The sequence below is a fragment of the Borostomias antarcticus genome (genome assembly GCF_949987555.1).
Source record: "Borostomias antarcticus genome assembly, chromosome: 8".
NCBI classification, from domain to species: Eukaryota; Metazoa; Chordata; class Actinopteri; order Stomiiformes; family Stomiidae; genus Borostomias; species Borostomias antarcticus.
This window is the reverse complement of record NC_140241.1, coordinates 15,254,907-15,399,085: the sequence shown is the minus strand read 5'-3', so window position 1 is coordinate 15,399,085 and position 144,179 is coordinate 15,254,907. Positions and strand designations below refer to the sequence as shown.

At 45.4% G+C, this 144,179-nt stretch overlaps 4 protein-coding genes across 5 annotated transcripts; 1 reads left to right on the top strand and 3 right to left on the bottom strand.

The window, feature by feature from the left end:
• Positions 1-35,244: 35,244 nt before the first annotated feature.
• Positions 35,245-39,849, bottom strand: glcci1b (glucocorticoid induced 1b; the record flags this gene model as incomplete). The annotated part of the gene is given in 6 exon segments (XM_084442486.1): positions 35,245-36,998; positions 37,507-37,581; positions 37,583-37,625; positions 38,328-38,520; positions 38,816-38,947; positions 39,823-39,849. Coding segments are annotated over 6 exon segments (723 nt in total). The 3' UTR covers positions 35,245-36,745.
• Positions 38,415-105,355, bottom strand: LOC311311994 (uncharacterized protein). The gene is made up of 5 exons (XM_084441825.1): positions 105,221-105,355; positions 104,669-105,054; positions 40,762-40,860; positions 38,816-38,947; positions 38,415-38,520 (listed from the first exon to the last, which is right to left on the bottom strand). Exons 2-3 carry the CDS (start codon positions 104,988-104,990, stop codon positions 40,826-40,828), a joined length of 357 nt encoding a protein of 118 aa, XP_084297951.1. The 5' UTR covers positions 104,991-105,054; positions 105,221-105,355; the 3' UTR covers positions 38,415-38,520; positions 38,816-38,947; positions 40,762-40,825.
• A 1,825-nt stretch (positions 105,356-107,180) lies between these two features.
• mios (missing oocyte, meiosis regulator, homolog) lies at positions 107,181-122,903 on the bottom strand. Of its 2 annotated transcripts, none has more exons than XM_084442688.1 (12): positions 122,861-122,903; positions 121,519-122,397; positions 120,827-121,295; positions 120,440-120,538; positions 111,493-111,747; positions 110,744-110,913; positions 110,062-110,127; positions 109,700-109,858; positions 109,289-109,441; positions 108,677-108,911; positions 108,208-108,337; positions 107,181-108,052 (listed from the first exon to the last, which is right to left on the bottom strand). In XM_084442688.1, exons 2-12 carry the CDS (start codon positions 122,335-122,337, stop codon positions 107,962-107,964), a joined length of 2,646 nt encoding a protein of 881 aa, XP_084298814.1. In that variant the 5' UTR covers positions 122,338-122,397; positions 122,861-122,903; the 3' UTR covers positions 107,181-107,961. The 2 variants fall into 2 exon arrangements, with proteins under 2 accessions (XP_084298814.1, XP_084298815.1); XM_084442689.1 differs by having other exon boundaries at positions 108,707-108,911.
• A 4,030-nt stretch (positions 122,904-126,933) lies between these two features.
• On the top strand, positions 126,934-143,514 carry LOC311312523 (uncharacterized protein; the record flags this gene model as incomplete). The annotated part of the gene is made up of 29 exons (XM_084442485.1): positions 126,934-127,054; positions 127,397-127,962; positions 130,140-130,184; positions 130,274-130,318; positions 131,889-131,942; positions 133,073-133,160; positions 133,297-133,393; positions 134,155-134,227; positions 134,334-134,402; positions 134,799-134,867; positions 135,215-135,283; positions 135,430-135,498; positions 135,598-135,669; positions 137,443-137,511; positions 137,654-137,725; positions 137,827-137,895; positions 137,995-138,063; positions 138,154-138,222; positions 138,326-138,394; positions 138,576-138,644; positions 138,731-138,799; positions 139,150-139,218; positions 139,309-139,389; positions 140,210-140,245; positions 140,365-140,401; positions 141,457-142,011; positions 142,434-142,621; positions 142,844-143,111; positions 143,342-143,514. 29 exons carry the CDS (start codon positions 126,934-126,936, stop codon positions 143,512-143,514), a joined length of 3,399 nt encoding a protein of 1,132 aa, XP_084298611.1.
• Positions 143,515-144,179: the final 665 nt, after the last annotated feature.

Sequence of the window (144,179 nt, the reverse complement as noted above, 5' to 3'; positions counted from 1 at the left end):
CTGAACACATCAATGTGTCAGTATTGCGTCCTACTTATAGCGCCACCTATTGGTGAAACAGGAAGTCCTCATAACTCCTCCATACATTATCCAATTTGTCCGATATATCTCACGCTTCATGACGGTTCTGTCCTGAACACATCTATGTGTCACTATTGCGTCATACTTATAGCGCCACCTATTGGTGAAACAGGAAGTCCTCATAACTCCTCCATACATTATCCAATTTGTCCGATATATCTCACGCTTCATGACGGTTCTGTCCTGAACACATCTATGTTTCAGTATGGCGTCATACTTATAGCGCCACCTATTGGTGAAACAGGAAGTCCTCATAACTCCTGCATACATCATCCGATTTGCACCAAATTGCTGACGCTTCATGAAGGTGACATTCTGAACACATCTATGCGTCGGTATTGAGTCACACTTACAGCGCCACCTACTGGTGAAACAGGAAGTCCTCATAACTCCTACATACGTTAACCGATTTACTCAACATTTCTCACGCTTCATCAAGGTACCGTCCTGAACACATCTATGCTTCGGTATTGAGTCACGCCTAGAGCGCCACCTACTGGTGACAGGAAGTGTCTCTCAGTACTGCACACCAAAATAGCACACCCTTTAACGGCGCCACACCCCGACACGCGTGGGGTGCGAGGGCCCGCTCACTGCTGCTCGCAGCCCTAGTTAGGGCCCGAGCACTGGCGGTGCGAGGCCCTATTGAATTTCGAAGGATTATTAGGGCCCGAGCACTGGCGGTGCGAGGCCCTATTGAAACTCGAAGGATTATTATTAGGGCCCGAGCACTGGCTGTGCGAGGCCCTATTGAAACTCGAAGGATTATTATTATTATTATTATTATTCTCCTTCTTCTTTACTCCAAACAAATGCCTTTTAGGGGGCCTGAACATCGATGAAAACGGATGAAACTTTGCAGATACGTCAGGCCCGGTGAAAAATTTGATAAATTATGGGTGACGGAAATGGGCGTGGCAAAACGGCTCAAGAGCGCCCCCTGGAAAGTTTAAAATGGCGAGCCCCACCTTTCAGTTTGATGTAGGCGAACGAAATTCGGAGGGCATATGTATTTCATCGAGACGCACTTAAATGTCTCTTGGAGCTATACCCAACATGCAACAGGAAGGCCGCCATTTTGCTTTTAATGTGCCATTTTGTCCTTGTTTTGACCATTTCCATGCCTCGTACTTCGACGAACTCCTCCTACAGATTTCATCCGATCAACTTCATATCGGGTCAGCTTCATCTTAAGACCTTTGTGATCAAAAGTTATCAAAAAAATTGAGTTTTCACAACACACCCTTGCCGTGGCGCCCCGCTAAAGTTTGACATTTCGCCATAAAACACGAAGTCCTCATAACTCCTCCATACATTATCCAATTTGTCCGATATATCTCACGCTTCATGATGGTCCTGTCCTGAACACATCTATGTGTCAGTATTGCGTCATACTTATAGCGCCACCTATTGGTGAAAGAGGAAGTCCTCATAACTCCTCCCTACATTATCCAATTTGTCCGATATATCTCACGCTTCATGACGGTTCTGTCCTGAACACATCTATGTGTCAGTATTGCATCATACTTATAGCGCCACCTATTGGTGAAAAAGGAAGTCCTCATAACTCCTTCATACATTATCCAATTTGTCCGATATATCTCACGCTTCATGACGGTTCTGTCCTGAACACATCTATGTTTCAGTATTGCGTCATACTTATAGCGCCACCTATTGGTGAAACAGGAAGTCCTCATTACTCCTCCATACATTATCCAATTTGTCCGATATAGCTCACGCTTCATGACGGTTCTGACCTGAACACATCTATGTGTCAGTATTGCGTCATACGTATAGCGCCACCTATTGGTGAAACAGGAAGTCCTCATAACTCCTGCATACATCATCCGATTTGCACCAAATTGCTGACGCTTCATGAAGGTCACCTTCTGAACACATCTATGCGTCGGTATTGAGTCACACTTACAGCGCCACCTACTGGTGAAACAGGAAGTCCTCATAACTCCTACATACTTTGTCCGATTTACACAACATTTCTCACGCTTCATCAAGGTACTGTCCTGAACACATCTATGCGTCGGTATTGAGTCACGCTTAGAGCGCCACCTACTGGTGACAGGAAGTTTCTGTCAGTACTGGACACCGAAATAGCACACCCTTTAACGGCGCCACACCCCAACCCGCATGGGGTGCGAGGGCCCGCTCACTGCTGCTCGCAGCACTAGTTATTGGGGGCCAAGCAGCGAAGCGCTAAGCGCTGGCACCCATTGTTCTTGTACCTTTTCTTATTATTATTATTATTATTCTTCTGCCATTGGAGTCTATGGCAGCCCATAGAACCGTATGGTAAAAAGTTGGGAAAATTGGCACACTCATTCATGACAGTCCCCAAAGTCTTCTCACCAAGACCCATGTCCACAGCTTGAACGCTCTAGCGCCACCAACCTGTCAAAGTTGGAGGTGCATTTGTGCATGCAACTTTTGACCTGTAAGCCTGATTTTCAAAAACGAGGCAGCGTTGGATTCCTTCGCTCAAGCCAAGTTCAACGCACCCTATGACATCATTTTCCACCATATTTGATTTCCCGCCATATTGGATTTAGTGTAAAACACTCAAAATGTATCTCCTCCTAGGTTTTTTCACCAATCTGCACCACACGCAGTATACACAATCTATAGACCGATGTCCACAAAAGTCTTACAGATATTTTTGATTGTCCATTGCGTTCCCTCGTGACAGCCAATCAAAATTGGCCGAAAAGCTGCAAAACAGGAACTGGGGTCATATCTCAGTAATGTTTTAATCTATCAAAACCACATTTGGCACACTCATCCGGGACACACCCATGACATCTGTCACCAAGCCTTATGTTGACATCTCGTGCACTCTAGCGCCACCAGCGTGTCAAAGTTGGAGTTGCGTTTATGCCAGTAACTTTTGAACTGTATGTCCAATCTTCAAAATGATGGTAGCAATGGATTCCCTGGCTCATGCCGAGTTCAAAACACCCCATGGTTTCATTATTACTTCATTTGTTTGATTGCAGAATGAAAGAAACACTTTTTGTCCTCTGCACAATTTCACCAGTTTCAGAGGTTTTTGGAAAAAGTCACACATTTTCTAAACTGCCATCCCTCTTCTAATTCTCACAGCTCATACACATTTTATATATCAAAACGTTCACACGACTCTTGGGATTCATAAAATCAAAAAAGCTAAGCTCTTCGATGTATATTTTTCACTCTGGGACAGTTCGAATAATGACTCCCCCCCCTCCATTGAAATCAATGGAGCCACGCTCTAGAAAATCTCTCTTCGCTCTAGAATCTCTTACTGTTTCTAACTCTTCACCTCTCCTACACTTCTGAAGACCGAAGGACATTTTATACATGGAAATGTTCGCGTGATTGTCTGGATTCTGAAGAAGTAAATAGTTGAGCTATGCTATGTATACTTTTCGCTGTGTGCCAATTTAAACAACGACACCCCCCCCTCTCACTCTACCGAGAGGAAGCAACCCTGCCAGGTGATATTAATTAAGTGCTCAGGACTCAGACTCACGGGGTTAGGGAAGGCTCACATGCCTTGTGGACTAGGGTGGTTCACTTTCGCAACATCCTGCGTAGCACAGTGGTTAGCGTGTCGGCCTAGCAAGCAGCAGGTAAAGAGATCGAATCCTGTTCAACCATGTCTGGCTTTTGACATGTTTTGCTTGTTGTCTTTGATGCGCTGGTCGTGCGTCCCGCTTGGCCCCCACATCGCTGCTTGCAGCTATATTTTATTATTATTCTTCTGCCATTGGAGTCTATGGCAGCCCATAGAACCGTATGGTAAAAAGTTGGGAAAATTGGCACACTCATTCATGACAGTCCCCAAAGTCTTCTCACCAAGACCCATGTCCACAGCTTGAACGCTCTAGCGCCACCAACCTGTCAAAGTTGGAGGTGCATTTGTGCATGCAACTTTTGACCTGTAAGCCTGATTTTCAAAAACGAGGCAGCGTTGGATTCCTTCGCTCAAGCCAAGTTCAACGTACCCTATGACATCATTTTCCACCATATTGGATTTCCCGCCATATTGGATTTAGTGTAAAACACTCAAAATGTATCTCCTCCTAGGTTTTTTCACCAATCTGCACCAAACGCAGTATGCACAATCTATAGACCGATGTCCACAAAAGTCTTACAGGGATTTTTGATTGTCCATTGCGTTCCCTCGTGACAGCCAATCAAAATTGGCCGAAAAGCTGCAAAACAGGAACTGGGGTCATTTCTCAGTAATGTTTTAATCTATCAAAACCACATTTGGCACACTCATCCGGGACACACCCATGACATCTGTCCCCAAGCCTTACGTTGACATCTCGTGCACTCTAGCGCCACCAGCGTGTCAAAGTTGGAGTTGCGTTTATGCCAGTAACTTTTGAACTGTATGTCCAATCTTCAAAATGATGGTAGCAATGGATTCCCTGGCTCATGCCGAGTTCAAAACACCCCATGGTTTCATTATTACTTCATTTGTTTGATTGCAGAATGAAAGAAACACTTTTTGTCCTCTGCACAATTTCACCAGTTTCAGAGGTTTTTGGAAAAAGTCACACATTTTCTAAACTGCCATCCCTCTTCTAATTCTCACAGCTCATACACATTTTATATATCAAAACGTTCACACGACTCTTGGGATTCATAAAATCAAAAAAGCTAAGCTCTTCGATGTATATTTTTCCCTCTGGGACAGTTCGAATAATGACTCCCCCCCCTCCATTGAAATCAATGGAGCCACGCTCTAGAAAATCTCTCTTCGCTCTAGAATCTCTTACTGTTTCTAACTCTTCACCTCTCCTACACTTCTGAAGACCGAAGGACATTTTATACATGGAAATGTTCGCGTGATTGTCTGGATTCTGAAGAAGTAAATAGTTGAGCTATGCTATGTATACTTTTCGCTGTGTGCCAATTTAAACAACGACACCCCCCCCTCTCACTCTACCGAGAGGAAGCAACCCTGCCAGGTGATATTAATTAAGTGCTCAGGACTCAGACTCACGGGGTTAGGGAAGGCTCACATGCCTTGTGGACTAGGGTGGTTCACTTTCGCAACATCCTGCGTAGCACAGTGGTTAGCGTGTCGGCCTAGCAAGCAGCAGGTAAAGAGATCGAATCCTGTTCAACCATGTCTGGCTTTTGACATGTTTTGCTTGTTGTCTTTGATGCGCTGGTCGTGCGTCCCGCTTGGCCCCCACATCGCTGCTTGCAGCTATATTTATTATTATTATTCTTCTTCCGAAACAAATGCCTTTTTGGCGGCCTAAACATCGATGAAAACGGATGAAACTTTGCAGATACGTCAGTCCCGGTGAAAAATTTGATAATTCATGGGTGCCGGAAATAGGCGTGGCAAAACGGCTCAAGAGCGCCCCCTGGAAAATTTAAAATGGCGAGCCCCACCTTTCAGTTTGATGTAGGCGAACGAAATTCGGAGGGCATATGTATTTCATCGAGCCACACTTAAATGTCTCTTGGAGCTATACCCAACATGCAACAGGAAGTCCGCCATTTTGCTCTTAATGTCCCATTTTGTCCTTGTTTTGACCATTTCCATGCCTCGTACTTCGACGAACTCCTCCTACAGATTTCATCCGATCAACTTCATATCGGGTCAGCTTCATCTTAAGACCTTTGTGATCAAAAGTTATCAAAAAAATTGAGTTTTCACCAAACACCCTTTCCGTGGCGCCCCGCCAAAATTTGACATTTCGCCATAAAACACGATGTCCTCATAACTCTTACATACATTATCCAATTTGTCCGATATATCTCACGCTTCATGACAGTTCTGTCCTGAACACATCTATGTGTCAGTATTGCGTCATACTTATTGCGCCACCTATTGGTGAAACAGGAAGTCCTCATAACTCCTCCATACATTATCGGATTTGTCCGATATATCTCACGCTTCATGACAGTTCTGTCCTGAACACATCTATGTGTCAGTATTGCGTCATACTTATTGCGCCACCTATTGGTGAAACAGGAAGTCCTCATAACTCCTACATACATTATCCAATTCGTCCGATATATCTCACGCTTCATGACGGTTCTGTCCTGAACACATCTATGTGTCAGTATTGCGTCATACTTATAGCGCCACCTATTGGTGAAACAGGAAGTCCTCATAACTCCTCCATACATTATCCGATTTGTCCGATATGTCTCACGCTTCATGACAGTTCTGTCCTGAACACATCTATGTGTCAGTATTGCGTCATACTTATAGCGCCACCTATTGGTGAAACAGTACGTCCTCATAACTCCTCCATACATTATCCGATTTGTCCGATATGTCTCACGCTTCATGACAGTTCTGTCCTGAACACATCTATGTGTCAGTATTGCGTCATACTTATAGCGCCACCTATTGGTGAAACAGGAAGTCCTCATAACTCCTACATACATTATCCGATTTGTCCGATATGTCTCACGCTTCATTACAGTTCTGTCCTGAACACATCTATGTGTCAGTATTGCATCATACTTATAGCGCCACCTATTGGTAAAACAGGAAGTCCTCATAACTCCTCCATACATTATCCGATTTGCACCAAATTGCTGACGCTTCATGAAGGTGGCCTTCTGAACCCATCTATGTGTCGGTATTGAGTCACACTTACAGCGCCACCTACTGGTGAAACAGGAAGTCCTCATAACTCCTACATACGTTATCCAATTTACTCAACATTTCTCACGCTTCATCAAGGTACCGTCCTGAACACATCTATGCTTCGGTATTGAGTCACGCCTAGAGCGCCACCTACTGGTGACAGGAAGTTTCTCTCAGTACTGCACACCGAAATAGCCCAGCCTTTAACGGCGCCACACCCCGACACGCATGGGGTGCGAGGGCCCGCTCACTGCTGCTCGCAGCCCTAGTTATTATTATTCTCCTTCTCCTTCTTCCAAAACAAATGCATTTTTGGCGGCCTAAACATCGATGAAAACGGATGAAACTTTGCAGATACGTCAGTCCCGGTGAAAAATTTGATAATTCATGGGTGACGGAAATGGGCGTGGCAAAACGGCTCAAGAGCGCCCCCTGGAAAATTTAAAATGGCGAGCCCCACCTTTCAGTTTGATGTAGGGGAACGAAATTCGGAGGGCACATGTATTTCATCGAGACACACTAAAATGTCTCTTGGAGCTATACCCAACATGCAACAGGAAGTCCGCCATTTTGCTCTTAATGTGCCATTTTGTCCTTGTTTTGACCATTTCCATGCCTCGTACTTCGACGAACTCCTCCTACAGATTTCATCCGATCAACTTCATATCGGGTCAGCTTCATCTTAAGACCTTTGTGATCAAAAGTTATCAAAAAAATTGAGTTTTCACCAAACACCCTTGCCGTGGCGCCCCGCCAAAGTTTGACATTTCGCCATAAAACACGAAGTCCTTATAACTCCTCCATACATTATCTAATTTGTCTGATATATCTCACGCTTCATGACGGTTCTGTCCTGAACACATCTATGTGTCAGTATTGCATCATACTTATAGCGCCACCTATCGGTGAAACAGGAAGTCCTCATAACTCCTCCATACATTATCCAATTCGTCCGATATATCTCACGCTTCATGAAGGTTCTGTCCTGAACACATCTATGTGTCAGTATTGCGTCATACTTATAGCGCCACCTATTGGTAAAACAGGAAGTCCTCATAACTCCTCCATACATTATCCGATTTGTCCGATATATCTCACGCTTCATGACGGTTCTGTCCTGAACACATCTATGTGTCAGTATTGCGTCATACTTATAGCGCCACCTATTGGTGAAACAGGAAGTCCTCATAACTCCTCCATACATTATCCGATTTGTCCGATATATCTCACGCTTCATGACGGTTCTGTCCTGAACACATCTATGTGTCAGTATTGCGTCATACTTATAGCGCCACCTATTGGTGAAACAGGAAGTCCTCATAACTCCTACATACATTATCCAATTCGTCCGATATATCTCACGCTTCATGAAGGTTCTGTCCTGAACACATCTATGTGTCAGTATTGCGTCATACTTATAGCGCCACCTATTGGTGAAACATGAAGTCCTCATAACTCCTCCATACATTATCCAATTTGTCCGATATATCTCACGCTTCATGACGGTTCTGTCCTGAACACATCTATGTGTCAGTATTGCGTCATACTTATAGCGCCACCTATTGGTGAAACAGGAAGTCCTCATAACTCCTCCATACATTATCCAATTTGTCCCATATATCTCACGCTTCATGACGGTTCTGTCCTGAACACATCTTTGTGTCAGTATTGCATCATACTTATAGCGCCACCTATTGGTGAAACAGGAAGTCCTCATAACTCCTCCATACATTATCCAATTTGTCCCATATATCTCACGCTTCATGACGGTTCTGTCCTGAACACATCTTTGTGTCAGTATTGCATCATACTTATAGCGTCACCTATTGGTGAAACAGGAAGTCCTCATAACTCCTCCATACATTATCCAATTTGTCCCATATATCTCACGCTTCATGACGGTTCTGTCCTGAACACATCTATGTGTCAGTATTGCGTCATACTTATAGCGCCACCTATTGGTGAAACAGGAAGTCCTCATAACTCCTGCATACATCATCCGATTTGCACCAAATTGCTGACGCTTCATGAAGGTCACCCTCTGAACACATCTATGCGTCGGTATTGAGTCACACTTACAGCGCCACCTACTGGTGAAACAGGAAGTACTCATAACTCCTACATACGTTATCCGATTTACTTCAAATTGCTCAGGGTTGATGAAGGTCACGTCCTGAACACATCAGTGAGTCAGTATTGAGTCATACTTATAGCGCCGCCTACAGGTCAAGCAGGAAGTCATCATAACTCCTACATACATTGTCCGATTTACACAACATTTCTCACACTTCATCAAGGTACCGTCCTGAACACATTTATGCATCAGTATTGAGTCACGGTTAGAGCGCCACCTACTGGTGAATGGAAGGTTCTCTCAGTACAGGACACCAAAATAGCACAGCCTTTAACGGCGCCACACCCCGACATGCGTGGGGTGCGAGGGCCCGCTCAATGCTGCTCGCAGCCCTAGTTATTATTATTCTCCTTCTTTACTCCAAACAAATGCCTTTTAGGCGGCCTGAACATCGATGAAAACGGATGAAACTTTGCAGATACGTCAGTCCCGGTGAAAAATTTGATAATTCATGGGTGACGGAAATGGGTGTGGCAAAACGGCTCAAGAGCGCCCCCTGGAAAGTTTAAAATGGCGAGCCCCACCTTTCAGTTTGATGTAGGCGAACGAAATTCGGTGGGCATATGTATTTCATCGAGCCACACGTAAATGTCTCTTGGAGCTATACCCAACATGCAACAGGAAGTCCGCCATTTTGCTCTTAATGTGCCATTTTGTCCTTGTTTTGACCATTTCCATGCCTCGTACTTCGACGAACTCCTCCTACAGATTTAATCCGATCAACTTCATATCGGGTCAGCTTCATCTTAAGACCTTTGTGATCAAAAGTTATCAAAAAAATTGAGTTTTCACCAAACACCCTTGCCGTGGCGCCCCGCCAAAGTTTGACATTTCGCCATAAAACACGAAGTCCTCATAACTCCTCCATACATTATCCAATTTGTCCGATATTTCTCACGCTTCATGACGGTTCTGTCCTGAACACATCTATGTGTCAGTATTGCGTCATACGTATAGCGCCACCTATTGGTGAAACAGGAAGTCCTCATAACTCCTGCATACATCATCCGATTTGCACCAAATTGCTGACGCTTCATGAAGGTGGCCTTCTGAACCCATCTATGTGTCGGTATTGAGTCACACTCACAGCGCCACCTACTGGTGAAACAGGAAGTCCTCATAACTCCTACATACGTTATCCGATTTACTCAACATTTCTCACGCTTCATCAAGGTACCGTCCTGAACACATCTATGCTTCGGTATTGAGTCACGCCTAGAGCGCCACCTACTGGTGACAGGAAGTTTCTCTCAGTACTGCACACCGCCAAAGTTTGATATTTCGCCATAAAACACGAAGTCCTCATAACTCCTCCATACATTATCCAATTTGTCCGATATATCTCACGCTTCATGACGGTTCTGTCCTGAACACATCTATGTGTCAGTATTGTTTCATACTTATAGCGCCACCTATTGGTGAAACAGTACGTCCTCATAACTCCTCCATACATTATCCGATTTGTCCGATATATCTCACGCTTCATGACGGTTCTGTCCTGAACACATCTATGTGTCAGTATTGCATCATACTTATAGCGCCACCTATTGGTGAAAAAGGAAGTCCTCACAACTCCTCCATACATTATCCAATTCGTCCGATATATCTCACGCTTCATGAAGGTTCTGTCCTGAACACATCTATGTGTCAGTATTGCGTCATACTTATAGCGCCACCTATTGGTGAAACAGGAAGTCCTCATAACTCCTCCATACATTATCCGATTTGTCCGATTTATCTCACGCTTCATGATGGTTCTGTCCTGAACACATCTATGTGTCAGTATTGCGTCATTCTTATAGCGCCACCTATTGTTGAAACAGGAAGTCCTCATAACTCCTGCATACATCATACGATTTGCACCAAATTGCTGACGCTTCATGAAGGTCACCTTCTGAACACATCTATGCGTCGGTATTGAGTTACACTTACAGCGCCACCTACTGGTGAAACAGGAAGTACTCATAACTCCTACATACATTATCCGATTTACTCCAAATTGCTCATGCTTGATGAAGGTCGCATCTTGAACACATCTGTAGGTCAGTATTGCGTCATACCTACAGCGCCACCTACTGCTTACAGGAAGTCCTCATAACTCCTACATACTTTGTCCGATTTACACAACATTTCTCACGCTTCATCAAGGTACTGTCCTGAACACATCTATGCGTCGGTATTGAGTCACACTTAGAGCGCCACCTACTGGTGACAGGAAGTTTCTGTCAGTACTGGACACCGAAATAGCACACCCTTTAATGGCGCCACACCCCGACCCGCGTGGGGTGCGAGGGCCCGCTCACTGCTGCTCGCAGCACTAGTTCTACCTTCTCCTTCTACCTTCTTCTCCCCAAACAAATGGCTTTTTGGCGGCCTAAACATCGATGAAAACGGATGAAACTTTGCAGATACGTCAGTCCCGGTGAAAAATTTGATAATTGATGGGTGACGGAAATAGGCGTGGCAAAACGGCTCAAGAGCGCCCCCTGGAAAATTTAAAATGGCGAACCCCACCTTTCAGTTTGATGTAGGCGAACGAAATTCGGTGGGCTTATGTAGTTCATCGAGACACACTAAAATGTTTCTTGGAGCTATACCCAACATGCAACAGGAAGTCCGCCATTTTGCTTTTAATGTGCCATTTTGTGCTTGTTTTGACCATTTCCATGCCTCGTACTTCAACGAACTCCTCCTAGAGATTTCATCCGATCAACTTCATACTCGGTCAGCTTCATCTTAAGACCTTTGTGATCAAAAGTTATCAAAAAAATTGAGTTTTCACCACACACCCTTGCCATGGCGCCCCGCCAAAGTTTGACATTTCGCCATAAAACACGAAGTCCTCATAACTCCTCCATACATTAACCAATGTGTCCGATATATCTCACGCTTCATGAGGGTTCTGTCCTGAACACATCTATGTGTCAGTATTGCGTCATACTTATAGCGCCACCTATTGGTGAAACAGGAAGTCCTCATAACTCCTCCAAACATTATCCAATTCGTCCGATATATCTCACGCTTCATGAAGGTTCTGTCCTGAACACATCTATGTGTCAGTATTCTGTCATACTTATAGTGCCACCTATTGGTAAAACAGGAAGTCCTCATAACTCCTCCATACATTATCCAATTTGTCCGATATATCTCACACTTCATGACGGTTCTGTCCTGAAACACATCTATGTGTCAGTATTGCATCATACTTATAGTGCCACCTATTGGTGAAACAGGAAGTCCCCATAACTCCTCCATACATTATCGGATTTGTCTGATATATCTCACGCTTCATGATGGTTCTGTCCTGAACACATCTATGTGTCAGTATTGCGTCATACTTATAGCGCCACCTATTGGTGAAACAGGAAGTCCTCATAACTCCTACATACATTATCCAATTTGTCCGATATATCTCACGCTTCATGACGGTTCGATCCTGAACAGATCTATGTGTCAGTATTGTGTCATACTTATAGCGCCACCTATTGGTGAAACAGGGAGTCCTCATAACTCCTGCATACATCATCCGATTTGCACCAAATTGCTGACGCTTCATGAAGGTCACCTTCTGAACACATCTATGCGTCGGTATTGAGTCACACTTACAGCGCCACCTACTGGTGAAACAGGATGTACTCATAACTCCTACATACATTATTCGATTTACTCCAAATTGCTCATGCTTGATGAAGGTCGCATCCTGAACACATCTGTGCGTCAACATTAAGTCATACTTATAGCGCCACCTACTGCTTACAGAAAGTCCTCATAACTCTTACATACATTATCCGATTTACTCCAAATTGCTCACGCTTGATGAAGATTGCATCCTGAACACATCTGTAGGTCAGAATTGAGTCATACTCATAGTGCCGCCTACAGGTCAAGCAGGAAGTCATCATAAGTCCTACATATATTGTCCGATTTACACAACATTTCTCACGCTTCATCAAGGTACCGTCCTGACCACATCTGTGTCGGTATTGAGTCACGCTTAGAGCGCCACCTACTGGTGACAGGAAGTTTCTCTCAGTACTGGACACCGAAATAGCACACCCTTTAACGGCGCGCACCCCGACACTCGTGGGGTGCGAGGGCCCGCTCACTGCTGCTCGCAGCACTAGTTTCCTGTTTGATTTCTACGTAGTTGTACTGTTTTTGTTTCACAGCACAACAGAAGTTTTTATTTTTACATTGGTTGATCTGTTTTTATATCTTTAGTATCCTCTGAGTAAAAATTATACAAAAATGTATCTGATGCAGCTGGGGTTAGCAGGTGTGTTCTAGAGAACATCTGTGGTAGGATGGGTGTGTGGGTGGAGGGGGGTACTTGAGCTTTTAGAAGCTTTCATGTTGTATTAACTTAACTGATACATCAATAAATATAAGCAACAAAAAATCGACAAAAAATGTCAAGGTGTTGTATAATAATAAAAAGTGAAAATGTATAGAACTGTTCCTTTGCATATTTGATGTTTGGAATAAATGTTTATGCTTTGTAGATATATGGTCTACTTAAAAACGTATACGTTTAGTCTGAAACCGGGTTTAAGAAGATTGAAATTTTTGAAAGTTAAGATTGAAAGTTTTTATCGCATTTATGTATAGATGTTGATTAAATGTTTAGGCTAAAACCTGGTGAAATCCCATTCGAATTGGCAAGTTTTTATACCAGCTACATCTTGACATTGATTCAACGTCTTTGAAAAAACGTTTATTCTTGGACAGTTATTCACAGTCCAGACATAGCCGGTATAAAAACTTGCATTTCAATGTCTTTTAACCGGTTAATAAACGTCTGGATGCTCACTGGGTCAGGTCTTCAATTTATTTATATTAGACTAGCCTATCCAACTGGACCACTCCAATTAATTTTGAATTTATTTTTTTTCTTTAGGTTTTAGAGAATACAATGTCCACACATGCATGCGCCATCTGACTAGCTCGCCACTCGCCAGCGAACCTGGACTAGACTATTGTAACCCCCCCCGCTACAAATTATTTTATATTCAAATAAACTGTATGGACCGGTTTCCTAGCCCTGGATCGTGGGGGGGGGGGGTAGCCTACATTAGCGGTTGCTTTGCCATGACCGGCCATTCCACAGGTGTTGGATTGAATTCGCTAGTTTGATTGATAGATGGATTTAAAGGAATAGTAAAGGGAAAATGCATGTTTAGCCCTGTTTTAAGGTTACTTATGATCATATACAATGGTTCAGATCAAAACGTTGACAAAGCTAGCATTTTTGAGAAAGTTGATAATTGCTCTACCACCGTTTTGGTCATACTGTACAATGGATGTGGATGGGCATCTTGAAAAATCATTCAAAAACATGTTAAACTCTCGATTTCAAAGACAAGAAACTCACCTAGGTGTTAGTTGGCAATCTGACATATAATTCGCCATAAAGTAAGATTCTAGTTCATCTGGAAAGGCTTTTTAAAATATTTAGCATATAACTATTTAGTCGCAGCACATACGTGTGTAAACTTCCGCAAACTAGGTAGCCTACCCAGCTGACACACGACAGACCTTCAACTTTGAAATATAGTTGGATTACTGTCAGTCGTCGTTTCAACCTTGACACAATATTGAATGCTCAATGGTTGATAAAACTTATACATCAATGTTGAAATTCTGTTGAAGATCTGTACGTTGATGTACAACAACGTCAACATGATGTCTTCAACCTGCCTTATAGCCCTTAAATGCACAATATGTGTAAAAAGTGGCCCAACAAAGTTTTTGCTTTATATATCTTTGCAATAAATTAATTTTATTGGTCACAAATATTATTTTGCACTTGCACAAAGAATGAGATTCGAATTTCCTTTCGCGGACATCCGAGAATGTCCTATTATGGACACCGTAGTTTCTTTGGAAATTTTGTTGCGGTGCATCGTGTGTAATGTTTGTCTGAACGTAGCAAGTTCTACTTATATACAAGCTGAGCAATGTGCCAGTCTTGTTGTCCAACTTTTGCCGCTACTTGTAGATTGTAAGGTTAATATATTGTTTAGCTAAGTTGGTTTTACTGTCGCGTTTTAACATAGGCTACATCCTGGGTCGTATTGTGCTGCAGAGGTTGTATGTTTAGAAAGCTAAAAGCTGTTACCAGCCGGCAGATTGACTGTGAATGCCTTTTTCTGTAGCATTGCTGTATAGAAGTATGTCACAAAATGTGTTTGTGTGTGTGCATGCCAGTGCCACAAACACTTAGTTTTCACATTATTGTTGGATTGATGTTGTTGCTATTTGCACAGTTGTCAGTGTTGCAACCCCATTCACTGCTGTTGTAGGCCTACAGATGTGGGAACATAAGAATGTAACTTGACCCGCGGTATTCTAACAGGCGCTTTACGGCATTCCGCACCACCGCTCGCCTGCCCGTAGGGGCGCAGTAATACCACTCATTGACCCATGGCTGTAGCTCATCTCGCACATTACATGAGCCTACCGTTCTCAAACTCCTTGTTCTCTGTCTGGTTGTAATTTAATTATTACAAACAAAGCCTATCTATTTATAGTTTCTATCTCTGTAAATGTCGCCGGGTCTATATCTGTTAACTGTCGGGACAAGTAGAAGTTTAATACATTTGGCTTAGAACTGAGTGTTCTCATATGGAACATGGCATCAGGACGAGTAAGATGGCTAACGGAGATGACCAGAGATGTGTTTGAAATGGTTCACTCACTCCCTATTCCCTATTACCATGGATGTATTGAGTGCGACTCATAGTGAACTACATGGGGAATGATTTAAGTTTTGGGACACTACATGGAATGTAACTGCGTGAGATATTCATGACTCAAACAAGCAGACGCGCCGATCACTGATGGCAGCAGGTTGAAATATCAGGTAGTATTCAGGTTCCATGTTTAGTTGAATGATAAATCCCATATAAATGGTTGGAATTCTAATGATGTGCAAGTGTGATTTTGTCAACTTTAGTGCTGTCTGCTAATAGCAGGCTGTGAAGCTGCACGATAAGACCGTGATAGCAAGTTAGCTCACGACAGCAGCTTCCATAATATTAACGGTAGCTGTCGGTGGCTAAAAAACAGATAGCTAACTTTACAACGATGATTCCTGTAGCTATTTTGATTTTGATGCTATTAGTTCAACTTCTGTTTCTCGGGCAGGAACGGAGACAAACTCGCATTAGCAGCAAAGCAGCTAGAGGAATGATCTTAACATTAGCTAACTGCTTTAGCTACTACTAGCTACCGTCTTCTTCACTTCTCCTTCGGTAAAACATGACACCGTTGTGTTGTGGTATTGTGGAGGGCTTAGGCAGAAGCAGGAAGAGAAACCACTTTTGCCCCATATAAGTAAAATAATGGTCTCATAAGCATTTTTCGATTGTAAAATTGTGTTCACTTGTTTTAGTTTGCAAACATATGCAATTGTCTTAGCATATCTACTGGCTACATGATAACATAGCTGCAGGGGTGCACGAGTGACATTTCGGCAGAATGAACAGGTGAAATGAAAGCTCTCGAAGAGGTCTTTCTAATGCTATTGGTCAGCTTTGTATGTAGTTTTAATGTGAAAGATACATCTTGAATGCAGTCAAGACAAATGATTTTGCCTCTTAACTTTTGTCAAACCCCCTGGTTCCAGTCAATTGGATTATAGGCTATAGGCTACTTTCGTTTACAATGACGTTACCTTATGAACACAAATAGCTTAACCTATAGGCCTACATAAAAACAATAGCCTAAAACCATGTTTATTTACAATGTATTTTCTTTCATTGATAGCATGCCAATAGTTAGGGTGAGGAAAACGACGCGCGGTCTCTTTAGCCCTGAGACCATCAGGCAGGCAGCTCAGGAGGTCGTTGAAAACTATATATATTATTATGATATTATGTCTAATAATACATTCGTTGAAAGTACACAGGCGGATCTACTATACGGAATTGGACCGAGGAGTGTTCTCATATGGATCTAGGCTGCACACACCCGCCTGCGACAAGAGCTGAATTGTAGTCAGCTTTCCCCGCTGCGCGCAGGACGCGTGCGTCCCCCGCTGATCCGAGCGAGAACGCAGGCGGAATGTCGCTCCCTGTCTGAAACGGCCTTGACTCCTGGAATCCCAAGGTCTTTCATATTGAAATGATCTTGATGGTCTGGGAAGTTGCGAGACGTGTTAAGGGAGTGCATCAGTCGTGAGCCTTGACAGTAGGCTACCAGCCTGCGCTGCGCTCAGCACAAAGTTGGATGAATGGATGGACTTATTGGAATCCTGGAAAATGTTGATTGCGCTCTAAAATCATGAAAGCATAAATGTAAAAATGCAGCAACAGAAGTAGTCTAGATGAGATGGTGGTTTAAATGAATGGCAACACGTAGCCTAGAGGAAAACATAAATTGAGACTGGTGATAATGCTGATAATCTACAGTAGGGCCTACCTCTGGCGTAGTTCATGGTTACAACCATTCATCTCTTACACATGGGCCTATACAATACTTGCACAATCTACTTTGGACGTTAAATCCATCTATCAATCAAACTAGCGAATTCAATGGCCGGTCATGGCAAAGCACCCGCTAACGCAGGCTACCCCCCTCCCCACGATCCAGGGCTAGGAAACCGGTTCATCCAGTTTATTTGAATATAAAAGAATTTGGGGGGGGGTTTACAATAGTCTAGTCCAGGTTCGCTGGCGAGTGACGAGCTAGTCAGATGGCGCATGCATGTGTGGACATTGTAGGCCTATTCTGTAAAACCTAAAGAATAAAAGTAGGCTACGTTCAACATTCATTGGAGTGGTCCAGTTGGATAGGCTAGTCTAATCTAAATAAATTGAGGACCTGTATTTTCAGTGTTTGCTGGTAGCGAATGCCACAGACAGACAGGGAGGAAATCTATTCGTTTCATTGTTTCATTGTTTGTGCTCTGTATGCACAAGATAGTTAATGTTCGGATATAATTGGCAGTAGGGCGGGAAAAAACCCTATCAAAGGCCAAGATTAGAAGGGATTTGAAGATGTAATTGGTCATTTTAAATGGGCCTACTTTATCTTTTGATGCCTATTTGAACGGACTGCATCGATCAATGCAATGACTCTCCATGTTTTTCAGTTTTACCCTTTTCATCAATAAAACATCATTTTTACAACCATGTCTCATTGATTGGGAAGGCATTTAGAGCTGCCGGTCTATGAGCCTACATTCGGACTCAGAGGATGACATAACTGTTTATTGAGAAACAATTGCAGGCTGGGCTATATAAAGAAATACCACAATGCATGTAGTCTAGATATATTACATTATGGTTAGGCTATAGCCTACACTCTATGGTAGACTGCCCTCTCGCTCGCTAAGCAGGCTACATTGTGGCTGGTTTGTTCATCGCAGAAGCCTATAGCCTAGGCTACACATTAAAAAAATGTTTTTTTTTATATAGGCCTAGAAGGAATCAGAATATGTGGAAATTTAATTTTAACCTATTTTAATACAATTCAAATTCTGTTTAGAGGGAATTATTTTCAACGGACATTATGACCTGAGCATAATTAATAATTATCTAAGTTAATATAGGCCTATGAGAACGCAACGCTTTTTACGATAGGCTAGGCCTATGCGTCTTGTGATTGTACTGTAGCCTAGGCTACAACTTAAGGCTTATTAGGCCCTATTGAATTCCTTTTATAGCCTTCTAGGCTGCTCATTATTATCGAATTATCTAGTTGATATATGAATAAAACAATAAGCCGTTTTAATGGCTATGGGCTACTAGTTGTAGCTATACACGAGTTGATGCGCTCTGCTCTTACGCACGGTTGAGGCGGCAGCTCAAATACACTTCACACATATCCTCTGCTATAGCCTCTCACAGACAGCTAGGTGCACTTCATGCATTGGTAGACAGTTCTGTTCTTGCTGCAGCTTGTCTTCACCATGCAGGTATTTTGGTGGGGGTATTCTTCTGTGGACACCGAGGGGCGCAGCCGGTGGCTGTTTCGACGCCAGAGCGCGCAGCTCTTCAGCCAACTGGAGGATGTCGCATCTGGGGAGGCTCTGCGTCTCTCCACCAGTCCCCAGCGAGTCCAAGCTCCCCCAATGAATAATACTTATTTATAATAGCCTACGTAGCGCGAAACTGTGCATATAATAGGCTGTAGCCAGCGCGAAACTGCGCATTCCCTATAGCCGTTCATGGAACGGCTGGCGGCCGGTATAAATAAATAAAAACATACACGATATTTTCTTATTTGAATGATCTTGAATATATATATATTCAAGATCATTCAAATAACAAAATATTGTGTATATTGTGCATGTGAACGCACTCACTGTCAAATCTGCCGCTATCTATGCACAAGATAGTTAATGTCCGGATATGATTGGCAATGAGTGATCTTTACTCATGGCGACTATGTCAATTTTGTATGGATCCACAAGTCGATCAAGCTTTTTTTCTTCTTTGTATCGTGCTGAAGCCATATAGCCTACTGCGCTCAGACTTGGCTACATTAGCTGGTGCCCCGTCTTCAAATTTACTTCCGGGGTTTACGAGTAGCCTACCAGTTGAATGCGTTCCAGAAACAAAACGCAAAACCCCCACGTTCACCATATCTTTACTTACAATTGCTTATAATGTTATTTTGCGCATTTGACCTAACAGCCACCACGTCTTGACCCGACGTCAGTTACCGAGATAGATAGGCTACTGTAGGCCTAGATATAGGTGTTCGTAATAATTAAATTACATCCAGATGGAGAAAACATGCGTTTGAGAACAAGGTAATAATAACAATTAAACGTTATTTGTATAGCACCTTTCATACAGATAAATTCAGCTCAAAGTGCTTTACAACAGAGCATTTAAATTAAAGAATGTGAAACTTAATGATGCTTCATTCGTAGAATATAGGAGAAAAACAGAGCCCAGCCTGCTAAATCTACTCAAAGACGCCACCTGGCGGTGGTGCATCACTAAAACGAAATAACACCCGTCTGAAATCCCACGAGATTTCCAACGGGATTTCCCTGCCAAATACCTCGAAGGTGAAATGCTGCAGCATGTGACATTTCTAACTTCCCACATCTGTACATGTGCATCTTGATTGTAATGTAAAATAAAATTGTAAAAAGTTCACGCCTTTGTTCTCTGTGGCTACATGATTGAAAAGTAATAAGTTGAAACAAAGTTGCAGTTTCAACAGTGATGCAAAGTTGACTCAAATACCTTAATTTACCCATGTTGAAAAGTAAGCCGTTGAAACAAAGTTTGGATTACAAAATTGATTCACTTTTCAAATTCAACACATATTCAGCAGTGATTGTAAAACCTTAATTCACCCATGTTTAAAAGTAAGATGTTGGAACAACGTCGCGATATCAACGTTAATTCACCTTTCAAAATCAAAACCTAATCCAACGTTGATTCACATAGTCACATGACGATGAATCACCCGTGAATCAACGTTGAAATGCCAGCTGGGTAGCAACATAAACAATAACAATAGCTTCCGTAAGTAGTTCCGCTTCCTGAATCCCCTCTGCGGATTGATCTACACGTCTACAACGGTCGCTGTCAATGGATTTCATAAAATGATCAATAAAACCCTACTGGATTCATACTTTGCGGCGAATTTGATGTCAGAACATCCTAACGGACACCAATTACACCCTCTGTGAGCTTCTTGTCTTTGAAATTGAGAGTTTAACATGTTTTTGAATGATTTTTCAAGATGCCCATCCACATCCATTGTATGACCAAAACGGTGGTAGAGCAATTATCAACTAGGGCTGCAACGATTAGTCGATTAATCGATGACTAATTGACAATACAAATAGTCGCCAACAAATGTTATTGTCGTTATTGTCGTCTGGATAGCCTGAGGGATTTTTTTCGTCCCCCCCCCGCCCCACCCGAGTCGCACATGCGCATTAGCGTTCAGAGTTTACTCAGCAGGACAAAATGGTAAAACAAGCATTTTTGAATGGAATTTTGTTCTTTCTTGTCTTGCTAAATTTAAAGCTGATGGCTAAATACCATAAGAGCCATTTTATATTCATGACATTAACCCAGTTGTTGTAAAAAAAAAAAAAAAAGAAGAAAAAAAAAGAAGTAAATTAAACGACTAGTCAACTAATCGTTTCAATAATTGGTGACTACTCGACTATTGAAAGTCGTTTGTTGCAACCCTATTATCAACTTTCTCGAAAATGCTAGCTTTGTCAACGTTTTGATCTGAACCATTGTATATGATCATAAGTTACCTTAAAACAGGGCTAAAAATGCATTTTCCCTTTACTACTCCTTTAACGTCCAAAGTATTGTGCAAGTATTGTATAGGCGGCCCTATGTGTAAGAGATGAATGGTTGTAACCATGAACTCAGCCAGAGGTAGGCCCTACTGTAGATTATCAGCATTATCACCAACCTCAATTGATGCTCGCGTGTTGCCATTCATTTAAACCAACATCTCATCTAGACTACTTCTGTTGCTACATTTTTACCTTTATGCTTTCATGATTTTAGAGCGCAATCAACATTTTCCAGGATTCCAACATTTTGTAGGTGGGAAGCATAGGAATTACAACTTAAATATTTACATAGAGCCATATACATTTCAACCAGATTAACTAATCTACTTAACGGTATTTATTTCTTCAGTCTTTAATCTTTTTATTAAACATTATATATATATTTATTATGTTCATCGGGCCAGTCTGTTTCCCTGTCCCTCAGACTGGCCCTGCGGAAGCCCTTGTGTCGCCTCTACCAGGAAGTGGAGACGTTCCGTTACCGGGCCATCTCTGACACCTGGCTGACGGTCAACCGGATGGAGCAGTCAAGGACGGAGTACCGCGGGGCTCTGCTGTGGATGAAAGATGTGTCCCAAGAACTGGATCCTGACACACACAAACAGATGGACAAGTTCCGTAAGGTCTGTTCTCAGACACATTTCACAACCAAGATTATATTGTGAATATGCAGTAGCAGTTTTAGCTACTAGAGGGCGCAATATATCCAAAAATAAGTATGAAAGCTGTTGAGACCGCGTATGAGAACTGCAGTGGAGATGGTTTGGACAGCTGGCGTGTTTGTTTTGGTTACACTTGGTGGTTACTAGGCAGGTGTAAACTTGAGCAGTGTGACATCTGCATATTTTAACAATTGACTATGGCACATTACTGGATGCTGTGACTTTATCTTTGGTTGAGCAACGTGTATCTTATCTCCTCTCCATGGCAGGTTCAAGCGCAGGTGCGTGTCACTAAAGCCAGCTTTGACCAACTGAACAATGACGTCTGCCAGAAAGTAGACTTGCTGGGAGCCAGCCGCTGCAATCTGCTGTCCCATGTTTTAACCACATACCAGGTACAGCATGTTTTAACCACATACCAGGTAGAGCATGTTCTAACCACATACCAGGTGAGCATGTTTTAACCACATACCAAGTGAGCATGTTTTAACCACATACCAGGTACAGCAGACATCTCTAAGTTTTCAGTGCTGCATGTTCATTAACATGCCAGTCCTGGGAAGGGTTACCCACATGTTTATTTTTGGCAGCCTTCTTACTGCAACAATGGCTCCTATTGACTGAATTGGTGATTAGCCTGTTAGTGTGGCCATTGTTTCATTAAAGAAAAATGTGGAAAATTAGATGACTTGTACTCACAGAAGCTTGTTTTGTTTAAATTATATTCCAGACCACATTGTTTCACTTCTGGGAGAAGACTTCTCACACGATGGCAGCCATTCACGAGAGCTTTAAGGGATGTCAGCCCTATGAGTTCTCCACACTCAAGGTAAGGAGGGGCTCTGTCAGGCCAAAATGTGTCCGGGGGCCAAAATGTGTCCGGGTGACGTAATTGCTTATCGTTGCTGTGGAAACGTGACGCGATCGCGTTCCTGACTTCTTTCGCGCGCTTGTGTTTACATTCCTGACATTCCTCAGGCATTTACCTCAGGATTGCACGCGATTCTTGACATTGACAGTTTTCCGGACATTTTGCGCACATTTCACAACAGAATTCGAGACAAGATCACTACTTCTACAGCAGATAACTTCTATATCATTTTCCTTTTATATTGTTTTAGATTTTAGATCGTGTTCGTTTTATTTAGAAGTTTATAGTTAGCTAGATAGCTAGACTACTGTAACAAACTAGGCAAATTAGCTAGCTAGCAAACATTATTAGATAGCTAGTTGCCTTAGATAAGGTTAGCCCACAGTATATTGCTTGCTTGCTAGTTAAATAATTGTTAGTTGTTAGTCTGTTAGATGTATTGATTAGTTATTGCAGGGCTTGTAGCTTCTGGTTTAGACAACTGTTGCTTAAATTGCTAAGCTAGCTAGTGGTTAAATAATTGATAATTTACTATTTAATTACTTTACTGTATTTAATTAATTTAATACGAGCTATCTATCTAATATGGCATCACTCAATGAGATTTTCTTTAATTTGTCCAGAGCAGAGAAGTATGAGGAGGGTGTCTCTGAGGGAAAGAAGCGTTGCATCCGGAGAGGGGCAGAGAGATTCATGCTTCAGGGTAAGATCAGTCAAGGCAGGTGGTGTATGAAGGACTAGCTGGGTAGGTCATCTTTGCAGAGCAGTCAAGAAGGCAGGGTAGTGCATATGAGTTAGGTGAACTAGATAGGTGTGCAGACAGAGCAGGTGAGGTGAAATATGGCAAATGAAGCCATGCACACCACACACATGCAGGCAGCCAGGGAGAGAGAGGAATAGGGAGAAAGCTAGGTGGAAGTGGAGGGCATAACAGTACTACTTTTTAAACTTGTTTTAAGAAGTCTTGTTCTCCATTAATAATCCTTTTGATATTCTAGACGGTTGCATGTATTTGAAGCCCAAGGATGGACAGCCACCAAGGAGGGTCATCCTGACGGATGAGGAGAAGGAGGCTGTGCTGACCGAGGTCCACCTTGGCCACTTCGCAGTGAAGCGCATGATTCAGAAGATCAATCAGCGCTTCTTCTGGCATGGCATTGTGAACGATGTGGAAAACTGGGCAAGCTAAACATTTTTTTATTCACGAACTACAGAGAAATCTTACTTCATACACAATTTATGACTACCCATTTAATTTTGTTTCAACTTACACTTTACTGTTCATTCCAAAGTATCGGACCTGCGTACCTTGCCAGAAGTTCGAGAAGGTGAAGACTCAGGCACCTGAGCTGAAGACCATCAAGCCTGTTTCACCCTGGTACATGATTGGTGAGTTATACAGTTGGATGTCCCAATTTATTCTGGGGGTTTCAACTTTTCCTACCATGTTCTTTCTCTAAGTTCTTTTAGTGCAATGTTTTACTTCATCTTGTCCAATATTAGAGTATGCCAAGACATGTATTTGACTGTATGCTACTAGGTGTTGACCTCATCGGACCGTTCAAGGCCTCGTCCAAGAATGGCAACCGCTACTGCCTCACGGCGACTGATTACTTCACCAAGTGGGTGGAGGCGGTTCCCATCCAGGTTTGTGCTCTGTGTGTTTAGTATTGATTTCTGATATAAACAATGATCATGCTTTTAAAAATGTACTTGGATCTATTTGTTCAGTTCATCAACCACACACATCTCAAATAATAGTACCATGGCATATACTGTGTATACATTGCTAGGACAAGACTGCAGCGCAAACATCCCAGGCCCTGATGGACATTGTCCACACCCATGGTGCACCAGAGGTCATCCTGACGGACCAGGGGAAAGAGTTCTGTAACAAGGTCAAGTACTTACTAAAACATGTGAAGTGATGTCAGTTATGAACGTATACTTGCACGAACAAAACAACTTTCTGTCTGAAAGTTGGATCACACTGCACATACGTACATGTAAACATTGCACATGCATATACAGTAGGACCCCACTTATCCGAACCCTGGGATAACTCCGCCTCTCATCGCTAACCAGCAACTAAGCCAATTGAGCTAAAGGTGGTTAGCTAGCTCGATCGTAAAATTACTCAAACTGAATAAATATGACACCAATATTCGCACTAGTCATCACTTACACCACCTCCCAGGGTGGTGTAAATATTTAGTTGTTACTAGGAACTAGTCGTGAGTGGTGCAACCCATTTAAATTTAGTAGTGACTAAATCTGGAGTTAGTCAACACTTAGGCTATGACTAGGCCTAGTCACCACTTACTAACGACTGGTGCAACCGGCTCCAGGAGACCAAAACAAATTCCTAGTAGGTGTACAACCTACATGGCAACAATAACTGATTCTTTTCTCTTTTAGGTAAACGACATCTTGTTCGAGAAGTGCGGGATGAAGCACCGGGTGACGTCCGCCTACCATCCCCAGACCAACGGACTTGATGAACGGACCAATCAGACACTGAAGAGGGCGATTGGGAAGCATCTGGATGGGCACCAGGAACGGTGGGAGGACAACCTGAAGGTAATCCTGTTTGCACATAACACCAGTGTCCAGGCTTCCACTAGGTATTCCCCCTACCGCCTGATGTACGGCCGGGAGCCACGGTTGTTGTCTGAGGTATGTGAACTCTTGATATTAATTTTCTTACATATACAGTACATTTTTTCACTAATAGATTCAAAATATAAAAACCACTAACTCTAGAAAATATTTGTCTATTGCGTTTTTCTGTTATTTGCTGTGTTACTTCAGATCACTGGTGATATTCCTTTTGTGGAGGCTGAGGGGGTTGACAAGGACACCGTTGCAGACTACCTCCAGGCTAGGGCTGAAAAAGATGAGGAGGTCTTTGCAGAGGTAAAATATCACATAACTGCTAACACCATAACAATGCATCAGCAATATACAGAACTATACAGCACAATAGAAAATATCAATATCTGCTGCATTGCTTTTTCTTTAACGATGAAGGTGCGACTCAACGTGGAGCAGGCCCAGAAGAAACAGCGGGAAACCTACCGGAAGAGGATCAAGAAGGGGACTAAGAGTTTCGTGATCCTGCCGGGCACGGAGGTCCTGAAGAAGGACGAGAGGAAACGTGGGAGACCTGGTCGCACGATGGATCCGGACTGGCCAACTCTGTACCGGTAAATGTTGGACTATTAAGAGTAATTATTGGTGAGAGTTATGATGTCCAATTTTGCCATTACAGACTATACATGTCTTTCTTAGGGTGTCTGAGGTTGGGACCAACAACATGGTGCAGTTGGAGACCTTGGATGGCCACCAGCTGAAGACTCGGACACCTTATGTTTCAGTGAAGCCTCTGCGGAAAAGTATGTCTTCTTGTTGTTGATAAGTTTTTCACTGAATAGGGCATTGTGTAAAATATGGTTTCATTGAATAATTTTGTCAATCTTTGACTCAAGGATCATGAGCGCCCGCTGAGGAAGCTGTGTCCCATCCGCCTGAGCTGGTGTGTTCAGATGACCCTGAACCACTGTGCTCTACGCCGGAGGGGGACACGCTTCAGGTACTCAACATTTTTGCTTGGGAAATATGCATTATTCCTGGTTTTATAAGCTATTGAACAATGAACCTGCCTTGTAACTAACTTTAAGTCTATCTGATAGGTGACATGTGTTGGACTCCAGGAGGCTGTGTCTCATCCGCCTGAGCCAGTTTGTTCAGATGACCCTGAACCACTGTGCTCTATGCTGGAGGGGGACACACTTCAGGTATACTTCATGAACTGTCCTTTTGTGTATTTGTCTTTCATGTAAGGAGTTTACATGTGTTTGTACAGATGATTAAATCCATCATATTAATCAGTTGCATTTTCTCCCAGGTTGTCCAGGACAGTGAGGACAGCGATGTTGTCATCACAGGTGTCCAGCGGGGGCGGGCTTGTCCCGCTTCACTGAGCAGGGTGGAGGGTTTCAGAAATATGATCCTTAACCCACAGTGTTGGCTTGATGACCGTGCTATTGACCATTCTCAGGCTCTCTTGCAGGCACAGCATCCCCATGTTGGAGGCCTCTCCGCCACCACGTCCATGGCCCTCCTGTCCTCCATGCAGGCACCAACCCAGGGGTTTGTACAGATTGTCAATGTTTGTGCCAACCACTGGGTTACGGTAAGTAACATTGGTTGCCAGGTAGGTACTGTTAATGTTTATGACTCCTCTGGTCACAACAAGACCGAGGAGTTCATTTCCCAAATAACAGGCCTTCTCTCTTCCGAAGGGAACCAGGTCCGGGTGCAGTGGCCGGATGTCCAGCGGCAGAGCGGTGGCTCAGATTGTGGGCTGTTTGCTATTGCAAACAGTCTTACTCTCTGCAGAGGTGAGGAACCATCTATGGTGCAGTACCATCAGGCGGCCATGCGACATCACCTCTTTTCCTGCTTTCAGGCTGGACGTCTGACACCATTCCCGAGCTCCCCCCGGTGTCCGTCGGTCAGGCCAGCGTATGCTATGGAGGTCAGCGTCCATTGCATCTGCAGGCGGACCATCCGGAAGAGAGAGCCTCGACTACCTTGTCGGAGGTGTGGTGACTACCTTGTCGGAGGTGTGGTAAGGTATTTCATTTATCATGCCTGCCAGATAAAATAGATATGAGTAAGTTTATTTGTAGTTGCTGTAAAGTTATTTTCTAGTGTTTTGCAGATGACAGAGAGGACAGAAGGGTAAGTAGGCATTCGCCTTATTCACTTCCCTGCCATATTGGTCAGTCTGACAGTAATTGATGGTACGGATGCGGAAGTGCTGATGTTAAAAATGGAAATACATGGAAGTGAATGAGCTTTTTTTTTTAGCTGCATTTATTTCCATGTATTTCCAAACGCATCCGTACCACCAATTACGTCAGACTGACCAATATGGCAGCTGAAGTGAATAAGGCGAATTGATTCCAGAGAGGACAGAAGGGTAAGTAGGCATTGAGTCACAGCACTGTTATGAGATACACAGCACCAATTCATTCCTTCATTCAATCATTATTTCTGTCAACCAATCATTCTGTACTGTACATTTCTCAAGTTTAACCTTTTCAGTGAGTTCTTTAGCTGTGAAATTTAATTCTAGTAAGGTAAGGAGTAACACCACAGTGTGAATCTGATTCACATCTTATCCCCATCCCACCCCCACCCCATCTCCTCCTCAGCTATCCAGGTTTAATGCGGAGGTCTCTGGCTGATAACCTGAGGGAATCACCTGCCCCCTCCACGTCCACCTGGAGGCATCATTTCATGTTGTGGCTTTTTGGTTTTGCACATTACAACACCCTCACACACACTAGTCACACACCCACTCACCCTCCCTACACTACTGATTACGGATGGACAAACCTCATCCTTCCTTTCTGTTTTTTATTATGTTGGGCTTTAGTTTAATAAATTATAATTTGTTACTCCTTTACCCTGGCATTCGTCTCCCCTCATTGTCGTGCCCTTCAGTCAGGCATGGCACAGTATTTTGAAATGAGTTATACCTGTTGGATTTGGAACTGTTTTTTTCCCACAGCTGTCTCCCTGCTGAACTCTGCCCCCCGACGCCCCACCTGACTCTGCCCCCCTGATACACTTCACTACACTCGCCTCTATGCACCACTGTGCTGTTAACCTCACTATTAACTGCACCTTCAGCTGCGTGTATCATTGCAGTACTGTATGTGTAAATCATTCCCGCTTGCACTACCATTGTACATAACTACATAGTTATCCATACTGTACTTCTATAGTCATAGCCTGTTCATAGCCTGTACCTGTAATAATGGTTATACCATAGCCTGTACATACCTGTAGCACAGACAATCATATCATTTAATCCCCTGTACTATCTTGTACATAACTGCAGTCATTCATACTGTATTTCCATAGTCATAACCTGTTTATAGCATGTACATTACCTGTAGTAATAGTCATACCTCGCCTACAGGAGCAGCTGTAGCTCAGTTGGTAGAGCGGGTCTTTCAATGATCGAAGGGTCAGTGGTTCGAATCCCAGCTCCGATTGTCCACATGTCAAAGTGTCCTTGAGCAAGACACCTAACCCCAAATTGCTCCCAATGAGCAGGTTAGCACCTTGCATGGCAGCTACCGCCATTGGTGTGTGAATGTGTGTGTGAATGGGTGAATGAGAGGCCATTGTAAAGCGCTTTGAGTGCCGCTAAGGTGGAAAAGCGCTATATAAGTGCAGTCCATTTACCATTTACCATTGTTCATAGCCTGTGCATACCTGTAGCAATAGACATTCATGTAGACACATATATACACATATATTTTATACCTTGCACTCTGTACATACTGTGCCATATGTTTAATCACTGCTTAAGCGCTTCTGGTTAGACTCGATCTGCATTTCGTTGCTTTGCACTTGTGACATGTGCAATGACAATAAAGTTGAATATAATCTAAATGTGTGGGTACAAGGAGTTCATTTCAGATAATGAGCCATTCATGTACATTCTAAACCAAATTATATAGGTTTTCGGGATTAAGGTGAACTGTAACTGGTGTATGTCTAGTTTACTGGGGTCCAGTTTTTAGCCTTCTCAGTTCACAAATAATATTTTGTGACCCTTGTTTGTTGCTAGATTTAAGATTATAGCTACCTTTAGCTAGTATCCACTATCACTGCAGCACTAGCTCCAGACGGAGCTGGTTTATACAATTCAGTTGACTAAAGTGAGTAAAATGGCTGTATTCCTCTGCTAGCTATCTTGTTATTGATCTCAAATATTGGACGTTTCTAATGTATTGGTAATAAAATATGAAAATAAATCCTCGGACTAGCACTAGCTAACGTCTTATTTAGCTAGCTAGTTTGAATATAACTGAATTTAAATACTACACTTATAAAGATAAAATTAGCTTGTTTGTTCAATCATGTTTTAACTAAGATATCTCTGAGAAAAATATTTTTTACAAGGACAGATTTATTTATAGTCAACAGCGACTGCAGGAGCTCCATTAGCAACTCGGGAATGCGAGGAATGCGATCGCGTCATGCGTTTCCACAGCAACGATAAGCAATTACGTCACCCGGACACATTTCGGCCCCCGGACACATTTTGGCCTGACAGCTCCACCAGAATAATCAAATCAAATCAAACTTTATTTGTATAGCGCATTTCATACACAGAGGCAACACAATGCGCTTTACAGAGAGCTTTAAAGCGGAGTAGAATAATGAGTTTTAATGAATAAATCTAGCATATACGTCCAGTATGATTGCACTGTCCCGTCTGGCCCTTGCACGTCTGTCTCCATCAGTGTTATGCACCAGTTGACCAAAGCAAATTCCCACGATGTGTAAAAAATTACAGTACCATGGCAAATAAAACATTGTGATTTTGTTAGGTTATGCATACTGCTGCATGACCATGAGATAAGTCTCTCGCTCTGCTCACTGCGCCAGCTGGGCAGCTACCACGGCTGAATCGTATTGAGATGTATAGAGAGGAACCACTCAGTGTTTTACCATAAGACCCATTCAGTAAGCAGTGTTTATTCCCATTCAGTAAGCAGTGTTTATTGACAGAGTCTTCAAGCTCCGTTGAACAAACTGTCCAAGAGAGTGAAGAAGCGAGTGAAGACCGCTGATGGGGAGGGGCGCCGCTGCGCAGAACGCCAGTGAGTGCAAATAACTACAACCTTCTCAAAAAATGTATCAGCATACTTTTTTAGGGAATGTTTGATTTGTTGTCACACCTCTTGGGTACGGAAAATGTACTTTTCACAGCTGAATTTTCCTCATCTATCCACAGACATATCTCAATAGACTGTGAAAAACCAACTGAGGAATCCAATGAAGGTCAGACATCCTTCCCACAGCCACAGTAGCAGCCGTTTCTTTTATATAACACTAATTCTTATGATGACTTTCCTTCTCAAGTGCAGCTGAAACCAAAGCCGTTTCAGGACAATTCTCTGAAGACATGGACTTTAACCCTCCTGTCATATTCGTTTTTCTGTAACAGCCAAAATATTCCCGGGTCAATGTGACCCAGTGCATATTTAATTATCCAAAAATTGTCAGAAACCTCAAAATTCAGATAAACATTGTTTGTACCTCTTATTACTATCAATTCAATCAATATTTAGTGAAAAAAAAAAAAAAAAAAAAATTGTGTTATTCACCTCACAGATCATGGTTCAGATTAGGATAATTCACTCGTTTTTCACAAAAACCTAGATATAACATTAGTTTTGCATAACATACATTTTCTTATGTTATTTTTGTATACAATTTTCATATTGTTCATTTAAAATCATGCCAAATGAGTCATAAGGATTTTTATTCAAAGTTATTTTTTATTGAGTGTGTGTGCATGCGTGAATGTGTGTGTGTGTCTAACCTAGTGGAGCAGATTAGATTAATCAAAGTGTCACTGGTGTGGTCTGTAACTCTCACAGGACAGCAGTCACATGTGATGTCTGAATATGAGAGAGAAAGAGAGAGAGGGAGAGAGAGAGAGAGAGAGGGAGAGAGTGTGTGTGTTTGAGTGTGTGTGTGTGTGTGTTATGATACTTTCCCAGTCATTATGGGAAATAGGTTGTGTAGCACTGTGTGTGTGTGTGTGTGTGTGTGTACAGTAGGTGGGGGTGGATAGGACCCTGTAATATGATTTCCATGTCTGTACATACATTTATATTGAAGGTGTTGTGGATGGATGGAGGGAGGGAGGGAGGGAGGGAGGGAGGGAGGGAGGGATGGAGGGATGAATGGATGGATGGATGGATGGATAGATGGTGTCTGCTTGAAAGGGTATTCAAATAGACTATTGTGTGTGTGTGTGTGTATGTGTGTGTGTGTATATATGTGTGTGTGTGTATATATGTGTGTGTGTGTATATGTGTGTGCGTGCGTGTGTGTGCGCGTGTGTGTGTGCGTGCGCATGTGTGTGTGTGTGCACATCCAGGCTTTTTTCCAGTCCGGCTTTTCGGCTCTGCCAGTCATCGCCGAGCATTGGTCAAGGCAGAATGCACACACACACACACACACACACACACACACACACACACACACACACACACACACACACACACACACACACACACACACACACACACACACACACACACACACACACACACACACCCTGTGATCAATAGTTCCAATTAAGCCCAAATGACAGGAGAGGAGAGACAGCGAGCTCTTCTGTGTGTGTGTGTGTGTGTGTGTGTGTGTGTGTGTGTGTATGGGAGGGAGTATGAAATGATAATATGCATCACAATTAAACTTCTGACCCCTTTTAGCCTCCACTTTCACTGCCGGGTCAGATTGACCCGAATACAATCTCTGTGATATAAACATGCAGGTGGGGGTCGCAAATACATGACATGAACCATTTTCATTTTACATCTTTATAGTACTAATTAAGGTAAGCAGAAGAAGTTTCATACAAAAAAAATCCTTTTAAGTATTTTTCCTAGATTTTCAAACTTTAAAACGGGTCAATTTGACCCTGAATGTAACAGGAGGGTTAATAGACAAACCACAGGTGATGGACTACACATGACCCGTTCCTCCTTAAATCCATCAAAATCTCATTAAGAATATCATATAAAAGTAGGGCCATGAATATCTTTCATAAAACCCTAAGAAACGTGTCTAATTTGTATCTGTAGCATTTGATCAGCATGTGAATATTCTCTGTGATCTGGTGGCTCCAGGATGGGAGGATCTCTCGTCAGCCCCTCAGGACCAGGAGGGACGGGAGGAGGACGGCATGGCACTGCTGAACCAAGTCCTGGGCAACGCGGGGCTGGATGAGGGGGACCAGGTCCTGGGCAGCGCGGGGCTGGACGAGGGGGACTTCTGGAGGGAGTGGAGGGAGGTGTTTGGAGAGGGGGATGTGGAGGGGCCGAGCGGAGCGCCAGATAGAGGTGGACCAGCAGAACCTCACTCCTCCATCTTCCTCCCATCACACCTCCTGGACCAGAACATCAACAACCTCCAGTCCCCCATCTCAGGTCAGGGCTCAAATGATCATGGTCGCCAGAACGAGAACCCCCGCCAGGCCCAGACAAAAATAGTGGCCTGTTAGATCACTAACATTTTTAGCATAGGTCAATGGAGTTTAACAAAGTGAAATTAGCATCACGGCTGAGATGAAATAAAAATATTTTTCGGTTCATTATGAGACTGGCGGTAAATAATGGGAGGCGCTGTAACTACATAAGTAGTGCAGTATAACCAGTTTTAGTGTGTTGTGAATTGAGTTCTAAATTGCATTGGCATTCGAACTAGCCAAGATAGCCGCAGAAGAGCTAATCCAGAGCAGATTGGTGCATAAAATTCAGCAGAATGCAGCAAATGAAGAGTGTTTGACGCTCAAAATGTCATGGGGGAGAACCCCCACTTCTCACCCCGCCAGGCCTGGAAAAACATCTAGGAGAAACACTGGCCTCGATTATAAAGAATAGGGAACCTGAATCAATGTGTCATTAGCACAGTTCTGATCTACTCTGGTTATCTGAACTGGCCCAGGAATTACATACACAGGAATTACATACACAATTAATTACACATCAGCATTGACATGTTTTTTTCCTAACTTGTTCTTTGACAAATATAACTTTCTACCATGCATAATTATCTCCACTCTCTGAGAAAATTGGCCTTGAAATGATTTGTAACAGCTTTATAAGTAATAGAAATAAGATATGATAATGCTGTCATTTGATATGGGCACCTTAAAATTAATTGCAGGTCTGTTTCCATTCAGCCCTATTCTGTCTGGGCAGCGCCTGCCAGGACCTCATCTGTTTGAGTGTGTGCTTCTATATGCAGCAGGAGTGTGAATAGAGCACTGCTACAGACATATCAACATGGAGCCTGGTTTAATGGATGTCCTGCGTGGATCTTAGAACTGTTAAACAACCGGTCTTTATTATAATATTCTTACAGTATATTATACAGTACATCTTGGCGCCTCTGAATCTACATCTCCATTTCAGATTGGGCCATGAGCATTCCACAACCCGTCTCCCAGGCAACAGAGCAATCATCTGGAGCCGATCAGAGCTCCTCCTCCAGGGCGGTAGTGAGAGGTAGTAAAACATATGAAACTATTTGAAAGAAAAGGGTTTATCTCATAAAAAATACACTTTTGTGAGTAATTCTGGAGTTGTGTGGTAACGAACATTTCTGTGAAAATCTCTGGTGAAGTGAAGTTGTCCCTCACCAAGTTTGTCATGCTACAGAGTCGTCAGAGGCTTCTAAAGAGCGTTCAGCCTGGTTCAACCTGTTTGCTGACCTGGACCCCCTATCGAACCCTGACGCTGTGGGCCGGTATGACAAAGACCACGAGCTTCCCAACGCATAGGCTGCTACAGGTCCATCCTCTAGAATCCATCTGCACAACACATCTTATCTGCCCTCAATTACTGTTCTTGGTTCAGCTCTAATTAAGCAACAATTCCCCCCCCCCAGCTCTGAATTTAATGTGCAACAGAATATCATGTATGTAGTCATGTATACTGATCACAGATGAATATGTCATGTATACTGATCACAGATGAATATGTCATGTACTGTATATTGATCACAGATTAATGTCATGTATAGTGATTACAGATTCACAAGGCATCATCTCTGCCAAAAGAAACAAGTTATATTCTTGTGTTCATGTTTGAAAGAAAGTTAATGTTGTTGAAGATGTACACTATGTTTTTCAACACCAAAGGATGATCACTTTTTAGCAGAAGATTATGCTGAATGAAAACAAGTCATTCATCTCTTGTGTTTAGTTTGCATGGGCCCTTATTACCTCAGCTTGCACAGTAGCTGACATCTGACCTCCAGAACCTGAGTGGGTCAAACATGCTCAGTTGAGCCAACAGATGCATGTTGCATGCTTCATTTTGTGTGACTGTCTATACAACATTGGATTATTGGCTACAGTAAACTTGATGCAACTTCCATGTACAAAAACTGTATACCTTAGAGAATTAAATTTGTGCAAATGTGAGTGTTTAATTGTATCTCTTGTTCTAGAATGCATCTAATGAAAACATTTATTGTACCTCTTTCGCAATCAATAAATGTGATCATATATTATATTAAATGAATAACAATGCTGCGAGTATACAGTATGCCTTAATCCAGTGATCCAGTGTTTTAACAAGCTTTTAAGAATTTACCAAAGTAGTGTTACTGTATTTATATTTATTTATTTAGTATTTCGGCTGAAGTAAAAACCACTTGACATTTGTTTATATTTAGATGACTGATTTTTATTAACATACTACAAAATATATTGGATGCCGTATACTGTACAATAAACCAGTAACTATGGTAATACTGATGTAAACAATCTTGTAGAACTAAAGAGCTTAAACAAAGAACACAATTGTGATTTTGGATCACTTTATTGAAAAAGAACACACGGTCTACATAAAACACACACAGTGAAATATTAGTGCCGAACATTGCTAAACTTTGCTGCACAATGGGAATGTGAAAAATGTTAGTATGATTGAAAAATTGATCATGAAGCTGTGAGCTTAAACGGTTTTATCCACCAAGATTTCAGCGAAATGTGTGGCATATTGTACTTATTTGTGTTTTTTGCAATGCGTCTGCGTCCCACACATTTTATGGATGAACATGGCTCGGTGACTATCGCTCTGTTGGGAATCACATAATTGTCAAAAGACTATTTTTGATAAATTTCATTATGCATGTAACATACTTTGAACACAGTTGCCTGGATCCTTCTATTCAATGCTAGACAATGTCTATTAGTGTAGCTTTATTTTATAACAAATCCATTGAGAACTACATTTCTGTTTTCCATTTTTGAAATTAAATAGTGATTATTATCCCTCTAACTAAGTGCTTTGACTCCATAGCTTCATACTGACAAAAAATACAAAATCACTTTCATACCAAAACTCCTCACACTATATACTAATGGGCCCTTACTGTCCTGATTCAGGCCCTGCTTTGGCATCTACTGACATGTCTCTATAACCACAGCACTGCTGACACCAGCTCACCCGCCTCAGGGTGGATTTAATGTGAAGCTCATGTAGCTGACTAGTTTCAGTTTGCAGAGATACTGTATATATTTTGACCTCTGCAATAAGAACCTCTGGAATGTGTGTTGGGACCTTAATTTCCCTAAACTGGACGTGCTCACTACTGTGTATAATGTCATGCTAAGTTGGCATTCTACATCACGTTATCTCCTGTGAAGTCAATGTCAAGATTCAGGCCTAGATTCAATGTGGGGAAACAGTGCCTGTCAAACAGGAAAGCACTATGGAATGTGTCTTCTGACTGATGTCAAGGACAACAGAGAAAGGCAACAGAGTTCATGCATGTCTACATTCCAAATGACCTGAGTTCATCCTTCAGGGGAACCTAAGGCAAGGCTGTGCTCTGTAGCGCGCTGGCTGTTTGGCCCAGGGAAACCTGAGGCAAGGCTGTGCTCTGTAGCGCGTTGGCTGTTTCGCCCCTGTCTTTCTGGACTAACCAGAGAACCTGGATTGGACCTGGAATAAGAGATACGATCTGGGTTGTTCCTGGTGGAGAACCTGATATAAGAGATACGATCTGGGTTGTTCTTGGTGGAGAACCTGGAATAAGAGATACGATCTGGGTTGTTCCTGGTGGAGAACCTGGTGTGTGCTATTGGATTTCTTCCATTACATTGGTGCAACTCAAATATTTGATAAAAATTGAATTATTATGGACTCATGTCTAAGTGATGTGAACATTGGGAGGAATGTGGAATGTTGCACTGCAACCCCATGTTTTGCTATATAAACAGACATGATTATTCATACTATAAATATTAGCTTGCAACACTGAACTATAAGCAATAAGCTATAAGCTGGTTAGATAAACAAACTAACGCCTTTATCTCTATAATTAATTGCTTAACGTTTTGGGATTTTCTTTTTTGATAGAACTGCTCGATACAGAATGCAATAGATTTAACCATCAGATCTATACTTTGCAAATAAAGCAGACGAGTCTCTCTTTTATTGGTGTACACCAAGTGGAGAAGGCTAGGTTAGTGATGGAGAGAATAAAGGTTCCTAGCTGGCACAGGGTTAGAGTTAAGAGTGGTGGTTGTAGTAGGAAAAACTCCTAGCCCTGGGTCTGGACTGTCTGTGCTGTTGGAGGGGGGGGGGGGCGTGGAGGAGGGGGGGGGGGGGGGGCAGAGGAGTTTGACAGGACAGAAGGTGGAGCCCATGGGGATGAAGTTCACCTTGTTTCTATCAGGACAGGAGAAGAGGGGGAAGCCTTCTGACCTGCGCGACCTGCTGAGACGACAGAAAGAAACCATCCGTTACAGGGCCCTGACTAGAGGAACACCATCCGTTACAGGGCCCTGACTAGAGGAACACCATCCGTTACAGGGCCCTGACTAGAGGAACACCATCCGTTACAGGGCCCTGACTCCCACTAGAGGAACACCCTCCGTTACAGGGCCCTGACTCCCACTAGAGGAACACCATTCGTTACAGGGCCCTGACTCCCACTAGAGGAACACCATCCGTTACAGGGCCCTGACTCCCACTAGAGGAACACAGGACAGAATACCATCCGTTACAGGGCCCTGACTCCCACTAGAGGAACACAGGACAGAACACCATCCGTTACAGGGCCCTGACTAGAGGAACACAGGACAGAACAGCCACACTAACTAGTCACACTAGCAAACATGACCAGCCACTTGTATCAAACATCCTCTGAGAGGTTGAGCAGTCGACCACAGTGGAATCCACCTCTTAGCAGCTGTGAAGGGAAGACAGAGGTGGGAAGACTCACAGCATCTCGTGAAACGCACGGATCCTCTCGCAGCCCTCCGGAGGCTCTCGCTGGAACATGTAGCTGTTGTTGGGTTGGGGAGGTGGCAAACTGCGCAAGTGGTGAACTGCACCCATAGTCTGAAATCAAAGCAATGAGGTTAGTAAGATAATAACACATATGGTAAATGGACTGCACTTATATAGCGCTTTTCCACCTTAGCGGCACTCAAAGGGCTTTACAACGGCCTCTCATTCAACCATTCACACACACATTCACACACCAATGGCAGCAGCTGCCATGCAAGGCGCTAACCTGCTCATTGGGAGCAATTTGGGGTTAGGTGTCTTGCTCAAGGACACTTCGACATGTGGACAGTCGGAGCTGGGATTCGAACTGCTGACCCTTCGATCATTGAACGACCCACTCTACCAACTGAGCTACAGCCGCCCCAAGATAATAACACATATTTGCAAGAAGGACACACCTGGGTGCGTTGTGTGGGGGTGTGTGAGAGAGAGCAGGAGAGAGAGAAACGTCTATAAAAGTCAATGAGGTAAGGTGACTAATATCTCCCATAAAATGACCATTTAGATGGAATCCATGTGTTGGTCATGCCTCTATGTGAATGGGCTGGATGTGGAGGTGGTGAGTGGGTATCTGTGAATGGGCTGGATGTGGAGGTGGTGAGTGTCTATGTGAATGGGCTGGATGTGGAGGTGGTGAGTGGGTGTCTGTGAATGGGCTGGATGTGGAGGTGGTGAGTGGGTGTCTGTGAATGGGCTGGAGGTGGTGAGTGGGTGTCTGTGAATGGGCTGGATGTGGAGGTGGTGAGGGGGAACCTTTGTGGAGCTCCTCTGCAGAGCCGGGGCTGCCGCTGGGGGAGTGGAGGGAGTCCGGGGCGGGGGGCTGGGGACAGGGGCTGGAGACTCCGCTGGAGGGGGCCTGGGGGTCTGTGTTACGCATGTTCTCACTGCTGTTGTCATAGTGATGGGACGGGAAGGGGGCGCGGCGGCCGTCCAAAGCTTCCATGGCCTGAGAGGTCAGAGCAGAGGACAGGATGAGGGGGGAACGCAGAGTCTACAGTATATCATTCAGATTCATACAAGACTATATTACACTCAGATTCACACAAGTCTATATTAGCACTTCAAGTACATCTCATGCGGTACGTGTACTCCTATGTATGGACATTTGAAGGGTTGAAGCAGGAAAGCTAATGCAAATGCAGATTTGTGATGCTTGATACTGAATCAGAGGGTTGATAGTGTTGATACTGTATCAGAGGGTTGATATTGTTGATAGTGAGTGTGTGTGTGTGTGTGTGTACCTGTATTCCCTGCTCCCAGTCCTGTGTGATGAACACGTTTTCCAGCTCATGGTTGATGCCCTCCACACTGCTGGGCCCTGTGGATGTGAGGGCCTTGGGCAGAGAGAGGTTCCCCAGGGGAGCCGGCTTGGGCTGGAGAGGATGACGTGTCCACAGGGTTACAAACTGAGCCCCCAGGCCAAAACCCCAAAGGACCTAGCTGCCTTTCCCCACCGTGCTTAATGTTTACCGTTGCCCAGTACCTGTTAATGAATCAACCACCAAATGCTGAGAGAACTGAGCATGCCCAGACATCTCTCTGTCACTGGTCAGAATAGGGACTCGTTAACTAACTGCCTCAGTCCCCTTCTCAACTCTACATAACCCCCCGGGGTACTAACCTGTACGGAGCAATCCAGGACACTGGTAGAAGCATCACTGGAACAGCAAGCTAACATGCCATGTATGTGCATCTAATCCCTACACTTAAAGGGAGTGTGTGGTATTTTGGACATTTAGCCATATTTGCGGTATGTCTAACATGAACCTGAGACAGAGACCATAGTTTCCCTGATCGCTATTGAGCTAGATCAACATTCGCGTCTGGCGCAACTTTCTTTACAATGATGAATAACCGGCATTTCTATGCAATAAACGCATCTTAGATGTTTACAGTCGTATTAAAACACTTTTCTGTGATCAAATTTTTTTATTTGTTGCATTGGACGGTTCAGTAAACTACGGAAGCCCTAAGCGGCCATGCATTCATACATTTTTTTCCCACCGTTTTCTCGTGATAATGAGTTAATTTCCTTAATTTTCTCGTGATAACGAGATAATTTTCTTGAGATCTCAAGATAATCTCATGATAACGGGATCATTTTCTCGAGATGATAAAACACGGGCCTATAAATAGCCTAATTGCAGGAAACACGATTCAGTGCAGTGCAGCAATGTCGGGGAATATCAGACAGCGTGTGACATTTCTATTCAATCAAGGCCTGACACAGGCTGAAATAGTTGTGTACCTTGCCGTTATAGATGAGCATGAGCATATTAGTGTGCGTCATCTCAGAAGATTGTTAGCAAGGCTTCAGCTTTATCGACGGCACAATCAAAGTGAGCCTGATATCGTTGTAAACTAGGCTACATAGCTGTCCAGCTACGGTGAGCTGGGCAACTCCATGGGTCCTGGATGATGACAGAGATGCAAATCAGCAGGACTCCGGGTCACTAGACATCTGGTGTATGAAGTGCAATCCTCCTTCTAGTTTACAATGATATCAGGCTCGCTTTGATTGTGCCGCCGATAAAGCTGAAGCCTTGCTAACAATCTTCTTAGATGACGCACGCTAATATGCACATTATCTGTAACGCGTAACAGCAAGGCACATAACTATTTCAGCCTGTGTCCGGCCTTGATTGAATAGAAATGTCACACGTTGTCCTGCAATTAGGCTATTTATAGGCCCGTGTTTTGTTATCTCGAGAAGATTATCCCGTTATCCTGAGAAAACAAAGTTTGGTTATATTGAGATCTCAAGAAAATTCTCGTTATCACGAGAAAATGAATAAAATTATCTCGTTATCACAAGGAAACTAAGGAAATTAACTCGTTATCACAAGAAAAAGGTGGGGAAAAAATTTATGAATGCATGGCCGCTTAGGGCTTCCGTAGTAAACAAAACGGCTGCAAAAGCAGATTATACTGGCCATTGTCCCAATAACCCACCCACTCCATTCAGGAACCCCACCCCGATCCAAGCTAGAACCCATGTAGTCGTATAAAAACACTTGAGTTAGCCTAGCACCAGGATATCGAAACCCTGATAAGTTTATTATATCATCAACAATAATGTGGCACAGGGTGGCAAAGCCTATAACTAAGGGCCTATAACTCACCTGAGGTTAGGGTTAGGGGCCTATAACTCACCTGAGGTTGTTAGGGTTAGGGGCCTATAACTCACCTGATGTTGGCTGGTGGTGGTGAGCTGGCCCTGCTGCTGTGGAGAGCCGTGTCTGCTGACCTGCTTACCGCGCTGCAGCTGCAGTCTCAGCTTGGCTATCTGCTGGGGGACACGGGTCATTAGCAGGACGCTTCATCCATCAATAAGTACATCCTACTTCTCTCAGCACACCGAGGGTTAGGGTTAGAGCCTATACACACTGCATATGTCCTGATGTAGAGCATGTGGAAGATTTCAAGAGTAAAAAAAAATACAACATGAGTACAATGAAGTACAACACAATACATTAATGTAATGTTCAGTGAATAGGTCTTTCTGCATCTCAACTAAGTTTAAAACGTTATGTAACCACAACATAATAGGTTACACACTGCAGACAGAGTAGGGGTGTGCTGGGAGCCCACTATTTAGGGGCCAAGTGTCCAGGAATTTACATCCAAACACCTTAGCCTTTGTCTTTGTAATTTATCACCTCCCCCCAAGTCCCTTGCAAACCCCAGTTTCAGTCTAATGTAAAACACCAACTCTTCCCCCCTTTTGTGATTGTAAACACACTCTGCATAGCTCTGCCTCGCTCTTTTGTCCAAGTCAGAAAGGCCACACCTTGTCTTTCCTGCCCTGATTCAGACCTTTTGCTTTTCTTTGTTTTCTCATGTCACATGTCTTTACTCTTGGCCACGCCTGCCATTCATGTACAATGCAGTAGCCAATCACATCCTGGAAACACTGTACCTTTGTTTTGGACTGTACATAAGCCACAGCCAGAAGTGACTGACCTCACTTCTCTGACAAACCACCTTTGTTTGCGTTGTTCAGGAAGTCCTTGCGCAAGTATTTGATTTCATTCAATAAACCAGACTCAACCTTTTGAACGTATCTTGGTAAATCTTTGGACTAGACAAGTCTAAAATACGATCACAGTTTTGGCGACGCGGATGATCTGGGTGGACTACCTGCGTGTTGCCGGGATTCCAGTGGATAGGACTGATCGACAGACGTGTCGGTCCATATGGGCTTGGAAAATCAATTTTCTCTCTTGCGCCAGAGCGCTAGCCGAGATTATTTCCTCAGTTCTGCCACTGGATTCCTGAGGCTCACAGGTACGTTTAAACGAACCCTCTTGTGGTTCTGAGTTGTATTTGCCTTGATTTGGTTCAGTTGTGTTGGTCTGGATTGGTTGAAAACAGGAAACCCCAGCGTGGGTATTAAGTAAGTAACTATCCAAGGAGATGTGAACAGCAATATACATATTTATATCGTATTGTCGTTTTGACTTCGTCCTTGTTTAGGCTACCGGGGGTTCTCTTCAGAAGAGGTATAATTTTGGGTTTGGGACTCGCTCCCTTACAGTTGATGTAGACTACAGTTTAGATTGTTTGTCGGCTCGGCTGTAGTTAAGAAGTGAGAGTGCACTTCTAGGATAACGTTTTGGGTTGAAGTTCGCAGATAGTGCGATTTCCACAGGGTTGAAGTTCGCAGTGAGTGCGATTTCCACAGAGTGAAGTTCGCAGATAGTGCGATTCCCACAGGGTTGAAGTTCGCAGTGAGTGCGATTTCCAAATGAGTTGAAGTTCGCAGTGAGTGCGATTTCCAAATGGGTTGAAGTTCGCAGTGAGTGCGATTACCAGCTAACCTCCGGAGTGTCTGTTTTTTGTCCCCGAACGGGGTTGTGTTGTCTTTATGTTTGTCTAAGCGCTATTTTTCGCCGGCTCAGTGGGATTTTTGATTGCATTTTTGAGCCTCGGCTCTTGATTGTATGTTTGTTACGCGCGCCATGGATCCAGGTAAAGTATTGTTTTGTACCCTTTTTAGACTGTTACATTTCTGCTAGATTCCCAGTAGGCTAGCTAGCTGGTTGCCTAGGAGATAAGGAAAACAACTCCCGGTGATCCGCCTTGAGCCAGAGGGAGAACAAAGAGATTCCTGACTGGGTGAGTACTAAGCGAATTTTAATGTGTCTTAATGTTTGTTTCTTCGAAATTGTATTCTTTCCCGCCGTGAGTTAACCATAAGGTTTCTTTTCGTTGCTGTTTTGGGGTTTTTAGGCTGCGTCATGATTATTTGGGATTTGTTTCTTTAAATTTCCCCGCGCACAACCAAAGACCACATCCGGGTCATACATGCAACATTTTGGGATCACCACTAGGTGTCCCTGTAACCCCGGCTAATAACATAGGGCTAGAGGAGGTCACAGGATTCTACTGCTAGCCTGAGGAGATTGTTGCGCTGAAGCATTATTCTGCGAGCGTTTGTTGGCAGATTTTCGTTATGTGCTAAAGCATTTTCGATTTCTTACATCCATATCTGACATTTAGTGTTAAATTTTTTAGCTAAGATTCGGGCTCAGCTACAGGTGGTTGAGATGTCTAGGTTAAGGGAAAAGCCTGTTAATTCTGTAGACTGGTCTGTTTTTAAGATTTGGGAGAGAGTAGCACGAGAGCGGGTTTTTGGGTCAGGAAGGAAAGATAAGGAGATTCAGCAAACAGTCTCTCCGCCATTTCCCCAGCAGAATAACTCTGATTTAAAATTAGATCCCCCCTCGACTCGTTGCTCCGTGCTCACACCCAACCAGGCTGTTCTTTCCCCTTTTCATGCTCCCGCCATTAGCCACGCCCCTTCTCTCATTTCGCCCCTTTCTACGAGGTATAAGGAAGATTTGGCTAGAGCTATATCTGAGGCTAAGGTTAATTTGGAACAACTGCAAATGGCTAGAGATAGTCTGGAGGGACCGCAAATACACGCGCCTCTGATACGCTGCCCAAACCCTGTTCCTCGCCCTTCACAAATAAATTATGCAGCTGGTTATGCGGCCTGGACTCCAGAGATTACGGTTTACAGACCCTGGCGCTCTGATGAACTACGTGAAATAGCTAAAACCTTGCCCGATCCAACCAAAGACATTGACGAGTTTGAAAATCTTTTTAACAGTTTAGTTCGTATGTATGAGCCTCACGCAGAGGAAATCGCCATGATCATGAGACAGTGCCTTGGGCTAAAATGGGTGGATGTGAAACATCCGTTTGACATTGCATTGCCTTTTAATCATGCCGATTTTTCTGACCAAAACACTGCGCTGTTGAACAGAATCAAAACTCGATTCCCTAAAAAGATGGATTGGGACCGTATCACATATTGCAAACAAAATTCCGATCAACAGTTCGAGATATTTTGGGAACGACTAGAATCAGTTTTCGCAGCACACAGTGGCATGGACAAAGCGAACGCCGATTATAAAAAGATTTTGAAACAACAATTGATGAATAACTCTCTCTCCTCTTTGTCCGACCAAGTTAGGTTGATGTGCCACACCTGGGAATCGACTTCTCTCGAAGAAGTTGTTAATCATTTCCGCTATGCGGAGCGTCTTCGTGATCACATTGAAGAGAGGGAGTTGAAAGAAATGAAGCTAGGTGCAGCCAGATTACAAGCTGCTCAGTTACAACAGCTGGACAATCAGACTGCTGGTGCGAGGTGGAACCAACAACGACCACAGTGGCGACAGAGAAACAATAGGAAGCGTTCTGGTAGGGTTAGGCGAGGAAAAAGGTATAATCGAAGTGAAGATAGAGATGATTCATGCTTCCATTGTGGTCAGTATGGCCACTGGATTGAACGGTGTCACAGTTACCGCAAGCTGAATGAAAAGGAAGAGCCTCCGATTTGGGGTCGAGCGCCACCTGCTGGAGTTCCCTTGAACAACCCATAAGCGAGATTTTAACTAGCCAAGATAGAGAGTTTTAAAATATGGGTAAATAAACAGGATAAAATAGATGTAGAGGGAACTCAAAAGTCTGACAGGGTTGAATAGGTGTTTGATTCAGGAGTTTTGTTTCAATAGTCAATGAATGGCCATAAGCTGTTCGTTTTATGCATTTCTACTGTATGAATTTTTCATTCATATAATGATAATGTGTTTTTTGAGGAGCTGGCATTAGGCCTTCTCCTCTGCTATTGAACCCAGTCTGTGTTTTGAGTCTTAATTTTCAGGTGCTATGGACCCTGGGCGGCAGGTCTTTGAGGAGCCTGGATCATGGGATCATGCCTTCCTGGGGACATTGGAACCTGCTGTTGGTCTGTTTTAACTGTTGTTTGTTTTGTCTCTCTTTCTGATATGTAGCTTAAGACATAAGGGTTGTGCATAATAGTGGGGGGAATAGATAAGGGTTGCTAGTGTCTTAATCTGAATGCAGCATCTCATAACCCAATTATATTTTTTAAATGGTTATGTTAAATATCTCATGTTTATAGTTTGAGGCACATTCATCGGGCCTGAGTGTTTTTTCTGAGTGGTTTTTTACAGACAACTGTCGTTCCGGGAGTGATGGGTGAATGCCGAACCAGGAGACGGGCACAGGACACCGGAGGTTACTGGCCTGTTTCCCTACAGATGGGCGATCTGGGTTTCGTGAGATGCAGACCAACGCCATGTCACCAACTCACTGTGAGCGACAGATAAGTATGAAACAGGAGCAGGGCCCAAATACTCTGTCCTCAAATGCAGAAGAGGGAGGTTTTAGATATACAAATTTTAGCTATACAAATGAAGCTTGATGGCGTTTTTGATTAGTTAATTGTAAATGAAGCCAGTTCATTTTAGTGTCATTTTCTTTGCCCCATCTCTATTTTTATCCTGACTTCAGGAAATTTTTGCTTTCACCCTTAGGGGGTGTTGTTTTGTTGAGACGAGAATATAGCGTATTTTATTTTCATAAAATCGCAAGAGAACTGCTAGAGCCAAATCCAATTGCCTTGATCATGACTGGGGACTAAGCGTGTTGAAGTCATTCTAACACTGCCCCTGATGTCACTGTAGGCTACTGCAGACTGGCTCTAAATGACACTTGAACAGTCACCCTGTTTAAGTTTTCCTGATAGAATAACAAAATTTTTTCCCCAAAGCAGGAGCTTGCGCTTAACCATGTTTCTGAGTATCTCCTACAGACTGTTGAATAACCGTTCCTGACCAAAGAAGGGAACAGGGAGACCAGACCAGAGGACTCTCTTTTGCTCTGTTTTGTCTCTGTTTGTCTCTCTCATCTGTGGATCCACAGATGGAGCACTTCATCAGCCTGTACTGGGGGAGCGCCGAGGTGAGCCCTCCAGCAGCACGACCCGGGCCGACCCTACGTGGAGCAGTACAGGGATGGACCGGGTTCAGTTCAAGAGCCTACATTTCTGACCTACAAGCATCTGCTCCACCTGCGAAGAAAAAGAAATGAAGGACTAAGTGCACATTTCCACCACCAAACTAACCTGTATCTAGGGCCTAATGACAAACCTGTACTACCTCGTTCATGTTTTCATTATGCTTTCAAACTAGCCCACGGGCCAGATCATGTTTCAAAAACAGGGGTGGCGGAGGATGTTAACAGATGTCTCCAACAGAGTGAGGACCGCCATTTCCTGAGGCTAAGGAGGGGTTCCTGCATCACATCTCTCCTGGGGATTGGGTCCTAATCCACGACCACAGACGAAGGAGCTGGAACTCGCCGAGGTGGCTCGGGCCGTACCAGTTTCTACTCATCACGCAGACAGCGATCTGAGAGGACTTCGTTGGACCCATGCAAGCCATTGCCGACGGGTCCAAGCAGCAGAGGACGGTCCACCAAGGGATCGCAAACACCAGGAGATCAGAATGCAGCTGAACCAGAGGGCTCAGAGGCCAAAACCATGGGCCATCACACTGTCCTCTCCTCTGACGAGGAATCGGAGGAAAAATGACCTTGCTGGTCACCTCCTCACAAGATGCACCACACACACACGCACACACACCTGCACACACTAACATTGAACATAACTGATTTCAAGCAACGCGACATCGAAGTTGCGATCTAGAAGAGAAGACGCCTTGCATTCCCCAATGACATTCTATTGCCCAAAAGAGAAGTGCCACCTAAATGACTGTTGGGATACACTGTGAACAAGAGTGACCTTGACAGTCACCGCCACACTCTCCCCTCCTCTGATGAGCAATCGGAGACTGACCTTGCCGGTCACCTCCTCACAAGAGTGAATGAACTTTGAAATAATCTGAAAAATATCATATTTGTTTACAAGAGTTGCAATGATTGAAACATGAGTTGATAAATAAGTTTGGGTTTTTCCTCTAAATTGACCAAGAGGTTTTTTGCCCCTCTTACACTGGTAACCATTTTATCTTTTTTTGCCTTGTTAAATCAAGTTTGTTTTTTGGTGAATGGTTGTCCACTCTTAGACTATAAATAGTATATAATCATGTCATTTTTTTTATCTTGTTTCCTGTCAAATTTCTGAAGCAAGGGGTTTTGGTGTGTGATTTTGCACGTTGAGAGGAAATAATTAAAGTTTCCACCTAGTGGAGAGATTATTTCCTTTCCACATGTATAGCATAGCTGACTGTTTACACTGTGTTTGGATTTTATATTTTATTTGTGTGTGCCTGTTCAGGCACAAATGAGGGATTGTCCAGGAATTTACATCCAAACACCTTAGCCTTTGTCTTTGTAATTTATCACCTCCCCCCAAGTCCCTTGCAAACCCCAGTTTCAGTCTAATGTAAAACACCAACTCTTCCCCCCTTTTGTGATTGTAAACACACTCTGCATAGCTCTGCCTCGCTCTTTTGTCCAAGTCAGAAAGGCCACACCTTGTCTTTCCTGCCCTGATTCAGACCTTTTGCTTTTCTTCGTTTTCTCATGTCACATGTCTTTACTCTTGGCCACGCCTGCCATTCATGTACAATGCAGTAGCCAATCACATCCTGGAAACACTGTACCTTTGTTTTGGACTGTACATAAGCCACAGCCAGAAGTGACTGACCTCACTTCTCTGACAAACCACCTTTGTTTGCGTTGTTCAGGAAGTCCTTGCGCAAGTATTTGATTTCATTCAATAAACCAGACTCAACCTTTTGAACGTATCTTGGTAAATCTTTGGACTAGACAAGTCTAAAATACGATCACACAAGCACGAAGTGCGAAACCCCTATTGTAAATGATGGTATTATTATTAGGGGCCAAGCACCGAAGGTGCGAGGCACCTATTGTAATTGGTAGTTTTCCTATTATTATTTTTATTCTGCCATGGGAGTCTATGGCAGGCCCTATAGCCAATTGGTAACTTTTTACGAAACTTTGCACGATGGTAGAGGCTTATGGCCCGAAGCCATGGAGTAAGTCGCACATCCATCAGCCAAAAGGGGGCGCTATAGCAGCCGACTGAAGTTGCGAACTTTGAACAGGCATATCTCAGGCCCCGTTTAATCTACAGACATGAAACTTTGCACACATATGTGTCTCATCGTGATGAACAAATTTGCCTCAAGGACCCATAACTCAACAATAGCGATGTACGTGATATTGCATTGTTCTTTGACTTCGTCCTTGTTTCGTTTACCGGGGTTGTCTTTCAGAAGAAGTGAAATTTTGGTGTTGTGACTCATTTGCTCCTTTGCAGTTGATGCACAGTTTAGATTGTTTGTTGTGTTACGTGTAAGCTAGCCAATTCCTAGTTTCTAGTGAATTTCCCCCAGAGGCTATTTCTTTTGTTAGAATCCCATATTCAGTGAGTTAGCTAATTGCCAGCTGTAGCCTTTGGGTGGAGCTGTGGGAAGCGGTGTCTCGATAGTCCACCGGAAGGTGCGACAATATAAGAGGGGCAGTGCTGCCGCTGAGGGGACAGCGTGAAGGAGGCGGAAGAAGGCACGCAGTTTGGTTATCCTTTCGGTTCCCACCCAGACGGTAGAGTAGAACGTTTGAGTCAATGTTCCAAGGTTAGCACAGAAACGGGCTCCCCTTTGGCCGGTCACGGGTGAAATTTAAGGGGAGACACGGTAGGTGAAAACATCGTTTTTCAACGCCCTGGTCAAATTTGAGATTTTGTGCTAGTTTGCTTCCATAACATGTCTTCTTTCATACTAGTGGAAATAAAACATCAAAAATACGCATTTAGATGTTTATTTTACTTCATTTAGTCCGTTTGCGTCTGTAGATTCTTCCGAAAATCACCAAAAGTTAGCCTTCTTTCGAAACGAGCCGAACCGCGGGCGTTATTTGGACCCGGTCATGTGATATATCATTAGAAAGATCTGGCTCTTGAGCGTTATTTTATCGCAACCAAACCTGATAGTTTCATTTGTATCAGCAACCAATCGTGGAAATACAAAGGCGGGTTTGATGCTAAGCGTGAAATCTCATTGGCTGTTGTTGATTTCTGAGAACGTGATTGGTTCAGCGTGTCATGTGACACGTTTCCATTTCCTGATATCTAATCCAAACAATGCCGTCTGTAAAGCGTTCTAAACGTAATAAGCAACAACGACAACAGTGTTTGCCCGCAAGGTTGAACAGAAAACAAGAGAAACTAAATAGAAAGGTTTACATTTATGAGATATAAAGTGCCTATTCGCGCAAGTTGTCATTAGCCGGTGCTAGCATGTCCAGTGAGCAGCAGGGAGATGAGGCTAGCGTTAGCATGTCCAGTGAGCAGCAGAGAGATGCGGCGCGTTTGAATGAGCTGATAACTGGGTTGATTTGTCCTAATTGTGCAAAGACTGGTCTTAAAATTAACATAGATCCTCAGAATAGTGGGTTCTGTAGTACTTTGCTCTTAGAGTGCAGTCTTTGTGAGAAATGGCTATCGCAAAAGTGTCTACACATCGACTCGGCTTCATGATACAACTAGGAACTAGGGCTGCGAGCAGCAGTGAGCGGGCCCTCGCACCCTACGCGTGTCGGGGTGTGGCGCCGTTAAAGGGTGTGCTATTTCGGTGTGCAGTACTGAGAGAAACTTCCTGTCACCAGTAGGTGGCGCTCTAAGAGTGACTCAATACCGAAGCATAGATGTGTTCAGGACGGTACCTTGATGAAGCGTGAGAAATGTTGAGTAAATAGGATAACGTATGTAGGAGTTATGAGGACTTCCTGTTTCACCAGTAGGTGGCGCTGTAGGTATGACGCAATACAGACTTACAGAAGTGTTCAAGATGCGACCTTCATCAAGCATGAGCAATTTGGAGTAAATCGGATAACGTATGTAGGAGTTATGAGGACTTCCTGTTTCACCAGCAGGTGGCGCTGTACGTATGACGCAATACTGACTTACAGAAGTGTTCAAGATGCGACCTTCATCAAGCATGAGCAATTTGGAGTAAATCGGATAACATATGTAGGAGTTATGAGTACTTCCTGTTTCACCAGTAGGTGGCGCTGTAAGTGTGACTCAATACCGACGCATAGATGTGTTCAGAAGGTGACCTTCACGAAGCGTCAGCAATTTGGTGCAAATCGGATGATGTATGCAGGAGTTATAAGGACTCCCTGTTTCACCAATAGGTGGCGCTATAAGTATGACACAATACGGACACATAGATCTGTTCAGGACCGAACCGTCATGAAGCGTGAGATATATCGGACAAATTGGATAATGTATGGAGGAGTTATGAGGACTTCCTATTTCACCAATAGGTGGCGCTATGATTATGACGCAATACTGACACAGATGTGTTCAGGACAGAACCGTCATGAAGCGTGAGATATATCGGACAAATCCGATAATGTATGGAGGAGTTATGAGGACTTCCTGTTTTACCAATAGGTGGCGCTATAAGTATGACGCAATACTGACACATAGATGTGTTCAGGACAGAACTTTCATGAAGCGTGAGATATATCGGACAAATCGGATAATGTATAGAGGAGTTATGAGGACGTACTGTTTCACCAATAGGTGGCGCTATAAGTATGACGCAATACTGACACATAGATGTGTTCAGGACAGAACTGTCATGAAGCGTGAGACATATCGGACAAATCGGATAATGTATGGAGGAGTTATGAGGACGTACTGTTTCACCAATAGGTGGCGCTATAAGTATGACGCAATACTGACACATAGATGTGTTCAGGACAGAACCGTCATGAAGCGTGAGATAAATCGGACAAATCGGATAATGTATGGAGGAGTTATGAGGACTTCCTTTTTCACCAATAGGTGGCGCTATAAGTATGACGCAATACTGACACATAGATGTGTTCAGGACAGAACCGTCATGAAGCGTGAGATATATCGGACAAATCGGATAATGTATGGAGGAGTTATGAGGACTTCCTGTTTTACCAATAGGTGGCGCTATAAGTATGACGCAATACTGACACATAGATGTGTTCAGGACAGAACCTTCATGAAGCGTGAGATATATCGGACGAATTGGATAATGTATGGAGGAGTTATGAGGACTTCCTGTTTTACCAATAGGTGGCGCTATAAGTATGACGCAATACTGACACATAGATGTGTTCAGGACAGAACCTTCATGAAGCGTGAGATATATCGGACGAATTGGATAATGTATGGAGGAGTTATGAGTACTTCCTGTTTCACCAGTAGGTGGCGCTGTAAGTGTGACTGAATACCGAAGCATAGATGTGTTCAGAATGCGACCTTCATGAAGCATCAGCAATTTGGTGCAAATCGGATAATGTATGTAGGAGTTATGAGGACGTACTGTTTCACCAATAGGTGGCCCTATAAGTATGACGCAATACTGACACATAGATGTGTTCAGGACAGAACCGTCATGAAGCGTGAGACATATCGGACAAATCGGATAATGTATGGAGGAGTTATGAGGACGTACTGTTTCACCAATAGGTGGCGCTATAAGTATGATGCAATACTGACACATAGATGTGTTCAGGACAGAACTGTCATGAAGCGATTTGCGCCACGGCAAGGGTGTTTGGTGAAAACTCAATTTTTTTGATAACTTTTTATCACAAAGGTCTTAAGATGAAGCTGACCCGATATGAAGTTGATCAGATGAAATCTGTAGGAGGAGTTCGTCGAAGTACGAGGCATGGAAATGGTCAAAACAAGGACAAAATGGCACATTAAGAGCAAAATGGCGGACTTCCTGTTGCATGTTGGGTATAGCTCCAAGAGACATTTTAGTGTGTCTCGATGAAATACATGTGCCCTCCGAATTTCTTTCCCCTACATCAAACTGAAAGGTGGGGCTCGCCATTTTAAATTTTCCAGAAGGCGCTCTTGAGCCGTTTTGCCACGCCCATTTCCGTCACCCATGAATTATCAAATTTTTCACCGGGACTGACGTATCTGCAAAGTTTCATCCGTTTTCATCGATGTTTAGGCCGCCAAAAATGCATTTGTTTTGGAAGAAGGAGAAGAATAATAATAATAACTAGTGCTGCGAGCAGCAGTGAGCGGGCCCTCGCACCCCACGCGGGTCGGGGTGTGGCGCCGTTAAAGGGTGTGCTATTTCGGTGTCCAGTACTGACAGAAACTTCCTGTCACCAGTAGGTGGCGCTCTAAGCGTGACTCAATACCGACGCATAGATGTGTTCAGGACAGTACCTTGATGAAGCGTGAGAAATGTTGTGTAAATCGGACAAAGTATGTAGGAGTTATGAGGACTTCCTGTAAGCAGTAGGTGGCGCTGTAGGTATGACGCAATACTGACCTACAGATGTGTTCAAGATGCGACCTTCATCAAGCATGAGCAATTTGGAGTAAATCGGATAATGTATGTAGGAGTTATGAGTACTTCCTGTTTCACCAGTAGGTGGCGCTGTAAGTGTAACTCAATACCGACGCATAGATGTGTTCAGAAGGCGACCTTCATGAAGCGTCAGCAATTTGGTGCAAATCGGATGATGTATGCAGGAGTTATGAGGACTTCCTGTTTCACCAATAGGTGGCGCTATAAGTATGATGCAATACTGACACATAGATGTGTTCAGGACAGAACCGTCATGAAGCGTGAGAAATATCGGACAAATTGGATAATGTATGGAGGAGTTATGAGGACTTCCTGTTTCACCAATAGGTGGCGCTATAAGTATGACGCAATACTGACACATAGATGTGTTCAGGACAGAACCGTCATGAAGCGTGAGATATATCGGACAAATCGGATAATGTATGGAGGAGATATGAGGACTTCCTGTTTCACCAATAGGTGGCGCTATAAGTATGACGCAATACTGACACATAGATGTGTTCAGGACAGAACCGTCATGAAGCGTGAGAAATATCGGACAAATTGGATAATGTATGGAGGAGTTATGAGGACTTCCTGTTTCACCAATAGGTGGCGCTATAAGTATGACGCAATACTGACACATAGATGTGTTCAGGACAGAACCGTCATGAAGCGTGAGATATATCGGACAAATCGGATAATGTATGGAGGAGTTATGAGGACTTCCTGTTTCACCAATAGGTGGCGCTATAAGTATGACGCAATACTGACACATTGATGTGTTCAGGACAGAACCGTCATGAAGCGTGAGATATATCGGACAAATCGGATAATGTATGGAGGAGTTATGAGGACTTCCTGTTTCACCAATAGGTGGCGCAATAAGTATGACGCAATACTGACCCATAGATGTGTTCAGGACAGAACCGTCATGAAGCGTGAGATATATCGGACAAATCGGATAATGTATGGAGGAGTTATGAGGACTTCCTGTTTCACCAATAGGTGGCGCTATAAGTATGACGCAATACTGACCCATAGATGTGTTCAGGACAGAACCGTCATGAAGCGTGAGATATATCGGACAAATCGGATAATGTATGGAGGAGTTATGAGGACTTCCTGTTTCACCAATAGGTGGCGCTATAAGTATGACGCAATACTGACACATAGATGTGTTCAGGACAGAACCGTCATGAAGCGTGAGATATATCGGACAAATCGGATAATGTATGGAGGAGTTATGAGGACTTCCTGTTTCACCAATAGGTGGCGCAATAAGTATGACGCAATACTGACCCATAGATGTGTTCAGGACAGAACCGTCATGAAGCGTGAGATATATCGGACAAATCGGATAATGTATGGAGGAGTTATGAGGACATCGTGTTTTATGGCGAAATGTCAAACTTTGGCGGGGCGCCACGGCAAGGGTGTTTGGTGAAAACTCAATTTTTTTGATAACTTTTGATCACAAAGGCCTTAAGATGAAGCTGACCCGATATGAAGTTGATCGGATGAAATCTGTAGGAGGAGTTCGTTGAAGTACGAGGCATGGAAATGGTCAAAACAAGGACAAAATGGCACATTAAGAGCAAAATGGCGGACTTCCTGTTGCATGTTGGGTATAGCTCTAAGAGACATTTTAGTGTGTCTCGATGAACTACATATGCCCACCGAATTTCGTTCGCCTACATCAAACTGGAAGGTGGGGCTCGCCATTTTAAATCTTCCAGGGGGCGCTCTTGAGCCGTTTTGCCACGCCCATTTCCGTCACCCATGAATTATCAAATTTTTCACCGGGACTGACGTATCTGCAAAGTTTCATCCGTTTTCATCGATGTTTAGGCCGCCAAAAAGGCATTTGTTTTGGAAGAAGAAGGAGAAGGAGAAGGTAGAATAATAATAATAACTAGGGCTGCGAGCAGCAGTGAGCGGGCCCTCGCACCCCATGCGTGTCGGGGTCTGGCGCCGTTAAAAGGTGTGCTATTTCGGTGTGCAGTACTGAGAGAAACTTCCTGTCACCAGTAGGTGGCGCTCTAGGCGTGACTCAATACCGATGCATAGATGTGTTCAGGACAGTACCTTAATGAAGCATGAGAAATGTTGAGTAAATCCGATAATGTATGTAGGAGTTATGATGACTTCCTGCTTGACCTGTAGGCGGCGCTATAAGTATGACTCAATACTGACCTAGAGATGTGTTCAGGACGTGACCTTCATCAACCCAGAGCAATTTGGCGTAAATCGGATAACATATGTAGGCGTTATGAGAACTTCCTGTTTCACCAGTAGGTGGCGCTGTAAGTGTGACTCAATACGGATGCATAGATGTGTTCAGAAGGTGACCTTCATGAAGCGTCAGCAATTTGGTGCAAATGGGATGATGTATGCAGGAGTTATGAGGACTTCCTGTTTCACCAATAGTTGGCGCTATAAGTATGACGCAATACTGACACATAGATGTGTTCAGGACAGAACCGTCATGAAGCGTGAGATATATCGGACAAATCGGATAATGTATGGAGGAGTTATGAGGACTTCCTGTTTCACCAATAGGTGGCGCTATAAGTATGACGCAATACTGACACATAGATGTGTTCAGGACAGAACCGTCATGAAGCGTGAGATATATCAGACGAATTGGATAATGTATGTAGGAGTTATGAGGACTTCCTGTTTCACCAATAGGTGGCGCTATAAGTATGACGCAATACTGACACATAGATGTGTTCAGGACAGAACCGTCATGAAGCGTGAGATATATCGGACAAATCCGATAATGTATGGAGGAGTTATGGGGACTTCCTGTTTCACCAATAGGTGGCGCTATAAGTATGACGCAATACTGACACATAGATGTGTTCAGGACAGAACTGTCATGAAGCGTGAGACATATCGGACAAATCGGATAATGTATGGAGGAGTTATGAGGACGTACTGTTTCACCAATAGGTGGCGCTATAAGTATGACGCAATACTGACACATAGATGTGTTCAGGACAGAACCGTCATGAAGCGTGAGATATATCGGACAATTTGGATAATGTATGGAGGAGTTATGAGGACTTCGTGTTTTATGGCGAAATGTCAAACTTTGGCGGGGCGCCACGGCAAGGGTGTTTGATGAAAACTCAATTTTTTTGATAACTTTTGATCACAAAGGTCTTAAGATGAAGCTGACCCGATATGAAGTTGATCGGATTAAATCTGTAGGAGGAGTTCGTCGAAGTACGAGGCATGGAAATGGTCAAAACAAGGACAAAATGGCACATTAAGAGCAAAATGGCGGACTTCCTGTTGCATGTTGGGTATAGCTCCAAGAGACATTTTAGTGTGGCTCGATGAAATACATATGCCCACCGAATTTCGTTCGCCTACATCAAACTGAAAGGTGGGGCTCGCCATTTTAAACTTTCCAGGGGGCGCTCTTGAGCCGTTTTGCCACGCCCATTTCCGTCACCCATGAATTATCAAATTTTTCACCGGGACTGACGTATCTGCAAAGTTTCATCCGTTTTCATCGATGTTTAGGCCGCCAAAAAGGCATTTGTTTTGGAAGAAGAAGGAGAAGGAGAAGGTAGAATAATAATAATAACTAGGGCTGCGAGCAGCAGTGAGCGGGCCCTCGCACCCCATGCGTGTCGGGGTCTGGCGCCGTTAAAAGGTGTGCTATTTCGGTGTGCAGTACTGAGAGAAACTTCCTGTCACCAGTAGGTGGCGCTCTAAGTGTGACTCAATACCGAAGCATAGATGTGTTCAGGACGGTACCTTGATGAAGCGTGATAAATGTTGAGTAAATCAGATTACGTATGTAGGAGTTATGAGGACTTCCTGTTTCACCAGTAGGTGGCGCTGTAGGTATGACGCAATACTGACTTACAGAAGTGTTCAAGATGCGACCTTCATCAAGCATGAGCAATTTGGAGTAAATCGGATAACATATGTAGGAGTTATGAGTACTTCCTGTTTCACCAGTAGGTGGCGCTGTAAGTGTGACTCAATACCGACGCATAGATGTGTTCAAAATACGACCTTCATGAAGCGTCAGCAATTTGGTACAAATCGGATGATGTATGCAGGAGTTATGAGGACTTCCTGTTTCACCAATAGGTGGCGCTATAAGTATGACGCAATACGGACACATAGATGTGTTCAGGACAGAACCGTCATGAAGCGTGAGATATATCGGACAAATCCGATAATGTATGGAGGAGTTATGGGGACTTCCTGTTTCACCAATAGGTGGCGCTATAAGTATGATGCAATACTGACACATAGATGTGTTCAGGACAGAACCGTCATGAAGCGTGAGATATATCGGACAAATCCGATAATGTATGGAGGAGTTATGGGGACTTCCTGTTTCACCAATAGGTGGCGCTATAAGTATGACGCAATACTGACACATAGATGTGTTCAGGACAGAACCGTCATGAAGCGTGAGATATATCTGACAAATCCGATAATGTATGGAGGAGTTATGGGGACTTCCTGTTTCACCAATAGGTGGCGCTATAAGTATGATGCAATACTGACACATAGATGTGTTCAGGACAGAACCGTCATGAAGCGTGAGATATATCGGACAAATCCGATAATGTATGGAGGAGTTATGGGGACTTCCTGTTTCACCAATAGGTGGCGCTATAAGTATGACGCAATACTGACACATAGATGTGTTCAGGACAGAACCGTCATGAAGCGTGAGATATATCGGACAAATTGGATAATGTATGGAGGAGTTATGAGGACTTCCTGTTTCACCAATAGGTGGCGCTATAAGTATGACGCAATACTGACACATAGATGTGTTCAGGACAGAACCGTCATGAAGCGTGAGATATATCGGACAAATTGGATAATGTATGGAGGAGTTATGAGGACTTCCTGTTTCACCAATAGGTGGCGCTATAAGTATGACGCAATACTGACACATAGATGTGTTCAGGACAGAACCGTCATGAAGCGTGAGATATATCGGACAAATTGGATAATGTATGGAGGATTTATGAGGACTTCCTGTTTCACCAATAGGTGGCGCTATAAGTATGACGCAATACTGACACATAGATGTGTTCAGGACAGGACCGTCATGAAGCGTGAGATATATCGGACAAATTGGATAATGTATGGATGAGTTATGAGGACTTCGTGTTTTATGGCGAAATGTCAAACTTTAGCGGGGCGCCACGGCAAGGGTGTGTGGTGAAAACTCAATTTTTTTGATAACTTTTGATCACAAAGGTCTTAAGATGAAGCCGACCCGATATGAAGTTGATCGGATGAAATCTCTAGGAGGAGTTCGTCGAAGTACGAGGCATGGAAATGGTCAAAACAAGGACAAAATGGCACATTAAAAGCAAAATGGCGGACTTCCTGTTGCATGTTGGGTATAGCTCCAAGAGACATTTAAGTGTGGCTCGATGAAATACATATGCCCACCGAATTTCGTTCGCCTACATCAAACTGAAAGGTGGGGCTCGCCATTTTAGATTTTCCAGGGGGCGCTCTTGAGCCGTTTTGCCACGCCCATTTCCGTCACCCATGAATTATCAAATTTTTCACCGGGACTGACGTATCTGCAAAGTTTCATCCGTTTTCATCGATGTTCAGGCCGCCTAAAAGGCATTTGTTTGGAGTAAAGAAGAAGAAGAAGAACAAGAAGGTAGAACTAGGGCTGCGAGCAGCAGTGAGCGGGCCCTCGCACCCCACGCGTGTCGGGGTGTGGCGCCGTTAAAGGGTGTGCTATTTCGGTGTGCAGTACTGAGAGACACTTCCTGTCACCAGTAGGTGGCGCTCTAGGCGTGACTCAATACCGAAGCATAGATGTGTTCAGGACGGTACCTTGATGAAGCGTGAGAAATGTTGAGTAAATCGGTTAACGTATGTAGGAGTTATGAGGACTTCCTGTTTCACCAGTAGGTGGCGCTGTAAGTGTGACTCAATACCGACGCATAGATGTGTTCAGAATGTCACCTTCATGAAGCGTCAGCAATTTGGTGCAAATCGGATGATGTATGCAGGAGTTATGAGGACTTCCTGTTTCACCAATAGGTGGCGCTATAAGTATGACGCAATACTGACACATAGATGTGTTCAGAACAGAACCGTCATGAAGCGTGAGATATATCGGACAAATTGGATAATGTATGTAGGAGTTATGAGGACTTCCTGTTTCACCAATAGGTGGCGCTATAAGTATGACGCAATACTGACACATAGATGTGTTCAGGAGAGAACCGTCATGAAGCGTGAGATATATCAGACAAATTGGATAATGTATGTAGTAGTTATGAGGACTTCCTGTTTCACCAATAGGTGGCGCTATAAGTATGACGCAATACTGACACATAGATGTGTTCAGGACAGAACCGTCATGAAGCGTGAGATAAATCGGACAAATTGGATAATGTATGGAGGAGTTATGAGGACTTCCTGTTTCACCAATAGGTGGCGCTATAAGTATGACGCAATACTGACACATAGATGTGTTCAGGACAGAACCGTCATGAAGCGTGAGATATATCGGACAAATCCGATAATGTATGGAGGAGTTATGGGGACTTCCTGTTTCACCAATAGGTGGCGCTATAAGTATGATGCAATACTGACACATAGATGTGTTCAGGACAGAACCGTCATGAAGCGTGAGATATATCGGACAAATTGGATAATGTATGGAGGAGTTATGAGGACTTCCTGTTTCACCAATAGGTGGCGCTATAAGTATGACGCAATACTGACACATAGATGTGTTCAGGACAGAACCGTCATGAAGCGTGAGATATATCGGACAAATTGGATAATGTATGGAGGAGTTATGAGGACTTCCTGTTTCACCAATAGGTGGCGCTATAAGTATGACGCAATACTGACACATAGATGTGTTCAGGACAGAACCGTCATGAAGCGTGAGATATATCGGACAAATCGGATTATGTGTGGAGGAGTTATGAGGACTTCCTGTTTCACCAATAGGTGGCGCTATAAGTATGACGCAATACTGACACATAGATGTATTCAGGACAGAACCGTCATGAAGCGTGAGATATATCGGACAAATCGGATAATGTATGGAGAAGTTATGAGGACATCGTGTTTTATGGCGAAATGTCAAACTTTGGCGGGGCGCCACGGCAAGGGTGTTTGGTGAAAACTCAATTTTCTTGATAACTTTTGATCACAAAGGGCTTAAGATGAAGCTGACCGAGTATGAAGTTGATCGGATGAAATCTGTAGGAGGAGTTCGTTGAAATACGAGGCATGGAAATGGTCAAAACAAGGACAAAATGGCACATTAAAAGCAAAATGGCGGCCTTCCTGTTGCATGTTGGGTACAGCTCTAAGAGACATTTTAGTGTGGCTCGATGAAATACATATGCCCTCCGAATTTCGTTCGCCTACATCAAACTGAAAGGTGGGGCTCGCCATTTGAAACTTTCCAGGGGGCGCTCTTGAGCCGTTTTGCCACGCCCATTTCCGTCACCCATGAATTATCAAATTTTTCACCGGGACTGACGTATCTGCAAAGTTTCATCCGTTTTCATCGATGTTTAGGCCGCCAAAAAGGCATTTGTTTGGGGAGAAGAACAAGAAGAACTAGTGCTGCGAGCAGCAGTGAGCGGGCCCTCGCACCCCACGCGGGTCGGGGTGTGGCGCCGTTAAAGGGTGTGCTATTTCGGTGTCCAGTTCTGACAGAAACGTCCTGTCACCAGTAGGTGGCGCTCTAAGCGTGACTCAATACCGACGCATAGATGTGTTCAGGACAGTACCTTGATGAAGCGTGAGAAATGTTGTGTAAATCGGACAAAGTATGTAGGACTTATGAGGACTTCCTGTAAGCAGTAGGTGGCGCTGTAGGTATGACGCAATACTGACCTACAGATGTGTTCAAGATGCGACCTTCATGAAGCGTCAGCAATTTGGTGCAAATCGGATGATGTATGCAGGAGTTATGAGGACTTCCTGTTTCACCAATAGGTGGCGCTATAAGTATGAAGCAATACTGACACATAGATGTGTTTAGGACAGAACCGTCATGAATCGTGAGATAAATCGGACAAATTGGACAAGTATGTAGGAGTTATGAGGACTTCCTGTAAGCAGTAGGTGGCGCTGTAGGTATGACGCAATACTGACCTACAGATGTGTTCAAGATGCGACCTTCATCAAGCATTAGCAATTTGGAGTAAATCGGATAATGTATGTAGGAGTTATGAGTACTTCCTGTTTCACCAGTAGGTGGCGCTGTAAGTGTAACTCAATACCGACGCATAGATGTGTTCAGAAGGTGACCTTCATGAAGCGTCAGCAATTTGGTGCAAATCGGATAATGTATGCAGGAGTTATGAGGACTTCCTGTTTCACCAATAGGTGGCGCTATAAGTATGACGCAATACTGACACATAGATGTGTTCAGGACAGAACCGTCATGAAGCGTGAGATAAATCAGACAAATCGGATAATGTATGGAGGAGTTATGAGGACTTCCTGTTTCACCAATAGGTGGCGCTATAAGTATGACGCAATACTGACACATAGATGTGTTCAGGACAGAACCGTCATGAAGCGTGAGATATATCGGACAAATTGGATAATGTATGGAGGAGTTATGAGGACTTCCTGTTTCACCAATAGGTGGCGCTATAAGTATGATGCAATACTGACACATAGATGTGTTCAGGACAGAACCGTCATGAAGCGTGAGATATATCGGACAAATTGGATAATGTATGGAGGAGTTATGAGGACTTCCTGTTTCACCAATAGGTGGCGCTATAAGTATGACGCAATAGTGACACATAGATGTGTTCAGGACAGAACCGTCATGAAGCGTGAGATATATCGGACAAATTGGATAATGTATGGAGGAGTTATGAGGACTTCCTGTTTCACCAATAGGTGGCGCTATAAGTATGACGCAATACTGACACATAGATGTGTTCAGGACAGAACCGTCATGAAGCGTGAGATATATCGGACAAATCCGATAATGTAGGGAGGAGTTATGGGGACTTCCTGTTTCACCAATAGGTGGCGCTATAAGTATGACGCAATACTGACACATAGATGTGTTCAGGACAGAACCGTCATGAAGCGTGAGATATATCGGACGAATTGGATAATGTATGTAGGAGTTATGAGGACTTCCTGTTTCACCAATAGGTGGCGCTATAAGTATGACGCAATACTGACACATAGATGTGTTCAGGACAGAACCGTCATGAAGCGTGAGATATATCGGACAAATTGGATAATGTATGGAGGAGTTATGAGGACTTCCTGTTTCACCAATAGGTGGCGCTATAAGTATGACGCAATACTGACACATAGATGTGTTCAGGACACAACTGTCATGAAGCGTGAGATATATCGGACAAATTGGATAATGTATGGAGGAGTTATGAGGACTTCCTGTTTCACCAATAGGTGGCGCAATAAGTATGACGCAATACTGACACATAGATGTGTTCAGGACAGAACTGTCATGAAGCGTGAGATATATCGGACAAATCCGATAATGTATGGAGGAGTTATGAGGACTTCGTGTTTTATGGCGAAATGTCAAACTTTGGCGGGGCGCCACGGCAAGGGTGTGTGGTGAAAACTCAATTTTTTTGATAACTTTTGATCACAAAGGTCTTAAGATGAAGCCGACCCGATATGAAGTTGATCGGATGAAATCTGTAGGAGGAGTTCGTTGAAGTACGAGGCATGGAAATGGTCAAAACAAGGACAAAATGGCACATTAAAAGCAAGATGGCGGACTTCCTGTTGCATGTTGGGTATAGCTCCAAGAGACATTTTAGTGTGTCTCGATGAACTACATATGCCCACCGAATTTCGTTCGACTACATCAAACTGAAAGGTGGGGCTCGCCATTTTAAATTTTCCAGGGGGCGCACTTGAGCCGTTTTGCCACGCCCATTTCCGTCACCCATGAATTATCAAATTTTTTACCGGGACTGACGTATGTGCAAAGTTTCATCCGTTTTCATCGATGTTAAGGCCGCCAAAAAGGCATTTGTTTGGGGAGAAGAAGAAGGAGAAGAAGGAGAAGAATAATAATAATCCTTCGAGTTTCAATAGGGCCTCGCACCGCCAGTGCTCGGGCCCTAACAAGAAGGTAGAATAATAATAATCCTTCGAGTTTCAATAGGGCCTCGCACCGCCTGTGCTCGGGCCCTAATAACTAGACGTGACTCAATACCGAAGCATAGATGTGTTCAGGACGGTACCTTGATGAAGCGTGAGAAATGTTGAGTAAATCGGATAACGTATGTAGGAGTTATGAGGACTTCCTGTTTCACCAGTAGGTGGCGCTGTAAGTGTGACTCAATACCGACACATAGATGGGTTCAGAAGGCCACCTTCATGAAGCATCAGCAATTTGGTGCAAATCGGATGATGTATGCAGGAGTTATGAGGACTTCCTGTTTCACCAATAGGTGGCGCTATACGTATGACGCAATACTGACACAGATGTGTTCAGGACAGAACCGTCATGAAGCGTGAGATATATCGGACGAATCGGATAATGTATGGAGGAGTTATGAGGACTTCCTGTTTCACCAATAGGTGGCGCTATAAGTATGACGCAATACTGACACATAGTTGTGTTCAGGACAGAACCTTCATGAAGCGTGAGATATATCGGACGAATTGGATAATGTATGTAGGAGTTATGAGGACTTCCTGTTTCACCAATAGGTGGCGCTATAAGTATGATGCAATACTGAAACATAGATGTGTTCAGGACAGAACCGTCATGAAGCGTGAGATATATCGGACGAATCGGATAATGTATGGAGGAGTTATGAGGACTTCCTGTTTCACCAATAGGTGGCGCTATTAGTATGACGCAATACTGACACATAGATGTGTTCAGGACAGAACCTTCATGAAGCGTGAGATATATCGGACGAATTGGATAATGTATGTAGGAGTTATGAGGACTTCCTGTTTCACCAATAGGTGGCGCTATAAGTATGATGCAATACTGAAACATAGATGTGTACAGGACAGAACCGTCATTAAGCATGAGATATATCGGACAAATTGGATAATGTATGTAGGAGTTATGAGGACTTCGTGTTTTATGGCGAAATGTCAAACTTTGGCGGGGCGCCACGGCAAGGGTGTGTGGTGAAAACTCAATTTTTTTGATAACTTTTGATCACAAAGGTCTTAAGATGAAGCCGACCCGATATGAAGTTGATCGGATGAAATCTGTAGGAGGAGTTCGTTGAAGTACGAGGCATGGAAATGGTCAAAACAAGGACAAAATGGCACATTAAAAGCAAGATGGCGGACTTCCTGTTGCATGTTGGGTATAGCTCCAAGAGACATTTTAGTGTGTCTCGATGAACTACATATGCCCACCGAATTTCGTTCGACTACATCAAGCTGAAAGGTGGGGCTCGCCATTTTAAATTTTCCAGGGGGCGCACTTGAGCCGTTTTGCCACGCCCATTTCCGTCACCCATGAATTATCAAATTTTTTACCGGGACTGACGTATGTGCAAAGTTTCATCCGTTTTCATCGATGTTAAGGCCGCCAAAAAGGCATTTGTTTGGGGAGAAGAAGAAGGAGAAGAAGGAGAAGAATAATAATAACTAGGGCTGCGAGCAGCAGTGAGCGGGCCCTCGCACCCCACGCGGGTCGGGGTGTGGCGCCGTTAAAGGGTGTGCTATTTCGGTGTCCAGTACTGACAGAAACTTCCTGTCACCAGTAGGTGGCGCTCTAAGCGTGACTCAATACCAAAGCATAGATGTGTTCAGGACAGTACCTTGATGAAGCGTGAGAAATGTTGTGTAAATCGGACAAAGTATGTAGGAGTTATGAGGACTTCCTGTAAGCAGTAGGTGGCGCTGTAGGTATGACGCAATACTGACCTACAGATGTGTTCAAGATGCGACCTTCATCAAGTATGAGCAATTTGGAGTAAATCGGATAATGTATGTAGGAGTTATGAGTACTTCCTGTTTCACCAGTAGGTGGCGCTGTAAGTGTAACTCAATACCGACGCATAGATGTGTTCAGAAGGTGACCTTCATGAAGCGTCAGCAATTTGGTGCAAATCGGATTGGTGAAAGGAGTTATGAGGACTTCCTGTTTCACCAATAGGTGGCGCTATAAGTATGACGCAATACTGACATAGATGTGTTCAGGACAGAACCGTCATGAAGCGTGAGATAAATCGGACAAATCGGATAATGTATGGAGGAGTTATGAGGACTTCCTGTTTCACCAATAGGTGGCGCTATAAGTATGACGCAATACTGACACATAGATGTGTTCAGGACAGAACCGTCATGAAGCGTGAGATATATCGGACAAATCGGATAATGTATGGAGGAGTTATGAGGACTTCCTGTTTTACCAATAGGTGGCGCTATAAGTATGACCTAATACTGACACATAGATGTGTTCAGGACAGAACCTTCATGAAGCGTGAGATATATCGGACGAATTGGATAATGTATGGAGGAGTTATGAGGACTTCCTGTTTCACCAATAGGTGGCGCTATAAGTATGATGCAATACTGACACATAGATGTGTTCAGGACAGAACAGTCATGAAGTGTGAGATATATCGGACGAATTGGATAATGTATGTAGGAGTTATGAGGACTTCCTGTTTCACCAATAGGTGGCGCTATAAGTATGACGCAATACTGACACATAGATGTGTTCAGGACAGAACCCTCATGAAGCGTGAGATATATCGGACAAATCCGATAATGTATGGAGGAGTTATGGGGACTTCCTGTTTCACCAATAGGTGGCGCTATAAGTATGATGCAATACTGACACATAGATGTGTTCAGGACAGAACCGTCATGAAGCGTGAGATATATCGGACGAATTGGATAATGTATGTAGGAGTTATGAGGACTTCCTGTTTCACCAATAGGTGGCGCAATAAGTATGACGCAATACTGACACATAGATGTGTTCAGGACAGAACTGTCATGAAGCGTGAGATATATCGGACAAATCCGATAATGTCTGGAGGAGTTATGAGGACATCGTGTTTTATGGCGAAATGTCAAACTTTGGCGGGGCGCCACGGCAAGGGTGTTTGGTGAAAACTCAATTTTTTTGATAACTTTTGATCACAAAGGTCTTAAGATGAAGCTGACCCGATATGAAGTTGATCGGATGAAATCTGTAGGAGGAGTTCGTCGAAGTACGAGGCATGGAAATGGTCAAAACAAGGACAAAATGGCACATTAAGAGCAAAATGGCGGACTTCCTGTTGCATGTTGGGTATAGCTCCAAGAGACATTTAAGTGTGGCTCGATGAAATACATATGCCCTCCGAATTTCGTTCGCCTACATCAAACTGAAAGGTGGGGCTCGCCATTTTAAATTTTCCAGGGGGCGCTCTTGAGCCGTTTTGCCACGCCTATTTCCGGCACCCATGAATTATCAAATTTTTCACCGGGACTGACGTATCTGCAAAGTTTCATCCGTTTTCATCGATGTTTAGGCCGCCAAAAAGGCATTTGTTTCGGAAGAATAATAATAATAATAATAATAATCCTTCGAGTTTCAATAGGGCCTCGCACCGCCAGTGCTCGGGCCCTAATAATCCTTCGAAATTCAATAGGGCCTCGCACCGCCAGTGCTCGGGCCCTAATAATCCTTCGAAATACAATAGGGCCTCGCACCGCCAGTGTGCTCGGGCCCTAATAATAATAATCCTTCGAAATTCAATAGGGCCTCGCACCGCCAGTGCTCGGGCCCTAACAAGGGAAAAAACAAGGAGGCACACTCCTGGATGGAATGGAATGCGTGAATGGAATGTGGTGCTATATTGACTTCAGAGGGTGATATGGATTGCATTTCCCAAATTAACACTAAACAATGAATATACCTTTTTCAGGAAGGGCTAGCTTATGGTAGGCTAAATGAAAAGGATATTGACTTACAAAACATTTTGATTTTGTTCAAATAAAAAAGTTTTGTCTTATTTCACCATGAAAAATAATTTACTGTACTGTATATGCTTTCCGCCTATTCATCACTGTGTTTAGAGGTCAACAGTACATAATTAAAACAAATTATCAACATAAATTCAGGTAATCCATGTGCACAAGGTACCTGACTACTCTCACACAAAACTTTAAGTGGATCAGCGCTTCCTTTGGAAAACTAGACTGTGCAATGTAACCATTGCACCCCCCAGAAAGATCTGTATTGGCTCTGTGTGGTGCATCACTTCATCAGTTGATTTCACTAATATCCCACAAAAATAAAGTTCCACAACAATGCATTTCTTGAATGGGAAACCCTGAAGATAAAAAAAAAAACATTGTTGTGTTTTGTTCTAACTTGAGTAGGGGTACAGTACCTCAAAATCTGAGGGCCCCTCCTGCTAGACTAACAATTTCCGCCTACACTAAACTCATGTTTGCAGGACTATATTCTAGTATTTCTTTGGGGAAATTACATTTGAACTCTTTGGTGTTGTTGGACCGTTACTTGGGTCAAACCACAGCAAAGTTGATGCAAATTTGAGTGAGCATTATGAAATTATGGGCTTTTTTGTCACCTCACTCCTATCCGGACAAGCCTAATTTGGCTCTTTTTCAGATATTAGGGTAGGTCTAAAGGATAGCCCAAAAAACGTATTTCCCACAAAACTAAAGTTCCACAACCATCCATCTCATTAATGGGACACATAGGGGATATGAAAAAGCATGGTTGTGTTTTGTTCTAACTCGGGTAGGGGTACCTCAAAATCTGAGGGCCCCTCCTGCTAGACTATAAGCTTCCAGTCTTTTCAGCTTCCAGGATTTTCAGCAGTTCAGGTTTGATGCATTTGACATTTCAGATTTTTCACATTCATGCATTTTCAGCAATGCTTTTGCTATTCCATTCAGCTGCTCAGCATTCACACGCATTTTCTGCAGGAAATGCAATTTTCTAGTTATTAGTGTGAATGCTGCAAGCATTCACACTATTGTTATCCAGTTCTTTATTATTCCACTTCCGTACGTTTTTTGGCTCTCTGTAGCTCCTTCATACTTTGAGCTACAGAAACCATTCAACTATCAAAATGTTCAGCTTGTTAAGGACACGATGGGACCTCTTTCAGATTTTTAATACCTTTAATACTTATTAAAATATTCAGCTTTTTCAACTTTTTTTTTGAATGGAAGTCAATGGGGGAGTTTTGAAAACTTCTTCAGCCTTCAACTCCTTCATACTTTTAGCTACAGAAACCATTCAACTATCAAAATGTTCAGCTTGTTAAGGTCTTTATGGCATATTTTTCAGATTTTTAATATCTTTTATACTTTTCAAAATATTCAGCTTTTCTAAAAAAAAAATTACAATGGAAGTCTATGGCAGACCCTGAAGCCCCTTGTCAGCTTTGAAACCTATCTCCTCCTTCATTTTTTGTGCTAGCAACCTCCTTCAAAGTTTAAAATGTTCAGGACCTTTAGCTGAGTAAAACTCTTATTCAGATTTTTTAAATTCCTTATAGTTTTTATGTAATTCAAGTTTGTTTTGGACCCTTTTTAACATTGAAGTGGATGTGTGGAATGTTCAGTTTCTAGAGTGTAGCAGCTCGTATTTTGAAAACATCTACACGTTTTGTAAACTGCTGTCGCTCCTACAGTTTTAACAGCTCATACACATATTCTACATTAAAACGTTCACACAACTGTGCTGATACAGACAATGTAAATATCTAAGCCGTGTGACTTAACATTTTCTCAGTATGACAATTTGTTCGGGAACTGCGCTCTCCATTGAAACGTATGGGCCCACCCTCTAACTTTTGACCTGCACATTTTGCATTTTTACCATTTTCTAACTCGTCGCCATGGATACAGTTTTTAAGCTACACGGACATAACATAGCCTAAAATGTTCAGCATTTTCTCAGGATACCTACGGTGTCAATATCTAAGCTGTGACCTTTATACTTTTTGAGAGAGAGCTGTCAGAAGCCGGCATGCCTTTCCATTCAAGTGAATGAGAGGATGCTCACAGTGTCAGTTGAGATTTGAATTTGGGGACACGCGCAGGCTCTCTGTACAGGCACCCTTTTATGACTACTGTGGTAGCATTCATATTCCTTCCTTCCATCCATCCATCCATCCATCCATCCATCCATCCATCCTTCCTTCCTTCCTTCCTTCCTTCCTTCCTTCCTTATATTTAAAGAAATATTCAGAATGACACTTTTTCAGGCTGTAAACTCATTAATATATTTTCTCCTCTTTCAGCTATTGAACTCAATAAAACTATGAGTTATGATGAGTGGTCTAATCTATTTTTGAGTGTAGTACTAGCAGTACTTATAACAAACACGTACTGCTTTTCACTGCTACTGATTCTAACCTCAACTTCCATACAACACCTCCCCAGCTACTGCTCGGCCCCGGAGTGGGCTATAGACACATGGTCTCCAATGAGAGGTGCATGGGGATGGCCTGGCAATCACTGACCTGCCCCCCACAACCTCTAACCTGAGGGGGCGGAGTCTCGGCACCACGCCACTATCCACGCCACCGTCCCCACATCTCAGACACTGAGTTGGCTAAAGACGCAGTTTTCACGGTTGGTTGCATGCGGGTGGCCCGGGGAGCAGTACCCTGTCCTCGACCGGCTCTGACCCGAGGGGGCGGAGTCTCGTCACCACGCCAGTATCCATGCCACTGTCCCCACATCTCAGCCCCTGAGTGAGCTACAGACACACGGTCTTCACTGTTGGGTGCATGAAGACTGCCCGGATGTCAGTGCACTGCCCTCGACCTGCTCTGACTGGAGGGGGCGGAGTCTCGCCATCACGCCACTATCCACGCCACTGACCTCACAACACAACCTCTGAAGTGGCTAGAGACACACGGTCTTCACTGGTGAAGGCAGGTGGGTAGCCCGGCACGGCCTTCACTGTCCAAGACCGGCTATGACCCAAGGGGGCGGAGTCTCGCCACCACGACACTATCCACGCCAAAGACACCACAACTAAAGCCCTGAGTGAGCTACAGACACACGGTCTTCACTGGGGGGTACAGGGAGATTGCCCGGACGTCACTGCACTGCCCGCGACCTGCTCTGCCCCGAGGGGGCGGAGTCTCGCCATCACGCCACTACCACGCCACTGACCTCACAACACAGCCTCTGAGGTGGATAGAGACACACGATCTTCACTGGTGAAGGCAGGTGGGTAACCCGGTGTGGCCTACACTGTCCACGACCAGCTTTGACCTGAGGGGGCGGAGTCTCGCCACCACGCCACTATCCACGCCACAGACACCACAACTCAGACCCTGAGTGGGCTAAGGACACATGGTCATTGCCGGTGGGGGCAGGTGGGAGACCCAGAGCGGCATACACTGTCCAAGACCGGCTCTGACCCAAGGGGGCGGAGTCTCGCCATCACGCCACTAATACGCCACGCACCTCACAACACAGCCTCTGAGGCAGCTAGAGACACACGGTCTTCACTGGTGAAGGCAGGTGGGTAGCTTGGCGCGACCTACACTGTTCACTACCGGCTCTGACCCAAGGGGGCGGAGTCTCGCCAACATGCCACTACCTCGCCACGGACCTCACAACACAGCCCCTGAGGCAGCCAGAGACACACGGTCTTCACTGGTGAAGGCAGGTGTGTAGCCCGGCACGGCCTACCCTGTTCACTACCGGCTCTGACCCAAGGGGGCGGAATCTCGCCACCACGCCACTACCATGCCACGGACCTCACAACACAGCCTCTGAGATGGCTAGACACACATCGTCTTCACTGGTGAAGGCAGGTGGGTAGCCCGGCGCGTCCTACACTGTTCACTACGGGCTCGGAGATTGCCCTGAGGTCAATGCACTGCCCTTGACCAGCAATGACCCAAGGGGGCGGAGTCTCGCCACCACGCCACGGACCTCACGACACAGCCTCTGAGGCGGCTAGAGACACACGGTCTTCACTGATGACCGCAGGTGGGTAGCCCAGTGTGGCCTACACTGTTCCCGACCGGCTCTGACCCAAGGGGGCGGAGTCTCTCCACCACGCCATGCACCCCCCAACTCTGACCCTGAGTGGGCTAAGGACACATGGTCATCGCCGGTGGGGGCAGGTGGGAGGTCTAGAGCTGAGTACACTATCCAAGACCGGCTATGACCCAAGGAGACGGAGTCTCGCCATCACGCCACTAACACACCACGGACCTCACAACACAGCCTCTGAGGCGGCTAGAGACACACGGTCTTCACTGGTGAAGGCAGGTGGGTAACCCAGTGAGGCTTACACTGTCCAGGACCGGCTCTGATCCGAGGGGGCGGAGTCTCGCCACCACGCCACAGACACCACAACTAAGACCCTGAGTGAGCAACAGACACACAGTCTTCACTGGTGGGTGCAGGGAGATTGCCCAGACGTCACTGCACTGCCCGTGACCTGCTCTGACCCGAGGGGGCGGAGTCTCGCCATCACGCCACTACCACGCCACGGACCTCACAACACAGCCTCTGAGGCGGCTAGACACACACGGTTTTCACTGGTGAAGACAGGTGGGTAGCTGGGCACGGCCTACACTGTCCAGGACCAGCTCTGACCCGAGGTGGCGGAGTCTCACCCCCACGCCACTATCCACGCCACAGACACCACAACTAAGACCCTGAGTGAGCTACAGACACACCGTCTTCACTGGTGGGTGCAGGGAGAGTGCCCGGACGTCACTGCACTGCCCCCGACCTGCTCTGATCCGAGGGGGCGGAGTCTCGCCATCACGCGACTACCACGCCATGGACCTCACAACACAGCCTCTGAGGCGGCTAGACACACACGGTTTTCACTGGTGAAGACAGGTGGGTAGCTGGGCACGGCCTACACTGTCCAGGACCAGCTCTGACCCGAGGGGACGGAGTCTCGCCCCCACGCCACTATCCACGTTACATACAACACAACTAAGACCCTGAGTGAGCTACAGACACATGGTCTTCACGGGTGGGTGCAGGGAGATTGCCCGGATGTCACTGCACTGCCCCCGACCTGCTCTGACCCGAGGGGGCGGAGTCTCACCACCACGCCACGTACCTCACAAGACAGCCTCTGAGGCGGCTAGAGACACGCTGTCTTCACTGGTGAAGGCAGGTGGGTAGCCCGGTGTGGAATACACTGTCCACGACTGGCTCTGACCCAAGGGGGCGGAGTCTCACCACCATGCCACTGAACAGGCCAAAGACACCACAACTCAGCCCTTGAGTGGGCTAGAGAAACATGGTATTCACAGGTCGGTGCATGGAGATTGCCAAGAGTTCACTGTACTGTCCCCAACGGGTTGTGACCCAAGGAGGCGGAGTTTCGCCACCACACCACTATCCACACCACAGACCCCACAACTCAGCCCGAGCGGGCTACAGACACAGCGTCTTCACCGGTGGGTGCAAGTCGGTGACCAGGAGAGGTCTCTTTGCTTAAAGGATCATTCCTTTGACATTCTATTTCATATACTCTCTTAGGGTCAATAAGCAGCATTTAAACAACTTGCTCATCTTTCAAGCTACAGGCTCACTTCAAAGCTTTAACTACTCAGGCTGAAAAGTTTAAAATTATTCAAGTTCTTGGATTCTTTAGGTAATGCAATTCATCTTCCTATTCTGCCAGTTTCACATTTCAGCTAAGTCTCCAGATTTTTCAGCTTCCAAGTTTTTAGCTATATATTCCATCATTTATTCCATATTTCAGGTTTGACAGTATTATAGTTTATCTTCTAGCATTTGTAGTATGTATTTAAGATATTTGCTTCTTTTGGTAATTCACTTAAGCTTCCAATTCTGCCAGTTTTACATTTCAGTTAAGCTTCAAGGTTGTTCAGTTTCCAAGCTTTTTAACAATATATTCCATCATTTATTCCATATTTCAGCTTTGACATTATTATATTTCAGCTTTGACATTAGTATAGTTTGTTTTCTAGCTTTTGTTGCAATGTATTTAAGTTCTTAGCTTCTTTAGGTAATGCAGTTCAGCTTCCAATTCTGCCAGTTTCACATTTCAGCCTCCAGGTTTTCCAGCTTAAAAGCTTTTTAGCAATACATTCCATCATTTATTCAATGTTTCAGCTTTGACAGTATTACAGTTCATATTCAAGCTTTTGTAGCAATGTATTTAAGTGTTTAGCTTGTTTAGGCAATGCAGTTGAGCTTCCAATTCTGCCAGTTTCACATTTCAGCTTCCAGGCTTTTCAGCTTCCAGGATTTTCAACCATTCAAGTGTGATGCATTTGACATTTCAGATTTTTCACATTCATGTATTTTCAGCAATGCTTTTGCGATTTCGTTCAGCTGCTCAGCATTCACACGCATTTTCTGCAGGAAATGCAATTTTCTAGTTATTATTATTCCACTTCCGTACGTTTTTTGGCTCTCTGTAGCTCCTTCATACTTTGAGCTACAGAAACCATTCAACTATCAAAATGTTCAGCTTGTTAAGGACACGATGGGACCTCTTTCAGATTTATAATAACTTTCATACTTTTTTAAATATTCAGCTTTTTTCACCAATTTTTTACAATGGAAGTCTATGGGCAGACCTTGAAACCCCTCGTCAGCTTTGAAACCTATCTCCTCCATTTTTTGGGCTAAAAACCTCATTCAAAGTTTATAATGTTCAGGACCTTTAGCTGAATAAAACTCTTATTCAGATTTTGGAAATTCCTTATAGTTTTTATGTAATTTAAGTTTGTTTTGGACCCTTTTTAACATTGATGTGGATGTGTGGAATGTTCAGTTTCTAGAGTGTAGCAGCTCGTATTTTGAAAACATCTACACGTTTTGTAAACTGCTGTCGCTCCTACAGTTTTAACAGCTCATACACATATTCTACATTAAAACGTTCACACAACTGTGCTGATACAGACAATGTAAATATCTAAGCCGTGTGACTTATAGTTTTCTCTGTATGACAATTTGTTCGGCAACTGCGCTCTCCATTGAAACGTATGGGCCCACACTCTGACTTTTGAGCTGCTCATTTTGCATTTTTACGCTTTATCTAACTCGTCGCCATGCCTACAGTTTTTAACCTACACGGACAATTATACATAGAAATGCTCAGCAAGTTCTCAGGATTCCTACGGTGTCAATAGCTAAGCTGTAGCCTTTATACTTTTTGAGAGAGAGCTGTCTGAAGCCGGCATGCCATTGCATTGAAGTGAATGAGAGGATGCTCAGTGTCAGTTGAGATTTGAATTTGGGGACACGCGCAGGCTCTCTGTACAGGCACCCTTTTATGACTGTTGTGGTAGCATTCATATTCCTTCCTTCCATCCTTCCATCCTTCCATCCTTCCATCCTTCCTTCCATCCTTCCTTCCTTCCATCCATCCTTCCTTATTTCTTTCCTTCCTTCTTTCCTTCCTGCCTTCCTTCCTTCCTTCCTTCCTTCCTTATATTTAAAGAAATATTTAGAATGACACTTTCAGGCTGCAAACTCATATTAATATATTTTCTCCTCTTTCAGCTATTGAACTCAATTTGCATTTTTACGCTTTATCCAACTCGTCGCCATGCCTACAGTTTTTAACCTACACGGACAATTATACATAGAAATGTTCAGAGGATGCTCAGTGTCAGTTGAGATTTGAATTTGGGGACACGCGCAGGCTCTCTGTACAGGCACCCTTTTATGACTGTTGTGGTAGCATTCATATTCCTTCCTTCCATCCTTCCATCCTTCCTTCCTTCCTTCCTTCCATCCATCCTTCCTTCTTTCCTTCCTTCCTTCCTTCCTTCCTTCCTTCCTTATTTCTTTCCTTCCTTCTTTCCTTCCTGCCTTCCTTCCTTCCTTCCTTCCTTATATTCAAAGAAATATTTAGAATGACTCTTTTTCAGGCTGCAAACTCATATTAATATCTTTTCTCCGCTTTCAGCTATTGAACTCAATAAAACTATGAGTTATGATGAGTGGTCTAATCGAATTTTGAGTGTAGTGCTAGCAGTACTTATAACAAATACCTACTGCTTTTCACTGCTACTGCTTCTAACCTCAACTTCCATCCTCTACAGCTACTGCTCGGCCCCGGAGTGGGCTATAGACACATGGTCTCCAATGAGGGGTGCATGGGGATGGCCTGGCAATCACTGACCTGCCCCCCACAACCTCTGGCCTGAGGGGGCGGAGTCTCGCCAACACGCCCTATCCACGCCACCGTCCCCACATCTCAGAACCTGAGTTGGCTAAAGATGCAGTTACTGCTTTTCACTGCTACTGCTTCTAACCTCAACTTCCATCCTCTACAGCTACTGCTCGGCCCCGGAGTGGGCTATAGACACATGGTCTCCAATGAGGGGTGCATGGGGATGGCCTGGCAATCACTGACCTGCCCCCCACAACCTCTGGCCTGAGGGGGCGGAGTCTCGCCAACACGCCCTATCCACGCCACCGTCCCCACATCTCAGAACCTGAGTTGGCTAAAGATGCAGTTTTCACGGTTGGGTGCATGTGGGTGGCCCGGTGAGCAGTACACTGTCCTCGACCGGCTCTGACCCGAGGGGGCGGAGTCTCGTCACCACGCCACTATCCACGCCACTGTCTCCACATCTCAGCCCCTGAGTGAGCTACAGACACATGGTCTTCACTGTTGAGTGCATGGAGATTGCCCAGATGTCAGTGCACTGCGCCCGACCTGCTCTGACCGGAAGGGGCGGAGTCTCGCCATCACGCCACAGACTTCACAACACAGCCTCTGAGGTGGCTAGAGACACAAGGTCTTCACTGGTGAAGGCAGGTGGGTAGCCCGGTGCGGCCTACACTGTCCACAACCGGCTCTGACCCGAGGGGGCGGAGTCTCGCCACCACGTCACTATCCACAACACAGACACCACAACTAAGACCCTGAGTGAGCTACAGACACACAGTCTTCACTGGTGGGTGCAGGGAGATTGCCCGGGTGTCACTGCACTGCCCGCGACCTGCTCTGACCCGAGGGGGCGGAGTCTCACCATCATGCCACTACCACGCCACGAACCTCACAACACAGCCTCTGAGGTGGCTAGAGACACACGATCTTCACTGGTGAAGGCAGTTGGGTAACCCGGTACGGCCTACACTGTCCACTACCGTCTCTAACCCGAGGGGGTGGAGTCTCGCCACCACGCCACTATCCACGCCACAGACACCACAACTAAGACCTTGAGTGAGCTACACACACACAGTCTTTACTGGTGGGTGCAGGGAGATTCCCCAGATTTCAGTGCACTGCTCCCGACCGGCTCTGACCCGAGGGGGCGGAGTCTCGCCACCACGCCACTACCACGCCTCGGACCTCACAACACAGCCTCTTTGGTGGCTAGAGACACACGGTCTTCACTGGTGAAGGCAGGTGGGTAGCCCGGTGCGGCCTACACTGTCCACAACTGGCAGTGACCCGAGGGGGCGGAGTCCCGTCACCACATCACTATCCACAACACAGACACCACAACTAAGACCCTGAGTGAGCTACAGACACACGGTCTTCACTGTTGGGTGCATGGAGATTGCCCGGATGTCATTGCACTGCCCCCGACCTGCTCTGACTGGAGGGGCCGGAGTCTCACCATCACGCCACTATCCACGCCACGGACCTCACAACACAGCCTCTTAGGTGGCTAGACACACACGGTCTTCACTGGTGAAGGCAGGTGGGTAGCACGGCATGGCCTACAGCCACGACTGGCTCTGACTCGAGGGGGAAGAGTCTCGCCACCACGCCACGGACACCACAACTCAGCCCTTGAGTGGGCTAGAGACACATGATCTTCACGGGTGGGTGCATGGAGATTGCCAAGAGGTCACTGTACTGTCCCCGATGGGTTGTGACCCAAGGGGGCGGAGTCTTTCCACCACGCCACTAACCACACCATGGACCACAGAACTCAGCCCATGTGGTTTAGAGACACGCTCTTCACCGTCTGGTGCATAGAGATTGCCCAGTGGTCACTGTACTGTCCCGACAGGCTTCCAAGCTTTTAAGCTACACATTCCATCATTTAATCCATCTTTCAGCTTTGACAGTATTACTCTATTGCTCATCTTTCAAGCTAAAGGCTCAGTTCAAGGCTTAAACTACTCAGGTTGAAAAGTTTAAAAGTATTTAAGTTTTTAGCTTCTTTAGGTAATGCAGTTCCAATTCTGCCAGTTTCACATTTCAGCTTCCAGGTTTTTCAGCTTCCAATCTTTTTAGCAATACATTCCATCATTACAGTGTAACAGTTTATCTTCCAGCTTTTGTAGCAATGTATTTAAGTTCTTAGCTTCTTTATGTAATGCACTTCAACTTCAAAATCTGCCAGTTTCACAGTTCAGCTAAGCTTCAAGGTTTTTCAGCTTCCAGGCATATCAGCTTCCAGGATTTTCAACCATTCAGGTGTGATGCATTTGACATTTCAGATTTTTCACATTCATGCATTTTCAGCCATGCTTTTGCTATTCCGTTCAGCTGCTCAGCATTCACACGCATTTTCTGCAGGAAATGCAATTTTCTAGTTAGTGTGAATGCTTTAGAGCATTCACACTATTGTTATCCAGTTCTTTATTATTATTCTTCCGTACGTTTTTTGGCTCGCTGTAGCTCCTTCATACTTTGAGCTATAGATGAATGAATGAATAGATACCATTCAGGTATCAAAATGTTCAGCTTGTTAAGGACACGATGGGACTTCTTTCAGATTTTTTATACCTTTTATACTTTTTAAAATATTCAGCTTTTTCAACATTCTTTTTGAATGGAAGTCTATGGGGGAGTTTTGAAACCTTCTTCAGCCTTCAACCCCTCATACTTTGAGCTACAGAAACCATTCAACTATCAAAATGTTCAGCTTGTTAAGGTCTTTGTGGGATATCTTTCGGATCTTTAATAACTTTCATACTTTATAAAATATTCAGCTTTTTTCAACAATGTTTTACAATGGAAGTCTATGAGCAGACCTTGAAATCCTCTTCAGCTTTGAAACCTATCTCCATTTTTTGTGCTAGAAACCTCCTTCAAAGTTTAAAATGTTCAGGACATTTAGCTGTCTTCGGAGTGTCAACAGATTTCTAAAATTCCTTATAGTTTTTATGTAATTTAAGTTTGTTTTGGACCTTTTTTTAACATTGAAGTGGATGTGTGGAATGTTCAGTTTTTAGAGTGTGGGAACCTGTTTTTTGAAAACATCTACACGTTTTGTAAACTGCCGTCGCTCCTACATTTTTATCAGCTCATACACATATTATACATCAAAACGTTCACACAACTGTGCTGATTGGTACAATGTTAGTATCTAAGCCGTGTGACTTATAGTATTCGCTGTATGACGATTTGTTCAGCAACTGCGCTCTCCATTGAAACGTATGGGCCCACGCTGTAACTTTTGAGCTGCTAATTTTTCATTTTTACCCTTTTTCTAACTCGTCGCCATGCCTACAGTTTTTAAGCTACATGGACATTTCATAGCCTAAAATGTTCAGCATTTTCTCAGGATTCCTACGGTGTCAATATCTAGGCTTTGACCTTTATACTTTTTGAGAGAGAGCTGTCTGAAGCCGACATGCCTTTCCATTGAAGTGAATGAGAGGATGCTCGCAGTGTCAGTTGGGATTTGAATTTGGGGACACGCGCAGGCTCTCTGTACAGGCAACCTTTTATGACTACAGTGGTAGCATTCATATGTGACAGCGGCTGGTGATTTGGTCCGCAACTCGGCAAACCCCGAAATGTGCTAGGGGGCAAAATAAATAAAAAACGTTTTTTTTCGTTTTTTGTTTTTTTTTGTATTACCAAAGTTGAAGTTGTGAAGAACCCACTGACTATAACAGACAACAGTTTTAGGTTCACGAAATACGTATAATTAGTCTGCAAACTAAGCTCGTTTTTAGCTGATTTCGAGTCGGGTTTGGGGGTGGGCAGATCGATTAGCATGATTTGGTTTCATTGGCTATTGCTTCCGGGTTCTCCGCCCCCCACCCTTCCCCAACACGCCGGCTTTGTTTACATTCAGTCCCAAGTTTAACCATGGATGCTACAGCTTTTGCTAAAGAGAAGACGGGGATGGCATCCAGGACATGGAAAGAGTTTTAAGAGCAGCTAAAACTCCAGCAGAGCAGGACTCGTTCGTACACGGAGTTTTATTCTTGATGACTGTATCAACAAAGCAAGTTGCCCAAGAGAAAGTTGCGGTCGAACGACGTACCAGATTCACACCACTGTTGTCTGCCGCCAAGCATTCTGCTTTGCTTTGGGGTAAGCTATCTTTATACTACCTGTGCTGTTTACATTCATTAACGTTAGTCGTTTAGCAGTAGCTCCTTTCTAAACAAGTGACTAAGTCTAGCTAGCATAACAAAGGCACTAGCACTAACTAACAAAGGCTAGCTAGCTAACGTTAGCTAACTAGTTAGCTGAGCTGTCCCTTCGTTCCTAAACTAGCCAGCAAGGCAGCTAATATCTAGCCAGCTGCCTAGCACAGGGACATGGCTAGCTAGTGAGCAAGCCCTTTGTTCCTAAACTAGCCAGCAAGGCAGCTAATATCCAGCCAGCTGCCTAGCACAGGGACATGGCTAGCTAGTGAGCTAGCCCTTTGTTCCTAAACTAGCCAGCGAGGCAGCTAATATCTAGCTAGGTAGCTGAGAGAAACAGAATGAGAGAGCATGAGAGGTATGGTAGTCTGACACCTTTGTTTTTTGTTTTGGTTACAGGATGAGGAAAAATGTGAGGATTTGCAGCTCTCCCTTGGCCCCTCCATACCAGCCAGCAAGAAGATCACTATGCACTACAGCTTTGATTTTGCACAACAGGTGAGAATACGTTCATCCTATCATGCATTAGCTAGTCTATTTAATCAACACATTCTGGTACTATTTTATCTATATGGAGTGCCAGTACTGTGGGCAATAGTTTAATGTACTTTCTTCCTTCTATTCTATTGCAGTTTTGATGCTGAGAGACCTGGCATGGTTGTGGCCAGAGAACACCGTGATGCACCGGCAGTCGAGTTTCAGCTGCTGCGCAAGCCTGATGTCCTGCCCCCCAGAGAAGGTCTTCTTGTGCAAGCCCCACCCGGACTGGACATGGCCAGACAGACGTATCTCTTTGACAAGATCAGAGAGTTCTGTTCTGATGAGGGACGAGACGTCACATGTCCCCCGCCAAACTCCACAGCAGCTCAGAGATTCACTGCAGATCATCAGGACGGATACTGAATAATATACTGAAGCGTTGCTTGTTCTCTTGCACAGACTTGCCCACACTTGCACAGACTGCATTGTCAGACTATTGAATACTGAGCAGAGTACTGTTGTTATTACCTTGAGTATTGAGCTGGGGACTGTTATTACTTTGTTGTACACTTGATCACAATGAACACTATGCACCTTGTCTATAGAACATACAACTGACTGTACACTTTAACACTTAGACTGTTGCCTTTTTTTGTACACTTAACTACTTATGCTTGTACTTTATATCATGTATGTGACAATAAAGAACGTTCAATTTGAACTTCATCTTATATTGTGTTGTGAATGCAGTTAAGAACAAGATTGATACTGACTCAAAGAGTGAGGGGTCATCAGTGAGAGAGCACCCCACTTGGCAGCCACTCTCAGGTAATACCCCAAGTTGACAGCCACTCTTGACAGATAATGACAGATCGTCCAGTGGGGGAGTGGCTGGGGGTGCGGTTACCAGGCTATTGTTCACGCCCATTACCTGGCAGTCAGAGGTGTGAAAATGTTGGAGACTTTGGAGGGGGATTTCTCAGCTAAGTTGATTTGGCAGTACTAGCATTCAAATAAGCATATCTTCTTCAACTATGTTCAGATTTCAATGTATGAGACCTCATTTGAAAGCTTACAATCTGCACTTTCATAATCTGTAAAAAACTGAAAAATGACCTTTGCCTAGTTGAGGACCAAATTACCAGCGGCGGTCACATATTCCTTCCTTCCATCCTTCCTTCCTTCCTTCCTTCCTTCCTTCCTTCCTTCCTTCCTTCCTTCCTTCCTTCCATCCATCCATCCTTCCTTCCTTCTATTCCAAAGAAATATTTAGAATGACATTCTTTTTCAGGCTGCAAACTCATAATATCTTTTCTCCTCTTTCAGCTATTGAACTCAATAAAACTATGAGTTATGATGAGTGGTCTAATCTATTTTTAAGTGTAGTGCTAGCAGTACTTATAAGAAACACCTACTGCTTTTCACTGCTACTGCTTCTAACCTCAACTTCCATACAACACCTCTACAGCTACTGCTCGGCCCCGGAGTGGGCTATAGACACATGGTCTCCAACAAGGGGTGCCTTCACTGGTGGTGAAGGCAGGTGGGTAGCCCGGCACGGCCTACACTGTCCAAGACTGGCCATGACCCAAGGGGGCGGAGTTTCGCCACCACGCCACTATCCACGCCACTGTCCCCACATCTCAGCCCGAGTGAGCTACAGACACACGGTCTTCACTGTTGGGTGCATGGAGATTGCCCGGATGTCAGTGCACTGCCCCCGACCTGCTCTGACCGGAGGGGGTGGAGTCTCGCCATCACGTCACTATCCACGCCGCAGACCTCACAACACAGCCTCTGAGGTGGCTAGAGACACACGGTCTTCACTGTTGAAGGCAGGTGGGTAGCCCGGCACGGCCTATACTGTCCAAGACCGGCTATGACCCAAGGGGGCGGAGTCTCGGCACCACACCACAGACCCCATATCTCAGCCACTGAGTGAGCTACAGACACACGGTCTTCACTGTTGGGTGCATGAAGTTTGCCCGGATGTCAGTGCACTGCCCCCAACCTGCTCTGACCAGAGGGGGCGGAGTCTCGCCATCACGCCACTATCCACGCCACGGACATAACAACACAGCCTCTGAGGCGACTAGAGACACACGGTCTTCACTTGTGAAGGTAGGTGGGTAGCCCGGCGCGGCCTTCACTGTTCACGACCAGCTCTGACCCAAGGGGGCGGAGTCTCGCCACCACGCCACGCACCCTGAAACTCCGACCCTGAGTGGGCAAAGGACACAGGGTCATTGCCGGTGGGGGCAGGTGGGAGGCCCAGAGCGACGTACACTGTCCAAGACCGGCTCTGACCCAAGGGGGCGGAGTCTCGCCATCACGCCACTAACACGTCACCGTCCCCACATCTCAGACCCCGAGTTGGCTAAAGATTACGTTTTCACGGTTGGCTGCATGTGGGTGGCCCGGGGAGCAATACACTGTCCACGACCGGCTCTGACCCGAGGGGGCGTAGTCTCGCCACCACGCCACTATCCACGCTACAGACACCACAACTAAGACCCTGAGTAGGCTACAGACACAGTCTTCACTGGTGGGTGCAGTGAGATTGCCCGGATTTCAGTGCACTGCCCCCGACCGGCTCTGACCCGAGAGGGCGGAGTCTCGCCACCACGCCACTACCACGCCTCGGACCTCACAACACAGCCTTTGAGGTGGCTAGAGACACACGGTCTTCACTGGTGAAGGCAGGTGGGTAGCCCGGTGCGGACTACACTGTCCACAACTGGCTGTGACCCGAGGGGGCCGAGTCTCGCCACCACGCCACGGACACCACAACTCAGCCCTTGAGTGGGCTAGAGACGCATGATCTTCACGGGTAGGTGCATGGAGATTGCCAAGAGGTCACTGTACTGTCCCCGATGGGTTGTGACCCAAGGAGGCGGAGTCTTGCCACCTCGCCACTATCTACGCCACAGACCCCACAACGAGGGGGCCGAGTCTCGCCACCACGCCACGGACACCACAACTCAGCCCTTGAGTGGGCTAGAGACGCATGATCTTCACGGGTAGGTGCATGGAGATTGCCAAGAGGTCACTGTACTGTCCCCGATGGGTTGTGACCCAAGGAGGCGGAGTCTTGCCACCTCGCCACTATCTACGCCACAGACCCCACAACTCAGCCCCTGAGTGAGCTAGAGACAAACAGGCTTCACCACTGGGTGCAAGGAGATTGCCCAGAGGTCAATGCACTGCCCCCGACCGGCTCTCACTCGAGGGGGTGGAGTCTTTCCACCACGCCACTATCCACGCCATGGACCACAGAACTCAGCCCATGTGGGCTAGAGACACACGGTCTTCACCATCTGGTGCATAGAGATTGCCCAGAGATCACTGTACTGTCCCCGACAGGCTTCCAAGCTTTTAAGCTATACATTCCATCATTTATTCCATCTTTCAGCTTTGACAGTATTACTCTATGTCTCATCTTTCAAGCTAAAGGCTCAGTTCAAGGCTTAAACTACTCAGGTTGAAAAGTTTAAAAGTATTTAATTTCTTAGCTTCTTTAGGTAATGCAGTTCCAATTCTGCCAGTTTCACATTTCAGCTAAGCTTCCAGGTTTTCCAGCCTACAAGCTTTTTAGCAATATATCCCATAATTTACTCCATGTTCCAGCTTTGACAGTATTACAGTTTATCTTCCAGCTTTTGTAGCAATGTATTTAAGTTTTTAGCTTCTTGAAGGCAATGCAATTCAGCTTCCAATTCTGCCAGTTTCACATTTCAGCTTCCAGGTTTTTCAGCTTCCAATCTTTTTAGCAATACATTCAATCATTAGTGTAACAGTTTATCTTCCAGCTTTTGTAGCAATGTATTTAAGTTCTTAGCTTCTTTATGTAATGCACTTCAGCTTCCAATTCTGCCAGTTTCACAGTTCAGCTAAGCTTCAAGGCTTTTCAGCTTCCAGGATTTTCAACCATTCAGGTGTGATGCATTTGACATTTCAGATTTTTCACATTCATGCACTTTCAGCAATGCTTGTGCTATTCCGTTCAGCTGCTCAGCATTCACACGCATTTTCTGCAGGAAATGCAATTTTCTAGTTATTATTTTTACTTTTTCCGTACGTTTTTTGGCTCTCTGTAGCTCCTTCATACTTTGAGCTACAGAAACCATTCAACTATCAAAATGTTCAGCTTGTTAAGCACACGATGGGACCTCTTTCAGATTTTTAATACCTTTTATACTTTTTAAAATATTCAGCTTTTTCAACTTTTTTTTTTAATGGAAGTCAATGGGGGAGTTTTTTAATCTTCTTCAGCCTTCAACTCCTTCATACTTTGAGCTACAGAAACCATTCAACTATCAAAATGTTCAGCTTGTTAATGTCTTTATGGGATATATTTCAGGTTTTTAATAACTTTCACACTTTTTAAAATATTCAGCTTTTTTCAACAATTTTTTACAATGGAAGTCTATGGGCAGACCTTGAAACCCCTCGTCAGCTTTGAAACCTATCTCCTCCATTTTTTGTGCGAGAAACCTCCTTCAAAGTTTAAAATGTTCAGGACATTTAGCTGAGTAAACGATCCATTCAGATTTTTGAAATTCCTTATAGTTTTTATGTAATTTAAGTTTGTTTTGGACCCTTTTTAACATTGAAGTGGATGTGTGGAATGTTCAGTTTCTAGAGTGTAGCAGCTCGTATTTGAAAACATCTACACGTTTTGTAAACTGCTGTCGCTCCTACAGTTTTAACAGCTCATACACATATTCTACATTAAAACGTTCACACAACTGTGCTGATTCGTACAATGTAAGTATCTAAGCCGTGTGACATAGTTTTCTCTGTATGACGATTTGTTCGGCAACTGCTCTCTCCATTGAAACGTATGGGCCCACCCTCTAACTTTTGAGCTGCTCATTTTGCATTTTTACCCTTTTTCTAACTCGTCACCATGCCTACAGTTTTTAACCTACATGGACAATTATATATAGAAATGTTCAGCAAGTTCTCAGGATTCCTACAGTGTCAATAGCTAAGCTGTAGCCATTATACTTTTTGAGAGAGAGCTGTCTGAAGCCAGCATGCCTTTCCATTGAAGTGAATGAGAGGACGCTCATAGTGTCAGTTGAGATTTGAATTTGGGGACACGCGCAGGCTCTCTGCAGAGGCACCCTTTAATGACTACTGTGGTAGCATTCATATTCCATCCTTCCATCCTTCCTTCCTATCTTCCATCCATCCATCCTTCCATCCTTTCTTCCTTCCTTCCTTCCTTATATTCAAAGAAATATTTAGAATGACACTTTTTCAGGCTGCAAACTCATTAATATATTTTCTCCTCTTTCAGCTATTGAACTCAATAAAACTATGAGTTATGATGAGTGGTCTAATCTATTTTTGAGTGTAGTGCTAGCAGTACTTATAACAAACACCTACTGCTTTTCACTGTTACTGCTTCTAACCTCAACTTCCATACAACACCTCTACAGCTACTGCTCGGCCCCGGAGTGGGCTATAGACACATGGTCTCCAATGAGGGGTGCCTGGGGATGGCCTGGCAATCACTGACCAGCCCCCCACAACCTCTGACCTGAGGGGGCGAAGTCTCGCCACCACGCCACTATCCACGCCACTATCCACGCCACCGTCCCCACATCTCAGACCCTGAGTTGGCTAAAGATGCAGTTTTCACGGTTGGGTGCATGTGGGTGGCCCGGGGAGCAGTAGACTGTCATCGACCGGCTCTGACCCGATGGGGCGGAATCTCGTCACCACGCCACTAACAGGCCACGGACCTCACAACACAGCCTCTGAGGCAGCTAGAGACACACGGTCTTCACTGATGAAGGCAGGTGGGTAGCCTGGCACGGCCTACACTGTCCACGACTGGCTCTGACCCAAAGGGGGCGGAGTCTCACCACCACGCCACTATCCACGCCACAGACACCACAACTAAGACCCTGAATGAGCTACAGACACACGGTCTTCACTGTTGGGTGCATGGAGATTGCCTGGATGTCAGTGCACTGCCCCCGACCTGCTCTGACCGGAGGGGGTGGAGTCTCGCCATCACGTCACTATCCACGCCGCAGACCTCACAACACAGCCTCTGAGGTGGCTAGAGACACACGGTCTTCACTGTTGAAGGCAGGTGGGTAGCCCGGCACGGCCTACACTGTCCAAGACGGGCTCTGACCCGAGAGGGCGGAGTCTCGCCACCACGCCACTACCACGCCTCGGACCTCACAACACAGCCTCTGAGGTGGCTAGAGACACATGGTCTTCACTGGTGAAGGCAGGTGGGTAGCCCGGTGCGGCCTACACTGTCCACAACTGCCTGTGACTCGAGGGGGCGGAGTCTCGTCACCACGCCACTATCCACGCCACTGTCCCCACATCTCAGCCCGAGTGAGCTACAGACACACGGTCTTAACTGTTGGGTGCATGGAGATTGCCCGGATGTCAGTGCACTGCCCTCGACCTGCTCTGACCAGAGGGGGCGGAGTCTCACTATCACACCACTATCCACGCCACGGACCTCACAACACAGTCTCTGAGGCGGCTAGAGACACACGGTCTTCACAGTTGAAGGCAGCTGGGTAGCCCGGCACGGCCTACACTGTTCAGGACTGGCTCTGACCCAAGGGGGCGGAGTCTCGCCACCACACCACTATCACGCCACAGACTTCACAACACAGCCTCTGAGGTGGCAAGAGACACACGGTCTTCACTGGTGGGTACAGGGAGATTGCCCGGACGTCACTGCACTGCCCGCTACCTGCTCTGACCCGAGGGGGCGGAGTCTCGCCATCACGCCACTATCACGGACCTCACAACACAGCCTCTGAGGTAGCTAGAGACACACGGTCTTCACTGGTGAAGGCAGGTGGGTAGCCCGGTGCGGACTACACTGTCCACAACTGGCTGTGACCCGAGGGGGCCGAGTCTCGCCACCACGCCACGGACACCACAACTCAGCCCTTGAGTGGGCTAGAGACGCATGATCTTCACGGGTAGGTGCATGGAGATTGCCAAGAGGTCACTGTACTGTCCCCGATGGGTTGTGACCCAAGGAGGCGGAGTCTTGCCACCTCGCCACTATCTACGCCACAGACCCCACAACGAGGGGGCCGAGTCTCGCCACCACGCCACGGACACCACAACTCAGCCCTTGAGTGGGCTAGAGACGCATGATCTTCACGGGTAGGTGCATGGAGATTGCCAAGAGGTCACTGTACTGTCCCCGATGGGTTGTGACCCAAGGAGGCGGAGTCTTGCCACCTCGCCACTATCTACGCCACAGACCCCACAACTCAGCCCCTGAGTGAGCTAGAGACAAACAGGCTTCACCACTGGGTGCAAGGAGATTGCCCAGAGGTCAATGCACTGCCCCCGACCGGCTCTCACTCGAGGGGGTGGAGTCTTTCCACCACGCCACTATCCACGCCATGGACCACAGAACTCAGCCCATGTGGGCTAGAGACACACGGTCTTCACCATCTGGTGCATAGAGATTGCCCAGAGATCACTGTACTGTCCCCGACAGGCTTCCAAGCTTTTAAGCTATACATTCCATCATTTATTCCATCTTTCAGCTTTGACAGTATTACTCTATGTCTCATCTTTCAAGCTAAAGGCTCAGTTCAAGGCTTAAACTACTCAGGTTGAAAAGTTTAAAAGTATTTAATTTCTTAGCTTCTTTAGGTAATGCAGTTCCAATTCTGCCAGTTTCACATTTCAGCTAAGCTTCCAGGTTTTCCAGCCTACAAGCTTTTTAGCAATATATCCCATAATTTACTCCATGTTCCAGCTTTGACAGTATTACAGTTTATCTTCCAGCTTTTGTAGCAATGTATTTAAGTTTTTAGCTTCTTGAAGGCAATGCAATTCAGCTTCCAATTCTGCCAGTTTCACATTTCAGCTTCCAGGTTTTTCAGCTTCCAATCTTTTTAGCAATACATTCAATCATTAGTGTAACAGTTTATCTTCCAGCTTTTGTAGCAATGTATTTAAGTTCTTAGCTTCTTTATGTAATGCACTTCAGCTTCCAATTCTGCCAGTTTCACAGTTCAGCTAAGCTTCAAGGCTTTTCAGCTTCCAGGATTTTCAACCATTCAGGTGTGATGCATTTGACATTTCAGATTTTTCACATTCATGCACTTTCAGCAATGCTTGTGCTATTCCGTTCAGCTGCTCAGCATTCACACGCATTTTCTGCAGGAAATGCAATTTTCTAGTTATTATTTTTACTTTTTCCGTACGTTTTTTGGCTCTCTGTAGCTCCTTCATACTTTGAGCTACAGAAACCATTCAACTATCAAAATGTTCAGCTTGTTAAGCACACGATGGGACCTCTTTCAGATTTTTAATACCTTTTATACTTTTTAAAATATTCAGCTTTTTCAACTTTTTTTTTTAATGGAAGTCAATGGGGGAGTTTTTTAATCTTCTTCAGCCTTCAACTCCTTCATACTTTGAGCTACAGAAACCATTCAACTATCAAAATGTTCAGCTTGTTAATGTCTTTATGGGATATATTTCAGGTTTTTAATAACTTTCACACTTTTTAAAATATTCAGCTTTTTTCAACAATTTTTTACAATGGAAGTCTATGGGCAGACCTTGAAACCCCTCGTCAGCTTTGAAACCTATCTCCTCCATTTTTTGTGCGAGAAACCTCCTTCAAAGTTTAAAATGTTCAGGACATTTAGCTGAGTAAACGATCCATTCAGATTTTTGAAATTCCTTATAGTTTTTATGTAATTTAAGTTTGTTTTGGACCCTTTTTAACATTGAAGTGGATGTGTGGAATGTTCAGTTTCTAGAGTGTAGCAGCTCGTATTTGAAAACATCTACACGTTTTGTAAACTGCTGTCGCTCCTACAGTTTTAACAGCTCATACACATATTCTACATTAAAACGTTCACACAACTGTGCTGATTCGTACAATGTAAGTATCTAAGCCGTGTGACATAGTTTTCTCTGTATGACGATTTGTTCGGCAACTGCTCTCTCCATTGAAACGTATGGGCCCACCCTCTAACTTTTGAGCTGCTCATTTTGCATTTTTACCCTTTTTCTAACTCGTCACCATGCCTACAGTTTTTAACCTACATGGACAATTATATATAGAAATGTTCAGCAAGTTCTCAGGATTCCTACAGTGTCAATAGCTAAGCTGTAGCCATTATACTTTTTGAGAGAGAGCTGTCTGAAGCCAGCATGCCTTTCCATTGAAGTGAATGAGAGGACGCTCATAGTGTCAGTTGAGATTTGAATTTGGGGACACGCGCAGGCTCTCTGCAGAGGCACCCTTTAATGACTACTGTGGTAGCATTCATATTCCATCCTTCCATCCTTCCTTCCTATCTTCCATCCATCCATCCTTCCATCCTTTCTTCCTTCCTTCCTTCCTTATATTCAAAGAAATATTTAGAATGACACTTTTTCAGGCTGCAAACTCATTAATATATTTTCTCCTCTTTCAGCTATTGAACTCAATAAAACTATGAGTTATGATGAGTGGTCTAATCTATTTTTGAGTGTAGTGCTAGCAGTACTTATAACAAACACCTACTGCTTTTCACTGTTACTGCTTCTAACCTCAACTTCCATACAACACCTCTACAGCTACTGCTCGGCCCCGGAGTGGGCTATAGACACATGGTCTCCAATGAGGGGTGCCTGGGGATGGCCTGGCAATCACTGACCAGCCCCCCACAACCTCTGACCTGAGGGGGCGAAGTCTCGCCACCACGCCACTATCCACGCCACTATCCACGCCACCGTCCCCACATCTCAGACCCTGAGTTGGCTAAAGATGCAGTTTTCACGGTTGGGTGCATGTGGGTGGCCCGGGGAGCAGTAGACTGTCATCGACCGGCTCTGACCCGATGGGGCGGAATCTCGTCACCACGCCACTAACAGGCCACGGACCTCACAACACAGCCTCTGAGGCAGCTAGAGACACACGGTCTTCACTGATGAAGGCAGGTGGGTAGCCTGGCACGGCCTACACTGTCCACGACTGGCTCTGACCCAAAGGGGGCGGAGTCTCACCACCACGCCACTATCCACGCCACAGACACCACAACTAAGACCCTGAATGAGCTACAGACACACGGTCTTCACTGTTGGGTGCATGGAGATTGCCTGGATGTCAGTGCACTGCCCCCGACCTGCTCTGACCGGAGGGGGTGGAGTCTCGCCATCACGTCACTATCCACGCCGCAGACCTCACAACACAGCCTCTGAGGTGGCTAGAGACACACGGTCTTCACTGTTGAAGGCAGGTGGGTAGCCCGGCACGGCCTACACTGTCCAAGACGGGCTCTGACCCGAGAGGGCGGAGTCTCGCCACCACGCCACTACCACGCCTCGGACCTCACAACACAGCCTCTGAGGTGGCTAGAGACACATGGTCTTCACTGGTGAAGGCAGGTGGGTAGCCCGGTGCGGCCTACACTGTCCACAACTGCCTGTGACTCGAGGGGGCGGAGTCTCGTCACCACGCCACTATCCACGCCACTGTCCCCACATCTCAGCCCGAGTGAGCTACAGACACACGGTCTTAACTGTTGGGTGCATGGAGATTGCCCGGATGTCAGTGCACTGCCCTCGACCTGCTCTGACCAGAGGGGGCGGAGTCTCACTATCACACCACTATCCACGCCACGGACCTCACAACACAGTCTCTGAGGCGGCTAGAGACACACGGTCTTCACAGTTGAAGGCAGCTGGGTAGCCCGGCACGGCCTACACTGTTCAGGACTGGCTCTGACCCAAGGGGGCGGAGTCTCGCCACCACACCACTATCACGCCACAGACTTCACAACACAGCCTCTGAGGTGGCAAGAGACACACGGTCTTCACTGGTGGGTACAGGGAGATTGCCCGGACGTCACTGCACTGCCCGCTACCTGCTCTGACCCGAGGGGGCGGAGTCTCGCCATCACGCCACTATCACGGACCTCACAACACAGCCTCTGAGGTAGCTAGAGACACACGGTCTTCACTGGTGAAGGCAGGTGGGTAGCCCGGTGCGGACTACACTGTCCACAACTGGCTGTGACCCGAGGGGGCCGAGTCTCGCCACCACGCCACGGACACCACAACTCAGCCCTTGAGTGGGCTAGAGACGCATGATCTTCACGGGTAGGTGCATGGAGATTGCCAAGAGGTCACTGTACTGTCCCCGATGGGTTGTGACCCAAGGAGGCGGAGTCTTGCCACCTCGCCACTATCTACGCCACAGACCCCACAACGAGGGGGCCGAGTCTCGCCACCACGCCACGGACACCACAACTCAGCCCTTGAGTGGGCTAGAGACGCATGATCTTCACGGGTAGGTGCATGGAGATTGCCAAGAGGTCACTGTACTGTCCCCGATGGGTTGTGACCCAAGGAGGCGGAGTCTTGCCACCTCGCCACTATCTACGCCACAGACCCCACAACTCAGCCCCTGAGTGAGCTAGAGACAAACAGGCTTCACCACTGGGTGCAAGGAGATTGCCCAGAGGTCAATGCACTGCCCCCGACCGGCTCTCACTCGAGGGGGTGGAGTCTTTCCACCACGCCACTATCCACGCCATGGACCACAGAACTCAGCCCATGTGGGCTAGAGACACACGGTCTTCACCATCTGGTGCATAGAGATTGCCCAGAGATCACTGTACTGTCCCCGACAGGCTTCCAAGCTTTTAAGCTATACATTCCATCATTTATTCCATCTTTCAGCTTTGACAGTATTACTCTATGTCTCATCTTTCAAGCTAAAGGCTCAGTTCAAGGCTTAAACTACTCAGGTTGAAAAGTTTAAAAGTATTTAATTTCTTAGCTTCTTTAGGTAATGCAGTTCCAATTCTGCCAGTTTCACATTTCAGCTAAGCTTCCAGGTTTTCCAGCCTACAAGCTTTTTAGCAATATATCCCATAATTTACTCCATGTTCCAGCTTTGACAGTATTACAGTTTATCTTCCAGCTTTTGTAGCAATGTATTTAAGTTTTTAGCTTCTTGAAGGCAATGCAATTCAGCTTCCAATTCTGCCAGTTTCACATTTCAGCTTCCAGGTTTTTCAGCTTCCAATCTTTTTAGCAATACATTCAATCATTAGTGTAACAGTTTATCTTCCAGCTTTTGTAGCAATGTATTTAAGTTCTTAGCTTCTTTATGTAATGCACTTCAGCTTCCAATTCTGCCAGTTTCACAGTTCAGCTAAGCTTCAAGGCTTTTCAGCTTCCAGGATTTTCAACCATTCAGGTGTGATGCATTTGACATTTCAGATTTTTCACATTCATGCACTTTCAGCAATGCTTGTGCTATTCCGTTCAGCTGCTCAGCATTCACACGCATTTTCTGCAGGAAATGCAATTTTCTAGTTATTATTTTTACTTTTTCCGTACGTTTTTTGGCTCTCTGTAGCTCCTTCATACTTTGAGCTACAGAAACCATTCAACTATCAAAATGTTCAGCTTGTTAAGCACACGATGGGACCTCTTTCAGATTTTTAATACCTTTTATACTTTTTAAAATATTCAGCTTTTTCAACTTTTTTTTTTAATGGAAGTCAATGGGGGAGTTTTTTAATCTTCTTCAGCCTTCAACTCCTTCATACTTTGAGCTACAGAAACCATTCAACTATCAAAATGTTCAGCTTGTTAATGTCTTTATGGGATATATTTCAGGTTTTTAATAACTTTCACACTTTTTAAAATATTCAGCTTTTTTCAACAATTTTTTACAATGGAAGTCTATGGGCAGACCTTGAAACCCCTCGTCAGCTTTGAAACCTATCTCCTCCATTTTTTGTGCGAGAAACCTCCTTCAAAGTTTAAAATGTTCAGGACATTTAGCTGAGTAAACGATCCATTCAGATTTTTGAAATTCCTTATAGTTTTTATGTAATTTAAGTTTGTTTTGGACCCTTTTTAACATTGAAGTGGATGTGTGGAATGTTCAGTTTCTAGAGTGTAGCAGCTCGTATTTGAAAACATCTACACGTTTTGTAAACTGCTGTCGCTCCTACAGTTTTAACAGCTCATACACATATTCTACATTAAAACGTTCACACAACTGTGCTGATTCGTACAATGTAAGTATCTAAGCCGTGTGACATAGTTTTCTCTGTATGACGATTTGTTCGGCAACTGCTCTCTCCATTGAAACGTATGGGCCCACCCTCTAACTTTTGAGCTGCTCATTTTGCATTTTTACCCTTTTTCTAACTCGTCACCATGCCTACAGTTTTTAACCTACATGGACAATTATATATAGAAATGTTCAGCAAGTTCTCAGGATTCCTACAGTGTCAATAGCTAAGCTGTAGCCATTATACTTTTTGAGAGAGAGCTGTCTGAAGCCAGCATGCCTTTCCATTGAAGTGAATGAGAGGACGCTCATAGTGTCAGTTGAGATTTGAATTTGGGGACACGCGCAGGCTCTCTGCAGAGGCACCCTTTAATGACTACTGTGGTAGCATTCATATTCCATCCTTCCATCCTTCCTTCCTATCTTCCATCCATCCATCCTTCCATCCTTTCTTCCTTCCTTCCTTCCTTATATTCAAAGAAATATTTAGAATGACACTTTTTCAGGCTGCAAACTCATTAATATATTTTCTCCTCTTTCAGCTATTGAACTCAATAAAACTATGAGTTATGATGAGTGGTCTAATCTATTTTTGAGTGTAGTGCTAGCAGTACTTATAACAAACACCTACTGCTTTTCACTGTTACTGCTTCTAACCTCAACTTCCATACAACACCTCTACAGCTACTGCTCGGCCCCGGAGTGGGCTATAGACACATGGTCTCCAATGAGGGGTGCCTGGGGATGGCCTGGCAATCACTGACCAGCCCCCCACAACCTCTGACCTGAGGGGGCGAAGTCTCGCCACCACGCCACTATCCACGCCACTATCCACGCCACCGTCCCCACATCTCAGACCCTGAGTTGGCTAAAGATGCAGTTTTCACGGTTGGGTGCATGTGGGTGGCCCGGGGAGCAGTAGACTGTCATCGACCGGCTCTGACCCGATGGGGCGGAATCTCGTCACCACGCCACTAACAGGCCACGGACCTCACAACACAGCCTCTGAGGCAGCTAGAGACACACGGTCTTCACTGATGAAGGCAGGTGGGTAGCCTGGCACGGCCTACACTGTCCACGACTGGCTCTGACCCAAAGGGGGCGGAGTCTCACCACCACGCCACTATCCACGCCACAGACACCACAACTAAGACCCTGAATGAGCTACAGACACACGGTCTTCACTGTTGGGTGCATGGAGATTGCCTGGATGTCAGTGCACTGCCCCCGACCTGCTCTGACCGGAGGGGGTGGAGTCTCGCCATCACGTCACTATCCACGCCGCAGACCTCACAACACAGCCTCTGAGGTGGCTAGAGACACACGGTCTTCACTGTTGAAGGCAGGTGGGTAGCCCGGCACGGCCTACACTGTCCAAGACGGGCTCTGACCCGAGAGGGCGGAGTCTCGCCACCACGCCACTACCACGCCTCGGACCTCACAACACAGCCTCTGAGGTGGCTAGAGACACATGGTCTTCACTGGTGAAGGCAGGTGGGTAGCCCGGTGCGGCCTACACTGTCCACAACTGCCTGTGACTCGAGGGGGCGGAGTCTCGTCACCACGCCACTATCCACGCCACTGTCCCCACATCTCAGCCCGAGTGAGCTACAGACACACGGTCTTAACTGTTGGGTGCATGGAGATTGCCCGGATGTCAGTGCACTGCCCTCGACCTGCTCTGACCAGAGGGGGCGGAGTCTCACTATCACACCACTATCCACGCCACGGACCTCACAACACAGTCTCTGAGGCGGCTAGAGACACACGGTCTTCACAGTTGAAGGCAGCTGGGTAGCCCGGCACGGCCTACACTGTTCAGGACTGGCTCTGACCCAAGGGGGCGGAGTCTCGCCACCACACCACTATCACGCCACAGACTTCACAACACAGCCTCTGAGGTGGCAAGAGACACACGGTCTTCACTGGTGGGTACAGGGAGATTGCCCGGACGTCACTGCACTGCCCGCTACCTGCTCTGACCCGAGGGGGCGGAGTCTCGCCATCACGCCACTATCACGGACCTCACAACACAGCCTCTGAGGTAGCTAGAGACACACGATCTTCACTGGTGAAGGCAGGTGGGTAACCCGGTGCGGCCTACACTGTCCACGACTGGCTCTGACCCGAGGGGGCGGAGTCTCGCCACCACGCCCCTACCACGCCTCGGACCTCACAACACAGCCTCTGAGGCAGCTAGAGACACACGGTCTTCACTGATGAAGGCAGGTGTGTAGCACGACACGGCGTACACTGTCCACGACTGGCTCTGACCCGAGGGGGCGGAGTGTTGCCCCCACGCCACTATCCACGCCACAGACACCACAACTAAGACCCTGAGTGACCTCACAACACAGCCTCTGAGGTGGCTAGACACACACGATCTTCACTGGTAAAGGCAGGTGGGTAACCCAGTGCGGCCTACACTGTCCACGACTGGCTCTGACCCGAGGGGGCGTAGTCTCGCCACCACGCAACTACCACGCCACAGACACCACAACTAAGACCCTGAGTGACCTCACAACACAGCCTCTGAGGTGGTTAGACACACACGATCTTCACTGGTAAAGGCAGGTGGGTAACCCAGTGCGGCCTACACTGTCCACGACTGGCTCTGACCCGAGGGGGCGTAGTCTCGCCACCACGCAACTACCACGCCACAGACACCACAACTAAGACCCTGAGTGAGCTACAGACACGGTCTTCACTGGTGGGTGCAAGGAGATTGCCCGGACGTCACTGCACTGCCCGCGACCTGCTCCTTTGCCCCCGCTGCTGAAAATAAATCTAGAGGAAACACTGTAGGGGCATTCATCACCCAGGTTCACTAGGCTACATCACATATGGAAGGCCATGTTGTATTTACCTGGGAAATAGTCAAGCCTAGCTAGCTTTATTTCATTTGCCCTGGGAATTAAATGTAGCTAGCTAGGCTAGGCTGTGCTTCATATAGAGGCCAATGTTGTCTTTGCCCGGGAAATAGCCTAGCCTAGCTACATTTTCTTTGCTCGGGAAATTGCAAAGTAACATTAGTCGAACGTACCTTTTATAATAAAGTTTGGAGCAGCACGTTTTGTCCTGGCCCTGCAGTGGTGGAATGAACTGCCCACTGACGTCAGGACAGTGGGCAGTTCATTAGACTTAGGCTCAGGTCAGTGGACACCTGCCACCTGCCACCTGTTTTTTGAGCAAAACACTTCTCTTTGAGAAGAAATACTACCAGGACCCTCCCTCCAGGCCGCATCTACACTGCCTGGTTGAAGTGACCCAATTCATTTTTTTTGCTCACGTGGCTCATATCAGATATGTATTATGCACGTGTCAACAGGAAAAAAACACATGGAATCCAATATTCTCAGATCTTGGGCTGTCTTCAACTCAGGATTTTGTGATTCGACTCAGACTTGGTGTTCAGAGCGACGCGTCGAATCGTCATGTGTTTTTTCTCTTTCTCCTGGCTATCAGAAAATCACTTGACATCAAGTTTCCGTGATTATTTTGGTTAGGCCTATATTGGTACTAGCCTATAGAATGAACCAGTTGTTGCCGAGGCACATTTCTGAGTAGGCTAGGCTATTTGAAATCAACGAGAATGACCGTTACAAAATTACAGTATTTTTAAATAGCTAGAATAGCCTGGCTATCGGTTTGTGGAATAAGATGGAGGGATGCTTCATTTTGTTCAATCTTTTTCTGAACGAACTTTCGTCCATTTATGCTTGAATAGCCTTTATTGGGCTATTTTACCTTGATTGGTGTTTATTATTTTCCTTTGAACAAAAAACTAGAATAAAGTTTCAAAATAAATTATTAGGCTTGCTCATATTTCCGCTCCGCTAAAATCCTCTCCGCTGCCTACGAATGTGTTTGATAGCTTGTTATCAAAGTGCAGCCCATCCCTCTTTCTTGCATTGTCCATGATTTGGACCACTAATAATCGAGAATTAATAGACAGGTTATCAATATCTTAAACATTTTGTCTTCATATTCATTTTGTGTCATGTCGGGAGATTCGTTCCCCCCCCCACCATATGTCTAGGCTGGAGGGGAGACCGCCGGAGTCGGGACAGTTGTGAAACTTTAAACTCAAAATTGCAGGCTGCAGAATAAAAGACACCTGTTTTCTTGTTAAACATGAATCATCTAGCATTGTCCATCTACTTCGGATGCCCCCATGTTTTTATACAGTTTCCCATAGCCTACATTAGGGTTGGACAATTTGACGAGTCTCCTCAACTGCACATTTGAAAGCTTGCGCTAATAGGCTCATACGTTGGGCAGCAGTCAACAAGGAAATGTTTTGGCTTTTAGCATTTTCACAGACGTTAGAGCTCAAGCTGTCTATGGGAAACCCTATTTTTACCATTGGATATACAATAAGATTGATCTAGGAAAGCAGTGTGTTGGGATATTCCATTTGGGAAATGCACGTGATTGGTGGCGCATAGTAGGCTAGGCTAGGCTAGACGCTTAGCGGAGGGGAGAGGGGCTCCCTGCCTTCTTCCCTTACAGCCCAACAAATAGCTACGCTAATAGCCTAGGTCTAAAACGAATGATGGCCTGTCCTATATAAATCACAAGGCAGGTGAGTGATCTTAGTCCACCTCCTAGTCCTTGACAGTGGAGCAGAACACAACTGCTCGACTTAAAGAATCTGTCGACTTAAGGGTCTCCGACTGATGATTTGACGCGTCGACTTTCAGGGGGCAGCCCTACTCAGATCCATTTCAGGCCTCAATCATATGTGAAAATAAATCACATATGAATCAGATCTGCTAATGCGACTGTTGTCTAAGTGGACAGAATGGATATTTCCTGTCATTGCAATTCGCACGTCATTGAAAATGCGACTTTTTCCATGCGTATAACGCAGGCCCCCAGGATTCAAAATCTAAAGTGAAGCCCTATTGAACCGCGCCATCTTGGCAAATTTGTAGTCATTTGGCTATTCCCGGTGACTTTTGTACTTGCGCAATTGTTCTTTTCTGGCCTACGCGCGTCCACGAACAAGTTCACGTTTATGTGAAATGCAATGAAATGAAAACCGGCTTACATATTAACCTGTTTTTGTTAAATATATACATTAGAGACATTATTTTTTTATCCAGGCATCTCAGTTTTAACCGGTTAATCATAGCTGAACATGTTTTGTTTGCTAGTAGATGGTATTCATTCCGTTCGCGATAACGTTATTGCAGCCAGGCTAAATTCCTCCAGGGTGCCAGTGACAGGAGAGTTGAAAAGCTTCACTCCCCGCCAGCAGGAGCTTTGGCCGCTGCTACCGCATCTCGGATAAGCCGCTGAGTTCGTGGCTGCTATTTCACATTCGCCCTTGATCAATCCCAATACCGATCCATGGTAATAATTAGGGATGCACCGATTGTAAAATTCTGGGCCGATGCCGATGTTTAAAATAACAATCCGATCCGATGCCGATGGCCGATGTTTATTTTATTTTAATTCTGTGCCAGGGAAACAAAGAAATTAAGTGTTTGGTTTAGGGATGTGCACAGCGACTATTTTTACTGACAACTAGACGGTGGTTTTGTAACCGATTGCACAACTAGTCTAAAAACAGGATTCCCAAGTTTCTACAACAAGTGCTAGTTAGAAAAATTTAGGCTGTTTCTCAAACTCTGCAAGCTGAGATGCATGACTATTCTTGATGTTTCCCAACCACTCAGCGGCAGCCAATTTGCACGCATTGCGCAGGGCTGTCACACAGAGTTTGCCAGTCCAAAAAAGTAGTTCAGCCTGTTCTACAGCTTATTACTTAGCAAAGATATCAATGTGATCTTTTTTTGATGTATTTTGTTTAATTGAAGAAGAGTAGGCTAGCCTATAGCCTGTAATGTTTCAGTAGGCTAAAACTTTCACATAAAGACCGCGGATGTCAGAGAGGGCAATAACGTTCGAAGGCAAATTTATTCAAACATTGGTCCACAAAGAATGATGTAAATAATAAAGTGAAAGAAATAATAGCCTACCGTGCAAAAAATAGCCTAGACCAATTGTACATTTATGAAAGTGTTATATATGAAGTCTCAGACGTAACTTCAGGCGAGGCACGAACGTCACGGCCGGGGTAGTCGGCAGAGGTTAATCAGTCACGCATGACGCCAGCACCAGCTGACTGTCAGCTGTCATAGCATTGATTCAGTTAACTAGAGCGCATGTATTTAAGCTGTCAAAACATGTCATTGTTCGCGCTTGCCATTACTGCTGGTTGTGCATTGCATGCTCGCTGCTTCTGCGTTCTCTGCTCTGGCGTCCGCTCTGCCATTACTGCTATCGCTCGTGTCTGCGCGCTCGCTGCTCCGCGTCTCTGCTCTCGCGTTCCGTGCTCTTGTTTTGGTGCGTTTGTTACCTGCTGCCCGCGGTGTCCTCGCTGCTTCCGCGTTCTCTGCTCTTGCGTTCCGTTTTTTTTGCTGCCTGCTGCCCGCGTCGTCCTCTCCGGTCCGTGGTTTGGGGGTCCGTTTAGTGGCGTCGTGGAGCGCCAGCTTCCGAGGCCGAGGAGCCCGTCCCTCTGTAGCACCGTCGTGCCATAATTGCATATGGTTCAGTTGCTCGCATAGCTTGCGTTGGAAGTCCGTTTGAAGCGTTGCCAACGCTGCTGGCCACTGGGTTTCATTCATGAACCGCTGATGTCGCAGGTTGTCCATGCCTCGTCAGCCGCAATTACTCAACTGTCGTAATGTACGCCGGGTGCTGTTCACCATTGAAATGTTTGCAGTTTCGGGCGTGAACGTGCCTATGTGGATTCTCGTTATGTATTTGGTTCATCAAAGTCCTCCCCTCGTGGCTTGTTTCGTGGGTTCGCTGGCTGGTGCTGGCTGCATGAAAGGCTCTACTGCTCGCTTGCTAGCTAGCTGACGTTCAAGGTTCCTGTATTGCACGTAGGGGCATCATTATGTTTAGATTGCTAATACTAGCCGGATGATTCTTGCGTTTCAATTTTGTTGCTGCCCGAGTGTTCCAGCTGAACTGCTGCTCTACTCGCTAGCACCCATGATTTGCGAGTGCCGCCACGCAGCTGGCGTTAGCCGTTCGGTGTAGCTAATGCTAGCTGGGTCCCGTTCAATCAATAAATCTAAGCTTTATTTGTATAGCGCATTTCATACCCTGAGGCAGCACAATGCGCTTTCCAGAGAACCAGGGAGGTGGGTATACGTCCCACCCCTACATATTCTGGTAGGGACCTGACATTCAGGATCGCATTGAAATAGCTTTCGGTGAATAAAAAAAAATTAAAAAAAAGGCTGGCTCGCCTGTCTGGTAGGCCTGGATAGTATGGCCGAATTGCTTCGGCCGTGTCCAAACCTGGTTTCGGAGACAACGACAGCGATGATGCACTTACCAATTGTTGCAGTTTATTGGCTTTATAAATAGTTTGGGTCAGTAGCATCGGGCTACCGCATGGTTCCTTAGGGCAACGTAATGTAAATTGTGCATTGTCATCAATTTGATACAAGCCATTATGCTCTGCAATCTGCTGCGTGTGTGTGTCCATCATGGCTGTTTAGGTTTAACGCGGAGCTTATTCTTTTCACCATTTACGTTCGTCGCCTGCTCCTCCGCGGTGTTTGGGGCAGGGTTTACGGGCTTTTATTTCTAAATTTAAAAGGGATGTATGCTGCGCTTGTCACGCTTCAATGTCGGATGTGTCATACGCTGCGTTTGGAATCCTGCAATTGCCTCTTCGCATTTAGCCTCTCTGCGTTATTTCAAAGACTAATCACCTGAATGTTAATGCTGCATGCATGACATGATCGGTTTGTCGACTGGACGATGGATAGGCCTACGTGGCGCAGCGATATGCAGTATCCACCAGTTCGTTCGTGGCTAGCAATTGTAGGCTGCAGCTGTGGAATTGGCTCATGTTTGGGTTGCCGTCCAGCTGCCACTCTTATGTTGCTGTAGCCTACATCTGAATAATATGAACATTCGTTTGGTTGTTTTCCATCCACCCATAACGGGATGGGGAATAGGCACCGCGAAGCGGTCAATTTCGTACAATCTCGTACATGCAGGTGCCGGGCGTTCGGTGCATTTCTCCGGTCCTGTCGCGACCCAGTCTCTAGTCTACATGTTTTGGACGCGTTGCTGACTGTTTGCGCATCTGGCCACCAGGGGGGGCAGCGCCCCCCCCCCTTTGCCCCAGCCGGTCTGCGCGAGTTCAACTCTGCAATTAGGCTGTGAAAGCGAGCGCGCCTTTTGGAATCTAGTCATAGTCCGTGCTTGCAGATTTCCGTCACGTCTTGACTTTCACAAACCAAATGATTAGGCTACATTAATTAATATGAGCACACTTTAGTGGCAATGGGCCGTGCACACCTGATCATTGAATAGCATAAGTTAAATTACTATAATATTAAAGACCGCGGATGTCAGACGATAGGCTACGTATAGGCGCCAAATCCGGAGCTCCCATACAAAAGGAACGCAGCATAAACAATAGGGATTGCGCAGATGACTGAATGAGTTGACTAATTATGTAAGTCTTTTTATAAATATTTTTTATTTTTTATCTAATTCTATTATATTTCATTTAATCGACTATTATTTCTTAAACGACTAGCAAAAGCTGCCCCGTTAGTTCCCTACTAACACAGTGGGTTCCAAAACAATTTTTCACAGTTGCATAATAGGTAGGCTCTTTATCTAGGTGTGAACTATTTCTGGCATCATATTTTAAGATTAGGCTATACATTTTTGTGCAAAGCAAAACAACGTATTCACAGTGTAGCTGGAATGGAAACGGCATGGAGGTATGATTTATCATACCATGAAAGCAAACTACACGTGCGTTTGCGGCATTACGTCACGGATCTTCTCCGAATCTGCAGCTGGGTAGGCTACGTTTTGCAACAAAAAAAAGCCGTAATTGTTGCGACATAACATCGGCCACTGCCATCGGTGAATGTAATTTTATTTGCCGATGGGCCGATGGCAGTCAACAAGGCCAACATCGGCCGATGCCGATGTTCGGCCGATGCATCGGTGCATTTCTAGTAATAATGAATCAATCGTTCAGATATAGGTTGGGTTCCGGTGCATAGTTGAAATGGTAGTGGGATACGGTGATAACGGTGATAAACTGGAGTGATCATTTGACAGCAATTATTAGCCTTTTCCTGAAATGGACAGAAACAGGATATTTTAGAATAACAGGAATTTATTCACATACAATGGAAAGGAGTTGATATGTAGGCATACAGATGAAACGATACACTGCCATTCAACAATCCACAATAATTAGCCTAGGCCTACATGGTTAAGTTTGGGTGTTTTCAGTCAACGTTGGCGTTGACCGCTTCTATCAATCAATCAATCAATCAATCAAAGCTTTATTAAATAAATAATTTTATTTTTCTGTTTAATTCATCCTCTGACTCAGAGGATGAAGAAGGGCCCAACACGGCTCTGAGCCGCTACAGAGCAGAGCCCACCATCAGTGAGACAGACTGCCCACTGCAGTGGTGGTTCAGTCATGCAGGGGCCCATCCACAGCTTTCTGCCCTGGCCCGCAAGTATCTGGGCAGCCCTGCTACTTCTGTCCCTTGTGAGAGACTTTTCTCACTGGCAGGTAACATTGTTCAAAAGAAGAGGGCAGCCCTGAGCTCTGAAAATGTGAACAGGCTAGTGTGTCTCAGCAACTGGCTGAAAGAGAAGAAGCAGGAGGTTTAGAGGCCAATGGGCTTGTTGTTACTAAAATGTTGATCAAATGGTTATGGCCTATGTTCTGCAACAGAAATATATTTCCTCAGGATATTGGAAAAATAGGAGGGATTGAGGTCATTCACTGGCACCTTTATTACATTTGATTTTTTATTTTACCATTTTAGTTGGTACAAATGGCACTTTATGTAGAACTATTATTTTTGGCCAAGGTTATTCAGGGAGAGTTGGACTGAAAGGGGTCTATTTTATTTTTATTTTTTGAAATATTGGTAAAGCAACAGTCTGTTACAGATGTGTTTTCTAATGGTAAAAATTTCCATATTATGGAATGTACTTGAGTTACTTGAAAGTATTTGTAAAAAAATACAAAGTTGAAGTGTTGAGTTTACAGAAGGTATAGGCTACCTGAACCTCAAATGCATGTTATGTTCCTAAATGTGCAGCACTTTATGGTCTTGGTTAAGTACCACCTTTATAAAAGAAATAAACAATGTATTGTTGCTTAAGCCTATGTATTCACTATTCATTGATTCACTCATATACCAAAATCCATTTGAAAAAAATGTTTCTCGCGGTTCTCAGGTAAAATATTGATGTGCGATTAAAATGTGATTAATTGCGATTAATTAATTACAAAGCCTGTAATTAATTAGATTAATTTTTTTAATCGCGTCCCAGCCCTACTTTATTTGTATAGCGCATTTCATACCCAGAGGCAACACAATGCGCTTTACAGAGAACAAGGGAGGTGGGCAGACGTCCTAACCCTACATATTCCAGAGGGAAGCAAAAAAACAGTATCATCCGGGGGCCAGATAAGTGAGCTGTAAAAAATTCTTCCCTGACCCCTCTCAACAAGGCGATCGAGCAAGCTCCTGGAGTATGTTTGTCTACCGGCTAAGAACATTTATAAATAACATTAAATTACATTTTCAGAGTAAGAGAGGCTAATAACATCATAGGAGAGACATGGCAAACACTGGTGTATGTCTGTGTGTGCGTGAATGTGCCTAGCTTCTATATCGAATGGCCGACTGGTGTAAGATGGATAGCCTAAGGTTAGAGAGATAAATGTTGGTTATGTTAATAAAGCTAACAATTATGTTGTAAAATGCATGCAGCACTGCCGATCTGAAAGATTGATTCATTATTACCATGGATCGGTATTGGGATTGATCAAGGGCGAATGTGAAATAGCAGCCACAAACTCAGCGGTTTATCCGAGATGCGGCAGCAGCGGCCAAAGCTCCTGCTGGCGGGAAGTGAAGCTTCTCAACTCGCCTGTCACTGGCTCCCTGGAGGAATTTAGCCTGGCTGCAATAACGTTATCGAGAACGGAATGAATACCATCTACTCGCAAACAAAATATGTTTAGCTATAATTAACCTGTTAGAACTAAGATGCCTGGATAAAAAAATAATGTCTCCACTGGATATATTTGACAAAAACAGGTTAATATGCAAGCCGATTTTCATTGCTAAATCAAAGCGGGGAGAGCCAGGAATGTGCGTCTACATTTCGTGAACTTGTTTGTGGACGCGCGTAGGCCAGAAAAGCACAATTGCGCAAGTACAAAATTCACCGGAAGGCCAGAAAAGCACAACTGCGCAAGTACAAAATTCACCGGAAATAGTCAAATGACTACAAATTTGCCAAGATGGCGCGGTTCAATAGGGCTTCATTTTTGATAGCGGTCAGTGAATGGAGTGGCTGTATCCAGTTCTATTAATACAGCCATGGTATAACGTTACTTTCACATGCACAACCCAACCACATCCATCAACACCTGTCACAACTATCCCGCTTAAAGAGATAATGGAGGACGAAGGCTCAGGTCAGTGGACACCGGCCGAGGTCACCTGTCTTTTGACCCTTTGGGGCGAAGAGTTAGTGCAAGCCAATTACTGGTTTGTTCCCGAAACAAAGCCGTTTATGAGGAAATTTCAGCCGGGGTGGCAGAGCAAGGTTTTTAAACGCTTGTGGCTGCAGTGTCATCAAATCAAGTCCCTAAAAGCTAAATACTAATAAATAAATAAATAAATAAATAAATAAATAGGAGGCAAAAGACCACAACAGCAAGAGTGGCAATAGTAGTATTGCATGCCCCTTCTACGGTTGTTAGGTAACCAAGGTTGTTTCAAGTGTTAAGCAAGTATGTCGTGTTAGTACAGGTATCTGATATGGGTCACTTTTAAAAGTAAGCAGGCGGTCAAAAAAATCAGATCTGGGCATCAAGACCTGCAGTGTAAATGTGGCCTAATGCAATTATTGTAAGTCGCTTTGGATAAAAGCATCTGCTAAATGACTCATGTAATATTTAGTCAATACAAATACGCTTTCACAACGTGTGTCTTCATTATCCACATGTGTAGCTACTTATAGGTTATTTCATCATGAGACTTGCAGTACACCTGCTAGTCTAGCTACATTACCGAGGCACTAGGGCCCCTCTGAAACTGTAAGCATGCCTTGTTCCAAATTCCCTCCTCCCGCCTCTCTGACAAAAGCCCATAAGTAGCAGCCGGAGAGCGTAAGATGATCCTTGATGAGCCTCCTTATCAGAGGCCAATGTTGTCTAACTGCTGCCTGCTTCCTCTTTAGCCAAACTGGTGTGTAACTTAGTACCGGTAAATCAATCACATTATATCGATGTAGGCCTACTGTTCTCTCATGCCCGCTAATTCTGACTAAGCAATCGAGTTCCCATTTTGTTTCACACCATGTGACTTTCAGTATCCTTACCTGCAAGATTTGAATCATGTTCTTGACTAGGCCTAAAAAGCTAGCAGCTCAGGGACATGTTAAAGTTAGCGGCTCAGGGCTATATTAGGAAATTTAAAAAGTCCAACTTAATGAGAATATTCATATTAAACACATACTATTGTAATACCAAAATATGGCCACACGCAGTACAGATCAGCGTGTCAGATGGACAGAGAGAGCGTTACCTCTGCTGACAGGTGAGTTTGGACACCGGTCAGGTGAACAGGAGCCCCTGTTATCGGGAGACAGTCTCTGTCTTGAATTTGGCGTAGTTTCCCCAATTCGATTTCCAGCGAGGTTCAGTGTCGGGCTAGGGGGACTGGAGCCGAGGCCGTTGCCCGGTCCGTGTAGCGGGCTGGAGCTGCTCTGGCCCCCGCGGAGGAGCTGGTAGGGCACGATGGCCCGGAGGGGGTGCAGACGACAGCTGCTGGAGGAACTGCTGGGGGACCCCGCATTGCTACGACGAACTCTTGACTGCTGCTGAAGCGAGTTGGTGGGACCTGACATTCTGCTTCAATTCGTAGCCTCTCTCTTAAAACAAAACTAAAGTGTATTGCCAAGATTTCCGCTTCTGGGGAAAAAAGAGATAAACATTATTGTTAGCGAACAAACGTAGCTGGCAGTAGCTAACATAGAAGCTAGCTAGCGAACTTCCTTTAATTTTCACTCGAGCTCGAGTCCATTGTGGGCTAAGTTAATGGTGTCGCCGCCGCTGAAGTTGTCTGTGGCAAACTTACCTGAAGAATTACATGTCGACTCATCCCGCGTGTCTCAACAACTTTGAACACAGATTGTTTTATAGTTATTTTGACAGTGAAACATTGTCCTGAACATCGTCTCTCTCCTAGACCCGACCTCTTCCATGCTCTCCGTAATGACAGTTGTATCGCCGAGGCTGCTGGCTGACCCACGTGGGCGGGCTGCGGTGTTTAACCTGGACATGTGGTTGGACAGCTGAACTGTACAGGACCATCACTCATTGGTCCAATGTTTTCTATCGACTATACTTTCATCCAATTACTTCAGTACCTCCGACCCAGAAACAGCGCAGTTTTCGCATGTTTTCGGTGGCGTGTGTGTTTGTCTGTTAGGAGGATTACAAACTACTGCACCGATTTAAACGAAACTCGGTGGAGGAGTGTAGCATGGTCCAACTTCGAACCCCTAACATTTTGGAGTGGATCCGGAACACAGGGCGGGTCCACAAGCCGCCCAAACACGGCCAGCCATTCAATTACCTCCATTCATTTCTTAGACCTGGTTTACACTATAATACCAGACTGATTTTCATGAAACTTGGTATAGGGGTGTAGCATGGGTCAATTAATTAACAACCCATTAAATTTGGAGTGGATCTGAATCACATCAATTTTGGAGTGCACAGAGCCACAAAATAGATTCAGGGGTGGAGGTCTGTGCTCTGTGATGGGTGTATCAGGATTTGGGACATTATCATAAAAATAAAATGATGTAAACATGTGATTGAATTATGTGATAAAACTAAGAATAGTAGAATAGTACCAGATGCATTTTTGCAAAAACCCAAATTATACTCATACTGTGTGTGTTCTTCAAAATAACCAAATTTGCATTCACCAATGGCATTTATCCCCTGCAGAAATCAGTCCACAACCGCCACAGGTTTGTGTAGTTTAAACAACCTTGACACATACCACCCAGACCTACAATATATTAAACACAATGATGATCCCCTCAAAATGTTAGGGATATATCAGGGATGATGAAATTCAAGTAGCTTTTATTTCAAAACAGTACAACACAAACTGAACAGTTGAAACACAATTTCTCAAACCCACTCCATTACAGTTGGCTAAAGGGCCGGCTATAGAGCGTCCCTCATCGATAGAGCGACAGACACTGATGAACACAGCATTAGTTCTCTCCCTCCTTGTCCCATGACTAAGTGCTTTAGCAGCTCTGGTCCAAGCCTCCTGAGTCCAGGCAGGTGGAGGGAGGGTGAGGGAGCAGAGAAGCACAGCCGCTGTGTGGCTGTAGGATCCCTGGGCTGAGGCAGGCCTCATATTCAGACTGGGGGACAGAGCATCCCTGGGCTGATGTGAGGCATCTGCATATTCAGACGGGGGAACAGAGGCCCTCGCTCGTCTGCTCTCTCACCCCTCTCCCTCTGTCTGGTGTTCCGGCAGCTGAGCTCCTTTATGTGAGAAACTATCTGAAGGGCCGTGTTTCTGTGAGGAACCGTCTGGAGGGTCGTGTTTCTGGCGGGTCTTGTTTCTGTGAGGAACCGTCTGGAGGGTCGTGTTTCTGGAGAGTTGTGTTTCTGTGAGGAACCGTCTGGAGGGTCGTGTTTCTGTGAGGAACCGTCTGGAGGGTCGTGTTTCTGAAGGGCCGTGTTTCTGTAAGGAACCGTCTGGAGGGTCGTGTTTCTGGAGGGTCTTGTTTCTGTGAGGAACCGTCTGGAGGGTCGTGTTTCTGTGAGGAACCGTCTGAAGGGTCGTGTTTCTGGAGGGTCTTGTTTCTGTGAGGAACCGTCTGGAGGGTTGTGTTTCTGAAGGGCCGTGTTTCTGTGAGGAACCGTCTGGAGGGTCGTGCTTCTGGAGTCGTGTTTCTGTGAGGAAATACTGCTCAGTATAACCCCCACCAATACTATCCCCCCCGCTCTCAGTACAACCCCCCCCCCGCACTCAGAGTAAACCCCACCAACACTAAACTCACTGGAAACCTCCCCACACTAGATGTTGAGTTGCATAAGGAAACATGGAGACGGATTATTGTCTTTGTGTGCCCCTCCCCTCAGTTACAATCTTTAATGAGGTATCTCTCAAGGTCCTTTTGTAACCCAGAAACAGACAATATAAGTGAAATAAACTATTGGCTCAAATTACCACATCATAAACACGTGTAAGTAATCAAAGTACAATCCTGATTCAGGTTTGTTGAACAGAGGCCATTTATAACACAACCTCCATATTTTTCCATCAGTGATTTCTTAATTGCCATTAGCGAGGTGTTGAGGCTCCATTGCTTAATTCCATACATGCATGTCAGCGACGCCATCTTGCTTCTCATGCCTCGTTACACATTTCTGTTAGGATGTTCTGCTCTTATATCACACATCTGGAACATACATGCAACTTGCTGAGGAGGCAACCCTGGGTGAAAATACTACTCTGAAATCCTTTTAAATACTTCAGCATTTCTTTGGTGGGGGAGGGACCCTGCTAGAGCAAGAATAATCAAGCACATATACGTAATTGCAATTATTTTAAATGGTATTTTGACCCAGATCTGCCTGGAGGTCCACTGATTCCCAGTCCTGTGTGTGGGAGGCACCTCAGGGAACCAGCACACGAAGGTGCTGGAGTCTCTAGGTTCTGGTCCAGTCCTGGGAGAGGGGACTCTAGCTTCTGGTCCAGTCCTGGGAGAGCGGCCTCTAGCTTCTGGTCCAGTCCTGGGAGAGGGGCCTCTAGCTTCTGGTCCAGTCCTGGGAGAGGGGCCTCTAGCTGCTGTCTGAAGGCACCAGGTTCCCTGTGGTGTCCAGCTGCATGCATTTACAGGTGCAGGCAGAGACTGGGCACTCCGTGTGGTCTCTGTTTTTAAGACATAGTACACAACCAAAGGCCAACCAATAAACAACCCATAAAATACACAAGCTATAAAAAAAAGATGACTATTTCACAAACAACGCGTAACTTTGGCGAAGACATTATGTAACATTCTCTCAGCGTTCTCAGTGAGCTCTCACCTGAACCAGCTGAGCATGTGTCCAGCGTGGCCGCCATGGCGACAGTTGTGACACCAGGTGAACCAGTTGTTGAACTGGGCCAGCTTGTTCTCCCGGGTCAGGTCCACCTTCTCATCAGCCTTCCCAGGACCTGCTCCAAACACCAAACACATGTGTGCTTTCTGAGTTTTTATTAGAATATCTTCACTAATATCTTAACAATGGACACTGTTTATTTACTACTTTGCTAATATAATTTGAAAAGAGAGTAAGTCTTAAATAATTGCTTCTCCATACTATAATCTAAAGTTCTTTTGAAGAAAGAAAGAAAGAAAGAAAGAAAGAAAGAAAGAAAGAAAGAAAGAAAGAAAGAAAGAAAGAAAGAAAGAAAGAAAGAAAGAAAGAAAGGTGTGTGTGTGTATGTATCCATCCATCCATCCATCCATCCATCTATGCTGAAGCTAGATCCGTGCCTCTGGCCAGAGCCTACCAGAGTGGCGTGCCATGCCCTGGCCAGTACCTGGGCAGCTGGACACGGGTGTGCCCATGTTCATGAGGCAGAGGGCACAGCGTGGCAGGGGCTTCCTGCAGCCGGGGCAGCTGGTGACCTTTGACTTGGTGGGCGAGCCGCTGACGCCGTACTGGCTGAAGCCGCGGCCCTGGTGGGGCAGAGCGGAGCAGCTGTAGGAGATGGACTTCCCACAGAAGTTACAGCTCACAAACACCTGCAAGGGAACCACACACCGGTCAGCTGGTCAGGACTGAGCAGGCAGCCTGGCTCCTCGTGTTGGGGATGGAACTGGGCCCCTCTCTAGGCCTGGGAAAAACCAGCCCACTACAACAAGTAAAACCAACTCCACCAGGCCGTGGTCCAGACTGAGAGTAGCGTGTTGACCTACCACCCGCAGATAAAGCAACAAACTGACAGCACTTTCCTGCAAATACTTACACTGTAATGTAAACTCTTATTCATAGTCAGTTCCAAGCCTATGTAATACACATAATGTGTTCCTTCATGTATAATTCTGTAGATAACCCCAGTGTGTCTTTGTGCGTGTGCTAGCGGTTTGGAGCTTGGGTCATGTGACCCAGTGTGACGTGCCTGTGCTAGCGGTTTGGAGCTGGGGTCCAGCTTGCTCCTGTGGATGTCAAACTCTGCCCGTTTGTGCCAAAACCGCCAGGCGTCCAGCAGGTTGCGGTAGTTCTCAATCCAGCTCTGGACACGCGGGTCTTTCACCACCTCACCTGGGGAGCCCTGGAGGAGAACAGTCTGGTCAGGGACTCAACCTGGAGGACAGTCTGGTCAGGGACTCAACCTGGAGGACAGTCTGGTCAGGGACTGGAGCAGGTGGGACGCGGGCTTCAGCACATACTGTCGGACATGGTTTTAAACAGCAGTGGATCTTAACTTAATTTCAGCACCCATACATATTTGCAGGTATCAGCAGCTGATGGTCCTGAATGGAACAAGCTGTTTATTCTGGTATGCATGTTTTTGTTTGGACTGCTGTACCTTGAGCATGCAGAAGCTGGCGGTCTGGACGTCCCCGGTGCGGTCCACGTAGCTCTCCATCAGGTCCACGCCGTCCTTGGTCAGGCCCGTCAGTAAGATCCCCTCCAGGTTCCCCGCCTCTTTCATCTCATTGGTCAGCTTCTCTATGTAGCGAGGCAACTGCACCAATCACACAAAAGGACAGAACATCAGAACCATCAGAGCAGACCTGCAGAGCAGCAGTCAGACATAATGTAGGATAGAATATTATGCAATATACATTAGTTGTAATGTAAATAATGTATGTACATGATATAGTAAGGATATAATAATACAAATAAGGATTTGAAAGGAGTAGCTGAAATGAAGAGTAGTCATGGTACCTGGGCATCACTCAGGAACATGCAGGCGAAGGCCACTCTGTCTCTCACTGCAACACGGCTCTCGTACTGTTGACCCGGAAAACAAGACTCTGTAAACATCCTCTCTACAGCCCTGGGATCCCACAACCCACCCCTCCAAAAATAATACCCCCCAGCAGTACCAGACCCACCAGGCCCCCCAGCGGTACCAGACCCACCAGGCCCCCCAGCGGTACCAGACCCACCAGCTCACACTGATTCATCCTGTTTGTATCATCAGAAGCAGCGTGCTTGCCTGTGCGTATTTGCCCCAGCAGGAGACTGTTTACATGTTGGAGGTGGTCCCCCCCCCTCGTACATATCAGCACTCCCTCATAGCATCCCCCCATATGCACCAGTACTTCGTTGTAGGCCCCGCCCCCTCCCCCGTACGTACCAGTACTCCGTCGTAAGCCCGCCCCCTCCCCGTACACAACAGTACACCGTCGTAGGCCCCGTCCCCTCCCCACCAGTACTCTGTCATAGGCCCCGCCCCCTCCCCACCAGTACTCCGTCGTAGGCCCCGCCCCCTCCCCGTACGCACCAGTACTCCGCCGTAGGCCCCGCCCTGTCCCCGTACGCACCAGTACTCCGTCGTAGGCCCCGCGCCCTCCCCGTACGCACCAGTACTCCGTCGTAGGCTCCGCCCCCTCCCCGTACGCACCAGTACTCCGTCGTAGGCCCCGGCCTGGCTGGTGAGGAAGGCGAACATGGCGCAGAGGTAGGGGCTGCTCAGCTGCAGCCTCAGAGAGCTGCACATCTCCCTCCACAGAGAGCTCTTCTCGTCCGTGTAGCCCGAGAGCGCCATGGCAACCACGTTCAGGTTCAGGTCCCCTGGAAGGAGTGTTGTGTAAATGAACTTTGTTTCCAAACAAAACGTGAGCCTAGCAGCTCTGCACACGCATTAGATTATCTTCCATAAGATTGTTCCGGTACATTGTTCCAATCAACCATATCCACACAACAGGCAGATCTGAAACATGTGTTCTGGCTTTTCAGTTAGAGCAGCACATTGAAATATCCTGTAGTAATGTAACAGAGGGACACTTGGGACAGAGAGGCCCAGAGCAGCCGTGTTCACACTCCCTGTCTAATCACCGACCTGTCGGTCACATCCAGGACCTCATTAGAACCTCCACCACAAAACATGACCTGCACATCAGGGGTCTGGTATGATGACTCTACCCTGGGAGAGTAGTGACTACCAGTACGGATCTTAAACTTAAATTCTCCATGGTTGTAGCTGGCCTGTTCAACCAGACTAGAGACCGAGCTAGCCAGATCAGACGACTCCACAGGCTACTGTAGTTTCCATCTAACAGTCGGGCACCTGATAGTTTTGTGTGGAAATTAATGAAGTAAGCAGCCATCGCTATCATATCCTCTGTTTCTAAACAGCGTCCGCTGGCCTACCCTTCTCTGCGGAGGCCCCCGTGTGGAGGATCTGGATGGCTCGTCGGATGTCCATGTTGAACAGGGCCACGGCGGCGGCCCGCTCCCACTCGCCCTCCTTCTCCAGCGAGAGCAGGAAGGGCTCCACGTCGATGCCGGGCCCGGTGCTGATCCAGCCACACAGCCGCAGGGCCAGGCTGCGCTCCTCACTGTGGTAGCGCCGGACGTCCGTCTGCCGCTCCGAGCCGCTCCAACACCGACGGTTCTCCGTGGTCCCTGAGCCGTCAGACAGACAGGTTAGCTCAGTCTGGGCCTGTTATCTCTGACTTGTTACTGAGCTGTATCTGGTTACTGAGCAGGATGAATTAGACGTGTTCACATGGAATCAGGCGCCGTAGACAGCAGAAGGACTGTATCTTCTGGACGGCACAGGGAAATGGAATAGCAGGACGGCAAAACGAAAATACTCATGATGATATGTTGCTATGGTTGTTTACAAAGAATGGAATAAAATGTTTTGACTATTTTTGAACTCCTCAAAAATAGTCTGGAAACGATTTTTGATTCTTTAGATTATTTCTCCCCTTTATCTCCACAGTTGCATGCTGTTACCTCTAGCTACATTCGCTAGCTACTGTGGACACCACCAGGCTATATGACACCATTCGACTAGAAACGATAAAAGCTAGATTCTGTAGGCCGAGGGGAATCCAATGATGTCCACTTCTTAACATTTGATCATTTTTAATGACCGCTCGATGAACTAGAAGTCTACCAATTTCATTCCACTAACGTTACAATAACATATGATGAGACGAGCATCTGGGTTGAGGCAAAAGGGGAGTTTGTTCGTGTTAGCTAGCTAGCGTAAGCACTATATGCAAACAAACACACAGCATAATTACCTACAGTTTCTGCATAATTTCCACAGACAGTTGGTATTGCTTGATCATTCAGAAAGAGTTTATCTGAAAATCATGCATTGTACTGACCCAGGTTGGAAAAGCAACCTTGAGTGATGGCTCACGCACTGCCAGTGTTTTGCCAATTTCAGCGGGAACGTTGCCATCAAAAATAAAATGTATCCACACGGCTCTGCTGTCCTTTGAGCTTGGGAGACGATCTGCTGTGCTGCTTAGTACATCCAAGAACAGAGCATTTTCCGTGCGAAGACATTATGCTACAGATGTGGGAACATAAGAATGTAACTTGACCCGCGGTATTCTAACAGGCGCTTTACGGCATTCCGCACCACCGCTCGCCTGCCCATAGGGGCGCAGTAATACCACTCATTGACCCATTGCTGTAGCTCATCTCGCACATTAGATGAGCCTACCGTTCTCAAACTCCTTGTTCTCTGTCTGGTTGTAATTTAATTATTACGAACAAAGCCTATCTATTTATAGTTTCTATCTCTGTAACTGTCGCCGGGTCTATATCTGTTAACTGTCGGGACAAGTAGAAATTTAATACATTAGGCTAACTGAGTGTTCTCATATGGAACATGGCATCAGGACGAGTAAGATGGCTAACGGAGATGACCAGAGATGTGTTTGAAATGGTTCACTCACTCCCTATTCCCTATTACCATGGATGTATTGAGTGTGACTCATAGTGAACTACATGGGGAATGATTTAACAGTTTTGGGACACTACATGGAATGTAACTGCGTAAGATATTCATGACTCAAACAAGCAGACGCGCCGATCACTGATGGCAGCAGGTTGAAATATCAGGTAGTATTCAGGTTCCATGTTTAGTTTAATGATAAATCCCATATAAATGGTTGGAATTATAATGATGTGCAAGTGTGATTTTGTCAACTTTAGTGCTGTCTGCTAATAGCAGGCTGTGAAGCTGCACGATAAGACCTTGATAGCAAGTTAGCTCACGACAGCAGCTTCCATAATATTAACGGTACCTGTCGGTGGCTAAAAAGCAGATAGCTAACTTTACAACGATACTTGTTTGAACACAAATAGCTTAACCTATAGGCCTACATAAAAACAATAGCCTCAAACCATGTTTATTTACAATGTTTTTTCTTTCATTGATAGCATGCCAATAGTTAGGGTGAGGAAAACGACGCGCGGTCTCTTTAGCCCTGAGACCATCAGGCCGGCAGCTCAGGAGGTCGTTGAAGGCTATGATATTATGTCTAATAATACATTTGTTGAAAGTAAAGAGAATTACATGCCAAAAAAATCAGATAGGACACACTTTGCAGCAGTGCAACTTTTGCCCCTCTCCTATGAGACTTTTGTCCCGCTCGGCAGGGACAAAAGGCGCATTGCGCTCCGTTCTCGCCCTATTTATGTTAAACTCTTATATCCTAGCACGAACATTACAGTTGATAATAGTGAAGGACATGTGCAAGTTCTTTGTCATAAAATGTGGAATCTCTATCTCTATTAATTTCGGAGTAAATGGAATCAAACTAAAAAGTGTGACTTTTGACCCGGTTCTCCCCTACACACCAGTTAGCTAGCAACTACGTGGACACAGGCTGATCTACTATACGGAATTGGACCGAGGAGTGTTCTCATATGAAACTAGGCTAAAACAGTTGTTTCAAGACCAGTAGTAACGTTTGTGGTTTCATTTTTGTCCTTCTCTTGGCTATTCTTGTTGGGGTGAATTTACCAAATGTTTCAAATCGCCGGACGAGATGCCCGCTTCTATGACTGGATCTACAGCAAACAAGCATAACAGTGCGTCATGAAAACCGACGACTTGCTACATTAGGCTAACTCCTGGAATACCCCACTTAAGGTCTTTCATATTGAAATTATCTTGATGGTCTGGGGAGTTGCGAGACGTGTTACGCACTGGGGAGTGCATCAGTCGTGAGCCTTGACAGTAGGCTACCAGCCTGCGCTGCGCTCAGCACAAAGTTGGATGAATGGATGGACTAACTGGAATTCTGGAAAATGTTTATTGCGCTCTAAAATCATGAAAGCATAAATGTAAAAATGCAGCAACAGAAGTAGTCTAGATGAGATGGTGGTTTAAATGAATGGCAACACGTAGCCTAGAGGAAAACATAAATTGAGACTGGTGATAATGCTGATAATCTACAGTAGGGCCTACCTCTGGCTGAGTTCATGGTTACAACCATTCATCTCTTACACATGGGCCTATACAATACTTGCACAATCTACTTTGGACGTTAAATCCATCCATCTATCAATCAAACTAGCGAATTCAATCCAACACCTGTGGCCGGTCATGGCAAAGCACCCGCTAACGTAGGCTACCCTCCTCCCTCATGATCCAGGGCTAGGAAACCGGTCCATCCAGTTTATTTGAATATAAAAGAATTTGGGGGGGGGGGGGTTACAATAGTCTAGTCCAGGTTCGCTGGCGAGTGGCGAGCTAGTCAGATGGCGCATGCATGTGTGGACATTGTAGGCCGATTCTGTAAAACCTAAAGAATAAAAGTAGGCTACGTTCAACATTCATTGGAGTGGACCAGTTGGATAGGCTAGTCTAATCTAAATAAATTGAGGACCTGTATTTTCAGTGTTTGCTGGTAGCGAATGCCACAGACAGACAGGGAGGAAATCTATTTGTTTCATTGTTTCATTGTTTGTGCTCTGTATGCACAAGATAGTTAATGTCCGGATATAATTGGCAGTAGGGCGGGAAAAAACCCTATCAAAGGCCAAGATTAGAAGGGATTTGAAGATGTAATTGGTCATTTTAAATGGGCCTACTTTATCTTTTGATGCCTATTTGAACGGACTGCATCGATCAATGCAATGACTCTCCATGTTTTTCAGTTTTACCCTTTTCATCAATAAAACATCATTTTTACAACCATGTCTCATTGATTGGGAAGGCATTTAGAGCTGCCGGTCTATTAGCCTACATTCGGACTCAGAGGATGACATAACTGTTTATTGAGAAACAATTGCAGGCTGGGCTATATAAAGAAATACCACAATGCATGTAGTCTAGATATATTACATTATGGTTAGGCTATAGCCTACACTTTATGGTAGACTGCCCTCTCGCTCGCTAAGCAGGCTACATTGTGGCTGTTTTGTTCATCGCAGAAGCCAATAGCCTAGGCTACACATTAAAAAAATGTGTTTTTTTTATAGGCCTAGAAGGAATCAGAATATGTGGAAATTTAATTTTAGCCTATTTTAATACAATTCAAATTCTGCTTAGAGGGAATTATTTTCAACGGACATTATGACCTGAGCATAATTAATAATTATCTAAGTTAATATAGGCCTATGAGAACACAACGCTTTTTACGATAGGCTAGGCCTATGCGTCTTGTGATTGTACTGTAGCCTAGGCTACAACTTAAGGCTTATTAGGCCCTATTGAATTCCTTTTATAGCCTACTAGGCGACTCATTATTATTGAATTATCTAGTTGATATATGAATTAAACAATAAGCCGTTTTAATGGCTATGGGTTACTAGTTGTAGCTATACACGAGTTGATGCGCTCTGCTCTTACGCACGGTTGAGGCGGCAGCTCAAATACACTTCGCACATATCCTCTGCTATAGCCTCTCACAGACAGCTATGGTGCACTTCATGCATTGGTAGACAGTTCTGTTCTTGCTGCAGCTTGTCTTCACCATGCAGGTATTTTGGTGGGGGTATTCTTCTGTGGACACTGCGAGGGGCGCCGCCGGTGGCTGTTTGGACGCCAGAGCGCGCAGCTCTTCAGCCAACTGGAGGATGTCGCGTCTGGGGAGGCTCTGCGTCTCTCCACCAGTCCCCAGCGAGTCCAAGCTCCCCCAATGAATAATACTTATTTATAATAGCCTACGTAGCGTGAAACTGTGCATATAATAGGCTGTAGCCAGCGCGAAATTGCGCATTCCCTATAGCCGTTCATGGAACGGCTGGCTGCCGGTATAAATAAATAAAAACATACACGATATTTTCTTATTTGAATGATCTTGAATATATATATATTCAAGATCATTCAAATAACAAAATATTGTGTATATTGTGCATGTGAACGCACTCACTGTCAAACCTGCCGCTATCTATGCACAAGATAGTTAATGTCCGGATATGATTGGCAATGAGTGATCTTTACTCATGGCGACTATGTAAATTTTGTATGGATCCACAAGTCGATCAAGCTTATTTTTTATTTGTATCGTGCTGAAGCCATATAGCCTACTGCGCTCAGACTTGGCTACATTAGCTGGTGCCCCGTCTTCAAATTTACTTCCGGGGTTTACGAGTAGCCTACCAGTTGAATGCGTTCCAGAAACAAAACGCAAAACCCCCACGTTCACCACATCTTTACTAACAAATATATTTACAATACTGTTATTTTGCGCATTTGACCTAACAGCCACCACGTCTTGACCCGACGTCAGTTACCGAGATAGATAGGCTACTGTAGGCCTAGATATAGGTGTTCGTAATAATTAAATTACATCCAGATGGAGAAAACGTGTTTGAGAACAAGGTAATAATAACAATTAAACGTTATTTGTATAGCACCTTTCATACAGATAAATTCAGCTCAAAGTGCTTTACAACAGAGCATTTAAATTAAAGAATGTGAAACTTAATGATGCTTCATTCGTAGACTATAGGAGAAAAACACTGAGCCCAGCCTGCTAAATCTACTCAAAGATGCCACCTGGCGGTGGTGCATCACTAAAACGAAATAACACCCGTCTGAAATCCCACAAGATTTCCAACGGGATTTCCCTGCCAAATACCGCGAAGGTGAAATGCTGCAGCATGTGACATTTCTAACTTCCCACATCTGTAGCTAGCGGGGTCCCCGACTGTGATGTAGAGTGACACGGGAGATTTGAATGGCTTGCAGGAACTGACTTTTTCTTTTTTTTTTCCAAATGTTTTTATTTCGACTGACCACAACAAAATGACTGGGTTGTTTCACGTCATACTTTGTGTGTTAGTAGGCCCATCAGAGACTAAAATGTACATGCAAAAACAATGAAAAAGTTAGTTTTGCAAACGTAGACCCCTTTAATAATATGAATTGGTATTGTATTTTATATAGTTGGAAAGTCTGATTTGTCACCTTTACCTGTCAACAAGGTACAACTAGTGAGGATTGTGCATTTGTGGAATGAGCAACACAGATAAACGTGTGGGTAGCGCCCCCCTAAAATGTGCCAAAATCCCCTGCAATATTCTGTTGGTATTCACTCTGGTTTTGAGCTTCAAGTGCTGCAAGTTGTGTGCCAGTCACAGGTGTATGACTGGCACCTGACTGGCCCCTAATTGGCATCTGATTAACAGCACTTGTGTGCATGAGTCCGGGAACTTTGTTGAGTTTGTATGTGGTCCAAGCATCAACATGCCACGTTTGTCCCTTCAGGATAAGGCCCGTGCAATAAGGCAACTGGAAGCTGGTGTTCTGGTACGCAGAGTGGCAGCATTATTTGGTGTCAGCCCTGTGGTACCATTTCCAAACTTAGGACCAAGTTCCGTGAGACTGGTGAAGTCTAAGACAGACTGCGAAGTGGGCGCTCCAGGAAGATGACACCCCGACCCTTGCGTCACTGAGGAACCATAGGCTTTCTTCCAGAGAAGATTTGCACAACGGTACCACAGACAGATCTCTGATCAGACGGTAGGAGCAGACTGCACATGGCCAGTCTTCCACAGACAGATCTCTGATCAGACGGTAAGAGCAGACTGCACATGGCCAGTCTTCCACAGACAGATCTCTGATCAGACGGTAGGAGCAGACAGCACATGGCCAGTCTTCGTGCTTATAAGGCTGCCAGAAGCCTGCAATGACTGCCCTTCACCGTCAGGCCCGTTTGTGCAGGTGTCAACAGCACCGACCATGGAACATAAGAATGTAAATGGTAAATGGACCACCTTAGCGGCACTCAAAGTACTTTACAATGGCCTCTCATTTACCCATTCACACACACATTCACACACCAATGGCGGCAGCTGCCATGCAAGGTGCTAACCTGCTCATTGGGAGCAATTTGGGGTTAGGTGTCTGGCTCAAGGACACTTCGACATGTAGACAGTCGGAGCTGGGATTCGAACCGCTGACCCTTCGATCATTGAACGACCCACTCTACCAACTGAGCTACAGCCGCCCCTGTGGGGCAACGTCATGTTCAGTGATGAATCAAGGTTCTGTCTGTGGAAACTGGATGGCAGGATCAAAGTATGGAGACGGTGTGGAGAACACTAGGCAGAGCGCTGCAGAGATCGCATGACATCTTTCAATGGGGGCAGTGTGATGGTGTGGGGCGGTATCTCTCTCAAAAACAGAACCTGTCATCATTGAAGGCATCTCAATGCAGTGAGATATCAGAATCGGGGACCAGAATCAGGCACCTAACTCCAACCTCCAGGATGACAACTCGCCCCCACAGAGCCAGGATTATCACAGAGTAGCTCCAGAATGTGGGAGTGGAGAGGATGGAATGGCCTGAGTCCAGACCTCAACCCAGTTGAACACTTGTGGGATCAGTTTGGGCGTGCTGTACGTGCTTGAGTGACCAACACTGGTTGACCTTCAACAACTCCTGGTTGAGGAATGGGATCCCATCCCACAGAAAAATGTGACGAGGCTGGTGACCAGCATGAGGAGGAGGTGCCAGGCTGGTGACCAGCGTGAGGAGGAGGTGCCAGGCTGGTGACCAGCGTGAGGAGGAGGTGCCAGGCTGGTGACCAGCATGAGGAGGAGGAGCCAGGCTGGTGACCAGCGTGAGGAGGAGGTGCCAGGCTGGTGACCAGCGTGAGGAGGAGGTGCCAGGCTGGTGACCAGCATGAGGAGGAGGTGCCAGGCTGGTGACCAGCATGAGGAGGAGGAGCCAGGCTGGTGACCAGCGTGAGGAGGAGGAGCCAGGCTGGTGACCAGCATGAGGAGGAGGAGCCAGGCTGGTGACCAGCATGAGGAGGAGGTGCCAGGCTGGTGACCAGCATGAGGAGGAGGAGCCAGGCTGGTGACCAGCATGAGGAGGAGGAGCCAGGCTGGTGACCAGAATGAGGAGGAGGGGCCAGGCTGGTGACCAGCATGAGGAGGAGGAGCCAGGCTGGTGACCAGAATGAGGAGAAGGAGCCAGGCTGGTGACCAGAATGAGGAGGAGGAGCCAGGCTGGTGACCAGCATGAGGAGGAAGTGTCAAAAAGGCCAACAAGTGTTGTTTTTTCCTTAATACTGTGAAAGAGTGCAATCATCCGATTCACCAAGCAACTCAAAACACGGGTGAATACCAACAGAAGAATATTGTAGGACATTTTTGGGCTACGCTGCGCTACCCACATATTTAGCTGTGTTGCTCATTCCATGAATTCACAATCCTTAAGTTGTACCCAAGTTGTACCACGTTGCAAAGGTGACTAATCTGGCTTCCAACAATATAAAATACAATACCAATTGGTATTATTAAAGGGGAGAAATAATCGACCAAAATAACGTTTCCGAGTTTATTATTTTATGCAGTGATTCTAGTAATACATGTAGCTAGAAAATGCAGCTTTCTTTCTCTGTTCTTGTGGTCGTCCGTGTTCTCTCCAAGCTACGTGACGTGCGCTTCTACACACCGTCGCAAAGGACGGCAAAAAGTTATAATATTTGAACTTTGGATGCGGATGTCGTCTAACGTCGCAGAGGCCAGCATTTCCTGCCGGCCTCATCGATTTTTAACATCCTGCTCTCTTCCACTAAAATTACATCCAGTTTGCCATTACCGTCTTCCGGACTGCAGGTGTCGACAACACAGCTTTAGGTATGTTTCCGCTCCGTCACCATGATTACTGCCGTGTTTACTGGGATGGTGTGTGGGGGAGGTGTGTGTGGATAGGCATGTTTACTGGGATGGTTGGTGGGGGGGTAGGCGTGTTTACTGGGATGGTTGTGGGGGGAGGTGTGTGTGGTACTGGGATGGTGTGTGGGGGGAGGTGTGTGGGGAAAGGCTTACCCCACGCTGGAACCGTCACACCACAGACTGTCATAGATGAGTGGTACTGCTCACCTGAGCTGGTGGTGACAATGTTCTTGATGCCTGAGTACACCAAGAACGGTCTGGTCCCCTGCTGCCTCAGCTGCATGTCCTCAGTGTACTGCTTCATGAGTGAAACTTACATAGGAAATGTAGCAATCACCTCTTTTGATACAATGGCAGTCCAGCATATAGCAGGAAACCAGCTCAGAGGGTTATCGTGCTTCACTGTGAAGCATTTCAGCTCAAACACAAATACACAGCAATGGAACCAAATTACCAGCCAAGGGTCTACTACTACTAACATTAGGAAATAAAGTCTCCTGTAGTCAGATGTCCTCTATCAGTACAACCACCACCTCCTCCAGATAAAACCTCCCCTGATTCTCTCCACAGCCATGGCCACAGAGTAAAGGATATAGTAGAGGTCGTACCACAGGGACTTGAGCTGGGGGTCGTCCCCCCCGGCCAGCAGATGGTTCTTCCAGACCTGCGCCGTGTCGTGGCCATACCTGGACTGGGCCCTCTGCCTCATCTTAGTGGCGATGTCCTTCTCCGCCGTGCCCTCCTCGCACTCGTACAGGTGCCTGCCGCACGCCCACATCAGCGAGGGGGTGGAGCTCCAGGCCAGCGAGATGCGCTCAAACACGGTGAAGTCGGTCATGGCACGGCTGGCGGCCGCCACCACCACCATGCGGTTCTGGGAGGAGGGGTGCCAGGCGAAGCTGCCCACCAGACCGTCGCTGGGCGTCACGCTGCGCTCGATGATGGTGGGCTCCGTCTCGTCGCCCAGGGGCGTGGGCGTGTGCTGCATGTCGTACAGGCGGATGATGTTGCTGTCGCGCGTCAGCGTGGCTAGCAGGCCCGTGCGCGTGGGGCACCAGGCCACCTGGGGGTTGGGTTGAATGCAGCTTTATTACACAACCTGGCATTCATAAGCCAAGTAGCCAACCACAGAAGAAAACAAACACGGAGAAAGGGGCTGAACATAATGACACAAACACAAGGGCAGCTGAGGGAATACTACTACTACTACTACTACGACTAATACTACTATTACCAATAATACTACTACTACTACTACTACTGACACAAAAGTATCCGGCTGATACCTTGGTGAGGGGCTTGGGCTGCTCGGTCAGCGTGAGCACGGGCTTTTCAAACTTCCTCAGGTCCCAGATGGCCACTTGGCCTTCGAAGAAGGAGGCAACGCGGTCGTGGAAGTGGGGGTCCACCGTCACCCCTTGGATGGCTTTGGTGTTGACAAATGTCTTCTGGCTGGTGTTTCTCAGGTCAAAGATAGCCAGGTTGCGGTGCATGCCAGCCAGGAGTAGCTTCTGGTCTCGCGGCAGCCAGCAGAGGGACAGACAGGCGTCATTCTGGCCCAGCTCATACAGCGGCTTGGTCACCACCATGCCCGAGTCTGTATCCCCGCCCGAGAGCCGGATTTTCTCGCCCGCCATGCTAGTTTCCGGAGAGAACTTACTGCTAATGTCCCATATGAGAACTGAGAAGTCAGCTCTGTGCTTGTCTAGCCCGGCAGCTAGCCAGTTGCTATCCACAGGGTTCCAGGCTAGAGTATTGCACTGGCGGGCATGTTTGGGTACAAACTCCTTCCCCATCAGCTCCTTGCATTTGGAGTTGTGACTCTGGCCCAAGCTAGTGAGGACGACCCTGCCGTTAGCCTGGCCTACTGCTAGCAGGCATTCGGGCTCGTGCTTTGGATACCAAGCCACACACTTCATGTAGGGGGTGTCTGAGTTGATAGCTAATAGTGTAGCAGCTGTTTCTTCGGAGAGTGGGAGAGACCCAGCTTTGGTCTCTGCGCTACCCACAGGTCCGATGCGGTAGAGTCCGAGCTCGGAGTCACAGATGACATAGCGGTCAGGGTGGTGCGGAGACCACAGAATGTCTGGCTTAGAGCCACTCATTATTCAACAGTAGACGGCTTGAATTGTAGAGAATCTTCAAATTGGTTCAAACTTGGTAGGCTGGAAAGAGAGGACATTGAGACATCACAGTGATTTGGAAGTCAAGAAAACAACATTTCCATTTCCTGTCTAGCTATGGTGCTGCGCTTCGTTGGTGTTGGCTTCTGCCATTCTGAAGCATTGCAGATGCCAAAGCTACGTTTAGGCTAATCGAAATAGTTACCTTAGCTTGGACACACGAGACATTGACATATATGTTTCAGCAAGCGTGCTTCTTGGTAGTTAACGAAAGTCCATAAAACGAGAGTTTGCTAGCAAATGAGTAGCTATAGTGAGCTAATAATTGTGCTAGCTAGTTAGCACTAGGTCGTTTACCAGACAAGTCCTCTAAAAAACTTTGCATTATCAAGTTAGCTGGCTACTTCAGTCAGTCCGGATTAACTGAAGTAGCCAGCTAACTTGATAATGCAATGCAAACTTTTGGTTAACATTTTTGTATAAGAGGGTTAAAGAATACACTTACAATTAGACACTCACATGTCAACGTGACGTCTCGCGCAGTCGCTTCTTGCTTGTTATTGTGTTACACCGAAACATTCCCCTGGAAATTCCATTTTGGTAATCGAAGGTTCCGTATACGACTAAAGTATAGTGGAACGCTGGAGAAGCGCACTGTGTCCACGAAGTGGCGCAACAACCCACATAATGTCACAATATTGTATACCTTACAGTGCTATAATATAATAAAACAGTGAATAACGTTAAACGGCCTGCAAAATAATTAGTGACTTTATTAGTTCTACGAAAATGCAGTTTTATTGCAGTTGTTCACTGCAAATTGAAGGGATGGCAATTGTTCCATCGCGACTAGGGTGAATCCTCAAAATGTAAGGGAACGGTATTTCTTGGAAGAGCCTACGGCATGGTGTTTCACTTGAAGAGTATCTGTTTTTCACATTAGGGGGCGTGCGTGGAAGAGGAAATTATTATAGCTGGGACTTACAGCATCCAAACAATCTCTATGCAAAACATGTCGCAACAGTATTGTTTGGAGATATATATTTTGTGCTATGCCTATAAATTCAATAAGTAGCCAAAATAAAATCAGTTAATGATCATTGTATTATGTCTGAGTGCACCAGTTGCCAATAATTTCTTGCGTGAAACGGGACATAGGAGATAACACTAGCAGATATGAGTGTGTTCTAGAGGCGCGATTCCCTCGACAGAACACAGTTCGCGCTGAGGACGGGATGAGATGCTGCGTGCGACCGAGGATGGTGGTTGAATTCAAATGAGATTCCAAGTAAGACATTTTTATATTCGATTCCAATATTTTCACCAGACTTTTGTTTTCAATATTTTCACCAGACTTATATTTATTGAGGATGTACAAATATAATGTTGCGCAAAAGTATTGGAGTAGTGGCTGCTTTACCCAGCTGTACGTCCTCCAGTGTGATAATGGAACATCTTCAGTCATAATTTATTTAAGTCATGATAAATAATCATTATTAGAAGTATCATTTATTTTAAGATTTGGCAACCTGATGGCAAGTGATGGTGAATGAGCATATGCTAGCCTAATAGGACTGTAATACAACGTTACTGTCACGTTATATAGGGACCCATGTTGCCAATGTTTCTGCAACGTTGCAGTAAAGTCTACTAGACTTAGGAGGGTAAAGTTATTTTCGACCATAGATGGACGTTGTCACAACATCGCCTGATGGTAACGTTGTAACTTACCTAAGTACACCTTATGTGCAACGTTGCTGAAACCCACTGTGTTAGTAGGTATGATTATTAGTACTCAACTCAACTTAACTCAACTCAAACTTTATTTATAAAGCACGTTTGAAACGACTAAGACCGACCAAAGTGCTGTACAGGTAGGTGAAAAATAAATTTTATAAAAAATAAACAATGACACTTCAAGACACAAGCACACAAACACAACAATACCCACAAAGACAATAATACACACACTAGCCGGGGAGTCATGCTTAACTAGAATTGAAGGCCAGGGAGAAAAAGTGGGTCTTCAATAAAGATTTAAAAACATTGAGGGTCTGGGCGGATCTGATGTGGAGGGGCAAGCTGTTCCAGAGCCTAGGGGCAGCCGGCGCAAAGGCTCGGTCACCTCTGGTCTTTAGCCTGGTCTTGGGCATACCCAGTAGCAGCTGGTCAGCCGACCGTAAGGCTCTGGCTGGAGTGTGGCGATGCAATTCAGCCAGGTACAGGGGAGCCAGACCATTTAGAGCAGGGGTCTCAAACTCAAATTGGCTTGGGGCCACTGCTGGTATCGTCAACTCATAGGAGGGCCAAGTCAACTTCAACTACTACTAACTATAAGAAAGTGCAATATTTCGGAAAATGTCATTTTTCATTTCCATAACTAGACTCACAACTCAGTCTCTAAATGTTGCAAGACTATTCCATAACTAACATTTTCATCATACAAATTCAAACCGGTTTCCATTCATTTTAATATATTTTAACAGTTAGTGCTGCAAATCTTTTTTCCTTACTTTTATTTGATCTTGAATAGCCTACATTTGTACTACCTACTATTCTGTTTTAACTGCAAGATGCATCACTACTGTAAGCCTGCCCTGGACCTGTAGCTAGCTACTTGCATTTATTAAAGTTCAGGTTTGTTTCCATTTCTTACCAGACACTTGAATACATGTGTAGGCTACTACTCTATTTCTGGCTAGACACTTATCTTGAAAGACTGAGACGTCAGCCCTCTCAACTGTATGGCTCGTTTTTTTCTCTCGTCTCCCGACACTCTCCATGTTTACTAGCCTAATGAATAGCTCATTATATTCCTTCAGAACGGCCACTTTGTTCTTGCATATCAGGCAGGTAGCATTTCCATTGAACTCTACAAAAAATACTACAATGTCCATCTTTCTTGAAACGGTCTGTGTTCCTAACGTTAGTTAATCATGAAAACAGCCTCTCGGTAGCTAGCTGCATTCCGTTCACAGTCGCGTGCGGATTGATTGCACCTGTGACTGCATCGTTCACCTTGCGCGCTGTGCACAATAACAGAATTTCGCCCCACAATTTGAATTTCGCATTGTAGGCCTGCCTGCCGGCGCCGTTTACAAGGAATTATTTTGCGGGCCGGATTACATTATATTTCTGACATCATGTCGCGGGCCGGATGGAGTGGTGTGGTGGGCCGCAAATGGCCCGCGGGCCGCGAGTTTGAGACCCCTGATTTAGAGCTTTAAAAGCAAAAAGCAGAAGCTTAAAATCAATACGAATGCGGATAGGGAGCCAGTGGAGTGAGGCCAATACTGGGGTAATGTGGTCACGCCGTTTTGCCAGTGGCGAGCAGCTGCGTTTTGGACAAGCTGTAGGCGTCTGAATGAGGACTGGTCAATGCCCACATACAGAGAGTTGCAGTCGTCAAGACGAGAGGTAATAAAAACATGAATTACCCACTCTAGATCTTTTGGGGAGAGATATGCCTTAGTCTTGGCTAAAAGTCTCAGCCGGAACAAGTTTGTTTTAACTACAGAGCTGAAAAACAGGTTCTTAACGGAGGAACGGATGTTGGAGCTTAGAGGGCCCAGGATATCAGCAGGGAAGGCTTTTCAAAAAAGACGATCTCTCGTTGAGGTTGAGGAAGTTTAAGCCCATCCAGGATTTGATGTCTCTCAGGCAGTCGAGCAATGGCTGAATTTAGTTCTTACTTTTGGTTTAAAGAGGCAGGTAAATCTGTACATCATCAGCAAAAAAGTAGAAGGAAATATTACAGTATGTTTGGCAAAAATAGATCCTATAAGGGCAGCATGTACAGTAAAAAGAGGATGGGGCCCAGAATGGAGCCTTGAGGAACCTCGCAGGTAGGAGAATTCACCTAGTTGTATTGAGAAGCTCCGATCTATCAGGTAGGACTGGAACCAGTTGAGGGTGGAACCAGTGATACCTACACACTGTTGGAGCCGTGATAACAGGGTCCTGTGGTCCACCAGAAAAGCAGGACTACTTGAATCAGCGGCTAAAAGTCAATCATTAAAAACTCTCAGAAGGGCTGTTTCAGTGCTTTGTCTTGGTTTGAAGCCGGACTGAAACTTCTCGTGAATTTAGCAGCATTCTGCTAAAAAAGACTGCAGCTGGACATGAACTACTCGCTCCAGGACCTTGGGCAGAAAAGGTAGCTGAGATATAGGCCTAAAATAAGACAGGATAGAGGGGTCAAGATTTTTCTTTTTGATTAAGGACTGATACAGTGCCCTTGTGGGACCTCAGTGTGTGTGTGTGTGTGTATGTGTATGTGTGTGTGTGCGCCCGAAAATTGTGATTGGAGAATGTTATGCCAGTATGTGTGTCAAACAGAATAATATCTTACATGAATCATATAATCGTCCAATTTGAGTTCACTTCTTGAATATGTTGCCATTTTCACAGTCATGGAAACTCATCATGCAGCCTAGAGGCGGTGCAGCTGTGCTCCTGATTGTTAGCGGAACAGGGACCTGCGTGCCAAAGATTTCACTCTCTGAGGTGTTATGAGTTGTAGTACTTTGGGACAGGATGCTCAGAGTAAGAGTGTTTTACTGCAGTGAGTGGGTGCTGATGGCGGTCAGGATGGGTAGAGGACTGGTTCTGGTTCTGGGCGTCCTGCTGCTGGCGCTGACGCATGCGGCCGCTGGACAGAGGAGGAGAAAGCCGAGCCTGCTCAGAGACACAGGAAACGGTAAATCAAGTATCCACATGTCAGCGATGGTCAGTCACTGTTTTCTAGGCTTACATATGTGATACAATCCTGTGCATGTTCCAAGTTGCTGTAACAGGGAGGTCACGGTTGGGATTTCTGTTGAAACATCTGTGCAATCCGGCCAGTGAGGAAAACTGAGCAGCTGAGAAAAGAGCTTCCCTGTGTGGAAGCTGCATGTCAAATGTGTCTCTACCTGTGGAAGTCGTGCATCAGCACCTACATGCCGTAGTGAACCTTTGACCTTAGTGTTGCACAGAATGATGCGATCATCAGGGGCGCATGCCTGGATACGAACATGGCCATTAACTGTGTCTCTCACAGATCTGCCATGCTCCTTGGAGTTGGCCTTCATCCTGGACAGCTCAGAGAGCGCCAAAACCTTCCTGTTCGAGAAGCAGAAGTCATTCGTGGTGCAGTTGAGTGCGCGCCTCGCCCTGCTGCAGGTGTCTGGCTGGACGCTGAGGGTGCGCATGGCCGCCCTGCAGTACAGCAGCTCCGTGTATGTAGAGCACAGCTTCTCCGGCTGGCAGGACCTGGACGTGTTCCACAGCACAGTCATCTCCATGGTGTACATCGGCCACGGCACCTACACCACCTACGCCATCACCAACGCCACCCGGCTGTTCACGCAGGAGACGGCGGTGGACAGCGTCAGAGTTGCCGTGGTGATGACCGATGGCTCCGACCATCCACGGAACCCTGACGTGTTCGGAGCCGTGGCCAAGGCGAAAGGCCTTGGCGTCTGGTTCTTCGCAGTTGGATTATCGGACCTGGCACATCAGGGCCAGAACAGCGCCAAGCTCCGGGCAATCGCCAGCGAGCCTCCTCAGCAGTTTGTCCAAAGTCTCACTGACCCCCAGCTGGAGGAGAAGATTCTCAAAGCCATAGTGAGTACTGTACAGTAGACCTATTATACTGTTTATATGAACACATTACATACTGTGCGTGTATATATATATATATATATATATATATATATATATATATATATATTATATAGATAGATATATGAATACTGCACTGTAGACCTATTATACTGTGTATGAATACTGCACTGCCGACCTATAGGCCTAAACCAAAGTAAAGTACACCTCTATGAGAGATGTATGAGAGCACGAGGGGTTTTCAACCCCCAAAACATCAATTTATCTGTTCTGCAGACCTGGGTCCAAATAATATTTTTAATATTTACAATTACTTTAGTGTTTCCTTGAGTCTGCCTGGGGTGGCCGGTCGGGGGGGGGGGGGGGGGGTCGCATTTTTGGGATTCTATTGTGCCATACAAGAACAATCAACCACATATAAGTAACTGACATGATTTAAAATAGTTTCCTGCTCTGTCATGTGGAACTATCTATTTTACCAGCATCCATCTGCCACTTCCTCTCTCTCTCTCTCTCTCTCTGTCTCTCTCTGTCTTTCTCTCCCTCTCTCTCCCTCCCTCTCTATCTTTCTCTCCCTCTCTCTCTATCTTTCTCTCCCTCTCTCTCTCTTTCCCTTCTCTCTCTCTATCTTTCTCTCCTTCTCCTTCTCCCTCCCTCTCTCTACCCCCCCTTTCTCTCCCTCCCTCTCTTTCCCTCTCTCTCTCTCTCTCTCTCTCTCTCTCTCTCGTCCCGTCTCAGCCCACCCAGGCCTGGAGGAGGGGTCAGAGTTCACTGGTAGAATAGTGTGGGGTTCTTCCCCTGATATGCATTTTCCATAAACACACAGAAATGTCTGGAGACCACAGGAGGTCCAGACTTGTATACAATCAGACAGTAGCATGGGTTGTACTGTCTTGTTTGATATCATTTCTCAATTCCATATTCAAACTGGTTGCCAAAGCTACGGTCAATGGTTGCATCGTCAGAATTGTTTACTGTATATGTCAAGAAATTCAGGACAAGTTCTCACAAGTTGTCTTGCATTATTTTCTATCCAGAGTTCTATTGCGCTTGAGGAGGTAAGTACCTCAAAATTCAATTGAATTTCTTTACCAAAGACAGGAGAATGTATAATAGACACACTGACCTTGCCGTTGCATCATTCCATACCTCAGTGTCCGCTGCCCAATGTGTGTGCGTGTGACAGAGGAGAGAGAGGACCCCAGGGAAGCCCAGTGAGTACCTCACACCTCTAGACTAACTCTACACCTCTAGACTAACTCTACACCTCTAGACTAACTCTACACCTCTAGACTAACTCTACACATCTAGACTAACTCTACACCTCTAGACTAACTCTACACCTCTAGACTTCAGACCTCTGGACTAACTCTACACCTCTAGACTTCAGACCTCTGGACTAACTCTATACCTCTAGACTTCAGACATATCCAACTATTCACGAGGCCATACAGTACATCAGTCCTGTCCAACTAAAGATCTCTACATGTCTGTGTTCATATGAGACCATTGAGTATGAACTGAGCTTCACCCTGATCATTACTTGTTTCACTAGGGTAGAAAGGGAGACCCTGGATACATGGGACCGACCGGTCTAAAGGGGCAGAGGGCAAGTATTACTATATGATTGATTATATAAGTAATATTATACTGATAATAATAATAATAGTTATAACAATAATAAGTAATAATAATAATAATAACAACAATTATTATTATTATTATTATTATTATTATTACTGTTATTATTATTATTATTATTATTATTATTCTATTATTATTGTTATTATTTAGACTATTGACAAATTGCATCATTCATCCAGTACCATGGGGTTCTTATGTGTAGCTGTGCATGTTGTGCTGTTAGGGGGAGCCTGGAGTGAGTGGCTATCCTGGAAGCGAAGGCCCTGAGGTAGATTCATTCGCATAACAACTTTCAAAGATACTTTCACCGTCGCCTGGTGTGACTTGAGCAGTACAAGGAGTGGAAAATGGTTGTTCTTTCATTACAGGGCCGACCAGGATTCAAAGGTGATAAGGTAGGATATCTACAGCAATATCCTGATCAACAGATCACCCTTCTAACCAAATTTTAACTGTTGTTTGTTTGAAATCATTGGGGGTTTGTTTTAAATCGATAAATGAATTTGAGTGTGAGTTTGTCCAACACTGTGTTTCAGGGGGAGAGAGGAGACTGTGGTTCCCCGGGAGCGGACGGGGATGTTGTGAGTAGGAGGCGCAGCACTACGGTTTAACATCAATGCTGTTATCTAAGAAGTCTAAATGAAGCGTATGTATTTATTTCAACTCACAGGGCCCTGAGGGACCCCCTGGTCTACGAGGACCTAGAGGAGAGCAGGTACACTATGTTTTTCATACTCAATAAGTTTAGTAATTGATACAGATTGTTTTTTTTCCATGTCCTCAAAGTTTAGTCATTGGATACAGTTTCCTACAATATGTGCTTAAGTGAGATCAGTGCCACACATGCATGTTCATTAGCTCACTAGTCTTGAGTCTTCGACACAGACTCTTCAGACACAGTGACAGAGTATGGATCACACACACACACACACACACACACACACACACACACACACAGACACACACACAGTGACAGAGTATGGATCACACACACACACACACACACACACACACACACACACATACACACACACACACACACACACACACAGTGACAGAGTATGGATCACACACACACAGACACACACACACACACACACACACACACACACACACACACACAGTGACAGAGTATGGATCACACACACACACAGACACAGTGACAGAGTATGGATCACACACACACACACACACACACACACAAACACAACACAGACACAGTGACAGAATATGGATCACGCACACACACACACAGACACAGTGACAGAGTATGGATCCCCCCCCCCCCCACACACACACACACACACAGACACAGTGACAGAGTATGGATCACACACACACACACACAGACACAGTGACAGAGTATGGATCACACACACACACACACACACACACACACACACACACACACACACACACACACACACAGACAGACACATGACAACATCGCTACTCACCCTCCATCCTCAAGCACCAGGGCAGATGGACATGGAAATGCTGTTTCCCCTCTCATGCACTTATGGAATGTGAGTATTGGATTATGCTCTGATCCCAGTGCTGATATGACTATCTAAAGCAGTGAGTCCAGGCCTGCAGGGTATTGTTCTTCTCCAGGAGCAGACAGGATTAGTGTGGGGACATGGCGGCCCGGTGGGGCTCTTCCTCCTCTCTGCCAGTCACTGAGGAACTGGCCCAGCGTCCGCAGCTCTGTCCTGGGACCGAGCTCTGAGAACTGAAGGAATCTAAGAGTTTCCATCTGTGTGACTCGGGGTTTAGGGTAGGTGGTAGTACTGTTAGGTATACTGTATAAATCAAATATACAGTAGTATATGCTTTAGTGGGTGAATGATTACTGAAAACCCCTACTAACAACATTTAGTAGTATGAGCTATATTTTGGTCATATAATCTTGATAAATGCATGATGAAATTTGTCTTTAGGATATGGCAATTAAATGCTAGATTGGAACCATCAGTGAAACCAGTTGCGTTGTCAAGGATACAACAGTACCAAGGATAGGACTTATGGAGTGACTGTATGACGCTAACTCAGTCTGGACTGACATCCTTCTGTTCCCCTGGACCAGCTGGAGACCAGGGTCTAACCTCACCCTAACTGTTCTTCTCCAGGGTTCCCCTGGACCAGCTGGAGACCAGGGTCTAACCTCACCCTAACTGTTCTTCTCCAGGGTTCCCCTGGACCAGCTGGAGACCAGGGTCTAACCTCACCCTAACTGGACCAGCTGGAGACCAGGGTCTAACCTCACCCTCACTCTTCTTCTGCAGGGTTCCACTGGACCGGCTGGAGACCAGGGTCCAGAGGGTCAAGAAGGACCTAAAGTAAGAATTTTGACTCTCAGCCAATCACATGCATTAATGCCAGGGCACTTTCCCACATAGAAACAAATGAACACATAACACCTCTTTTGTCACAATGTCCTGGTTTGCCAGGGAGGCCATGAGAGCTGACCTTTAAAACATGTGTCCAAGTCCATTTAAATGCTGATTTATCATCTGATGGAACACCCAGCAGAACCCTCCAACAATGACATCTTTTATCATGACTGAATGAAGACAGATTTATAGCAAATCTAAGAAAGTTCAAGAACACACTATAAATGGAACAGCTCCTCATTTTTCAAATGCCATAACATGTTACAATCAACTTCTTGGTCATTTGACTCATTCCACCAAGATCTTTTCTCATTTTATGACCGTTTCTACTGCACAGCTCACATAGACTTCTTGAATATCAATGTTTGAAGGCAGTGAAAAGGCTGTGTTATCTCCCATCATAAGCATACATATCAGAACCAAGTAGCTGATGAGACAGTACACAGTTATTTAAAATATTTAGTGTCTAGTCTAACCAAGTTTACTCTAACCCTGTATAACTCAATGTCAGATTTTGTTAGAATGGTTTTCCCCCATTTTACCTGTATTATGTCATCAATCTCCTCGAATCTACTCTGTCTAACAGATTTGAATTTTCATCCTGCTCTTATGCTCTGTGGTTAACAGACTCTCTGTGGTTAGTAGACTCTAATGGTGGGCTCACACTAGAGGATTTTGGGCAGATTTATCTCCCGAAAATTGGAGGAGAAATCTGGTCTGGAATGTTGTTGTTCGGCCCAGATGATCTTGTAATGTGAGGGGTTTACAGATCTAATCTTGTACCTCCCCATCAGCTCACAGACCCATCGCGGCGGCCACGATAATATCAAACATAATATCATATCAAACAAGACTCCAACTGTCATCCTGCTCTTATACACTGTGATTAACAGACTAACTCTAATCTTGCTCTTCTACTCTGGTTAACAGACTCTAACTCTCATTGTGCTCGTATGCCCTGGTTAACATACTCTGTCATCAAGGTCTGTGGTTAACAGACTCTAACTGTCACCCTGCTCTTCTACTCTGGTTAACAGACTAACTCTCATTGTGCTCTTATGCTCTGTGGTTAACAGACTCTGTCATGCTGCTCTTATGTGGTTAACCGACTCTGTCATGCTGCTCTTATGAGGTTAACAGACTCTGTCATGCTGCTCTTATGTGGTTAACAGACTTTGTCATGCTGCTCTTATGTGGTTAACAGACTCTGTCATGCTGCTCTTATGTGGTTAACAGACTCTGTCATGCTGCTCTTATGTGGTTAACATACTCTATCATGCTGCTCTTATGTGGTTAACAGACTCTGTCATGCTGCTCTTCCAACACAGGGGGAGCGAGGGCCTGCTGGTGTGGCTGGACCTCATGGTGACATTGGCATCGGGTTCCCAGGTCCAAAGGTGAACCACACCTGGCCAGACGCCACACAGTGCATATACAGTAGTATGGCTTGAGTAGCAGTAGTAGTACTAGTACAGTAGCAGTAGTAGTACTTTATTGATCCCCAGAGGGAAGTTGCACGGTTGTTACAGTATCAAAAAACAACAACTGACAATAGATAGAAATCCAAATATACAAAAGTGCAAATAAACAAGAACGAGTATGTAGGGTCCTTAGCATGCCTAGATTGTCGTTGTAAATGTACATGTCCTGTCCAAGGGGCCTTAGCACCCCCAGAGCTGACTCAGGTCCATAGTGTCCAGCCAGTCAGAGCTGACTCAGGTCCACAGTGTCCAGCCAGTCAGAGCTGACTCAGGTCCACAGTGTCCAGCCAGTTAAGCGATGCGTCAAACAAATCAGACAAGCTGTGTAACCTCGTATCCACAGGGTATCAAGGGACTCCAGGGACGGTCTGGACCTCCAGGACCTTCAGGCGTAGGAGACCCGGGACAGCCAGTAAGTCAGAAGCTCCTCCAGCACACCGGCTCTGGACAGCCGCATAGCACTTCTGCTATCAATCAATCAATCAATCAAAGCTTTATTTGTATAGCGCATTTCATACCCAGAGGCAACACAATGTGCTTTACAGAGAACAAGGGAGGAGGGCATAGGTCCCACCCCTACATATTCCAGAGGGAAGCAAAAAAACTGTATCATATCACATATCATATTCTATGTGGACAACTGCCCACTGATGCTGTGATGGATGTGTTTATTTCAGGGGCCTGCAGGTCCACCTGGTGCACAGGGGATGGCAGGACCAGCTGGAGAGGGGCTTCCTGGACAGAAGGTCGGCCAGATGTTGACTGTTCAATCACAGTTCTGTATCATCTATCATGTCTATTGGTACACATCACACTTTCTCTGCAGACTGTGTGAGCTTCAGTGTGTGTGTTCCAGGGGGACAGAGGCTTCGAGGGGCCCAAGGGGAGCCGTGGCCTGGCAGCTGCTGGGGTCAAGGGTGAAAAGGTGATGGACGGTACAGCTGTTGCCTGGAATCTCATGTTGAGATGATTGTGAATCATATTCTACATACTACCTCATTATTTATTCACATTATTGAATTTATATTTTAGTGATTTAGTAGATGCTTGGTCAAGGGCCCAATGGTAAGAAATGATTCATGGGAAATCATCAGGTGGGCTGGCCTGGTCTCGAGCCAGTGGTCAGATGTTCTGCCTACCGCCCGCTCAATCTAACCAGTGTGGCAGATTCTCTGGTAACAGGATAATATTTCCATGGCAGAAATGGCCTTAAAGAAAAAGTTCTAGGCTACTATACAAAATCATCAAACACAGGTAACATTAAAAGTGTATAACATTATTGATAACATTATTGATGGGGAGACTGTACCTCTTCTCACAGGGAAGTTACGGTCAACCTGGGCCACCTGGGCCAGCTGGGCTCCTTGGGTCCGGGATACAGGGAGAGAAGGTTAGTATTGGTGTCACTCTCAAAGCTAGTGTACGCTTCACCTGCATAACATGCTAGAGGTGACCCTTCATATGCACTCTCAGAAAAAGCGTTGTCTAGTCGTCCCTGTAGGGGAACCAGTTGAAAAACCTGTTTTAATTTATCGGTGAAATGATTCTAGCTGGTACCTTAGCTTGATAAAATAGTTCTGCGTGGATATGTGTTTTTCAGAACCATTAGTGTTTTTCAGAGGGTTCCCCTAGAACACTACAGTGACAACAAGAACCTAAAATGGGTTCTATGGAGTAGGATAGGATAGGATAGTAGATACAGCTAAGTTCCTTCTGATGACGGTTCCTTACCCTTAGGGTGTCCAAGGGCCAGTGGGCCCTGCCGGCCCCAGAGGAACTCCAGGTGTGGGCCCTTTGGGTCCAAAGGTGAGTCTGAACCACATGACCAGACCAGCTCTGCTCCTCCATGCACATAGACCCGTCCCTAGAGATTTCAGACAGACCTGAAAGACAGCATGTACTGTATCGCTGAATGTGATGTCACAGGATATCCTGCTCTTTTTAAACTGCAGGGAAGCGTGGGGTTCCCCGGTCTAGCGGGAGCCCCAGGGAAGACCGGGGTGGGAATGCCAGGACCCAAAGTAAGCCTGAAAATATTGTTATTGCAATCAACAGTAGTTTGTAAGCTGTGCAATAACACCTGGATGAATGATGAGTCAGTGTATGTGTTGGTGTTGTAGGGCGCCCCGGGGGCAGAGGGCCCGGCTGGGTTCCCAGGACTCCCAGGAGAGGACGGGACCAGCGGACTAAAGGTTTGTACAGACCAATGCGAACCGAAAATGCGGTGCGGAAAATCCGGAAAAATCTGTTGCGGAACGTCCACAGTGTGAGTGTCCACACTGAGCCCGGTGCGAATTCTGCATATATTCCGCGTTCTATTCCGTGCTCACGCGACTGCTCTGGACTTTATACATTTAAGTTTTTAATGACGCTGGTGCCTCAGAGTGGGCGTTACACACTTCCACTATGCTATAGCTTTATATTTATTTACTGTAGGCATAGCCTACAGTAGGCTAGGCCTATTTCCTATAGGCTACATAGATATGGCCTAAAAAGTTTATTCATGCTAACCTACGGTGCTTGGGCACCTGGGGCTGGTATCCAGTGCTACCGTTGACCTGGCTTGTGGAGGCTCGGTCCGTCTCACTTTCCTCTGACGCTCTGGAGACGACCCGTCAGATAAGCCCTCCTCGGATGAAGAGCCAACCCAGGACACATCGCTCAGTCCTGCCCCACCATCAGACTCGCACACACACATTTCAGTCAAGAGCTCTAATGCTTGTTTTCCATTCATCCATCTCTTTTTCTTGGGATCCATCTTTCTCCGATCGCAGGAGCACACACTCCATGCATAGACTAGCCTACATACTGTAATGCCGCTGCATTACAGTATGCTTATGTTGTTGCTTAGTCATAACAATAATTATGATATGAAATAATACTAATAATACACTACCAACAATCCCTTATATTTATAATAATAATAATACTACTGTATATTTCCACCAACACACTTAGGCCTATTCATTGAGAGACAATCTCAAAATGCTCAAATTAATGCATTTTTATATACGGGTAGATTTTTACCCGATGGCGGGTATAGGTCTAGGGTCTAGGGTTAAAATGCCTGTGTTTTCAATCTAGATGTAGGCTAGGCCTATCTAAACTATATTTAGCCTAACAATATGGAGTGCAACACAACACAATTGTAGGAAAACCAATTTAAAAAAACAAATTAAATAGTTTGCATAACGTTAGCCTACATAGAATAGTAGACAGAACAGCAGGTGAATGTGAGATGTAGGCTATGGATTCAGCCCGCAATTATAATCGCGTTAATTTATGTCAGCGAGTCAGAAAACGACCTGTTATTGATAGAAAGGATACAACCGATTAACCGAAAGAAGAAAATTTCAGATGTGGAACTCCATGCATTGATCGTCTATTCAAATAGGCCTACCAAAAGATAAACTAGAATCAGTGAATTATGAAAGCGAATCATGAAAGGCTTGGCTACTAATGTATTGGATGAGAAATGAATAGATATAGGCTAAATGGCATATTTATATATATATATATATATATATATATATATATATATATATATATATATATATATACAGCAAATCACTACGACAAACTCATATAATAGCCTATTTGACCGGAATTTATGCCCTTTGACTGGTAGTCTACATTGAATCGGTAGCCTACTGGACATGTTCACCCGCACAGATTGGTCAGATAATGTTCTTCACATGCGGATTTTTGCAACAAACCAGAGGGTTGCGGAGGAGATTTTCTGCCGCATCGAATGTCGGTATTGGTGTGTATAGACTAATAAAAACACATGTATTTAATGACTTGCGGAATTCCGTGCGGATATTCGTCCGAAAATCCGCATTGGTGTGTACAGTCTTTAAAGGTGAGCAAAGATGCTGGCCTCCAAATCATGATTTCTTTTGTCAAATCACTTTTAGATTTTAAAGACCTTGTGAAAATGTGCTACTCTTCTTTAATGGTATCAGGGTGACATGGGATTGCCGGGACCCAGGGGACCTGATGGTACGGCTGGAAAAGGTTTCCCCGGGGAAAAGGTACTAATTTAATCCAAAAGTACGGTAAAACATTATTTGATATATTGGTCCATAGATGTCGGCCAAGCACTAGTACGTTGATTCAGTCCATGAGGTCTCACACCATGAATTGTGTCTGAGATGAGCGGTGTCCATCTCCCAGGGGGACCGAGGGGAGAGGGGCCCCAGAGGACAGCTGGGACCTGTAGGCCCCGTAGGGCCCCAGGGGCCCAAGGTGTGTACCATCTCCACACAGCATGCAGTAACACCAGTGTATTTGGTAGCGTGCTGACTGTAAATCATGGATGGAGAGGCTGAAACGTTTCCCTGTTCTAGGGAGAGGCAGGAGACACTGGACCACCAGGTAGCAGCGGCCCCCCTGGACATGGCGTCCCAGGTACCAAGGTTGGTGAGGGCCCTGGAGGAAACAATAGTAGACCATCGTAGTTAGACGCATCTTATTATGCAGGTTGATTGTCCTGGTTCTGTTGTTGCCACTGACAGGGCGATCCAGGTCCAGTTGGCCCAGTGGGACCAGTAGGGGACCCAGGCATAGGAATAGCAGGACCTAAGGTGAGACTCCTCCGCTCTGGTGTATTATACCTATAAACAGGCTAGTGTTTCTCCACAAACTCCACAAAAGAGTATTTTCTTGGGTTTTAGGGTGACAGAGGGTTACCAGGACCCAGTGGTGGACCTGGCCTTAAAGGGGAGGGCGACCATGGACCTCCAGTGAGTATCCTATACTGCTGCTATCCACTTAAACGCTCTCATCAGGATTTCATACAGTATGTTTACTATGTAAGTCAGTAAATAAGTATGTCATGATCATCAGGGACCTCCGGGGGTTCCAGGACCAGCAGGAGAGGATGGACCCGAGGGACAGGGCTTACCTGGGCCCAAGGTAGGCTGACCCTTGACCCTGACAAGAAAATACATTATCCCCCATCTGAGTATAATGGTCGTCTCTTCACTGTCAGGGTCAAGTCGTCTCCTTGCTGTCTCGTAGGGGTAACATTGTAGTAGGCCTGCTTGCTTGGAGCTTGAGGTGTTTGTGTTTTACCTGAGTGTGTTCTCATCTTCAGGGGGACCGGGGTTTACCAGGCCCATCTGGGCCTGCTGGACCACCAGGTATCAGCCTGATCGGCCCCAAGGTCAGAATAATTGATTAACGATGCTCTTTGGTATCGTTTCACTTCCGTGGAATGAGGCAGTGAAGATTACTTCCTGATATGTGCAGGGCTCAGAGGGTCGGGGGGGAGTGCCGGGGGCTTCGGGCATTCCTGGAGAGGGAATTCAGGGACAAAAGGTAAAACTGCCCTTCACATGATCACTCAGACGACCGTACTAGGACCCTAACCCTCACATGATCACTCAGACGACCGTGCTAGGACCCTAACCCTCACATGATCACTCAGACGACCGTGCTAGGACCCTAACCCTCACATGATCACTCAGACCACCGTGCTAAGACCCTAACCCTCACATGATCACTCAGACGACCGTGCTTGGACCCTAACCCTCACATGATCACTCAGACGACCGTGTTAGGACGCCACGTAGACATGGATCAGAAGTGCTGCTGGGATGGTTGAAACGCATCTGTCAACAATGTATCTTTTCATCTCATTCTGTGTTCTGACCGGCTCTGACCTCCAGGGGGAGCCAGGGTTTCAGGGGCTCACCGGCCCCCGAGGGCCCCCAGGACAGGGCCTCCAGGGGGAGAAGGTATGGAAACCCTGGTTAGTCGTCTGATTGTCAGAGATCTGACCGGAGCATACGTTGTGAGCTCAGTGAGGCGTGTTGTCCTTCCTGTAGGGGGGTCGTGGACTCAGCGGTGGACAAGGCCGGAAGGGAGAGAGAGGAGAGACAGGAGAGGCTGGGGCGGCCGGCTCTCTGGTACTGAACACACGGGCCGTCAGGACTGAACACACGGCCCGTCAGGACTGAACACACGGCCCGTCAGGACTGAACACACGGCCCGTCAGGACTGCACACACGGGCCGTCAGGAGTTACTAGAACAAGTCAACACATATAGTCAAACACATATAGTCAAAAATATAGTCAACACATATAGTCAACACATATAGTCAAACACATATAGTCAACACATGTAGTCAAACACATATAGTCAAACACATAGTCAGCACATATAGTCAACACATATAGTCAACACATATAGTCAACACATGTAGTCAAACACATATAGTCAAACATATAGTCAACACATATAGTCAACACATGTAGTCAAACACATGTAGTCAACACATATAGTCAAACACATATAGTCAAACACATAGTCAGCAAATATAGTCAACACATATAGTCAAGCACATATAGTCAACACATATAGTCAACACATGTAGTCAAACACATGTAGTCAACACATATAGTCAACACATGTAGTCAAACACATGTAGTCAACACATATAGTCAAACACATATAGTCAAACACAGTCAGCACATATAGTCAACACATATAGTCAACATATATAGTCAAACACATGTAGTCAAACACATATAGTCAACACATATAGTCAACACATATAGTCAAACACATATAGTCAACACATATAGTCAAACACATATAGTCAAACACATATAGTCAACACATATAGTCAAACACATATAGTCAACACGTAGGTAAAGGCATGTAGTCGTATCGAGTGACATGAATACCTTATGTTGTTACTATGTTTCCGACTTTGTGAATTCCAGGGCAGACTGGGACAGAAAGGAGAGCCGGGACTTACCGTAAGTGTAGCTGGCTGCTGCACTTCACAACAAAAGACTGAAAACCGATTACTGACAGCATTATTAACAAGGTGTACTGTATCTTTTGAGTTAATATATCATGCCATCAACTGTTACAGAGAGAGGAAGTCATCAAACTTGTCAGATCAATATGTGGTGAGTGATATACAGTATTCATTTATATCATACCATACAGTATGTAATATTTGCAGGGTGGGAATAGGATCCTTCTATGCCAGACACTTCAATCTCTGAGGTGCTGTGAGTTAAAATTAAAATGTCATGTTTTAATGTATTCTAGTGTATAAATGCTGATGTATACTGAAGGTTTTCTAAGTACCCATTATTACCAGTACTAAAACATGAACATGTTCATTACCAGTACTAGAACATGTTCCCTTGAACTCCTTCTACAGTACCATTACTAGCACTAGAACATGTTCCGTTTAACCCTCTACCATTACTAGTACTAGAACATGTTCCCTTTAACCCTCTACCATTACTAGAACTAGAACATGTTCTCTATATCTCCCTCTACCATCGCTAGTACTAGAACATGTTCCCTTTAACCCTCTACAATTACTAGTACTAGAACATGTTCCCTTTAACCCTCTACCATTACTAGTACTAGAACATGTTCCCTTTAACCCTCTACCATTACTAGTACTAGAACACGTCCCCTTTAACCCTCTACCATTACTAGTACTAGAACATGTTCCCTTTAAGCCTCTACCATTACTAGAACTAGAACATGTTCCCTTTAACCCTCTACCATTACTAGTACTAGAACATGTTCTCTATAACTCCCTCTACCATTACTAGAACTAGAACATGTTCCCTTTAACCCTCTACCATTACTAGAACTAGAACATGTTCTCTATAACTCCCTCTACCATTACTAGTACTAGAACATGTTCCCTTTAACCCTCTACCATTACTAGAACTAGAACATGTTCTCTATAACTCCCTCTACCATTACTAGTACTAGAACATGTTCCCTTTAACCCTCTACCATTACTAGTACTAGAACATGTTTCCTTTAACCGTCTACCATTACTAGTACTAGAACATGTTCCCTTTAACCCTCTACCATTACTAGTACTAGAACATGTTCCCTTTAACCCTCTACCATTACTAGTACTAGAACATGTTCCCTTTAACCCTCTACCATTACTAGTACTAGAACATGTTCCCTTTAACTCCCTCTGCAGGCTGTGGGGTGAAGTGTCGAGAGCGCCCTCTAGAGCTGGTCTTTGTGATCGACAGCTCCGAGAGCGTAGGGCCCGACAACTTCAAAATGGTCAAGGACTTCGTCAACGGCCTTGTGGACCGCGCCTCTGTGGGCCGCGAAACCACGCGCGTAGGGGTGGTGCTCTACAGCCACATCAACGTGGTGACGGTCAGTCTGCGCCAGCAGTCCACCCGCGACCAGGTGAAGGCTGCCGTCAGCTCCATGGCCTACCTGGGCGAGGGCACCTTCACCGGCAGCGCCATCCACCAGGCCAACCAAGTGTTCCAGGCGGCACGGCCAGGCGTGCGGAAGGTGGGCATCATCATCACGGACGGCCAAGCGGACCCGAGAGACTCTGTGAAGCTGGAGGTGGCGGTGAAGGAGGCCCACGAGAGTAACATTGAGATGTTCGTGATAGGCGTGGTCAACCAGAGCGACCCGTTGTACGCAGAGTTCAGGAAGGAGCTGCACCTCATAGCCTCCGCCCCAGACGAAGAACATGTCTACCTGGTCGACGACTTCAGAACACTTCCTGGTAAGTTATCTGTGGCAACCATACCCTGGTTTACTTGAACGCACCTCAGGGATCAGCCCATAGATGGCATTGTAAGACTAATGGATTGGTACAGGAAAGAATAGACTCGACTCAAATTGACGAATAGAATAGAATAGAACAGGGTTAGGGTTAGGGTTAGGGTTAGAACAGAGTAGAGTAGAGAAGAGTAGAATAGAATAGAACACAACAGAACAGAGTAGAGTAGAGTAGAGTAGAGCAGAGCAGAATAGAGCAGAGCAGAGCAGAGCAGAGCAGAGCAGAGCAGAACAGAACAGAACAGAATAGAATAGAATAGAATAGAATAGAATAGAATAGAATAGAACAGAACAGAACAGAATAGAATAGAGCTGAATGAGCTGAGCTGATGTTGGTGTTGTCTGGCCTGTGGTGTGACTCCCCAGCCCTGGAGAGCAAGCTCCTGGGTCATATCTGTGAGAAGGAGGAGGAGAAGCCTTGGTTCAGCTCCATCCCCAGCTCCAGGTTCTCTCCTGGAGCCCCTGCAGCAGCTGGGGCCGTCAGGGAAACCCTGGACAGGAGCGAGACAGACACACCCACCGTCACTGGAGACTTCACCAGAACACAGATGGAGGTGAGTCAGTTATTGGCTGATTTCAGTTCAGCTTAAATAGAGTCATGATATATGTTGAATGCAAGCAACTTCTTTATCATCACTGAAACAAAACAGTCATGTCTGGTGTCAGGTCAGAGAGGCTTTATCCATACAGTGAACCAGAGTAGAGCCCAGACGGTAGCATTAGACATCAGCTGTTTTTGCAGACCACACATTAGCCTAGTTGTTCTCTCTGAGCAGCCAGCCCCCCCCGCACCAGACAGAGGCTTCATCCCACACGGACCCAGAGACCCCGACCCCCTGGAGACCCACAGGGTTCCCTCGTTCGACAGGAAGCCCTACCAGCCCATGACAGAGCTGCCCCCCTCATCTGAGAAAAGAAGAGCACCCACCCACAGCATGGCTGTGATGGGACCCCAGGCCTACACCTCCAGAACCCTCACGCCAGAGAGAACGCCAGCACCCCTTCCCATAACTCCACCCCCACCCAAGGACACGTTTATGCGAGGTAACATTACCCTTCTGTGTTGTGAATGGTATCCCTGTTGTAAGTGGGTTGTACTTTCAATGCAATGATCTGCAGTGAGTTGGTGTCCAACCGCAACAGGACACAGAGTAGTCTGGCTCATTTATGCATACCTGTTCCACCGTGGGCGGTTCCATTGTGTTTGCCCTGAATCAGCGCCTGCAGACCAGTGCTGTGATGCTCCATCTGGTCGGCCTCTTCTCTGTTTGCAGATGAGAGTTGTGGTCATGCGCTGGACCCTGGTCCGTGTCGGGAGTACGTGGTCAAGTGGTACTACGACGCCACGGCCAATGCCTGCGCCCAGTTCTGGTTTGGAGGCTGTCTAGGAAACAAGAACCAGTTTGAGACGGAGAAGAACTGCAAGAAAGCCTGTGTCAACGTCTGAAGACGTGCCTCGTACTGGTCCTGGCTGACTTACTAAGGGAATGCCCTCAATAGGTAGTCTATGCATTTTTTGTGAGGGAATAGTGTGTTTGGAAAAGATACCAAGAGCCTGTTGATGTCACTGAAGTAAGTGCCTTATCTCTTCACCAGTAGGAGGAGAGAAATTGTGGAACTTGCTGAGGAGGCCAATAGGTGGCAGTAGTAGACAGCATGAACCAAAGCCATGGAAGTGTTTGTTAAAGGCAACTATACTGTGTAGAGTCTGTGCAACTATATCCCTGGTTCAGGTCTGTCCCTTTCCATCAAACACATGATGATCATGTGGAACAGGACAGAACAGGAGAGCATACATCACCATGAGCCGGTCCCCTGAGATGAGACAGAACACCTGGACCACATGTCTGTGGAACAGCAAAAACTATTTACTGCTAATAGACCAAACTAGATCACGTTTCCTAATGGCAGAATGAAGACTGGGATATTTTCCCATTGTCAGCTCAAATTTTCCAGTTAAATTTTTTTTTTTACAGTATAGTTGACATTTAAACTGTATACAGTGTCTATGCCTTTGATCAACCATATCTCCTGAATGTGAGGTCTGAAGGAGCTGTACACAGATGAAGGATATAGGCCAGAACCTTATTAAAGATCCTAATAATGTTACTA

What these genes read in the sequence shown, in the direction of transcription:
- LOC311311994 (XM_084441825.1), bottom strand. Translation starts at nt 104,990, where the DNA reads ATGTCAGGTCCCACCAACTCGCTTCAGCAGCAGTCAAGAGTTCGTCGT. An exon ending in AAACTCACCTGTCAGCAGAG is followed by an intron (nt 40,861 to 104,668) that starts GTAACGCTCTCT and finishes GTCCCCCAGCAG; the next exon opens with ATAGCCAAGCTGAGACTGCA.
- mios (XM_084442688.1), bottom strand. Translation starts at nt 122,337, where the DNA reads ATGAGTGGCTCTAAGCCAGACATTCTGTGGTCTCCGCACCACCCTGAC. An exon ending in CCTGTGGTACGACCTCTACT is followed by an intron (nt 120,539 to 120,826) that starts ATATCCTTTACT and finishes TGTAAGTTTCAC; the next exon opens with TCATGAAGCAGTACACTGAG. An exon ending in GGGCCTACGACGGAGTACTG is followed by an intron (nt 110,128 to 110,743) that starts GTGCGTACGGGG and finishes CCGGGTCAACAG; the next exon opens with TACGAGAGCCGTGTTGCAGT.